Consider the following 134,117-nt stretch of genomic DNA (forward strand, 5'->3'; position numbering starts at 1 on the left):
TACTTACCTGCACCAGTGGTTGAGCAGCAGTATGAGGCTCACGGTGACCTTCAGCATACAGAGGATGTTGTGATACTATCAGAGCATGGTGAATCTCGCGTCGAAGACATGCAGTGCGACGGACAACAGAGCGTTCATCCAAACACACAAGTGATTAATGAACAAGTCGACCAACCAGCCGAGGCCACTCCTGCTGACCCTGAACAAGGCGAAGGACAAAGTCAGTACCACGCTCCTCCTTGGGCGAGCACCGACTCCTTCTTCTACTACTGAGGTACTCCAACATTTCCTTTGTACATACCATTTCATTCCTGCATTGTTTCTGTTGTGATTCTTAAATTCTCCTGCAAATTTTTCTTACACAGAGGCTGTGTAATTTAAGTTTGGGGGAGGGTTTGAGATGATGTATCTGATGATGTTTTCTGTGATTCTTATTTCAATTTTTTTTGCATCATATCATGTTTGAGATAGCATCCAAAAAAAAAAAAACAAAAAAAAAATTCCGAAAATTTCCACAAAAACAGAGTGTTCATGTAGTTTGCATTTGCATTTTAGGATTGAGTCTAGTGTTGTGCATGTAGGGTTGTTGCATTTAGCATAGGGGTTGATGATGATTGAACCTTGTTAGCATGATTGGATTCAATAGGATAGGATCAAAGCCCTTGTTATTAGTCCTTTGATGCTTGTTGATTGAACTTGAAAATGTAAGATTGAAGCATGCTTTGAATTGACGTTATTCCCTATCTATCTGAACCTAAACCTGACTTGCAATTATCTTGTTATGCATTGAAGCTGAACTCATGGATACCATATACATACTTGGATTGTCTTTCACATTTTTACCACCCTTGTCAATCCAAGTAGCTGATTCCCATTTTTGGAACAGTTTCCCGCACCCTTAACCAACCGTCTTTCAAGCCAATCATATTCTTGAGTGTCAGGCCTTTTCCGAGTTGAGCTTGCTAGAAAGTGTTAGGTTCTAACCGACAAGAGTAAGATCCTGTGTAGTTCTAGTTTGCGCTATCCGGACTAGTAGGATAGGTGAGAACTCGACTTTGGGTTTTGGGATTGGATTTGTTCTGAAAAGAGAAAGAAAAAAAAAACGGGTAAATAGTCTTTAGGAGGGGGAATGTGTTTTCAAGGTTTACAAGTCTAGTAAAGGATGTTGGTTGTGCAATGTAAAAGAGTTATTATTGGTTCTGGGCATAGAAAGAAAAGTTTAGACAAGGAAGAGAAAGCAAAACGCTTAAGAAGTCTAGAATTCTAAGAAGAAAAGAAAGAGAACCATAGTGATAAAAAAAAAAAAAGTTTCCCATCCGCTAGATTGATATGAAGTAACCTCCTCCTAAGGCTAAGTTAAAAGAATGAGTGAATGGGTTTTAGAAGAGATATCGACGAAGGGTAGAGATAGGACCAACTTCTGGGTTAGAAAGTTAGAGCTAAGTTTCCTTGGGACCTTTGGGTAGACGGGGTAATGCTCTTGTATGTATCAGTTGGTTTCAACATTTAGCCTTCTCTTAAGCTTAACTCATTTTCGTGAGAGACCCGTGTTCTATATTGTTAAAACCACTTGCAAAGGAGACCATTTTTGTCTCTACCCTTTCACCCCTGCCAAATGAGTTCGATGACATTGCATAGCTTGATTCATGGTTCTTTGTTAATAAATGTTAAAGGGAATGATAGAAATGATGGCATGTGTAGACTAGCGTTCGGAATCGTTTCAGGTTGTGATGAGCTTGTCTAAAGTTTTTAATCAGAGTTCCTTCACCATGCATCATAGAACTAATAATAAGGACCTTGATTCTAACTACTCTATTCAGCATGTTTTAGGTTCTGAGACCCCCATCTTCACACCTCTTCTCCATACTTTGTTCTTGATCGTTTGCTTGAGGGCAAGCAAAGAATAAGTTTGGAGGAGTTGATATGTCTATATTTTGTCTCTGCTAAACATGTTTTTGTCATGCATTTAGTAAGGATAACTAATTGTTTTGCATAAATTTCTAGTCTCTTTTGTACAAATTGCGTATTTAGGTAGTTCTTGCATTATCTTCGCATACATCGTGCATTTTGGAGTATTTCAGGTATTTAGGAGACCTTCGAGCCAGGCCGTCCGAGTCGCGCTGTCGTGCCGTTCGAGTCGCGCTGTCATGGGATTCAGCTTTCGACGTCTTCATCAAAGTTGTAGAGAATTGAGTCATCTTTCCAATGCCGTTTATTTCAAGCCAATCGGAGGTGTGGTTCAAAAGTTATCATCGTTTTAGTGGAGGCGTATACATCCAGATCGAGTCGCGCTGTCGTGCCGTTCGAGTCGTGCTGTTCGAGTCGTGCTGTCTCGAGTCGCGCCATCACTCTGTCGTCGAATACCGTTTGAGCCAACGCCATCACTCACTCGAGCCACTACTCGTTCGCACATGTCAGGAAGACGTTCCATCTTACACGCTTCAGGAGATTCCCAAACCGACTCTTCATCTTGTCGTTTTAAGTTTTAGGGATTTTATGTCTTTACTATAAATACGTTTTGTTAAGTCTTTGCGACATCATCTAAGTTTTTTATCTCGTTTTTATTTTGTAAGGTTTCCCTAGCCACCAAAAAACCGTTCTCAGACTTTGTATCCAGATATCTTTTGATACATTGAGTATTTGCATTTGATTTCTTCTCAAAACTTGTTTATCTTATTTTTACCTATCTAAGAATGCTTGTTTCAATGTTTTCTGAGTTTGCGTTGTTGATGATGATTTCCGGATCTGAGTAGTGCGTTAGTTCTTGAGGATGGGATAGATTAGATGGAGGATCTTAGGATGTAGGGTGTTTAAGCTTGATTTGTATGATTCCCTTCTGGACTAGAGTTAGAATTACTAGTTTCTCTCTGATCAATTGGAACTAGGTTCGAGACATTTCCACACCCAAAAGGTGTTCGATGAAATGTCTGACCAACTAGTGCTAGAGACTTACGTTCCTAGCCTAAGAGATTAGTTGTCTAGGATGTTTGTTGACGTGAATGAACTTGTTTGTCATGCTTGCTCGACCACGTTTCTCTAGCGAGAGCTAGGTATGGAAGTGGTTGAGTCTGAGTAGCTTTTACCAAGAGATTGGATTAGCTAAATTGTGATGTTCATTGTTTAGGGATAGATTGCTTGTGGCATGTTAAACACTCTATAGACTAGGATACTCCACCGACATCAATTACTCCCATCCTTAGGACTTTTATCCTTTTGATTGATATTACATTCCTGAGATTGTTTCGCTTCTTGCTTTTTAGTTCATGCTTAGACTCGTCTCTGTTTTTATTAATTTTCATTTCTTGTCTTGCATTCTCGTTTCTAGTTCCAGAACACATTTTCTGTTTGCATTTTTGTCATTCTAGGATTGTTAGAAAAAACACTCTTTTTGAATTGGCTTGACTTGTGATTCCTTGATTGCATCTTGATTGCTAGCAACATCCCATTTGGATTGACACCTTAAGTACTACAGCACATGAGGTTAATTGAACCTGCTAGGATAGGAGACACAAAAATCCTAGTATCACATATATCACACTCAATCTCTTTTCCTCTGAAGAGTTCACATCAAATTGGTTTCTAAAGCTTTGTTTGCTGCATGACTTAGTCAATACAAATCCAGTTGAAACAGAGATCATGACGAAACTTTGACCACAATTGAAGACCTAATATATATACTTGAAAACATCTAAATCTAATCTAGAGACCCATAACATATAACAAACAATAAAATTGTAAAAATTGGAGTTGATCACAAGCGAAAATCAAAAACAAGAACTGAGACATAACAAAGCTTGACACTGGGATATGAGAACTTTACCTCTCTCAAAACCAAAGACTGAACAGATATTGAGTGATATTGAGTGAGATACTATCAGGAGCAGATGCTGCTGCTGGTTCCCTTGACCTCACGCTCCTTTCATATCCCTTTATGATCTCTGAAATTGTATCGTCTTATATTTGTCCTCTTCGATCTCACTAGGCGTCGTCCAATGTACTGTGACTCTGTGAGTGAAGTCAGTGCAAAGACAATATAACTCATGTCTGGTCTCTGTGCGAGTTCTCTGGTGCAACAGTGAATTGCCAGTTTGGCTACCTATCAATGATGTTGGATCTCTTCGTTGAGCTCGTTGACTTTTGCATGAGCAAGCAACCCCAACTTCCTCCAATAGTTTGTAGCTCAAGACATTCTTAAAAGTTGGTTATGGATATGATAGGCTAAAAATAAAATGTTTATTGTAAATAGGAATAGCAAATGTGTGCTACGACAATAAATATCTTTATTGAGTTCTGATCATAGGTAAGAGCTTTGGTGTTAAGTTTTGAGTTATTTTTTGAACAGTTATTCTTTATAAAAAAAACTTTGCAAAATATAAGTTATCATTATGTTTCAAAGCAAAAAATAGATAAAATATAAGCAAAACATATGCAAAAAAAAAGCTAATTACAAGCAAAATATAAGAAAAAAAAACTATTGTGGGAAGATAAACCTGGTCATGTTCAATGAGATGAAGGTGATACTAGTGATGACACCATTCTGACAGTTGATCCCGAACAGTTCACAAGGATCATTCCCTTGCCAACTCTTCACATGTTCCTCTGGGTATCCAATCTGTCGAACAACTAAAAGGACCGTATCTACTGTGCTATCATAATCAGGAGGAAATCGAGCATTCACTGCAACTGAAAAGCAAAGAAACCTAACCATAATTCGACAACAGACCATCTTCACAAGTGCTGAAAAGATATTCTTTGTATATATAAAGGGAGATGACCATTTGCTTTGCGCAAAAACCAAGAAGAAGAAGAAACCCAAAAACTATCTTCACCAAAAAAAAAGAGCTACAGAGACCAAATATCATCATAAATTTTTCAATTTGTTTTTTTTGCTGTTAAGTTAGTTGTCTTCTTTTTTTCTCAATCGATTTGTAAAGATTTTTTTTCTTCTTTTCCTTTAAAGTTTAAACTATAATTCAGAGTTTATGTTAACGTATATTTTAACAGCCAAATGTCACTTTATTATAGGACAGTAATCTCTCATACCCTTATTCATCAAAACAATTTCTCAAAAATCCCTCAATGGAAAATACAAGTAAAATTGCAAAAACATACAAGTAAGAGAAAGTACAATTGCAAAAACATATGCAGAACCAGAAGAGCCAGCGGATATACATATGCGGTCCACAGATTAATAAAGGTCTCAGAATTTTTACAAGAGTTCTGAATATATATTTCCATAAGAGTGAGTTTTGTTTTAAGCAAAAAAAAAAAGAGTGAGTTTTGTTTTAAAGCGTGAAAGTAGACGCCTCTGTTAACATACATCATTCATTGTACATTGTAGATTATTTCTAGTTATTGTAATTACAAATCTTTAACCATCTGATCCAACAAACTCATTAGGTATACTTGGGAACTTTAATAATTATATCCATATCTAGCCCTGGGCATTCGGATTTTTCGGATTTCAGATTTTTCGGATTGGGATATATACAATCTGTTTAGAATCCGGCTATTTTTCGGACCGGATCGGTTCGGATTCGGATCGGTTTTTATTTTTTTTTTTAAATATCCAAACTGAAACTGATACCCTTATATATATCATTAGGAAGGTAAAATCAATAAGTTGGAACAGCTCAGATGGTTAGAGCGTATGTTCCCTAACCTCATGGTCACATATTCCTCCTTCTGGTAATTTGGTCACATGTTCAATCCATTTATAGTTATTAGGCTTCTAACAAGGCCCAAAAATAATACCAATTCAACCCAAGTATATAGAAAAATTAACTGTATATTCGGTTTAGCGGATAATCGATCGGATTTCGGTTCGGATCGGTTTAAAACTAAAATCCGATTCACAATCAATACAGAAACCGATAGGTTTTAACAGGTAATCCGAAACCGATCCAAACCGGTTAATTCGGATTGCGGTTTGTTCGGTTTCAGATTATATGCCCAGGGCTATCCATATCCACCCCGAGAATCTCCCTCCTCTTCCTCTTCTTCTCTTCCTTGACATTGTTAATGGCATCATAATTTTGGCTTCCTCATTCCTTAATTTTTACTGGAAAACTAAACCCTAGTGATGATGATTGTGATCAAAGAAAAACATAGAATCTCCAAAATTCAAAACTTTAAAAAAATCAAAAAGTTAAAAAATCAAATCTTAGGAAACCACGGTGAATGTAATCAAGTAGCAATTGGACCAACAGAGGCGGATCTAGATGGAGAATGAACCACGGTGGAGCAGCCATTAATGATGCCAAGAAAGAGAAGAAGAGGAAGAGGAGAGAGATTCTCACGGGATATGATTATAAACGATAAAGTTCCCCGATAATCTGAATAAAGCTGTTGGATCATATGTTTAAAGCTTCGATTCAATCTTTGATGGACCCTTGTTCGAATCTAGAGTCTTACTTTAAAAAAAAAAAAAAAATTACAACATCAAAACGACGTCGTTTTAATATACGATGCCACTTCATTTAATATGTGTCATCTGAGTTAGCTCTTGACTAATATTTGTTGATTTTGACTATGAAATAGACACTTTTTTATAATTCGGTATGAAATTTGAATTTTATTTGAGTATAGGTAAAAATTGGCACCGAAAGTTTGTACAAGTATAAATTGACACTTGTGACATTGTACAAATAGACGTTTCTGTTCACATACATCATTCATCGTACATTGTAGATTATTTCTAGTTATTGTAATTACAAATCACATCTTGTTTTGTGGTTTCACTCAAGCCTCTCATCAATTAAAAATAACATTCTATGCCAAAAAAAAAAAAAAAGTCGTTGGTAAAATGTGTAATTTACGAAAAGAAATAAAACCATTCTACTGCGAAGAACAACAAAAGCATCTCTTCTTCGATAAGAGTGAAGTGAGTCAAAATCAAATCAACAAAACTCTCAATTGATCGAAACTCTCGTATTCCATCATCACCATCCTCTCTTTCAAATCAGCAACAGCGAGAGTTGCTTATCTCTCCATCTCTCTCTCTCTCGAAAGCATTAAACTTTGAAAAAAAAATCCCAAAAATAAGGGTATTCCAGCTTCATTTTTTTTCAAAAATGAAAACCCCAATAAGAGTTTTTACCATTGGAGAAGAATAATATAATTAACCTTCTAAAAATTCTTATTTTTTAAAAGTACACACTTTAATCTTATAAAATTATAAGAGGCTCAAAATAATAACTTATTCGGTTTTTTATGCCAGCCTAAAACCCATTTTATTTTGCTGAACGAAAGACTGCCAACAAGATAAAATAATCATGTTGTCTGGCCAACAAATAACATATTATAATAATATAATAACTTGTCCGCAAAGCTATCATGTAAATAAATAAGTAATGTAATAGAATATCCATTTGGTTACAGAATTCATAATTCATATCAACGATTAGTTCATGATATGGGGAGGGTCAATATCAATAACCCAAGAGTCAGGGGAGTCCACATTGATGACTCAATCAGGAGGATCAATATCAATGATCCATGATCCAGGACATGTTTCGTTCTTCTTTCGAACATTCTCTTCTTCCTTGGATAGCAACGTTGGATACGTGAATCCACTCAGAAGAGGCTGTGGATATGGATAATACATATATGGATAGAATGGGTCATTTACACACCCAGGATCAGGAGGGGTGAGACACACAATCATTATTTCAATGGAAACTTTCAAGTTTCCATCTTTACCAATTGTTTTGCCATGACTAGATCGAACACGAACATATTTCTCTCCGTTTTCTTCGTTTGCACCTACTATAGTGACTGCGTGCATGCCCGTGAATGTTGAAAGCTGAGCAGTGGGACCTTGGAATAATTCCTGCAATCATAAATTAATTAACATCAATATAAAACGAAGCTAGTATGTTAAATATACAACTTACATCGTTGTATTTAAACTAAAACCAAACAAAAAAAAAAAACCTTACATCTTTGATATTTGCATATTCTGGGCTGAAAAGAGGTATACCGCCTGCAACTGGATGTTCAAGTAAAACTACAAGAGCATCTTCAATTGTCTTTAGTTGTACCGCTTCGCGGATGTAACCAAGTCGTACAGGATTACGCGGAGGTACATCCTTTTCACAATGGTCCCGATGAAATGGCCGAGCTTCTTCTCGTTGGATCCCAGCTCTACTCACGTATTCTAATCCTTTGTGCACATACCATGGATAACAATAGTGTGGTCCTCCTTTCTGAGCACGTTTTTCAGGATTTGTGAAGTCCACTATGTCTTGTAGAGAGTATTCGGTTTTCACCGTGTCATACTTCTTGAGGTATCTTATAGCACTCACCATCTCAGCTGCGACAAGTGCCCAACATACAACTGTGAAAGAAAGAAATTAGTAAAACCATAAACTGTTAATGATTTTTTGTTACTTGCAATATTGGAATTTAATGTTAAAATTAATTGTATCAATTTATAGAGTTACCGTGGGTTCCTTGATCTTTCACAGGGCCCATAAGTTCTAACCATTTATCGTCCATTTTCCAAAATAAACCACAATATATATATATATATAATTTTGAAGTTAATCAAAATAATAGATTTACGCCGCATAAAAAGTTTAACGTCCACATACCTTGCTTTTTTTCCAACATGCATACAGAAGTGGCAGTTTGGTTTCGTTATGCAAACCTTTAACAATCGTGATATCGGATTCTGGTTTTGTTGCTAATATTAATTTTAACTGATAGACAGGGACATAATTGAAGATTTCATGAACATTTTTCCATAAGTCTTCTGTCATCTGCATTGTTGCTACATTTTCATTGTAGAGACACGCCAATAAACGAGGAAACATTTCCATCCGGATGATAAAGTTTCCCTGTACACGAAACATAAATAGATTAAACTTTCATTTATAATTGCATAATATAATAAAAATCATATATATAAGATTTCAAAATAAAATAAAGTAAGACTTACGTTAGTTGAAGTAGTCATAACTAGGGAATTAAGTTATCTATTATCTCTTGACAGAAACGGTTGTGAGCTGCTTATAATTATTAACAAACACAACAGAAAAAAAAGGATTAGTTAAGTGACTGCAATTTTTATCATACATCATTTTTGAAGAGCAAGAGAAATCATGAATGAAGAGATATTTAAGAACTTAATTTGCGATCCATAACTATAAATTGTGTGACACAATATAAGACAACTGTTGACTGTATATGTCTTGCAAGCAATTTGGTTTGTGTAGACACTGACAAGAAACACTTTGTGGTATTCTTTTAATGGCAGTAGAAAGCCACAATTTACACATACATAAATCAACAACATATGGTAAACAAACAACTAATGTTTTTGTAAACTTGTATAAACATTTTTTTTTTTGTTTACATTTCTTCTGTTGTGATCAAAGTAATCAAATACAACTTTGATTTATGTTTTTCTACCCACCCATGGACATTTATTTGTTGTTAAAGAGTTAACTCTTTTATATTAAATTGTGAACTTCCAACTTAAAACCAATAATTGACAATGAATTGAGAGATCTATATCTTATATATTAATATATACCATTTAATATCATACTCAATTTTTAATATGGGATATTGTATTAGGGCTCTTCGAGGCATTAATCTCGGTATGTTCAAGAAAGAATCGGTGGACCAAATTGGACTGATTGTTGATTGGGTTGAGCGTGTGTGAACCGGACTCTGATATCATTTAGATAGTGGGCTTCCAACTTAAAATCAATTGATAATGAGTGGAAAAACTCATATTTTATATATACCACTTAAAATACTACTCAACTTCCAATGTGAGATATTGTAATCATAAACCATATATCTTTATACATTTTGAAGAATTTGGTAAATTTAATAGGTGTATAATAAACCCGATTACCAATCGGGGATATCAAGAAATGAATTTTCTTGCACGTGTTGCGTAAAAAAATTATTTATTAATTAAATATAGAAATTTTAAACTCATTAGTTTATTTAAATTATTATACATAATATTTTTATCTCTGAGTCTAAACTGATCGGTGCTAACTGCTAACCTAAATTAATGTATGTGCACATGTCCCTCTACACTAGTGAATGGTTATTTTTGTATAAACCTGAAAATATTGTGGATGATTGGTTGGGACTGTTACGGTGTATTTTTGCAGGACAATTGCTTGTAAATTTTTTGACTGTGGCTTTAAACAATGTAAACTTCATTTTTTTTTTGGCTTTAAAAACAACAAAACAATAACAAGGAATATAGAGTTTGGGTTGTCAGTTGTGACTTGTGTGAGAGTGATTTATGGATTTTTAGAAATTTAAGAAAAGTTAAAAGAGTACACTACTGTTTCCCAGTCGTACGCTTATATTTAAGAGAAGACGTGCAACTCAACAAAAAATATCTGTGAATGGTGAGAATCTTGATGGCAGGTTTGGCTAGAAATTTATTTGTGAGTTAAAACAATGTTTTGGTTTTGGCATCAATCCCATTATACAACAATATTGAACATTGGTGAATTTGCATTAGGATAATCTTGGGCATTTTCAATATGTAGGGAGAGACTCTTAGAGTTTTTGTTTCTCGAAAGCTGATCCTGGTAAACAGATACTTCTCCGGTCAAACTTATGGTGTGAATCTGACTGGATTTGATGCCACGTCTCTCTTCGGTCACAGACCATATATTTTGTTTTCTCCCTCATTCAAATAGCGGTATACCGAGCCTTAGTTGAGGTCACAAATGAGTTTTGTCATGATAATATATCAATCTGTCGACTGCCATTTCCATTCACAATGAGATCTCTAGCTTGCAACCTTCTCAGTTCTCCCACTGTAGATATTAAAGCCTTAGCAAGAAGGAAAATGAGATCTTGGGTCGTTGAGCAAAATGGAAAGAGAGTTTTGGATCTTTATGCTCAAATTTTAAGCAAAATATAAGCATAAATTAGAGCTTGGCCTACTTCCTTATATCAGACTACCATCTATCCCTCTTTGTATATCGAGCCTTAGTTGAGGTCACAAATGAGTTTCGTCATGATAATAAATCAATCTGTAGACTGCCATTTTCATTCACGATAAGATCTCTAGCTTGCAATCTTCTCCCACTGTAGATATTAAAGCCTTAGCAAGAAGGAAAATGAGATCTTGGGTCATTGAGCAAAATGGAAAGAGATCAGTATTGGATCTTTATGCTCATATTTTAAGCAAAATATAAGCATAATTTAGAGCTTGGCCTACATTCTTATAACTAGATTACCATATCTATCCCTCTTTGTATATGAGAAAAATTTAATGGCCCAAAAGTTTTGTGTTTTACCAAACCATGCATGTACCAAACTGATAAATGCCCACTAAAAGTTTGAAGAGCTTTACAAAATAGAGCAAGAATAGAATCTCTTAACATATAGAGGAGAATAGCTAGCATGAGCAAGTAAAATAAACAAAATGGCCGAATCTCTAAATGTCTCTACTAAGATAAATTATATATGTTCCTCCCTGATTTCACCTGCAGGCAAATCAGAATTCAGAAGAGCGATTATATTTGCTCAATGAGAACCATTGAGTTATTGGCGTTTACCAACATTGTTTGCTCATGCAAAACATTTTTTTTGAGGAACTTAACAATAAACTGATATCATTGATCTAATTAGAAACCACACCATTATTTTAAAGAGAAAAATAACTAAAAACTAATATTTTTTCTTAACTTACTTTATCAAAATATCTTTGTTGATAATTGACTATGACTATTATAATATATAAACCAAAGTTGTTATGTTTTCCAGAAATAAGAAAATTACTTTTCATGTATATAAGTTAATCGAATTTTTAGAAATTATCATGACTACATATTTCATAATTGTGTGACATAATACGACAAATGACACTAATAAAACATAACGTACAATTGAATCAGACACAAACATATTTCATGCACCAAAGAATATTTCATGCAAACGACACAAATAAATCTTTCATGTAAGAATTCACTACATGAAATCTAATTGTATCAGAATAGGGAGACTTATGTCTAGTTACATGAATACCAAAAGCAGGATGCATATCTCTTAGTTTTGGCAAGAAAGTTTTTTTTTTTTTCCAATGATTTCTTTTAGAAAATATTTAAAAATTGTAGGAATATAGTCCATGTTATTATTTGGAGTGGAGACCATAGCAAATGTTAAATGTACCTCGACCTTCTCACCAGTCCACGACCGAGACTCATCATAAGATGGACATGCATCATGCATTAAACTATAAACAGTTTTCATATATATATCAAAAAAAAATTTACTCGACCTTATTTTTTTCTACGTCAGAACATAAGAATTTTCAAATCTTAAAATGGTTTTCACAAATACATTAATTAATCATATATATATTTATTCTAACTATCTTAAATATTACACCAGTTCATTATCGAGATAGAACAATCTCTAATTCATGATTTAGACTTGCAACTATACATAAACGCGAAATTCAAATCATTCTTTGAATTATAGTAACCAACTATCATACTCAAGAAACAAAAAATATGTATTTAAAACAGTAGTCAATTACGAGAGAGAGGAAGAGAGGCGTACCTGATAGAGAAGAGAGGAGGAGAGGCCAACGAAAAGAGAATTGGTAAAAGGATTCAAGTAATATAGAACTTGAATATATATATTATGACTGGTGGTGATTTTTCTTTGAAGAGAAAGTAGTCAATTACAAAATCTAGAGATATAAAGTATAAAAAAAAGACTTAAAAATTAAGTAATTAGTACAAAGAAATGAGAAGATTGAATTATTGTAGATTTTGCAGTTAATCTAACCCCAAAAAAAATTGAATTCTTGTAGATTTTTGGCATTTTCATTTAAACAAAATATAATTACACATATTAAATAGTTAACTAAATTTAGTAGAAAGTTTACTTTGACATAATGGCGATATGATTTTGTAACTTTTTATATTTTGATAGGATCACACTTTATATAAAGTGATTAAGTCAATCCACAAATTAATTGTCAAGATAAACAAAATCTACAATTATTCAATTTTTTCTTTTTTTGGTACTTTCTACATGACTAAATAAATAGTACTGTACGTAAGTGGTTCCTCTGATTCTTTCATTGAAATGAAAATGCCAAAAATAAAACTCTTTCGTTGGTAAAAAAATACGTGGACATTATGATTTATACAAATTTAATTACACATGATTAAATTTTTTTTTCTAGTGCGAAAAATAATGTCATTGTTTTTTGGGTTGTCACTTGTGAGCATCTTCAATTCAATTTAAGTGACCCAAATCAACAAAACTCTCAAGGATCCAAACTCGTATTCCAGCTCCATACCCGTCTCTTTCAAACCCACAACAGAGAGAGTGCCATAAGAGTAGCAATCTCTCTCTCTCTCTCTCTCTCTCTCTCTCTCTCTCTCTCTCGCGAAAGCATCAAACTTTGAAATCCCAAAAATAAGGGTTTAAGCAAAAACCCTCAAGAGTTTGATGCCCAAATGCCCATTCCCAATCCGTATCAGTTTCTTCAGCTACTTCCTCAACCAAAGTCGCATCCTTTCGAGTTACCCAGTTAAGTTCTCTATTACTCATCTCCCCTTCTCTTCTTCTGTTTCTGTTTCTCCGGAAGCCTAGAATCCATCGGAAGCTCCAAGTTGGGTGATTCCACTTTATCTTCAATGATTGAGAGTTACGCCAATTCAGGTGATTTTGCTTCGGTGGAGAAGGTTTTGAGTCGAGTTAGATTAGAGAACAGAGTCATTACTGAGCATAGTTTCATTGTTGTCTTTAGAGCTTATGGGAAAGCACATTTGCCTGAGAAAGCTGTAGACTTGTTTCATAGAATGGTCGATGAGTTTCACTGCAAACGTAGTGTTAAGTCCTTTAACTCTGTCCTGAATGTGATTATAAACGAGGGTCTTTATCATCGTGGATTGGAGTTTTATGATTACGTTGTGAATTCCAACATGAACATGAACATTTCTCCTAATGGTTTGAGTTTTAATCTGGTCATTAAGGCTCTTTGCAAGTTACGGTTTGTGGACAGAGCAATTGAGGTCTTCAGGGGAATGCCTGAGAAAAAGTGTTTGCCTGATGGGTATACGTATTGTACATTGATGGATGGGTTGTGTAAGGAGGAAAGGATTGATGAAGCGGTTTTACTGTTGGATGAGATGCAGAGCGAGGGATGTTCACCGAGTCCGGTTACATATAATGTGTTGATTGATGGGTTGTGCAAGAAAGGGGATTTGACACGGGTGACAAAGCTTGTTGATAATATGTTTCTTAAGGGTTGTGTTCCTAATGAGGTGACTTATAATACGCTTATTCATGGTCTATGTCTCAAGGGTAAATTGGATAAAGCTGTTAGTCTCTTAGAACGGATGGTGTCGAGCAAATGTATTCCAAATGATGTTACATATAGCTAGACTTCCGGTACAATTCTTCACGGCTATGGTGTATGCACTGGCTACACTTGTTCTCTATGTTCAGACTATATATTACGGCCATATCTACCCGCGGTTGAAAACAGAAGGAATCATCTGGTGGTTGATGTGGATGGTCGGCCATATCTACCCCCAGTTTAGTTTACCATACATACGCTTGAACCTGCTTACCCTATAATCCCTCGACCAAAATAGGATTCATATCCTTATCCAGCATAGACCAAAATGTCTCTAACGACATTTTCCACTTCTCAAGACTACATTGAATTCCAGGAGACTTGGTCGTCTCGTATCGAACAAACTTATATAGACATCCTGAAATCTCAACACTTTCTATACACATTTCACAAGAGTATTACCCACAGTCTCCGTACGGGACCGTACCCAAACTTGAAAGTAAAAAGGCATTCTCAGGTTTTCATAAGACTTGTAATAAATTTCTCGCTTTTTAAACAAACCCGATATAGCTAAATTTAAACACTACTCGACTCAAAAAGATTCATAGTAATACAAACTACATGTTTATTTTTCTCTGTTTAGATATTGGCATTAGCTAGGGATTGTGGTTTAGTGGATTGCTCTTCTAGTCTCTTCAAGTGTAAACACAGTAACGCCTCTTATAGCTGCCATATCCGCTCACCAGCTTTTCGAGGGTAGTGGTCCACTACCTTCAAACAACTGATGAAGGTATGGCAGGAATGAGAGATTTATTGTGTGTGCACTTCGAACTTTGTACTTTTCCCTTTGTGAATTTAATCTGAACTTCTTATTTTTGTATTTAATTGTTTCTAATTCTTTATGCAGATAGCTTGCAAAAGTTGAGTGTATACATGAACTGATTATATTACTAATACTATTATACTGAAACACGCCAAAGGTGTGTAAACATAAAAACACGTTTTATGTGTCCTGATTGATCACAAAACAGTTTATGCACGTATCGCGTATGACAATTTTGTTGTTGTATGTTAATATATACATTATTATATATTACATAATAACACTAACACACACAATTCCAGAGCAAGAGCACCAAAATTTTCGTTTCTCTCATATAAGCAATAAGCTATTGGATGACTCTTTTGAGATGAGTCTCTTCACACCGTAATCTAATAAATGGGGTTTTATCATCATTTTTTCTACTATACTTCATCGTCTTGTCTTACCGACGGATTAGCCAACTATATTTTTACTTTGTCTTTAAGGTTGCATATGTTAGAGGATACTACGGTTGTTATGGAGTCGCTTGTTGAGGCTAATGCCCATGAAACTATGCTTTCAAGACATGTCTGTTTGTAATTTTTTTTGTTTTGAATAAATTGCAAGGAGACTTGTCCACTACAGAAAAAAAAAAAAACTAAATTCATACTAAAAATCATTCGTGCAAAACTCATTATTTAAAAAACAGTTGGAGAATCCATTTTACAAATTTACATTACAGATATTAGTTAATTACGTTATTTAATGTATAAAACTTTAGTCAGCCACCTAGGAGAGTCAAAATTAAAAGTATGTGTTTATCAATAATTTTGTAATTGCAGTTGAACCAAAATCAATCTCATAACAGTAACAAAAAGTATTATGTACATAAGTGAAACTACCAATAATTGCGCTAATAATATTAGTTAGATACAAAGCATGCAATAAATCTGTTTGAAGTTATGTTTTATTATAAATTGTCTATAGTATATTTTTTTTTTGACAACAAAATCGAATTGTCTATAGTATATTTTTAACTTAATTTATTACAAAATTGTTTGACGTTAAATCTATAATATATTTTGTTACTAAAATGACATAACAAAATACTTTTATAATACAATGTCTCGTAAAATATTTAGAGGTGTTTGATTGTTGATAATAAATTACATATATGTTATTTATATTAGTAATTCACATTTAAATATATTAATCGATCGGTCAACCATAAAGCGTGTCATGGTGTTACTTTTTATTTGTTGTTTATATGATTTATTCAGTTTTATATATTAGTTATTTTAAATATAATGATATATTTAAGTTTAGTTAAAATAGATATTAGTGTATTTAAATTTGAGGAAAAAGATATATGTATTAATCCCTATATAATAAAACGAAAGTACACAACTTTTGTTGTAGACTAGATAATTTTTATGTTTAATGTTTATGTATTGAAAATATTCTATTACATTCAAATAATTTCATAATGTATAATTTTAAATTTTAAATTTAATTTATTTTTTTTCTAAAATATTTCCCGTGACATCGCCGGGGGTCTCAGTCCTAGTATTAATAATAAGATAAGATTATAATAAGTTGATGGTGGAAAGAGATCACTTTCCATATGTATAAAAGTGTGAAAATTGGGTCAATGTTAAGAATAAAGTGTGAAGAAAAAATTATATATACCCTATTTGCCTTTTACAAAGGATATTAATGAGTGATTTTTTCTATATGGTGATTCTTGGTTTTCTTCTTTAATTGCATGGTGAATTTGAGTTGCAATCTTCTGTTGTTAATCACTTCTCTGTGGAATCAAGTTTTGATTCGTTGTCTTCGCTGCTCAAATGTTGTGTCTTCTCAATTATGTATTCGAGATTAGGGTTTGGTTTTTTTTAAGTCCGACGATTCTCTTAAGAGGTTTTCAAATTAGGGTTTCAGTGAGATATTTGACGGAAAAAAATGGGTAACGGAATGTGGAAGCAAGAAGCCAGAAACACGACCGAGGAACCACCGCTGATTAATGAGAAGCTGGAAGATGAGAGACCCCAAGAATCTATCTACATCAAGCCACATGTTTGGACTCTTCGGGTAATTGGATTTGATTGTGGATGAACCTTAGGTCTCCACTGATCTAAGATATTTGCATTAAAAGCTTATATTACTTATTCTTCTATGTGATCTGTTTAGAGAGAAGATGATGATTATTACAATAAACATAGGGCTGATGATTATTACAAACAACAAAGGGCTAACTTTGAATTATATAGACCTCTTCGGTAGAGTTGGACTTCATTGCTACAATCTGCAAAAGGTATAAATATTCCTACAAGTTCTCATGATTTAAGTGAAACTTTGAATCTCACCACATCCTTTTTTTTTTTTTTTTCTGTTTGTCTTTGCTCCTTTTAATCTTGTAGGGGACAAACTTAAAAATTTTGAAGGTACTCAAGTGTGACTCATGGATAACCTCATTATTTACTCATTCCATAATTTTGGAGGCAATGGATCCAATAGGCAATTCCAGTTGTGAGTTTGAAATGCGAGTTAGGCATGCAGTTGAGAATATAGATTGCTTGAGCGCAATTACAACGCTATGCAGATTAAAGCCTAAAATTCCAGGTAAATATTAATGTAAAATGGGTGATGCACCTTTAGTTAAAACATCTCTCAGCGTGTCTCTTCTTGGATGTCACTAGTACTATTTCCATTCGGCTAATACAATATTGCTTATGTCAACTTGTGTCTCTTAGAGGAGGAAGACAAATATTATGAATGGAACAAAGATCTCGTGGATAATTTCTTCAGAGGTGATATGCCCGAGTGGATGCGGGAAGACGCACTGACGGGAAGGGATAAGCTGCAATACTACGAGGTGAGCTTTTCAATGATAGACAAGGGAATATGTAATATTCACTTACCATCTTTGTATAGCTCAGACTTGGAGAGCACTCTCTCATACTTGTATATATGTCGTACGTCTAATGAATAGAGACACACACACATTTACTAAGTAACATGGTATCAGAGCCATTATTCTAAAAACCCTAAAAAAAAAAAAAAAAAAAAAAACCTCCGCCTCCATCTTCTTCTTCCCGATCTCTCTCTTGTCTCTCTTCTTCTTCCTCATTTCTCCTCTCTGTTTTGTTCTTCTTCTTCCTCGATGGCCCAACCACTAGACAAAGTCTTCACCGTGACTCACATCAAGTCACACATCCCTCTTGTCCTTGATATGCAAAAAATGAACTATGATGCTTGGCGTGAACTGTTCGAGACTCATTGCTATAGTTTCGGCGTCTATGGGCATCTCGATGGCACCTCTACCCCAGCCAATGCTAACGACACCATCTGGAAGGAACGTGACGGTATCGTTAAGATGTGGATCTATGGCACGATCTCCTCCTCCCTTCTCGACACCATCCTCAAAACTCGAAGCAGCGCCCGCGACATCTGGCTGTCCATCGAAAACCTGTTTCGTGACAACAAAGAGGCCCGTGCAATACAACTCGACAACGAACTCCGATCTCTCACTATTGGTGACTTGTCGGTTCATGACTACTGCCAGAAGCTCAAGACCCTCTCTGATCTCCTCGCCAACGTCGACTCTTCCGTAACTGACCGTGTCGTTGTCATGCACATGTTAAATGGCTTGTCGGAGAAGTTTGATAACATTGTTAACATCATCAAACACCGCCAGCCTTTTCCGTCGTTCGCTACTGCTAGATCCATGCTACTCGAGGAGGAACGTCGTCTCTCTAAGCAGGTTCGTACTGGAGCAACCACCTCGGCCAATTCCTCATCTCCAAGCGTTCTCTATGCCTCCTCCCATAGTCAACCACACCCTGGATCTCGCGACAACAATCACCGTGACGGTCAGAACTCGGGTTCACGAGAATACTCTGGCTACCGTGACAACACCAACATCAGAGGTCGCGGACGTGGACGTGGCGGGTCAGGAAGGGGACGTGGCGGACGTCAGTCATGGCCACAATCGTACTGGCAATTCAACCTGCGCAATTGGCAGATGCAGCAACCCTGGTTCAACGCACCAACGCCATATCCACATTGGCCACAACAACACTGGATGCCACGATCACCGATGGCGCACATTGCTGCTACGCATCCCGCGGCAGGGGTCCTTGGCCACTCACCACAGTCACCTGCTCCTCCGGCTCAACCGACACAACTCCCTGCCGACCTTGCAGCTGCGTTCGGGACAATGACCATGCATGATCCAAATGATGCAAATTGGTACATGGATACCGGAGCCACTTTGCACCTAACCGCCCAACCAGGTACCCTTCATTCTCTTTTTAATTCGAGCTCCGCCCCATCGGTTATTGTCGGTAATGATTCTTCTATTCCAACCAAAGCCATTGGCTATTCCTCTCTACCATCTAAAACTCGCCCCCTTCATCTCAATAATGTACTTGTGTGTCCATCTATTATCAAAAATCTCATTTCTGTTCGTAAGTTCACTACCGATAACCTTGTTACTGTCGAGTTTGACCCATTTGGTTTTTGTGTTAAGGACTACCTTTCCCGGATCCCGCTACTCCGCTGTAATAGCAGTGGTCCTATCTACTCGGTCAATTCACCACCATCGGCCACCTCTCTTTCATCACCTCCACAAGCCATGCTCGCAACGGTGCCTGATACTCTCTTATGGCATCGCCGTCTAGGACATTTGGGAAACACTACTCTTCAATCTCTTATTTCTTCTCGTTTAATAAATTGTTCTAAAATTGATATGCCTCTTTGTCATGCATGTCAATTGGGGAAACACACTAGATTACCATTTGATTCTGTTATTTCTTCTGTCTCTGCACCTTTTGAACTTATTCATTCAGATGTTTGGACGTCTCCTGTGTCCAGCATCAGTGGGAATAAATATTATGTTATTTATCTTGATCACTTTACTCATTTTCTTTGGGTTTTTCCTCTTCGCAACAAATCTGATGTCTATTCCACATTCTTAACTTTCATGGCTTATATTTCTAACCACTTTGGCCGCAGCATAAAAAATTTTCAATGCGATAATGGTGGTGAATACCAAAACCGGCAATTTCTCAATTACTTCTCTTCTCACGGAATCACACCCAGGTTCTCCTGCCCTCACACTTCTCAACAAAACGGGAAGGCCGAGCGCACACTCCGGACATTAAACAACTCTGTCCGGTCGTTACTCTTTCAAGCGAACATGCCTAACACATATTGGGTGGAGGCACTTATGATGGCAGCTCATCTCTTCAACATTCTTCCTTCATCTGCCATCAACAATGAAATTCCATTTACCAAAATGTTCCACAAGCCACCCACTTACAATCACCTTCGGGTGTTCGGGTGTCTCTGCTACCCTAATCTCCTCCCCACCACATCTCACAAACTTGACGCTCGCTCCACTGCGTGTGTTTTCCTTGGCTACCCATCAAATCATAAAGGCTATCGTTGTCTTGACCTTACTCGTCGCAAGGTAATAATCTCCCGCCATGTTATTTTTGATGAGTCTAGCTTCCCTTTTTCCGATCCTTCTCCACCTCCAATATCAACACCACCCGCCGAACCACCAATTCCACCAACTATATCTCCGCTTCTCCGCCAACAAGCTCCGATCACACCACAAACCACCGCTCCTATACCACCTCTCCCCCCTTTACCACCTCCAGCTCCGCCGGTGGACCCACAGCCTCCACAGGTCGTCACTCACTCTATGAGGACGCGTAGCAAAAGCGGAATCACAAAACAGAGACAACCCCTTTCACTTCACACTGAAACTATCTCACCTCTTCCCACCTCATACTTAAAAGCGTTAGAAGATCCTAACTGGACAGCGGCCATGCATGAGGAACATGGAGCTCAAATTGAAAAGAGAACGTGGGACTTAGTACCACGACCCCCTAACGTTAACATTGTGCGCTCTATGTGGTTGTTTCGACATAAATTTGGTGCAGATGGGAAGCTCTCTCGCTACAAGGCTAGGTTGGTCGCCAATGGAAAATCACAGGAACTCGGCATCGATTGTGAGGAGACGTTTAGTCCTGTCGTCAAGCCTGCAACCATTCGCCTTGTCCTAGAGCTCTCTCTTTCTCGAAACTGGCCTATCCATCAACTTGATGTCAAGAATGCCTTCCTTAACGGCACCCTCGACGAGACGGTTTACATGCACCAACCTCCAGGCTTCCACGACCCGGACAAACCCGATCATGTTTGTTTGCTTAAACGGTCCATATATGGACTCAAACAATCACCCCGAGCATGGAACCAACGCTTCGCTCAATATGCCCGTAAAGTCGGTTTCGTGCAAAGCAAGGGTGACCCGTCCTTATTCGTCTACAACAAACCCCATGGAACCGCATATCTCCTCCTCTATGTTGATGACATTGGCCTCACTGCCTCCTCCACCACGCTACTTAACGCCATCATCGCCTCCCTTCACAGCGAGTTCGAGATGACGGATTCCGGTGAACTCCACTACTTCCTCGGTATCGCCATCAAACGCAACTCCTCTGGTTTCTTCCTCTCACAACAGAATTACGCTGCGGACATCCTACACCGATCCAACATGTCGAACTGCAATTCTTGTACCACGCCAGCAGATCCTCGTACTCGCCTAGCCACCGAAGATAGCCCCTCTGTCTCCGATCCAACATTGTATCGCAGTCTCGCTGGCGCCCTCCAGTACTTAACCTTTACACGCCCGGATATCTCTTTCGCCGTCCAGCAAATCTGTCTATACATGCATGCCCCCGCGAATCTCACCTCAAAGCTCTCAAACGTATATTGCGCTACATCAAAGGCACTCTTGATCACGGTCTCCAACTCTACCCATCGCAACCTACGGGCCTCATCGCTTACACAGACACCGACTGGGCTGGATGTCCATCCACTCGTCGGTCAACCTCCGGCTACTGCATCTTCCACGGCGACAATTTAATCTCCTGGTCCTCCAAACGCCAACACACGGTCTCTCGCTCCAGCGCAGAAACAGAGTATCGCGGTGTAGCAAACGTCGTCGCCGAAACAACATGGCTTCGCAACCTCCTACTCGAATTGCATTGTCCTCTAACGAAAGCCACTCTTGTCTACTGTGATAACATCAGCGCTGTCTACCTCTCGACAAACCCTGTTCAACATCAACGCACAAAACATGTCGAGATCGACATTCACTTTGTTCGCGAACGTGTCGCCCTCGGCACCGACCGTCCGTGTCCTCCATGTCCCTTCGTCGCACCAATACGCGGACATCTTCACGAAGGGGCTTCCCACTCCATTGTTCAATGAGTTTCGGTCCAGTCTCGGCATCCTGCCACACGATGCTACGACTGCGGGGGAGTGATAGACAAGGGAATATGTAATATTCACTTACCATCTTTGTATAGCTCAGACTTGGAGAGCACTCTCTCATACTTGTATATATGTCGTACGTCTAATGAATAGAGACACACACACATTTACTAAGTAACATTCAATGTGTTAAATACTAATTAGAGATACCCATCTTGCCCGTACGTATATGGCCGGATTATGTAAGTTAGAAGCAAGGGCGTATATAAAAAGGATGTGATGTTGTTGACATGATCATGCAGATGAAAGATTCAGAGTTAGAAGAGAGCGAATGGCTTCATCTATACGCGGAACTCGCATTGTTCTCCAAATGGCGGCAAACTAAATTGGTGGGGAAAAAAACAGACTTGACCAAAAACAAAGAAGGTATTTTTTTTTTTCAAGGCTATGAATGAATTCTTTTAAGAACTTGGTTTTGCTGATGTGTGTAATGCAGAATGAGATGGAGTCAGCAAAGCCATTTGAGATGAAGAAGGTAGTTGTAAGAACCAAAGAAAATGTGGAGTCATGGAAGAAGGTGAAGGCGGAGAATGCAATCTTCTACATTAGCTTCAAAACTCGATGTGGTCGAGACTTCAATTGTATCATAAGGAAAACAACAGATGGGAAGCCAGACCATTTCTCCCTTGAAGTCAAGTGTTTGATGTGAGGTTCCTCAAAGTTATATTATAAATAATCCTCAAATTTATCATGTAAATGAAAAGTATTATTCTAGAAAAACCATATATGGTTACATAATTCTCAATAGTTATATCGATGATTCATGATATGTGTCCTTCCACCAAATCCATTTGATGTGTGGTCTCAGTGTTGTTGTTATTTCTTGGAACATACAATTTACTAAGTGGTTAAAGAAGTATGGAACTGAGAAAACAAAAAATGAGAATTTTTAAAAAATTTAGCAAATGGGTTTGATATGCTTAAAGTAACTCTACAGTTACTCTGTCAAATTAAAAAATCACTATAGTACTTAGGGTCAAATTCTACTGAAAGTCAAGATCATACAATAAATTATAAAATTTTATTATTACGTTAAACATAGTTTGTTATACGAAACTCAACATATAAGAATTATTTAGTTATTAAAATAACGCTAAAATACATATTTAGTTAGTTATGTGTGGGTTACTAAAATCCCACACTAAAATATGTCTTTAGATTAAGATTAATTCTCTCTTTCATTCAAATTAGTTGTCGTTTAAAGTTTTTGCTTACAAATATAAAAAAAAATTGTTTAATCCTTTAATAATCGATTTTTAAAAAAATAAATTGTAATTGTCATTACAATAGCATACTCTATATTAAATATTGATCGAAAAATATACTTTAGTTGAAAAAATAAGACTAATAAGAAGACGGTCTTATCACTTGAATAAGATTTGTGTATTTCGAGTTTAGTCATGTCAGCTTACCTTATATATAAGATTAGAAGTCAAATCATGACCAACTAAATTCATAGAGTACGAGTGATTCTCCCTCCCATTTTAGTTTTTGTCATTACTTTATATATCGGGACTGGATAGTCCAAATTTCACATATTTATAGGAAAGCTAATCGTCTTACCAACCGATTTGCCAACTATATTTTTACTTTGCCTTTAGGCTTGCATATGTTAGAGGATACTCCGGTTGTTGTGTAGTCGCTTGTAGAGGCTAATGCCAATGAAACTGTGCTTTAAAGACATGTCTGTTTGTAATTTTTATTTTGTGTTGAATAAATTGCAAGGAGATTTGTCCACTACAAAAACAAAAAGAAAAACTAAATTCATATTAAAAGTCATGCAAAACTCATTATTTAAAAAACAGTTGGAGAACCCATTTTACAAATTTACATTGCATATATTAGTTAATTACGTTATCTAGGGGATGTATACAACTTTAGTGTGCGGCCTGGGAGAGTCAAAATTAAAATTATGTGTTTAGAAATAATTTTGTAATTGCAATTGAAGCAAAATCAATGTCATAATAGTAGCAAAAAGTATTATGTACATAAGTGAAACTGCCAATAATTAGGCTAATAATATTAGTTAAATACAATAAATCTGTTTGATGTTATGTTTTATTATAAATTGTCTATAGTATATTTTTAGCTTAATTTATTACAAAATTGTTTGATGTTAAATCTATAATATATTTTAGTTACTAAAATGACATAACAAAATAGTTTTATAATACAATGTCTTGTAAAATATTTAGAGGTGTTTGCTTGTTGATAACAAATTACGTATATGTTATTTATATAAGTAATACAAATTAGTATAATTTTGGTCGGGTCATATCAAACACTTGATGTCAAGAAAAAAATGGCATGGCTTCCCATCTGTTGTTTTCCTTATGAAACAATTGCACACTCGACCGCATTCGGTTTTGAAGCTACTGTAGAAGATTGCATTCTCTGCCTGGGTGTGTATATGCCCCATTCTATCCAAAGATGTATTATCCATATCCGCAGCCGCTTCTAAGTGTATTCACGTATCCAACGTTGTTATCCATGGGAGAAGAGAATGTTCGAAAGAAAAATGAAGCATGCCCTGGATCATGGATCATCGATATTGGCTCCCCTGTTTGTGTCATCAATATGGACTCCCCTGAGTCTTGAGGAGTCGATATTGACCCTCCCCATATCATGAATTAATCGTTGATATCAAATGGATTCTGTAACCAACGATTAATTCATGATATGGGTAGAGTCAATATTGACTCCCCAAGATTCAGGGGATTCCATATTGATGACACAATCAGGGGAATTAATATCGATGATCCATGATCCAGGACATGATTCATTCTTCTTTTGAACATTCTTTTCTCCCATAGATAACAACGTTGGATATGTGAATGCACTCTGAAGCGGCTGTGGATATGGGTAGTACATTTTAGATAGAATGGGTCATCCACAATCAAATCCAATTACCGGAAGAGTCCAAGCACGTCGGTTGGTGTAGACAGATTCTTGAGGTCTCTCATCTTCCAGCTTCTCATTATCATTGGTGGTTCTTGATTATATAGTACTTGAATATATATATATATATATATATATATATATATATATATATTTTATAACTGGTGGTGGTTTTTTTTTTTTTGAAGAGAAAGTAGCCAGTTACAAAATCTTGAGATTTAAAGTATAAAAAAGGACTAAAAATGAAGTAATTAGTGCAATTAAATGAGAAGATCTACTTAGAGTTAGTCTAACCAAAAAAAATGAATTATTGTAGATTTTGTTTGATTCTTGACAATTAATTTGTGGATTGACTTAATCTATATATATATATATATATATATATATATATATAATTAATTTTTCTCTCTTCTCCTTCCTCCACATCATCATCCACCTAAATAATGCTATATATCTTTTTACATTAAAAATTATTATTTTCAATATTCATTCATTGCATATTCATTACTTATAATTAATAATAGTTAAAAATAAATAAAAAAGAATTAAGTAAAATTAATTAAAAATTAAAATAGTAAAAACAATAATATAAATTTTTTAGTAAATAATAAAAATAACAACTACATAAAAATGAATTAAGTAACATAAATGAAAATTTTAAAATACTAAAAATAATACTATGAATTTTTTTAGTAATAATGTTATTATTCAAATTTTAAATAAAAAATGAACATATTCCAAATTTAGAATGGGTTAATAAGTTTTAGAATGGAAGGAAGATTTTAATGCATGGTGGAGTAAAAAAAAATTATGTAAATGTATTTATAATAATTTAAACACAAAAATAAAATTGAAGTGAAACATTAGTTTCTAAGAAACATATACTACTAAGATTTATTATTAAATTTTACTTAAAGAAAGATAAAAGATTAATTACTCAACTCAACTTAAAAGTTTTGATCTAAAATGAAAATATTGTAAAGGTTACACTTTTTTTGGAAAAACTATGAAAAGGACCTTGAAATAATAATCCATCCAAAAAATAAAAACAATGGTCACAAAATATAGAAAAAATGACATGTGATTTGTGTAGCATATCTCAGAATGCATATTATCAATTGGAGCTACAATTATATAACATGATAAAAAGATAAAATAAAACAAGCTTGATATTTCATCAGTTTTATCAAATGCTTTTAACCTAATAAACTGGCAGAAACATCGTATATAAAGTACACTACGTTTTTTGAGAAGACGAAATTGAGGTTGCATCACAAAATTGACATATGACGTTTTAGAAAAATAGATGTCTTAGTTATGTGGGTTACTAAAATCCCACTCTAAAATATGTTTCTTTAGATTAAGACTGATTCTCCCTTTCATTTAAATTAGTTGTTGTTTAAAGTTTTTGCATACTAATTTTTTAAAAAAATTGTTCAACCCTTTAATAATCAATTTTCTTAAAAATAAATTGTAATTGTCATGACAATAGTGTACTCTATATTAAATATTGATCGAAAAGATACTTAATTTTTAAAAATAAGACTAATAAGGAGACGATCTTATCACTTGAATAAGATTTGTGTATATCGATTTTAGCTGTCAGCTTACCTTATATAAGATTAGAAGTTATTTTAGTTTAGATTACATGACCAAGTAAATTGATAGACTAAGACTGAGTCTCCCTCCCATTTTAGTTTGTGCCATTGCTTTATATATCGGGATTGAATAGACCAAATTTCACATATTTATAGGAAAGCTAATCTACTTACCAACTGATTAGTCAACTATATTTTTACTTTGCCCTTAGGCTTGCATATGTTAGAGGATACTCCGATTGTTGTGGAATCGCTTGTTGAGGCTAATGCCAATGAAAATGTGCTTTCAAGACATGTCCGTTTGTATTTTTTTTTGTGTTGAATAAATTGAAAGGAGACTTGTCCACTACAAAACCAAAAAAAAAACTAAATTCATATTAAAAGTCATTCATGCAAAACTCATAATTCAAAAAATAGTTGGAGAATCCATTTTACAAATTTACATTACATATATTAGTTAATTACGTTATTTAGGAAATGTATACAACTTTAGTGAGCGACCTGGGAGAGTCAAAATTAAAATTATGTGTTTATCAATAATTTTGTAATTGCAATTGAAGCAAAATCAATCTGATAACAGTAGCAAAAAGCATTATGTAGTATGTACGTAAGTGAAACTGTCAATAATTGGGCTAATAATAATAGTTAGATACAATAAATCTGTTTGATGTTATGTTTTATTAAAAATTGTCTATAGTATATTTTTAGCTTAATTTATTACAAAAATGTTTGATTTTAAATCTATAATATATTTTAGTTACTAAAATGACATAAAAAATAGTTTTATTTTACAATATCTTGTAAAATATTTAGAGGTGTTGCTTCTTGATAATAAATTACATATATGTTATTTATATAAGTAATTCACATTTAAATAAATTAATCGTCGGTCAACCATAAAGCATGTCATGGTGTTACTTTTTTTGTTGTTGTATGATTTATTCAGTTTTATATATTAGTTATTTTAAATATAATGATATATTTAATTTTAGTTAAAATAGATATTAGGGTATTTATATTTGAGGAAAAAGACATATGTATATTAGTGTATTATTATAGATGCTAAGAAATTTTGGAGGTGTTCATACGACATGTGTCACTATCTAGTTGATAGCTTAGGAGAAACTCTACTTTATTATATAAGATTTGATTGTCAGTTAAAAAGGAAAATAATATTAATAACAAAATATGATTATAATAAGTGGATGCTAGAAAGAGATCACTTTCCATATGTATAAAACTCTGAAAAATTGGGTCAATGTTTAAGAATAAAATGTGAAAGTAACAGTTCTGAAATAATGTGAAAAAAATAAAATTATATATATCTTATTTGCCTTTAACAAATGATATTATCTCTTCTTCTTGCGATCTTGACCGAGAATTTCATAAATGAAGAAGTTGAGTTCTGAAGAGAATGTTCGAAAGATGAATAAAGCATGCTCTGGATCATGAATTAATCGATATTGATCCTCCCCACATCATGAATTAATTGATATTGATCCTCCCCATGCCCTGAGTCTTGGGGAGTCGATATTGATCCTCCCAATATCATGAATTAATCGTTGGTTACAGAATCCATTTGAAATCAATGATTAATTCATAATATGGAGAGGGTCAATATCGATGACCCAAGACTCAAGGGAGTCCATATTGATGACCCAATCAGGAGAGTCAATATCGATGATCCATGATCCATGGCATGCTTCATTCTTCTTTCGAACATTCTTTTCTCTCATGGATAACAACGTTGGATACATGAATGCACTTAGAAGCGGCTGTGGATATGGGTAATACATATTTGGATATAATGGGTCTTATACATACCCAGGCGGAGAATGCATTCTTTACTCGACCCAATTGTTTTCTACGTCAGAACACAAGATTTTTTCTAATCTTAAAAATGGTTTTCACAAATACATTAATTAATCATATAGATTTATTCTAACTATCTTAAATATTCTACCAGTTAATTGTTGAGATAAAACAATATGTAATACATGACTGAGACTTGCAACTATACATAAAACGCGAAATTCAAATCATTCTTTGAATTATACTAGGATCTACCCCGTGGTACACCACGTGACAAATACCTTTTTTATTTTTGTATATATCTTTTATGATTTTGTATTATAAAATAATTGATTTCTTTGATTTTTAATATAGATGTTGCGGTGTTATAGATATTGATTTATTTACATAAAAAGTTGTGACTGTAATTGAATTTATATGTTTTAGATTTGAAAGAACTATAAGTACTATATGTGTATTTTTAGTATAATAAAACTCAGATTTGCTAAAATAATGTATTGAGTTAAATACATTTATATCTGTAAATATATTTATATTTCTAAGACTTAATACAACTCATTATCCAAATAATGTGAGTTAAATTTAATGTTAATATTGCTGGTATTAACAAAATAATAAAATAATGATGATTTAACTAATGCTTTATGATATTTTATATTTATTCTAATAATCTGTTACATCATATAACCCCGTTTTATGATAGTTTAAACTACTATATATATTTTGGTACTGAGGAAACTGACTTTAAAAAATATATATATACTATTTAGTAAAAGTTAGAATAAAAGAAATTGAAGATACAAAATTTATACAAAATTGATTCATAATTCCGTTAGTTGCATGAAAATAACAAAGATCTATTCAATAAACATACCCCCACAAATTACACAACAATCTCTGTCTTTCATCACTATACCAAAAATATAAACTATTTATCTATCATACAATGAAAAGAACTCTAGATTATAAAATATTAAAATATACTAAACTCACAGTTTGTTATAAAAAAAAAATCCCCTTTTAATAAAAGGGAAGTACACAACTTAAGTTTTGTAGACTTTATAAAAAAATATAAATGGTTACAAATGCATACTAATAGGTTATATATAAGATATACATTAATCATGTACTCTTCATAAATAATAAATAATAAATCCATAAATCGTGGAGTATATAGATAATAAATAATAAATCCATAAATCGTGGAGCAAATATATCATGAAGATCACAACATAGTTATTTCAAATGATCTTCTTTTTAATAAAAGAAAAGTACATAACATAGTTTATATTATTTATATTATAATATAAAATAAAGAGAAGTACACAATATAGTTTATATTATAGTGATTAAATTATATTATTTAATTTAAAATTATAATCGCAGAGTTATTTCAAATGATCTCCTTTTTAATAAAAAGAAGTACACAACATAGTTTTTGTAGACTTTATATTTTTAATTAATTATAAATGATTACAAATAGGTTATAGATAGGTTATAGATTAATTCATATATTAATGATTACACCTAAATATTGGGTGCAACCTTAATTGGAGATATTCCAAATTGATAATTGATATATTAATGGTAATAAATAAAATCATGGATCTTTCAAACTGTATTTTTAGAAGATTTTAGTCATATATCAAGTTGTTTCTAAAGATCTTTAAACACAATATTAGAAATTTACTTTCCACAGATTTTATTGATAAACCATAATGTTCAATAAAAATTAGGACCATGCTAGAGCACAAATTGAATTTTGTTTTTGTATTATAATTTTAAGACTTACAAACTCAAGCACGAGTTAAATTTTTATATACTCTAGCACGGAAGCTGCTAGACACACTCTAGCACGGATTAATAATTTTATATACTCTAACACGGGTTAAAATTAACAATATAAAACTTACATAATACATTTACATTTCATGAATAATATTTACAATAAAAATTATTTGCATGAGTTGCACCCAAATAATATTATATACAATTACATATATAATATTTTAAAAATAATAAAATGTATTTCAACCCGTGCTGTAGCACGGATCCAAATCTAGTAGTCTATTAAACTCACTTTTAATCTCTTAATACTAAAGTTTGTTGGTTTGTTGTTCAAGTCTAGCATTTGCATCTCTCATTATTAACGATTTGGTCAAGCACATCTACAAAAAAAGAAACAAAATTATTTAGTTTATAGTATAACAAAAAAATAATAATCTATATATTACCATTGGTGATTGATATAATACGTATAAGTAATTACCAAATGTGTTTGCAATTATTCTATTATATGTTGCCTAACATGTTACTGTATTTAATTAGTTCCTATATTATAGGAATGTTGGTCAATATAGATAATTAGTGCTAGATCTCTATTTAATTAAATACCAAGATCCGATTTCCGTAATCGAGTTATAATTTTTTAACAAACCGACCCGTTGGAAAAAATGTCACACAAAATATGAAGATCCGATTTGACAAAATCGGTTTAAAACTTAAAAAAAAACCCGACCCGTAACAAAAAAAAGATGACACAAATTTGTACTTCAAAATGTTAAGATAGATATAGTAACCAACTATCGTACTCAATAAACAAAATACATATGTATTCAAAACAGAGAAGAGAGGCGTACCTGATAGGGAAGAGAGGAGGAGAGGCCAACGAAAAGAAAATTGGTAAAAGGATTCAAGTAATATAGTACTTGAATATATATATTACAAGATTTTTTTTAATAGTAAGTTCTCAATCTAATTCTACCCAAGTCAAAAATTCTCATATATTTTTCCATATACTTGGATTTCAACGTTTACAAACCAAATTCGATAGAAAATCACATAAATCTTGTTTGAAACCAATTTTAAAACGGTTTTATCTCCAACTTCCCAAATTAATCGCTTCTCAATTACTCGTTCAAGCAGCTCTTGGCAAAATCAAAGCTCAATTAATAGATCATGGCATTGTATCAAAGGAAAAAATTAAAGAACAAAGCTTTCAATATAAACTTGTAAATTTTATTTAGATATAATGTTATTTTCTTAATTAGTTGTCCTATTCTGTTTAAAAAAAAAATAATTTTTTGACATAACTTATGTTATTTTTTATAATTTGTTATTCATTATTTATTGATTAATATACATGCTCAATGAATTAATTTTTTTGTTTATACATGTCAAACAAATTTAATTGAGAAAACACGTATAATATAATTGGCGTGCAATGAAAAATAGATTGGTTTTGTTAATTTTCCTTTTTGATTTATGTGACAACCCGTCTCCCGGACCCCACTAGCCTCACTGCTAGTTGCCCCCATAGGCTGGCCCTGCAGGGCATCGATCCTAACCCATCACTGTGGATTAACTCACATAATCCACCAGTAGATTATTGGTGCATCAGGCGTTCCTCGAACCCTGGTCCCTCACCCTTTAACAACCTTCCCACAGAAAAATATGTTTTAAGATATAAACATGTAAAGTTTATATAGATATAATGTTATTTTCTTAATTAGTTGTCATATTACATTTAAAAATAATATTTTTTGACATGTGTCAACATCTCATCTATATACTTGACATGTGTCACGATCTTGTTAGTGGCTAACTTTGAAGATCCAATTTTAGAAAAAACATGTTTAATATAATAGCGTGCAATGAAAAATTGATTGGCTTTGTTAATTTTCTTTTTTGATTTAGAAAAGTATATTTCTAGATATAAACATGTAAATTTTTTTTTTTTCAACCAAACTATATTAAAATTAAAAGAGAACTCTATGATTGGTTGCCCAAATAGGAGGATACGAGTTTACAAAGGTAGAAACTGAAGGTAGAAACATGTAAATTTTATGTCGATAGAATATTGTTTTCTTATAATTAGTTGTCCTATTACGTTTTAAAATACTATTTTTTACACGTGTTTAAAAAATAATACTTTTGACACATGTCAACATTTCATCAATATAAACACGTGTTACAATCTTGTTAATGACTAACTTTGAAAACTCACCTTTATATAATAAGATCACCGGTGGTGGTTTTTTTTTTGAAGAGAAAGTAGCCAGTTGCAAAATCTTGAGATTTAAAATATAAAAAAGGACTAAAAATGAAGTAATTAGTGCAAATAAATGAGAAGATCTACTTAGAGTTAGTCTAACCAAAAAATTAAATTATTGTATATTTGGTTTGATTCTTGACAATTAATTTGTGGATTGACTTAATCTATATATAAAAAATTAACTTTTCTCCTTTCTTCACATCATCATCCACCTAAACAATTCTATACTATTTTTTTACATTAAAAATTATTACTTTAAATATTCATTCATTAATTATAATTAATAATAGAAAAAAAAAATAAAAAAATTAAGTAAAATTAACTAAAAAAAGAAAATAATAAAAACAATAATATAATTTTTTAGTAAATAATAAAAATAACAACTACATAAAAATGAATTAAGTAACATAAATGAAATTTTAAAATAATTAAAATAATACTATGAATTTGTTTTAGTAATAATGTTATTATTCTAATTTTAAATAAAAAAATGATCACATTCCAAATTTAGAATGGGTTAATTAGTTTTAGAATGGAAGGAAGATTTTAATGCATGGTGGAGTAAAAAAATATGTAAATGTATTTATAATATTCTAAACACAAAAATAAAATTGAAGTGTAACATTAGTTTCTAAGAAACATATACTACAAAGATTTATTATTAAATTTCACTTCAAGAAAGATAAAATATTAATTAGTTAACTCAACTTAAAAGTTTTGATCTAAAATGAAAACAATTGTAAGGGTTACACTTTTTCTGGAAAAACTATGAAAAAGACCTTGAAATAATAATCTATCTAAAAAATAAAATCAATGATCACAAAATATAGAAAAAATGATATGTAAGCCATTACAAAAAGTGATATGTGGTTTGTGTAGCATATCTCAGAATACATATTATCAACTAGAGCTACAATTCTATAACATGATAAAAAGGTAAAATAAAACAAGCTTGAGATTTCATCAGTTTTATCAAATGCTTTTAACCTAAAAAATTGGTAGAAACATCATATTTAAAGTACACTATGTTTTTTGAGAAGACGAAGTTGAGGTTGCATCATAAAATTGACATATGACGTTTTAGAAAAATACGTAACTTGGATCAGTGAAAGAATATTCATTGTTAGGTTCAACTGTTTCACCGTCTAAGTATTCTTGACTTGGTCAGAAATTCTATTATGGCAAATGATGCACTTGAACAACCCTGTTGTAGCGACATATACTAAAAATGTTCATGAAACTTTGTATATTTGCATTTAACGTGGGATATCAATATGTTTAAATGATCTCTATAATTAGGATAATGATCGACATTCGACGTTAAAACTTTTAAAAATATGTTTTCATGGGATATGAATATGGAATGAACTCTTGTAGTGATGAGATTGTCGACTCTTTCAGTGAGGTTTTTAAGTCATTTTTGTTACTATATGATATATTGTTGATTTGCCAAGAAAATATTATTACGACATTATACAATATATGTTATATATAGATTTATCTTTTAAATTTCAAATGGTTATATTTATGTTCAATGAATTTTATTAATAAAAACATTAAACTAAATCAGCACAAACAGGTATAACAAAGAAGTATTATATTCAACAATATATTGTATATCATTTACTAAAGTAAGTTTAGTGTTTATATTAAGTTTTTTTTTTTTTTTGTTAAAGTGTTTATATTAATTTATACTCAAAAGTTTGAACCAGCATAAATTCTCATCACTTTATATAAAGGGTGATCCTATCAAAATATAAAAAGTTACAAAATCATATGTCAACTAAACTTTCTACATGACTAAATTTAGTTAACTATTTAATATGTGTAACTATATTTTGTTTACTTATTAAACAGTACTACGTAATTGGTTACTCTGATTCTTTCGTTGAAATGAAAATGCCAAAAATAAATCTCTTTCGTTGGTAAAAAAAATACGTGAAAATTGTGATTTATACAAATTTAATTTACGAGAAAGCTATATTTAATTACACATGATTTGAAAAGAAAAATAACTTTCTATGCCAAAAGAAACAAAAAACACTTTTTCGTTGTTAAAATGTAGTTTATACAAATGAAGTTACGAAAATAAATAAACTCATTTTTAATTGCATACATAATTTTTCTAGTGCGAAGAACAACAAAAGCATCCCTTCTTCAAAAAGAGTGAAGTAAGGCAAAATCAAATCAACAAAACTCTCAATTGTTCGAAACTCTCGTATTCCATCCATCACCATCCTCTCTTTCAAATCAGCAACAGCGAGAGTTGCAATATCTCTCCCTCTGTCTCTCTCTTTCGCGATAACAATCAAACATTGAAAAAAAATCCCAAAAATAAGGGTTTAAGCAAAAACCCTCAAGAGTTTGATGCCCAAATGCCCATTCCCAATCCGTATCAGTTTCTTCAGCTACTTCCTCAACCAAAGTCGAATCCTTTCGAGTTACCCAGTTAAGGTTACGATCTCTATTACTCATCTCCCCTTCTCTTCTTCTGTTTCAGTTTCTCCTAACCCATCAATGGAAGCCAAGAATCCATCGGAAGCTCCAATCTCGGAACAGATGTTTAAATCGGCTCCCAAAATGGGTTCTTACAAGTTGGGTGATTCAACTTTATCTTCAATGATTGAGAGTTACGCCAATTCGGGTGATTTTGCTTCGGTGGAGATGCTTTTGAGTCGAGTTAGATTAGAGAACAGAGTCATTAGTGAGCATAGTTTCATTGTTGTCTTTAGAGCTTATGGGAAAGCACATTTGCCTGAGAAAGCTGTAGACTTGTTTCATAGAATGGTCGATGAGTTTCACTGCAAACGTAGTGTCAAGTCCTTTAACTCTGTGCTGAATGTGATTATAAACGAGGGTCTTTATCACCGTGGATTGGAGTTTTATGATTACGTTGTGAATTCCAACATGAACATGAACATTTCTCCTAATGGTTTGAGTTTTAATCTGGTCATTAAGGCTCTTTGCAAGTTGCGGTTTGTGGACAGAGCGATTGAGGTCTTCAGGGGAATGCCTGAGAAAAAGTGTTTGCCTGATGGGTATACGTATTGTACATTGATGGATGGGTTGTGTAAGGAGGAAAGGATTGATGAAGCGGTTTTACTGTTGGATGAGATGCAGAGCGAGGGATGTTCACCGAGTCCGGTTACATATAATGTGTTGATTGATGGGTTGTGCAAGAAAGGGGATTTGACACGGGTGACAAAGCTTGTTGATAATATGTTTCTTAAGGGTTGTGTTCCTAATGAGGTGACTTATAATACGCTTATTCATGGTCTATGTCTCAAGGGTAAATTGGATAAAGCTGTTAGTCTCTTAGAACGGATGGTGTCGAGCAAATGTATTCCAAATGATGTTACATATGGAACACTCATTAATGGTTTGGTTAAGCGAAGACGAGCAAGTGATGCGGTGAGGTTGTTGATCTCTATGGAAGAAAGAGGGTATTGTTTGAATCAGCATATTTATTCGGTCCTTATAAGTGGGTTGTTTAAAGAAGGAAAAGCTGAGGAGGCTATGACCTTGTGGCAGAAAATGGCGGAGAAAGGTTGCCGGCCCAATGTTGTTGTGTATAGTGCTCTTGTAGATGGTTTATGCCGCGAAGGGAAACCAAATGAAGCTAAAGAGATACTTAATGGAATGATAAGTAGTGGATGCTTGCCCAATGCTTATACGTATAGCTCTTTGATGAAAGGATATTTCAAAGTTGGTCTTAGTGAAGAAGCGATTCAAGTGTGGAGAGAGATGGATGAAACCGGATGTTCTCGAAATGAGTTTTGTTATAGTGTTCTTATCGACGGTCTTTGTGGGGTTGGGAGAGTTGATGATGCTATGATGGTGTGGTCAAAGATGCTCACTATCGGGATCAAACCTGATACAGTAGCTTATAGCTCAATGATAAAAGGCCTTTGTGGTATTGGCTCAATGGATGCGGCGTTAAAACTTTACCATGAGATGTTATGCCAAGAAGAACCCAAGTCACAACCTGATGTTGTTACTTATAATATACTTCTCGATGGATTATGTATGCAGAAAGATGTCTCTAGAGCAGTTGATCTTTTGAACTGTATGTTAGATAGAGGTTGTGATCCCGATGTTATTACGTGTAACACCTTTTTGAATACTTTGAGCGACAAGTCAGATTCTTGTGAAGAAGGGAGGAGTTTTCTAGAAGAACTTGTTGTGAGGCTCTTAAAGCGTCAGAGAGTATTGGGCGCTTGTAAGATTGTGGAAGTAATGCTGGGTAAGTATCTGGCACCGAAGACCTCCACTTGGGCGATGATTGTTCCAGAGATATGTAAACCAAAGAAGATCAGTGCGGCCATTGATAAATGCTGGAGGAACATATGTACTTGAACATTACTTAGCATTTTTGTGCAAATATTGCATTGCTTCCAACTTAAAAGCCTTCCATGCTTGGGACTTTTGGGCATCTGGAGTTATGGCAAAACCGGAAATGCGCTCGAGAACAGGTAGATAGATCTTCTACACTTGTAATTCTTACTATGTAAACATGTTACCTGATTTATGCGTGATTGAGACCACACATTAGCTAAAGTTTATAATGGATATGAAAACCCCTTTTTATTGTCATTGCTTATGTTTCAGACATGTTTGATTTGAGATCTTTGTTCTGTTTCTTTCATCGTTTGATTACTATTTCCTTTGCAGCTTAAACCAAAAGGAAAGATCTTCCAAGTCTTATTGGTCTCTCCATGGTGCAAAACTTCGAGCTCATAGGCAAAGAGAAGTCTGTGAAAATGATCAGCGATGTTCCAGAAGCGAAGCTCAAAGATTCTTGTATGTGATTCACCTACCTACTTCTTACCTTGAAACAATTTATGGTAACAATACATTCCCTTAATAAGAATCTATAGGAAAATTTTGATAATTTTGGCCCAGCTCTACCGTTAATAGGGGAATCCGTAACTAGGTCACTGTCAATGAGACATATGTCACGATTCAGAAAAGAGAAGGACAAATAAATAACTTTATCTCCTGTTCAAATTGGGATAAAAGAAGTCTATTTCTTCCATACGCTCAAATGCTATCAGCTCCCTAGCTAAGCCTAGAAATTCCCATGACGCAGAGCAAAGAAATAATCTTTTAATTGACAATATAGTTCTTGGATCCATTTTAAAGTGATACATAGAATAACCCTTCCATACAGATTCAGACTAAAAACAAATGATAGATCAATCAATTCAATCCTCTCACAAGATGCTATCAGCTCTTGAAGGTAATCTCCTAAAAAAGTTCTGAGGAATAGAAGGTATATTGAAAACCCTAGTCCTAGGATGTCTCATGACGTAGAAAGCAAGAAAAGTGAGCAGTAACTTCATGGAGACGAAACAAATCACTCCACAGCCAACAAGACAGAAGGCTAAGAACAGAGATGTTGCTCTCGGATCTCTCCAACTCAACAAACTTTTCACTCTTTCTCCTTGTGTAGCCAAATCTCCCAACACAATCATCATCCTCCCTGCTATCCCACGCAACCTATCATACCTTTTTTTCAGTACATCTCCAGATTTCGCGCTTGGAAACGCATCAAACTCCTCGTCTAGCTCATCAGGCAAAGCCGAATCAGCTTTAGACAGCTTTATATCCATGTGTGGAGGATGCCTCGGTCTCAAACTGAACCTGTATAACCCGAACACAAAGCAGTATAGTAGCAACGAAACCACGCAGTACTTGGGGAGAAAAACAACGAACAAGAAAACGACATGGATCAAAACCGTCGTCGCCGGGCTTTTCCATTTGCAAACCTCGTCAAACCATTTCCAAGCATCGATCCAGCCATCGAAAAACGCAACAAGACGTTCGAAATTCGCTCTTCCTCTTCTTAGACTCCACATGTTTGATCCCACATCGAGCATATACTCTACAACATCTCTTCCAAGTGCTGGCTCATTGCGCCCTAGCTTGATGCATAGAATGTGAGTAGCTTGGTGTCTAAGGCTGTCTAATTGGTAAATAGACAATGGAAATATGTAATGCATTTGTGGAAGCAACGGCTCTGTGTATTTCTGAAGCATATCGATCATAGATGTTGCGGTGAACCTAACCGCAAGCTGAATCTCCCCCATTTTCTTAACCCCATCTGGTTTCAAAACCATTAAAGGATAAGAATGTGTGTAGATCTTCGAGGTTACAAGAGTCGATAGACGTATCCTGATCTTCCCAATCCTCGAATCCTTGATCAGACGGTTCTCGTTACCAGCACCAAATAAATTCAGATTATCGAAAACACCAATTGTTATCACCGTGTAAGGATCATAGACTTCCCAAGTATACTGCTCGTTCCACTTTGGATCAAAAGTGTCTACAATAGTCCTCGTTCTCACCCATTTTGTTCCATATTTTGCCACACAATACGCATCAGTAGTGCCTCGACCTTCTCGGGACTTCATCGGCATTAGACCTGTAGCGTTTAACACGCCTAGCTCCAACACACCAATAGCTGGAGTCCATAGAAGCTTAGCAGAAGCTCTGTAATCGCTACTATACTGAATGGATTCATCAAGAACATGATAACCTCCGTCTAAAGAAACCCGCAAGTGAATCCTCCCAGCAAATCTCCTCGCTTCTCCATTGTCACCAACGTGTTCCACGTTGTACCACAATGCCGGCACTGGACCAGGAGACACCCTCCTCTCAACCTGAGATAACTTTATCTCACACTTTCCTAAACACTCTTCTTTCTGCCCTAGCTTATCTTCCACGCTAAGTACCAAACTGTCCTCAAACGGCTCAACCGCTACAAACATCATATCCTCATTCCACACAGGATTCACACTCTTGGTCTGCGAAGTCCGACTCCTCACAACAACGTTTCCAAGAAACCCTTTAATGAGAATCTCTGGATTGGTCCGGTTCTGATGCAACAGGACCAAATCCTGAGCTTCGATTAGGGTAACTCTCAAGTACCAAAGCCTCGGTGAAAGATAAACCTTAGAGCGCGTGTTCACCACGTTTTCTCCCGTAACCGTCGCCGAATCCGAATGCCAAGCCTCCGAGAAAACCTCATCAGCTTGCGTCCCAATCCAAACAGATAACATAATCTCTCCTTCGATCTTGACACCGTTTCTATCTTCCAATCTATACCATTGAGGAGCCAATGGACTATCAGGAGGAACACGTGTAGGAATCTCCACCACATCGAACTTACATCTCCCGACAATCTCCTCGTCGTTTGAGTTATCTTTGTTTCTTACGACCACTTCTAAGATGTTCCCTTGGAGACGAGCTTTCGTGAAGGCGAAGGTTTCGTGAAACTCAGGGTTAGGGTTTGAGTTTAAGCTCTGCTTTGTTCTCCCTTTGTAGCTTCCGATCTTGACTTCGATGAAGGAGTCGTTGGCCGGTAAGGCTCGAGCACGGACGATTCTAGCGTAGAGGAAATGCATCGCCTCCACGAGATCGAACGATGAGGTCAGCTTCTCGCCGCCGTTACCACCACCATTTCCGATTTTGGGACTTGTCTCTTTCAATGAGAAATCTCCGTTTCTGTTACCGTTACCATTTCTGTTTCCGTTTCCGTTTCCGTTTCCGGTACCGTTCGCCGCCATTTCCTAACGTATGTTCAAGAAAACAAAACACAGAGAGAATCTCAAAATGTTCTGAAGAAAGATTAAAACATGAAGAGACTAATGACTTTTGTTCTTCCTTCTTCACACTTGAATGTTTTTTTAAAATGATTTTAAAATTATGAGACTTGAATGCAATCGTAATATTCCTAAAATTTCTCCACAAGAAATTTCTGTTTTAATTGTACAAAATCAAATTCAAAAACTTTAACTAGTCGATGAGTATCTCATCATAATTACTTTCGCTAATTATCCGGAATCGTTTATTATAAAAAAGGAATACACGATTAATAACATTTACACCATAATTCGGTTCTGGTATCTTTCAAAATCTCATATTTTGAAAATTTAAAAAGATATGCTATGTTATGTTTGTTTAAATCGAAAATCTTTGCTCTATGAGATTTTGCATTTTTCTTTTCAATACGAAACTATTAAATTAATCACGTAAATAAAGATAGTAGAGTTACTCATCAAATCTATATTTTTTTTTTAACCATTAGACCACAACTGGCCGGCCTATTTTTTTTCTTTATTAAATCTATTTTTTAATACGGTATCATAACAAACCCTAAATCAGTTGACTATTAAAGATTTATGATTTTTTTTTTTTTTTGAAAAAAGAGATTTATGATTTTTTAGTAGCCAAGAAAACAAAAACACATTTTCTTCTACAACTGGTTGCACTTTTCAAAACAAAGGCATTTGATTTTGACCAGACTTATCATACGGTATCAATGATTCAGATTGTTGGTTACAGTTAGAGGTAAACATTGTATATTTTCAACAACAAAAAAATAGTATATTTTAATTAAATAAAGGTTTGGGACAATTGGTATTTTACATAATCTTAAATTTAATCAATTTAAATATATGTTTTTTTATATAAATACATCTTAAAATTTATTTATTTTTGTTATAAAAAATTATTATGCGGTGTATCACAAGTTAAAATCTAATTTATTTGACATTTATGGTTAATCAAAGTTAATTGCATGAGATATTCATTAGGAGAATTCAGAAATTATAGCGGATTAATTTTGATTTTGTAATAGTTTTTGATTTGAGAGAAATCAGAAACCTATTTCAAAATATTTTGGCCTCGATGATTTACATATTTACCTTCCATAAATGTTAAAAAAAAATGATAAAACACAAAACATTAAAAAAAAAAAGACTTATTTTCATTAATGTGATTTATTTGACATTTATAGGTAATTAAAGTTAATTGCATGTGATATTGGTTAAGATAATCTAGAAATTAAAGCTCTTTATTAATTTTGATTTAGTAACCGTTTTTGATTTGAAAAAAATCAAGAACATATTTCAAAAGAATTTGGTATAGGTGATGTGCACTTATCATGCATGTTAGATTTCATATTTATGGTTAATCAGTGACAAAGTTGATAAGTAGAAGACTAATAGATTTGGTTTTCTATTTGGTTTGCTTGGTCGTCGGTGCGGCGTAACGTGCTGAAGTTAACCAATAATAAAAAGTTGAAATTATACGCCTAAATGTTTTTTTTGAATGATTTTGAAATTATGAGATTTTAATGTAATTTATTTGAAATTTATTGTTAATCAAAGTTAATTGAAGGAGATAATTGTTAAAAAATCCAAAAATTATAGCAGATTAATTTTGATTCTGTAATTGTTTTTGATTGGAGAGAAATCAGGAACATATTTCAAAGTACATTTGATCTTGGTGATTTGCATATTTATCTACCATAAATGTTAAAAAGTATGATAAGAAACCAAATATTGCAATCAAATATAGACTATTTATTTTTATCAATGTGGAAATGATACGCTTTCAAAATGATTTTGAAATTATGAGAGTTTAATATGATTTATTTGACATATATGGTTAATCAAAGTTAGTTGAATGTGATATCGGTTAAGAGAATCCAAAAACTAAAGCTGATTAATTTTGATTTAGTAACCGTTTTTGATTGAAGAGAAATTAAGAACCTATTTCAAAAAAATTTGGTCTATGTGATTTGCATTTTTCATGTGTATTAGCTTTAATATTCAAATATGTTAGTAATATTTGTATTCCATAAATGTTAAAAATATGATAAGACACAAAAAAAAATTGCAGTCAGAGATATTACTGCGTCTGCATCGTGTTGCAATTATGATAAATTATTTATTTGTTGAACCTAAAAAAAAAAGAGAAATTATTTATTTTCATCAAAGTGAAAATGATGCGTTTTCGAAATAATTTTGAAATTATGAGAGTTTAATGTGATTTATTTGAAATTTATGGTTAATCAAAGTTAATTGCATATTTGTTAAAAATATCCAAAATTTTAACTTCATTAATTTTGATTTAGTAACCATTTTTTATTGGAGAAAAATTCAAGAATATATTTCAAGTTATTTCGACTAATTTACACGTTTCATGCATATTAGCTTTAATATTCTATTTTTTTTTGGTCGAATTAATATTCAAATATTTTAATAGTATTTGTCTACCATAAATGATAAGACACAAAACATTGTAATCAAAGAAATGCTATTTATTTTCATCAAATTATTCGAAGAAGATACCGCTAACAATGTTTCATACATTTTAAGAATCAGACTATTTCTTCTATACAAATGCAGTTCCAAAGAGTACACAGCAACAAATAACAAGTGACACTGTACATTTCGTGGAGTCTCTATGAGATACAAGACTCTGTTTCTTTTTTAGAGTGGTTTACATTTGAGACTCTAGAAACTCTAAAATGGTCAAACCGGCTGCACCAACATCGTCATCCAACACCTGTTCTGCCGGAGAATGACTTATTCCTCCACGACACCGGACAAACAACATTCCCACCTGTCGAAAAAAACAATCTCTCTTTTTAAGTGTATAAGCGGTAAAACATGTAACTAGATTGATCATGCTTAAAGTGTTTGGACTGGAAAATCAGGTCTTGTTAATTAGTTTTCAAGTGAGGGAGATATTTGTGAACTCCAGAGAGATAAGCCTTTTACACTTTTAAGAAGTTTGAGTTTCAAATCAATTACCTTAGTTAAGTGAGCCATAGCCATAGCATCATGTCCTGCTCCGCTCATTAGCACGGGGACCTCGTCTTGTACCTCTCCTGTCATCTTCTTGAGAGCACTCTGAGCTGCTGATTTCAGCTGTAAACTCAACTGCGGGTCTGACATTACTGCGTCTGCATCGTGCTGCAATTATGATAATTCGGGGACAAGGTTCGTAAGAAGACAACATCAGAGAGTATAAGGTTTTAAGAATGTACGACACCATTTACCTTTCTTTCAATGGAGCACAAAAGCGATCTTTTGTCACATATCTTGTACATCCTAGTTGATAAGTCATGGAGAATAGCATTGCGTCCTACATCATCTATCGTACGTAAATCCACAGTGAAAGTTACCTGAATTCATTCCATTCATCTCCATGAAATCATTTAGAGCTCATCCACAAGACCAATAGAGAAAACAAAGACGTATATATAGGGAAAAAGAAGAGATTAGTTTTCATTCTCTTACCTGGCCTGGGATAACATTGCTAGCACTAGGCCACGTTGAGATCTCTCCAACAGTACAAACAAGTGAATTAGCAAGTGATTCTATTGTGTCCTCATTGCATTGACCGTTGCAAGATAAGTAATCTTTAGGGTTTTTGCAAACACTCTCCAATAGTACAATCAGCTCTGCGGCACCAGTCATAGGGTCCTGACGCATTGACATTGGAACTGTTCCAGCATGTCCTTGAGATCCTTTTACAGTAACCTGTAGAATTCTGTCCATTTGGGTTTCAAGTAGCCTTCTCTAAGATTAAACATGAAATATTTAGCTGTGAATACGTTACCTTGAGTCTTGTCTGCCCTGCAATTCCTTTTACTACTCCTAAAGGATAACCAACCCATTCAAGCACCGGCCCTTGCTCGATGTGAACCTACAAGAAAACATTCATATTCAACAATCATTATACCACTCTTGAAGGCTCAAATTCATCAAAAATACAAAAAAAAACCTTGCTAAATTATGATTTACCTCAACATATCCCCAAACAGATGCAGGATCATACTTGAGCTGCATTAAGTTTTCCACTGTTATGTCTATGTCATTCTCTTTAAGAGCATCTTGCACAGAAATACCACTGAGCGAATGAATATGGAAAAAGTGAGTAGGTATACTCAATCTAGATAAGGAGAAGAAGATGAGGTCCTCGAGTAAAACCTTTTATCGGTAATCTCCAACCGAGAAACTGGCATGATTCCAGCCAGAGCAGCACTGCCTAGGAAGGTACACTGAAACCTCACTCCTTCCTCATCACTAAATGCAATCACCTGATATGAATGTACATAACATAGGTTTCTTGTTTATAATTACCAGTTTACCACTGGTTACAAAGAATAAATTCATGCATGCGGTATATATGTCTGGACAAACCTCAACAGGTCGCTTTAGTTCAGACAATTTGCCATTTACTTTCAGAACCTTTAATGCGGAGATTGCAGAAATGATGCCTAGTGAGCCATCATATTTACCAGCATCAATAACAGTGTCCTGTTGACACAAAAGCAAGATACAATTGTCAGCATTATCATCTCATTCAAAATTCACACCATAGGTAACAAAAACATAATTGTGAATTACCATATGGGAACCAATTAGAAGAGCTTGTGAGCTTCCATTCTTTGGCTCCACTCGACCATGTAAATTACCCATGTAATCAACCCATCTGCAAAAAAAAAAAAAAAAGTTCACTTTTTTCATCTACTAAAGAAAGTTTTGTAGATAACTCCATAAACAACAAAAGAGAGTAGATTTAAAAACTAACGTTGATAAACCGGCATCTTCCATCCATCCCCGGAGAAGATTTATTGCTCTTATGGATGCTGGACTCATAAAAGTTCTTTCTAGGTGGGCAACTGCATCACTCACCTGTGAATTCAAGAAAATTATACCAAAAAAAAACTACGATATATCTAATGTTCAATAATAAAGAAGCATTCATTTCTAAGATAACATCAGCTGGATTCAGTATAAGAAACTTAGAAATAGTTTCATATCAGATTGGAACAGCCAGAAAAGAGTTTAAAAAGTATTGATTAAACTAAGAGCAACCCTGAGAGACAACGATACACCGTCAAACTAGCTTATCAATCATGTTGGTCAAACAAGAAAACAAACATTCCAAGACATATCTCATAACAAGGTATAAATTCTATTATAGATATCAGAATACAGATGGAAGAGTACAAATAACTTGAAAACAGAGAACAAGTGAAAGCTAAGCAAGTTTTAAACTTTATTTGTTTTGTTTGATGGATGAATATACCTGTCCAAGCTCGTGTAACCTTGCAACAGATTCGTCTCTTAGGATCGCCTGATGCAGATCGTGCTTCGTCCCTTCCGTTTCACCGATTCCTTTTTCGGTTGATCATTCCAAAATAAAATCAAACTGGTAAGAAACAGAGCTAAGAGATGAACAGAGCAGAAAAGGAGAATTTTTTTTTAACTGAATTTAGTTGGTGCAGACATTGTGAAACAAGAAAAAAAAAAACTAGCTAGACAGAATCTAATCTAACAAGACTGAGAGAGAGAATATTCCGGAATAAATGTTTTTAAAAATCCCCTTTTAAAAGATTTAATTGATTTCGGATCAATCGGATAAATTTACCGAGAGAGATTTGAGAAGACGAGGCAGAGGAAGAAGAAGAAGAAGACGATGACGATGAAGAGGAGGAGGAGAGAGCGAGAGGAGATAAGAGAGAAAACACGAGACACCAGAATAGCACAAGCGAAGGATGATAATGATGATGGTGGTGATGATGATGATGGAAGCTAGTGTGATGGACATGGGATAAGAAATGATGAGATCTAGAGGAAGAGGATGAAGGAGAAGGATGAGGAACCGCCATGGCTGCCGATTGTGAAAAGCTTTTTTTTTTTTTTACGATAGAGATAGTAAACAAAGACAGCCACGGAACGGAACCACAACAACCACTCGCTGTGTTGTGCTGTGATGATATTATAAAACAGAGAGACGATGAAAGGGCTCACCTTTGTTTTATGGCTTCCATGGCTGAGAGAGAAGACGAGGCGGCTGGTGGGTACCCACTAGTCCAACTTGGACGTCACATGGGGCCCATTGTAATTGATGATGTGGCGATTCTCAGTGGAATCTTGTGGAGAAGGTCACATGTGGGTGAGGAATCATGTGCATCCCAAATCTACCAAAACCAAATTTGTTTTTCTTGGTTCATTAGTTTATTTATTGTGTATTAGAGTACACTAATCACAAATCAATTTCGATAGGCGTTAAACACTTTAAAAAACATTCATCAATTAGATCGCCCCTCACGCATAAGACGTCCAATCAGAACTTTTACATTTTTGTAAAAAACGGTTTAAAAATATTCATATGATATTATTAAAAAAAGAATTACATTAGAGAGTATAAGGATTTTAAAACATTCACTATAAACGGATGCCTACAGTTTCGAGTTTTATCAAAACAAAAATTAAAGAAAATCCAAATATCAAGTTTAGTAAAGTATGTTTCTTCCACGATTGATTCATTTCTTTGTTCTCTACGTCGGAAATTTCATGATCTTTCTTAAAAACAGTAGTTATTTACTTATTTTAGTGTATTAGTATTAAAAAATGTCTAGTGATTTAGTGAGTCGTGATGCACTTTATATGTGAGTATTGTGACCCACACCCACCAAACCATATAACGAAGTTTCTAGCATCCGACCAGTATACCACGTGATCACCGCACGTGACTCCCTCGGTTACATGCTGTGACAGCTTCTTTAAAGTTTAGTAATTTACTTACACAAACTTGTACTTTGTAGTTGTAGGCTTGTACCTAGTAGTGATTACCGACATAATTTAATCTATACTCTCCGTATGGGGTATATATTAATACCAAAATTAGTTCAAAATCCATGACTCTCGGATACATTTCAGGTGACAAAAACTATTGTTAACAAGTCACTTGGTTTGGTTGTTGTGGTTGTACACGTAAACCATTTTTGTTAATTTGATTAATCCGAGTCGATATGTTTGTAAATTGTCCAACTTTTTAGAAGAAAACATATATAAATTGCCCGACTTTAATTATTGCATTACCTAGTCATGCACATTAACAATCGTTAAATAATAAACTAAGAGGTCATATAATTGGTACATGAACATGTTTGTTGTTGATACCACAAATCTATTTTCAAGGTATCATCCATATATTTATTTACAAACCAAGAAATGTATTAATTTAGGTTACAACATATAAAAATATCTCAAAATTTTGCATACCTAGGTTGAGTGTTAGCTTACTCCATCACTTAGCGCGGAAACAATTGAAATGTGAATAAATTAAACGAGATCTAAAGTAGGTGCTGAGCCCAATAGAAGTAAGCCCAATAATGAAGATCTGCCTCGAATTATCGGAATTTTGTTTAACCGGATCTCTTAGCTGAAGCGAACCGTACTTTTTATGTTCTGTATTCGTGAGAACTGAGAAGAGAAGGAGGCTCCGCTTCATCAGAGTGGCGTGAAATATTCGTAACCTTTCGGTTTGAAAGATTTTAATTTGTCAACCTCCTTCTCTTCTCCGGTTTCTTCTTCGGAACTCCTAGAACTGAAGAAGGTTTGTATAAACCATGGAGAAGGTTTCAGGAGCTTGCGCCATGGAATGGAGCATCAAGCTCGAGAAATCTCTTCGTTCTAAAAACCCAGGTACCTTAATCCCTTACACTTTTCAATTATGATTAATCCTTTAATTGAGAAAAATATATTCTTTAGGATTAAGGAGCTTGCTTTGCTTTATTTAGTGAATGTAATAAGTTCTTGTTGTCTACTCTGTGAACTATGGAAAAGTTAAAGTTTTGATTTTTTGGGGGATGTTTATTTCAGTTAGAGCTGTGGAAGCTATCATAGAGACTGGTGAGAGGCTTGAACAATGGAGCAAAGAACCTGAACCTGCAGTTTCTGTTTACAATTTATTTGGTTTGGTTCCTGAAGAAGATAAGCTCTTTTCCAATACTATCTTGTTGAGGCTAGTTGATGCGTTTTGTGTTGGGGATAAGATTATGAAGGTTGCTGTTGTCCGGGTTTTTATGTCTGTGTTCAAGCTATATCGAAGGAAGAACGTTAGTGAATCTGCAACATGGTTTTTGTCAAAGGCTAGGGTGTATAACCACTTGGAACTTCTTAAACGAGTGAAGTATGTTTATGAAAAGGGCGATACTGAGGTAAAAGCTTTGGCTTTGATTCTGTTTGGTTGTTGGAGAGATTTCGCTAGCGAATTTGCTCCGGTTCGGTACTTGATTTTCACCAGTATGGTTTCTTCACATGAGCTGGAGGTAAAAGCATATCTCATTTTAGTTATTTTCTTTTCTGTTTTTGGTTTAGATGATACATCAAAATAGAGTTATAATTACTCACGCATGTGGCATTGTGTTCTTCGGCTAGTGTAGTTTACCTGGCATGAAGACTCATTCAATTGTATAGTTGTGCAATTTTTAACAAACAGTTCACATTTGGAAATCTTAAGCTTCACTGCCAGATCTTTTGTATGTCAGTGGGTTTCTTTTAAGTTAGTTTCGAAGATTGAGTGGCTCTGTTTAGTCTAAGTTTAAAGAAAAATCTCAACTGGCTTACCAACCATAATGCAATTTGGACTTGGTAGTTGGAATATTCTTTGTTGGAGAAATTTAACTGTTCTAGTCCATTTTATGCTTGCAGGTAAGATCAGCTCTGTTTGCTGCAGCTTGCTTTTGTGAAGTAGCAGATGACTTTGCTTTGGTTGTTTTGGGGATGTTAGATGACATGGTGAAGTTCCCAGATATAATGCCAAAGACCAGGTTAGCTGCTGTGCGAGTTTTTGCAAAAATGGGATGCTCGCATGCAATTTCTAATAGAACATTCAAGGTTCTTTGTCTAATTCTTACTCTATCTGCTTCTAGTGCTCAAGGATTTTCATGTATAGTATTCCGTCAAGAATTTTTGGGTAAAGAAAGATTTGCTGAAACTGGAATTTAATGTTGCTGTTGTTACCATCTTGAGATTTCAAAAAGTAGTAGACTACTAGACTAGAGTACCAATTTGTATGATGAAACTCTGTCAATGTTAGAAACATTATAGCATGCATTAAATCTGTATTGACATTCAGTCACCTTTGTTTTGCTGCAGATTTGTATGAAGCTAATGCTGGAATCCCCAAAAGACGACAATTTGGTTCCATTCCTGGTTTCCCTGACTAAGCTTGCTTCAAGATCTACTTATCTTACTTCTGAACTGGTACGTTCTTTTTCTCTTTATACCTTTTTCTAATTCCTTTTTTACACAGATCTTGATGAATTGAATGTTTTACAGTCAATATAGTGGCCCTTGTGAAAATAAATTTTGTAGCAATAGAAAGCCACGGTTCTGCTGAGTTTGAGTCTTTACTAGTTGGTTGATATAAAATGCAAATAAGGCATCAGTTTTGTTTGGTTCTGTAGAAAAGGGAACTATTCCTCCATTTATTGAAACACAAACTAATAGAGAAAAGTCCAATATTATTCAATGTGGGTGCAGGCTGAGGTTATCATGCCCTTTCTGGGTGAAGATAAGACTTCTCATGTTCGAGCTGCGGTATTGAGGTGTCTCCACTTTCTCGTAGAAAGAGGGATGTGCTTCTCTCTTGTCAATGAAAGAGAAATTGCAAGTGTTTCAAGCTTGCTAAAGCAAGAAGACCTCTCACTAGATATGCAACTTAAAGCTCTTCAGATTTTTCAGAAGGTGAGTCATAAGCCATATGTATTATTATTATTTTGGAATGCTTACTGAAGCTTAAATTGACAGATACTTGTCTCAAATTGAACATGCTTCCTTATCTTTGATGTGAATGCAGATACTTGTCTACAAAATTTGCGTTGCTGATGCATCTGAATTACATCAACTCGTAGCTATTGTTGAGGAGGCATCTCATTTTAAGATCTTCTCAAGCAGTTGTCTAGCTATCAGTATTTTGGTGGGTATATGGAAAGAAATAGTCCGGACAGCAGAAATAAGATCAGTTGAGGTTTCTTCAATATCTCTTCCGCTGCAGCTCGTTGTATTAATCATGGACAGGGTCACCTTGCTAGGACGCTTATGTTCGGATCCTTTTCAAGTTGACTATGCACTAGTTGGTGAGGTTCAAGACCTCTTCAATGTTCTCCACCTAGTACTAGGAAAACATTCTGAACTGAGGCTGCAAGTTCTTGGCGAAGTCATGTTATTCCTAGAGTATATTGTGAACCTAAATGATGGCTTAAGAAAAACAGATGGAGATCATGAACTGCTGCTTAGTGTTATCAATTATAAAGGCAAAAGAGGGTCGGTCATGAGGTCAGAGTTTCTAGCATCTACACACAAGTTCCTGATAGTGTTCTTGGAGAATCTCGAGGGCGATGATTGTCTTTTGTCTCAAGTTTATGAAAAGGTGAAGCATATTACTGAGTGTGTACGTTCATGTAGCTTCTTTGATTTCCACACACAAATGGTATATACTCTGCTATTACATTCTCCAATTCTTTGGGGATTCCTTGTGAATGATGATGCAGATGGAAATTCAGGCGTCTCACTTGTTGCTGATATAGTTAATTATGGAATCGTTTCTCTTGACTGTTCGAATCAGATTTTGATGGAGAGAGACTACTGGCCTGCATACAGAGCTGGGGTATACGCAGCACGTTTGGGTGCTTGGGTCATCTCTGCTTTGATTTTTGACAAGCTGAAAACTAACGTCCAGTCTGATATTAACTGTTTTTGGTTAAAGTCCTTAACTTATTTATCTCATGCTGAGGGGAAATTCCAACTGCTTCTCACACCAGGTGATAGTTTCAAGTTAGTCAATTGGTTGAGAAGTAGCGGTTATTTACCAGAACTCTCCAAAGAGGCATCTGGAGAGTTTGCCCACAGTGTAGCTCTTCATGATGCTTATATGAATTTACAATCGTCTTTGGGAACGTTGGGAAATATTATAGCATCAGGGGAACTGTTCTGTTTCCAAACGTGGTTCTTGGTTCTAAAGACTCGGGGACTGGAGACTGTGATTGATCTCGTCGAAACCCTCGGGCTGCTTAACCAAGATAGCCGCAACAAGAAGCAAGTGGAGGAAACGATCTTGATTGGTTGCAATTCTCTGCAGCAGCTTCCTCGAATTTCTCTTCAGCTACAAAAGTTGGCAAAAGAATTTGATATGTTGGCAAAGTGTTTTATAGACATAGACGACAGCAGTTTTAGCATAATCACAACATTTTCACTGAGCTGTTCTGTTCTGGCTTTTGCTGCTGGAATAGTTCTTTTCATTCCAGATTTTTCTTTCCATGAAGCAATGGTTCCTTTCACTTCACAAAGTGATCTGTGCTCGAGGCTTGTACAAGATTTAGTTCAACGGCTAGGGAAAGTGGATCCTGATATCTGCGAAAAGCTCAACTTACTCATTAGGGAAAACAAATCATTAAACTGTTTACACCTGCAACCCAGGAATCAGGTATTGAGAGTCTGTGGCAAGGTGAAGATGCTGATCTCTATTTGCAGAGATGCTCTTGCATGCATTCATGGATTTCAGAATCAGTCAATATCAATGCAAAAAGAGGAGATTATGTCTGAGATTACTCAAAGTTGCAGGACTCTACTTTCACAAGCAATTATGAAATGGATGCAGATTCCTTTTGGCATTCCAAAACATTTCTTCAACATAAGGTATTCTCATCGTGCTGACTTAAGCTCTAATCAAACAAACTCATAGTGAGTACGGTTCTATTGGAAATATATATTCTATGTTTTCTTTATCACCAGATCACTATTGATTTTAAATTGTCTTTGTGGTGCTTAGTGAATTAAGGATTATGATATATGTTTAACCATATCTAAATCTCTACTGTATTTTCTTGGCTAATATGTTTTTCTTTGGATTAAATTTCAGGCCTTGTGTTGGTGCCGAGCTATTTGTTCTTAGTTCAGGCGTTGGCAAGCGTACTCCTGATATACTTTCAGTGGAACAAGGGTTTCAACTGTCACTAGATCTTTGTCTTCAGTTGAAAAACGTACAACAACAGCAAGTCCCTGTTCGACTAAAAAAACTTTATTGCCTTCTCTATTCTAAACTAGCTTATCACACTCCAACTCAACACGAAGAAACGAGCAGAAACCAAAAGTCTTATTCCCCTTGGAGAGATGAAGATCTGGTAGAATTGAGTAGCAAGCTATTTCATCATGCTATAAAGTCTAGTAAGAAGCTGGAAGTTTCAGGTCGATTTGATTGGACGAAGAATGGTGTTTCTACGGTTGTCGAATTCGAACCAAATGAGAGAGGACAAGGGTTCTCGAGCTGCTTGCTAGATGTTTCCCGTTTCCCAGTTGGCTCATATCAAATAAAATGGCTAAGCTGTTGCATGGATCAGCATGGTTCTTACTGGAATCTCCTACCTCTCAATGGCAAACCTGTGTTTACAGTTAAGAAAGCTTCATGACTAGAATATAAAACTAAGTGTGCCACAGAACTTAGTTTTGATATGGTGGAAGATTAAAGATCTTGTTTGGGAGCAAGCAAGAAAAGAGAGAGTGATTGGATTGATTTTAGAAGCTATTTTAGTTCGGAGAATACACATGGACCACATAGTTAAGGGTTTTGGTTCGGAGAATACTCACACATAAGAGAGATGTTTGCTTCAACGCTATTTTAGTTGAACTATTTCTGTTGTTGATTATGTTATGTACTGTAGACTAGGATGATCCTTGAAATGTAAATAACTATAAATTTTTGTTTAATTAATATATATATGGGTCCAGGAAAAAACTAAATTCAATAATAACCAACCTAACACTTATGATTAGCTAATAATGAAAGCTTTTATTGAAAGCAAAACTTTTGTTGGTGACCAAGTATTACTCAAATCTCTGTATACTAGTGTTCAGATTATTATAATACCATTGTTGCAAAGTGTAGTTGTGGACCATACAAATTACAAGACTACAAAAGATACAAAATGGTATTACAATGAATTTTATTTCCTAAATCTGTTAAAGCTAAATTCTTGTATTATAAAATGAATCAAATGATTTATTCAACCATCTGAAAATTGTTTTCGGTCAATGAAAATTAGTTTAGAGGAATGAAATTGAGTTAGTCAAAATGAACTAAATGAATATGCATTTAATTGAATATCATTGAATGGGAAACAAATCAGAGAAAACTTATTTACAGGACTTCCAAAACCAAGGGGGAAAAAACAAAAAAATCAGGTTAAAAAGCAATCAACTTGTTGACAACAACAACAACAACAAAAAAAAATTCTTTGAAATGAAAGCAAATGTGTGAAATGTGAATGAAGGAAGAAGAAGAAGAAGAAGAAGAAGAAGAAGAAGAAGAAGAAGAAGAAGAAGAAACCAATATTAACTCTCGTGTAAGTATTTTTCATTTAGCATTGTTTTGTTTCATATTTTTAGAATTTGGATTTGAGATCAGAAAGACTAATTTCGTGAAAATAGATCTGATGAATTGATCATAGCTGAAATGGTTTGCCACTGCCCACTTGTATCGCTATGTGGCTCTGTTCTTTCTAATGAGGTGAAAGTTATTAGTTGGGAAACTATCATCAACGCACATTAAATTATAAGTTGTACATATATATATATATATATATATATTTTTATATTCATTATTACTACTAATTAACATAATTTGAAGTTGTAACAAGCTAATATGGGGAAAAACGTTACCGTATGTCATTACCGTTGAGTTTTGGTTTGCATTTAATTAACTTCGTGTAACCTACTTACTTTGCATCCAGTTTCATATGTTTTTCTTTTGCAATTGGTAGCAAATTAACTGTTTTTAATCAAGCTATAGATATTTATAAATAGGGTGGATTCGGGGACCTAATTGTTTTACCACCTAACATGACTCTAGACTAACTTTTACAATTTTGCTATGAGAATAAAAGGCCAATTTCATATTTCTCGTGAGTAATCTCTAACCCCAAGCATTTCATTATATATAATTCTCTGATTAATTTTTCTCTGTTTTTAATTCTTTTAAGATGAAGCCTTTTTCATCTTTGAACAGAGAAATCTTTTTTTTTTTTTTTGTTTTGTGTAAATATAGATATGATATAAATGCATGTTGTCTTCCTTTATATTAAGTTTTTCCCAAATCAAAAGTGTTTTTTACACCCGATTTATTTCATTTGCAATATACATCCTAATATAGAGATTATTTGCTTATGTAATAACAGTAAACACATTATTAACTTTTCTTTCGGCTCTGTCACAGGCCTCAAATACAACCCCATCGGTCCTTAAACAGTATTTGGGATTTGAACAATAGAGAAGCTCGCAATCAAGATTAATTAGAGGTAACGTTTTACCGACTTTATTCTTTTTGTCATGAAGAAGGTGTAAATGTAGATAACCAAACACACACACAAATTCTTGTTTCATTCATCCTACATCGTTCTTAAAATCATTAATACTAGTGGTTAACATAATAAGTTAAAAACACACAATTCATCTGTATATGATTTACTTTATACGCTTTAGAATACTTAACGCAAAAATATTCTTTCGATTTTATACCATTCTTAAGCAAATAAATATATTTGAGCTTTAGGAAGAGTGAATTCATATCTTTAGTTGGAAGAAATATCCAAATAAAGATGAAAGTAAACTCTACCAAAAACCTATCCACCACTCAAACCTCCCCAACCAAAACCCCATGACTTGGTTTATACCCTTTTACATACAATATCTAATCACACAATGCATGAATCTATACCTTTATGCACTTTTGTTGATCTTTTTCAATCTTCCGCAAACTAACTACCATATCTATCTCTTTATTAGTCCTCTCTATATAAAAAATAAATCACGTATACAACGCCAACAATATAGTGATATTTTGAAGAGATTTTTTTCAAGGTAACTCATATGATTAAATTTAGTATTCATTAAAAAGTATTCGTTATCTAGAGTTTCGATCGTTATGAATAAATATTAATACGTTATTGCGTAAACCGGTAGAAAATATATATAAGGGGATCAAAGATGTATAAGAGTGCAAAATGTGTGACTCCCAATAGAAAAGACAAAAGTTTGTATAATGTTTCATTGGTAACCTTAGTTAGGCCTTTCTCTTTCCATGTGCTAACAACATACGTATATATATAAATGTCTCACAAGCATTACCTTCAGCCATTCTCTTACTTGGCTCATTGGATAAATTATAACAGGAATAAACAATGGAGCTAAGGAAAACTCAAATGGCCATGCCGGTTTGCTTGGCGATGATAATGAGTCTAATGGTGAGTCAAGTGGTCTTCGCCGAGAAATATTCAGGTTCAATGTCCCCTCATGACCGGAAACTAGCAGAAATGCAAGCCCTTAAAGCTTCATTGGTTCGTCGAAACCTACCGGCTTTAGTATCTCCTCCTCCTACCCCTCCTCAGGTATATAATATAACCTTCTCTAATCATAATGATCACAGAGTCTATGTACAGATTGTGTTTGTTCAAAAGATTTTAAACTTTTATATGTACTTTTTTGGTTTAATTTATAAGATGAAAATGATGTAGGCAGTACCTGGTCCACGCGTGTATCAAGTGATATCATATGGTGCCGATCCCACAGGGAAATTGGATAGCACGGATGCGATATTAAAAGCAATGGAAGAAGCATTTGATGGTCCAAGTCATGGAGTGTTGATTGCAGGTGTAAATGATCTCGGAGGAGCAAGAATCGATCTTCAAGGTGGTAGCTACTTAATCAGCCGTCCTCTCCGCTTTCCCTCAGCCGGCGCCGGGAATCTCCTCGTGAGTGTCTCTTATTTTCTTATATCATTTTTATTTATTTATCAAAACTATATTTTACAAATAGAGTTAGATTTCTCCGTACGTGTGATTTAATATACCGACAAGACAAAAGTCGTGTTCCTATAATAATATGTCTTCAAGGGCCGTCTATGTGACGTGATATTGACATTTCATTCATACTATGTTATTATAAATAATTAAAACATGAATTTTTAGTCGAACCTTAGTTTAAACGTAAACTTGATTAAAGATGCTCTTATTAGGTTTGGTGCACCAAAGGTAAATCAATTTATAAGCTTCTTTTTTCTTTCACGAGAATAGAATGATTCCTTTCTTTCTATGCATGTGTTTCTATCTTAATTTCAAACATTATGACCTTTTTTATAACTCTCCAACAAAAGAAGTTTCTTTCGGTTTACAATTATTTATTAATGAGATTTGCTTTCGTTTTTATTTCCTTTGCATTTAGTATATAGTACTTAAAAAAATATTTAAAGTTTCCATCAAAGCTACAACTTTCTATACTTTATAGACACTTCCATGCATTTCTAAATTATTAAAAGTTGTTGGAGAAAAGCAAAACTCAGACTTTTTATTAAAATATGCTAGAAAATTCCAAATATAAGTCTTGTTAATAATTAACGTTAGAAATAATTTGTTCTTACTTTTACAATCACAAAATTTTGTCAAAATTTGAAAAATCCTCTCATTCCACATTTTTCTTCATGTTTTCAAGTTTGATAATTTGTTTATTCCGTTATTACATTTTCTAAATTAATATTGATGGTTTGTTTTGTTTCTTGACTTGTGTGACACGTCAGATCAGCGGAGGCACACTAAGAGCATCAAATGATTTCCCGGTGGATAGGTACTTAATCGAACTCAACGACGAGAAATCAAAACAACAATACATCTTCGAATACATTACTCTCAGAGATCTTCTCTTCGACTGCAACTACCGCGGCGGAGCAATCGCCGTCATCAACTCTCTCCGAACAAGCATAGACAACTGTTACATCACTAGGTTCGGCGACACTAACGGTATTCTAGTCAAAAGAGGACACGAGACTTACATCCGAAACTCGTTCCTCGGTCAACACATAACCGCCGGTGGAGACAGAGGAGAGAGAAACTTTTCCGGCACCGCCGTAAACCTGATGGGTAACGATAACGCCGTTACTGACACCGTTATATTTTCCGCCAGGATAGGGGTAATGATATCGGGACAAGCTAACTTATTATCAGGAGTGCACTGTTATAACAAAGCAACCGGGTTCGGAGGAACCGGGATTTATTTGAAATTACCCGGTTTAACTCAAAACCGGATTGTGAATTCGTATATGGATTATACCGGTATCGTCGCGGAAGACCCGGTTCAGCTACAGATTTCAGGGACGTTTTTTCTGGGAGACGCGTTTATTGTGTTGAAATCGATAACCGGATTGGTTCGAGGGGTTAACATTGTCGACAATATGTTTTCCGGTTCGGGTAATGGGGTCCCGATTGTGCAATTGGATCAAACGAAGACGGCGTTTGAAGACATTGATCAGGTGGTCGTTGATCGAAACAGTGTGAACGGTATGGGAGCTAAATCGACGGTGGCTAAAGGATCGGTCGACGGAAACGGTACGTCTTGGGCCGTTGATTTTAACCCGGTTTTGTTGTTCCCGGACTTGATCAACCACGTGCAGTACACACTGGTGGCGAGTGAAGCTGGCGCGTTTCCTCTACACGCGGTAAGGATCGTATCTGGTAACCAAGTTGTCGTTGAGACAAACGCTCCTGTTGCTGCGACAGTTTATGTAACAGTGACTCAATGAGTTTAATGTCGTGTTTTTGCCGTAATAATGGTTTTAATAATTGGTAATTTAAACAAACAAAAATATTTATGATTGTGGTTTTTTAATTGTAATTTTTTTCTACAAGGAGGAAAATTTTAATTTTTTTGAAGTACTAATAATAAATGATAAAAACTCGAAAATTGTGAATACAGTGGAAGAGTTGTTGGCAGACATTTACTTGTGTTGTCTGAAAAGAAATTGAATGCAATGACTAATACTATAAACTTATACTTCTGAATGGAGTATGTTTTTGACCAAATAACTCTATGCTCTGTTTTTTCTATACACTAGAATCAAATTAAGTCACCTAATGTAATTGAAATTTTCTACAAAAGTTGGTGGTTATGAAAGAACATATCAGAAGAAGGTTTTGATGCTCTGTATTTTTAAATGTAAAAAAGTAAAATTTATTTATGTTTCTACACTCAATCACCATTTTAAGTTATTAATTTACTTGTACGTCTTCGATTTATAATTCTGTAAGTTTTGTTTGGCACAAGAAAAGTTTAAATCCAGTACTTTATTCGCAAAGGAAAAAAGTGTGTGAGTATCATTTTCTTATTTAATGATGAATAATTATGTAAAAAAGCAAGCTTTATGACGAATAAAGTCTTGAGATAGTGAGATGGGGTTGTTAACAAAGTCTAAAGACTAGAACGAATTATTTTTATTCTCTCCTAGAATTCTCATTTTATATTTATTTATAATTTAGCAGAAAAAAATAAAAATTCTTTATATATTGATAATTTAGCAGGAAATTTCGGAACATGAATTTTTTTCTTTTTTGAAGTTTACTCATTTTGTTGGTTAGGAAAATGTTAAAACTCATTTTAAAACTGTCTAATAATATAATTTTCTACTGAAACGATGGAACTAAACATCAATTACAGCTGAAAAATCACATTAATTACTTTTGACATTCCAAATAATTTGATTTTTTTTTTTTTTTTTGAACTTTCAACCAGCTGTCTACGAATATGCATTGATCTTTGTTGGTGCGAGATTTAGCACCCACAATATACCAACTTAAACCGAAGGCAAACTAATTAATTCTATTGGTGCGAGATTTAGCACCCACAATATACCAACTTAAACCGAAGGCAAATTAATTAATTCTAAAGATCAACTATACTGGTAAGACCATTTTAGGACAGCTAAACAGGCCTACAATCAAAAGCACAACAAAACCAGCTAACTGATCTTCCAGGTTGCCTCTAGATTCCGACCTAATCATTAGAAGAAGAAATTTTTTCAATATTCAATCTGAAATCGCCCCTAGATTCCGACCTGATTATCAGAAGAGGAAACTTTCGCAATATTCAATTTGATATTTAAGGAAAATAAACTTATCTTGTAACATAAGAAATTCATATAAATAGAGGGATATCCCCTCTTTGTAATATTATCCAACAATTAATACAATAACTCTATTTCTTTTTTGTTCTTGAGAGAAACCCTAACTTGTTTTTTTTTTTTTTTTGAAATTTAGTTTGTTCTTCAAAAGATTTTAATTCTCTCTTATTTCCTAACTTTGATTCAGTTGTTTGAAAGAGATCTTAAGGTGAATTTGTTTTCCCCTTTAATCAAATTTATTGGGTTTCTCCCTTTAAACAAATTTATTGTGAAAAATCCAGGTATCTACAATCTTTATATTCTTTTTCATGCCTTTTCGCGTTTTCTTATGAATAAAGCAAAAATCATCTAAAGTGTTTCCGTTTAATAAAATTGGAACTCGAGTCGGTACATAGAACAAATAAATCAAAAATTTATAACAGAGACTATTATTATGCCTTTTAATAGGACACATACACACGCTTATATCTACCCTGCATCTTCGTCATAATCATTCCTCACAAATCTTCTCTCTCTCTTTCTCTCTCAAGCAGAATACACAAGATGAGATTCCATAGCTTCGTTAGCTCGTTGCTACTGTTTCTCGTCACAATTTCAATGGTGTTTGAAGAGACATTATCCTTGAGAAGAGACATGACCAAGCTTTTAAAGTTCCAAGAGAAGATCCAAGAACGGCTCGCAGTCGCTCCCACTCTCTCACCAGTTTCTTCTCCTCCTTCTCACTCTCCCAAAATGGTAACTCGTACTATTCAGTTTATACTATTCTGTCGCATGTGTGTATGTAATTTGTGAGCGTGTGAGTTTGGTTTGTGCAGGTGGGGAAGGTGATCTATCCGATTGGTTACGGAGCTGACCCGACAGGTGGACGAGATAGTAGTGACGCAATGCTTGAAGCTTTAACCGATGCTTTTCAGTTACAAACTGGACTTGAGATGCTTCCACGTGTTGCTGATTTAGGTGGTTTAGTTATTGATCTTCAAGGTGGCAGCTACATGATCGGAAAACCTCTCAGGTTCCCTTCCTCCGGCGGTGGAAATCTCGTGGTCAGTCCTTAGACAAATCTTGAAATATTTTGGTGTAAAGGTTTGAATCTTTAGACATTTTTTGGGTGTAATTCAGGTAAAAGGTGGGACTTTCCGAGCATCGGAAGTGTTTCCCGGTGATAGGCATTTGGTTGAACTCGTTGCATCAAACTCCGGGAAACCAATGAAAGTCTCGCCGGAGGATTCTTTCTCCGACCGGAAAGACCAGAACTCTGGAATCTCCTATGAGGATGTGACTTTTCAAGATGTTCTCTTCGACTCAAGCTTCAGGGGAGGTGGCATTTTGGTAATCGACTCAGCTCGTATTCGTATAACCAATTGCTACTTCCTCCATTTCACAACACAGGGGATTAAAGTCCAAGGAGGTCACGAGACATACATTTCAAACTCTTTCTTGGGGCAACATTCAACGGTAGGAGGAGACAGAGGAGAAAGAGGATTCACCGGAACAGGAATCGACATCTCGAGTAACGATAATGCCATTACGGATGTAGTGATCTTCTCGGCTGGGATAGGTATCTCTTTGAATGGTGGGGCGAATATGGTTACGGGTGTGCATTGCTACAACAAGGCTACATGGTTTGGTGGAATTGGCATTCTAGTGAAATCTCATTTAACGAGGATAGACAACTGTTACCTTGATTACACAGGTATAGTCATTGAAGATCCTGTTCACGTTCATGTCACTAATGCTTTGTTCTTAGGAGATGCAAACATCGTCTTGAGATCGATACACGGGAGGATCTCCGGTGTAAACATTGTAAATAACATGTTTAGCGGTACTGCGAAAAACAACTTCCCTATTGTCAAGCTGGAAGGGGAGTTTCATGATATTGATCAAGTTGTAATTGATCAAAACAATGCTGAAGGGATGACACTGAAATCAACAACGGGAAGGGCCACAGTTTCCGCGAATGGGACAAGATGGGTTGCTGATTTTTCCCCTGTTTTGGTATTCCCAAACCGAATAAATCACTACCAGCATTCGTTTTTATCCCAATCCGGGCAGATTCCTGCAAATGCAGTGACCAATGTTTCCAACAATGTGGTAGTTGTAGAAACCGATAGAGCTGTAACTGGAACTGTGTCAGTTATTGTATACCAGTAAAACAAACAACATTCTTCATATTGAATATTGTCTCTAATGAGAAAGCTTGATTGATTTGACTCAATATTCAAATATATACTAATAGACGTGCGCTGGTCTATGCTAGTTTCTGAACATAGTATGTACTAATAATTTAATATGTTCTTCTTGTCATAAAAAATACTAGTTAAGATGCTTTACTATAAGCGAAAAACGTGGGTGGATATAAAAGTATTAATGTATTCTTATATGATGCATTATTTTGGCAAAAATAGACTTTATGACATATGATAAACCTTAATCTCATAGTGAAAAGGATGGGTCAAACCTCTTACGCCAGAGAAGCACAGGAGAGGTGGAGAAGCACTTGGCGCCAATCATTCTCTCTCGAATAAGAAAATCTCAAGTAACAGAGACCATTGTCTCTGCCTACATCTTCTTTATATTCAGTCGTCTCTCTCTCAAGAAGAGGACAAACAAAACTAAATGAGGCTCTATTGCGTTGTTTGCATGTTACTGTTTCTTCTCACGTTTTCAACTGAATTCGAAGAAACAATATCCTTCAGAAGAAGAGACATGACAAAGGTTTCTGAGTTCCAAGACAAGATCCAAGGAAGACTCGCAGTCACTCCCACTCTCCCACCATTGTCTTGTCCTTCCTCTTCACTTCCCAAAATGGTAAGCCTCTCCTACATTTCAGTTTGATCACATTCACATATATAGCGATATGTGAGCGTGTGAGTTTGGTTTGTTCAGGTGGGGAGAGTGATATACCCGATTGGTTACGGAGCTGACCCAACAGGTAGACAAGACAGTAGTGACGCAATACTTGAAGCTTTAACTGATGCTTTTCAGTTACAAACTGGGCTTGAGATGCTTCCACATGTCTCTGATCTAGGAGGTCTTGTTATTGATCTCCAGGGTGGCAGCTACAAGATTGGAAAACCTCTCACTTTCCCTTCATCCGGGGGTGGAAATCTAGTGGTTAGTCCCTTAAGCTTCACTCATATCTTGGAGCTGTTGCTTATGAAAGTTGCACAAAAGTTTGAACCAGTACCTAGTTTTTGATGTATTTCAGGTAAAAGGCGGGACTCTCCGGGTATCAAAAGTGTTTCCAGGTAACAGACATTTGGTCGAACTCGTACCACCAAACTCCAAGATCTTCTATGATGATGTGACCTTCCAAGATGTTCTCTTCGACTCAAGCTTCCGAGGTGGGGGTATATTCGTAACCAACTCAGCTCGTATCCGCATAACCGATTGCTACTTCCTCCATTTCACAACACAGGGGATCAAAGTCAAGGGAGGTCACGAGACATACATTTCAAATTCCTTTTTGGGGCAGCATTCAACTGTAGGTGGAGACCGACACGAAAAAGACTTTTCAGGGACAGGAATCGATATCTCGAGTACAGATAACGCCATTACTGATGTAGTGATTTTCTCAGCTGGGATAGGTATCTCTTTGAGTGGCGAGGCGAATATAGTCACGGGCGTGCATTGCTACAATAAAGCAACATGGTTTGGTGGAATAGGCATTCTAGTGAAATCACATTTAACGAGGATAGACAACTGTTACCTTGATTACACAGGTATAGTCATTGAAGATCCTGTTCACGTTCATGTCACAAACGGTCTGTTCATAGGAGATGCTAACATCGTCTTGAAATCTGTACACGGGAAGATCTCCGGGCTAAACATCGTCAACAACATGTTTACGAGTACCACGAGCAAAAATACTCCAATCGTAAAGCTAAAAGGAAAGTTTCATGAGATCGATCAAGTTGTGATTGATCAGAACAATGCATCAGGGATGAAGTTAAAATCAACAACCGGAAAGCTAAAGGTTTCTACAAAAAACGGGACAAGATGGGCCGCTGATTTTTCTAAGGTCTTGGTATTCCCAAACCGTATAAACCATTACCAGCATTCATTTTTCGCTCAATCTGGGAAGATTCCTGCAAATGCAGTGACCAGTGTTTCCAACAATATAGTAGTGGTGAAAACTGATAGAGCTGTAACTGGAACAGTGTCAGTTATTGTTTACCAGTAAAAGAACATTCTTTATAATGACCATTGTAGTAAAATGAGAAAGCTTGATTTGACACATTCTTCTTTCAATAATCATAAGTTTATAATATGATCTGGTTTTATGCAGTTTAAGTTACAGTTTGGTAAAGTAAAAGCTAAACAACTAATACCAGCAATCAGCGACTTCATCATTAGCGGCTCCTTCTGGTACTTGAGTCTTCTCAGGGGGACCAGAAGTCCTCGGCAATCCTTGGAAATCACGTTTCCCTGGTTTCGCAATGTCTATATAAATCATCCTGCCATTGTACATCTACAACAAAAATGGGAACATTCTGTTAGATTACAAGAAAACTAGGCTAATCCAGTTAAGCTTGTGTTGAAAAAAAGCTTTTTGTTACCCGACGGTCCATGGTCTCAATGGCTAGAAAAGCATCATCCTGAGACTTGAATTGAATAAAAGCATAACCTTTTGATCTCTTCATTGACTCATCTTTGACAAGCTTAACTGTTTTTGAAAGATAAAAAAAGTGAACTATATCAATTGCCATAAACCTGAGCCTTTTGAAGCGACGAAAACAGAGTCAAATGCAAACACATCAAGTATAAACACACCTTCAGCTATCTCTCCAAAAGCCGAAAACTCCCTTTGTAGAAAATCTTCACTTGTAGAAAACGGTAAATCTGCAGTTCAATGCTCAGAAACATCAGAAACATAGAGAAATCACCGAATTGAAGTTACAAGCAACTTCAATTTCACTAATGATTGCTAAGTTCCATCACAATCCTAACTTAAATCCTTCATTCTCAATAAAAACCAGAGTCGAAACTTTATCCTGGAACAATAGCATAAACCATAATCTCAACTAGAAGAATTCGAATCTAAAAAACAAAGAGAAGTCCAAAACTTACTTCTGACCATGATTTTGCTCGCGAGAGGGTAATTAAAAAGCGAAGCTTTAATCTTCGGAAACCTACGGTTCTTGTAATTTGGTAGAGCAGATGAAGAAGCCACAAAGGAAGGGAATGATAACGTCGCCGACCACATTATTCACAGTCGCCGGAGAAAGAGAGAGAGAGAAAGAAGAAGATGATATTTTAAAACCGTCGTTAAAGACTTCAAAAACCGACAGCGTTTTAGTAAAAGCCCCAATGAATACACATGGGTGTATTTGATCAAATCTGAAACTCTGTTCAACGATTTGAAAATATTTTTAGAAAGAAAGGACTTAAAAGGTAATTTATTTTTTCTCAAAAGCTTCCAGAAACTTTGAGACGCTTCATCATTTCTCACTCCGACATCGATGGCTATGTTATCTCACCGTCTCCGACGAGCTTTACTCACGGCGACTTCCTATGTTAACCAATCAATTTCTCTCTCCCCAGCTTCCATTGCACCAGCGTCCGATTTCCATTCTGTGTCTTCGTCGGTGCTACAGAGATCTGTTTTAGGGAGATCGACTGAAGTAGCTACTCAAGCTCCGGCGAGACTGTATTCGACGAGGCAGCTGAAGATTTACAAAGAAGGTGATGAGATAACGGAAGACACCGTGTTGTTCGAAGGGTGTGATTATAATCTCTGGCTTATCACTATGGACTTTCCCAAGGATGATCCTAAGTCTCCTGAGGAAATGGTCTCTACCTATGAACAAACTTGCGCTCAAGGACTTGGTATCAGGTCAGTATATGCGTAGATTAAGTGAAGCTTCTTAGATAGATTGGTTGCTTTAGGGTTAATTTATCCAAAGATCAAGTTTTTAATTTCATTGAGTCACAGGGGAGATTCACTGTTGTGTAGATTTACTTGTGTATCTTTTTATATTCGTTTTTTTATTGAATTTTAGTGGTGTTTATGGTTGAGTCAGTGTGGAAGAGGCCAAGCAGAGGATGTATGCTTGTAGCACAACTACTTACCACGGGTTTCAGGCAACTATTATGTAGTTTTCTAATAATATATGTTCTGATCCTTTGAAGTAACTTTTTTTTCACCAGATATTGACTACTCCTACTTTGTTATACGGTATGTGAACAGATCTACCTGGAGTGGTCTTCATATTGCCAGATTCCTACATTGATCCCGTGAACAAAGAGTATGGAGGTGAGCGCTTGGGATTAAACTCGTCTCTTTTTTTTTTGATTATTAACTTCTGGAACTTTACACAAATAATGTTTCTGTTTCATGTTTTCAGGAGACAAATACGAGAATGGAGTCATCACACACAGGCCACCACCAGTTCAGAATACCAGAATGAGACCCCGTCCTAGGTTTGACCGTTCAACAGGAGGAGGAGGTCCTCAAAACTACCAAAGAAACCCACAGTATGGTCAGCAACCGCCAATGCAAGGTGGTGGAGGGAGCTATGGTTCTCAACAGATCGCAAGAAGTACAACAAAAAATCTGATTTCTTCACATTCAAGTTCGAATCTCCCGTCGATTCTCGTCAATCTGATGTCAACGAAACCTCGAATCGATGAAGACAAATGGAACGACGCATGGGAATCAGCTTGGTTACCAGATGATCTCACGGATAAGAGCCGAGCTCCATGGGAGAAAGACGTGAACTTCGATTCGACGGCGAAGATCGAAGAAACCGATGTGGAAGCGAACGCCTTCGTGGAGGATATGAATGAGCATTGGAACGAGAGGAGAGGGAAGAAGAGTGGTAAAGTGGACAAGAGAGAAGTGAAGATTGATGATGGAGGAGAATCATCGTCATCATCGCTTTACAGTTTGGAGACTATGAAGAAGGATTATAGGTTGAAGAAGCAACGAGTTCATGCGTCTTTGTGGGTTAAGGAGATTGAGAAATTGGAAGAAGCTAAATTGGGTGATTCTGGATCTGGTGGTGGAGCTGATGATATTGATAGGCTTCTTGATAGTTGCTCTGAGTAATGATTCTGCTTTTTCCCCTAATTTCAATTTCAGTTTCGATTTAGGGTTTTGTTTGATCAGTCTTGTGTTAATTTCACTTCGCTAGGGCTGTGGTTTAGCGTTTCCTTGAAATGGTTCTATGATTTTTGTTTGAGATCATTTCAGCATATAGAGAGTTTGCTCGGAGGATGACTTAAGTGAAGTACATGCTAGCTCTGTGATTTGACGTTTTAGGTGAATCCCTGAACAGGTTTTGTGATTTTGATTGATATGTTTTCACACTTGCATTCTTATGTTTTGAAGATCTGTGATTCATGTTTTAGCTAAGACCTGAATAAGATTTGTAATCTCTCAAGTATGTTTATTTAGTGCATTTGAGTTTCATATGAAACGTTAGAGAGGTTTTGGTATAGGGATAAATCTGGGTGTTTCAATTATCTTGGGATGCTTTGTTATGTTTAATAATATTAGATGGTGTTTGGACGATCGGTTGACTTCTTGTTGGTGAGTTTGATCGTTTTGATGGTTAAAAAACACTCAGGATTTTCGACTCGGTAGACCATGATTTTGACAAATTGGAGGTTTCGAGTGGATCTGAAATGAAGAACAAGCCTGATGGTTGGGAATCAACAGCAAAGGAACAAGATGGAAATCTCTGGGAAATGTCACAAAGAGAAGAAGACATACTTCTCCAAGAATTTGATCGTCGGACTGCCTTTTGCAAATTTCAGGTACAACCACCCCAATTCTTCATACAAATGATATCCAATTGGTCTGATCACTTCCAAGAGAAACGATTCAAAATCTTGTTGTGACTTTCTTCTAGATTTCTTCATCATGTTCTTGAAATTTCTGATTGATTTGCATGCAGATAGCGAGTTTTATAAAGCAACACATATTCAGTAGAAGAAGACCGATTGATGGGTGGAGGTACATGATTGAAGTGATCGGTTCAAATGCGAGAAAAGGGAAAGGTAGTGTTTCTCGGCTCCCAGCTTTATCGGATGTGTCAACTCAGCCTTTCAAAGAAGAAACGGGCAGCCTCACTACTTTGAAGCGGTAGAAGACTATTAGAGGAGTTCATGAATATCTCGTTAGCTTTGTTATGGTATTAATACACTGTGCAGAAATGTGCTTGAGTCTAGGCCTTGTTTAGGGAGACTCGTCTGAAAGTTTGTCTAGCAACTAGGAAGAGAATGCTTTTTTTGGAAGTGTTGTCAAAGAGGCAGCATAAGGTTTCACGGGTTCAATATTTTTTCAGTCACCGAAATGGATTTAGAAAATGGTACAGAAATGGTATAAACCTATTTTTGAAGGTATTATCAAGACGCATGTCAAACAACCGAAAATAAAGAAGTTTGTAGATGATCTTCTTCCCGGTTGGTCTTTTGAAGAAAACTATGGTTACTTACTCGGTTTTGAGTGTTGTTATGGCATCCAAGCGATAAAGTGGTGATTATTGTTGCTAAATCATTGCTCTCGATTCTGATGTTTTGGGCTTTGGTGTCAATAATTTAAACACGTGCTGCGTAATCTTGCTGAAGTGGAGCCGAGTTATAAGTGGTTTCCGTCTGAATTGGAGTGGTCTAGTGCAGAGCTTATATGAGAGTTATTGAGGCCATTTGATGAAATAACAAAAATTGCTTCAGGCTCTAAATATCTTACTGCGAATCTGTACTTTATGCGATTACACAGGTATAGTCATTGAAGATCCTGTTCACGTTCATGTCACAAACGCTTTGTTCTTAGGAGATGCAAACATCGTCTTGAGATCAGTACACGAGAGGATCTCCGGGGTAAACATTGTCAACAACATGTTTAGCGGTACTGCGAAAAACAACTTCCCTATTGTTAAGCTGGAAGGGGAGTTTCATGATATTGATCAAGTTGTGATTGATCAAAACAATGCTGAAGGGATGACACTGAAATCAACAACCGGAAAGGCCACGGTTTCTGCAAATGGGACAAGATGGGTTGCTGAATTTTCCCCTGTTTTGGTATTCCCAAACCGAATAAACCACTACCAGCATTCGTTTTTCTCTCAGTCCGGGCAGATTCCTGCAAATGCAGTGACCAATGTTTCCAACAATGTGGTAGTTGTAGAAACCGACAGAGCTGTAACTGGAACTGTGTCAGTTATTGTATACCAGTAAAATAAACTACATTCTTCATATTGATCATTTTCTCGTTGTAAATGAGGGAGCTTGATTCAACTTATAATTCTTTCAACAATCATATATATCTATAATATAAAGTGGTTTATGCAAGTTCAGTTACAGTTTGGTGAACTAGATGCTAACAACTAATACCAACAATCAGCGACCTCATCATTAGTGGCTTCTTCTAGTTCTTGAGTCTTCTCAGGGGGACCAGAAGTCCTTGGCAACCCTTGGAAATCACGTTTCCCTGGTTTCGCAATGTCTATATAAATCATCCTGCCATTGTACATCTGCAACAAAAAAATAGGATCATTCTAAACTCGTGTGATCCATTTAAGCTTTTGTTGAAAAGAAGCTTTTAGTTACCCGACGGTCCATGGTCTCAATGGCTAGAAAAGCATCATCCTGAGACTTGAATTGAATAAAAGCATAACCTTTTGATCTCTTCATTGACTCATCTTTAACAAGCTTAACTGTTTTTGAAAGATAAAAAAAGAGTGAACTATATCAATTGCCATATAAACCTGAACCTTTTGAAGCAACAAAAACAGAGTCAAATGCAAACACACCTTCAGCTATCTCTCCAAAAGCCGAAAACTCCCTTTGTAGAAAATCTTCACTTGTGGAAAACGGTAAATCTGAAAATTCCAAAGCGAAGAAACATAGAGAAATCACCTAAGCAACTTCAATTTCACTAATGATTGCTAAGTTTCGGCACAAGAGCTATCAAATGTAACAGTCACAATCCTAACTTAAATCCTCCACAAATAAAACCAGAATAAAAACTTTCTCCTGGACCAATAATATAAACCATATCGTAATCTCAGCTAGAAGAATTCGAATCTAAAAACAAAGAAAAGTCCACAACTTACTTCTGACCATGATTTTGCTCGCGAGAGGGTAATTAAAAAGCGAAGCTTTAATCCTCGGAAACCTACGGTTCTTGTAATTTGGTAGAGAAGATGAAGAAGCCACAAATGAAGGGAAAGATAACGTCGCCGACCACATTATTCTCAGTCGCCGGAGAAATAAAGAGAGAGAGAGAGAGAAAGAAGAAGAAGATTATTTAAAACCGTTGTTACACATCCCAAAACGGCAGCGTTTTCGAGAAAGCTAAGGCCTAAGTTGTTTTTGGCCCACACATGGGTGTATCTGATAAAATATGAAACTCTACGCAACGATTGGAAAGATTTTAAAAATAAAGACCTTAAAGATAATTTACTATTTATTAACCTATTTGTAAAACCTCACACAAAAACCCTAATTTCATTTTTCGCTAAAGCTTCCAGAAACTTTGAGACTCTTCATCATTTCTCTCTCTCCGGCATCGATGGCTATGTTATCTCACCGTCTCCGACGAGCTTTACTCACGGCGACTTCCTATGTTAACCGATCAGTTTCTCTCTCCCCAGCATCCATTGCACCATCGTCCGAGTTCCATTCTGTGTCTTCTTCTGTGTTACAGAGATCTGTTTTAGGGAGATCGACTGAAGTAGCCACTCTAGCTCCGGCGAGACTGTATTCGACGAGGCAGCTGAAGCTTTACAAAGAAGGCGATGAGATAACGGAAGACACTGTGTTGTTCGAAGGTTGTGATTATAATCACTGGCTTATCACTATGGATTTCCCCAAGGATGATCCTAAGTCTCCTGAGGAAATGGTCTCTACTTATGAACAAACTTGCGCTCAAGGACTTGGTATCAGGTCAGTATATGTATAGATTAAGTGAAGCTTCTTACTTAGATTGGTTGCTTTGGGTTAATTTGTCTAAAGATCAAGTTTTTTAATTTCAGTGAGTTGTTGCTTGTTTCGTCTTAAATGTGGTTTCTTTAAGGGGTGAACAGGGGAGATTCACTGTTATGTAGCTTTGCTTCAAATTTTGTTTGTATTGGTTTAGGCGATTTTATTGATTCTTTTTGTTTGGTGTGGTTGAGTCAGTGTGGAAGAGGCCAAGCAGAGGATGTATGCTTGTAGCACAACAACTTACCAAGGTTTTCAGGCAATCATGACTGAACAAGAATCAGAAAAGTTCAAGGGTATGTAATTTTCTAACAATATATGTTCTGATCCTTTGAAGTAATCTTTTTCACCAGAGATTGACTAGTCCTATATTATACGGTATGTAAACAGATCTACCCGGAGTGGTTTTCATATTGCCAGATTCCTACATTGATCCCGTGAACAAAGAGTATGGAGGTGAGCTTTTGGGTTTTTGAAACTCCCCTCATTTTTTATTATACACTCCTGGAACTTTAGACAAGTAATGTTTCTGTTTCATGTTTTCAGGAGACAAATACGAGAATGGAGTGATCACACACAGGCCACCACCAGTTCAGAATACCAGAATGAGACCCCGTCCTAGGTTTGACCGTTCAACAGGAGGAGGAGGTCCTCAAAACTACCAAAGAAACCCACAGTATGGTCAGCAACCACCAATGCAAGGTGGTGGAGGGAGCTATGGTTCTCAACAGAGCTATGGCCCTCCAGGACAAGGTCAGGGAACTCAAGCGCCTCCACCTCCATATCAGGCAGGTTACAACCAAGGCCCGAGATCTCCACCACCTCCATATCAGGCAGGTTATAATCAAAGCCAGGGATCTCCAGTGCCTCCATACCAAGGGCCACAAGGCAGTTATGGTCAAGGCGGATCTGGGAACTATAACCAAGGGCCACAAGGAGGTTACAACCAAGGAGGACCTAGGAATTACAGTCCACCGGGAGCTGGAAACTATGGTCCTGCACCGGGGGCTGGAAATACCAGTTATGGTCAGCCTGGTCATGGTCAGGGATATTCTGGAGCTGGAAATACCAGTTATGGTCAGCCTGGTCAGGGATATTCTGGACCTGGACAAGAGCAGAATCAGAGGAATCCAGACTGGAACAACAATAATCCAGCAGGCCAGCCCGGCCCTGATCAAGTAAGTGCTTGACCACAAATGAATCTTGCATTTTTCAAGAACTCCTTTTTCCACATAATTGTTTCTGAGATGGTCCTGTGTTTCAGTTTCCACAGGGAAGAAGATACTAGACAGAGAGTTATGATGCATGTGAATTGAGCTGAAATAAGGAGAGGAGTGTCCAAGGCCTTTTATTTAAGCTTTATAGTAAATATTTTTTAGTCATCTTCTTCTTTGTAAGACACTAGTGTGCCCCTTTTCTCCAAAGTTGAGCTTGATGAACGTTGTTGGTTGCATCTGTCATTTAGAAACACTCTTGCAAAACGTTCTTTCTGAATCTAATCTGCTTGATTTTATAAGAGTTTTTTAGCTATCATATACACTAGAAGCTTTGACTAAAGATCAAACGCAAACTCTAATCAGCAAATTGAATAGAGAAAAGACGAATATTGTAAACAAAAACACTTTGTAACTCTTTACAAGGAGATTAATGTTTCTAAGGCTACGAGACAATACTTTCTTGTTTCTTCTTGACCGGTGGTGGTAGTTTTGGTAGTACCCAAGTAGGGGACTCGTTTAGCCACAGTGCTTCACCTGTCTCCTTGTGCTTGAAATCAGGGGCTTTTGCATTTCTCTACAGCCAAACGAAAACATATATCGTCAGTTTCTTCAAAAGGTTGATTTAAAAAACGAGAAACTGACATCGATATACTTACCTTGTCAATTCTATTGTCCCACCATTTATCCGGGTTTTGAACTAAGTCCTTCCATGATTCTTCTCCTACACCATCTCAGACCAGATTTCGGTTAATTGAAATAAACATGAACAGATGCCACATAAATGTACACAACATTCTTTCTGTAGTTTCATCCAAACATGGAAAAGATTGGAAACTTTACCTTTAAGTTGTTTCACTACTCTGGCTTTGGGGACAAGAACATCAAAATCAAGTCCTTCAAGTTTCGGCAAAACCCAGTTAGGAGCCTTGTTGAGCCACAGTGAGAGACTACTGTCCTTGCTCTTGAAATCAGGATGCCTTGGTTTTACCTATATGCAAAAACAACAACCGAGAAGTCAGAACGAGTAGAGAGATTTAGCAGACACCATATCAAAAGAATGTGAGTGAGATAATGATGAATAGTTAAGCACATTGGGCATTTACCAATCCATTGACTTTATTTTCCCGGTGATCCCACCATTCTTTAGGATTTTCAATGAGATGATTCCAAGAATCTAAAGCTTCATCCATGACTACATCCTTCTTAGCTCTAGCTAGAAAGTCAAAATTTACCAAACCATTAGCACTGAGAGGTAAGAGCAATTGTATGCCAAGAGAGAGTTCACAAGAAAATGCTTTTTTCGACAAAACCCATTAGAAAAGGAAATTTTACTAGCTGCTGCCTAAGAGATTTGCTTAGATCTAACATAGCCACATATCACAGGTTCAGAAAACAGAGTTCTGTCCCACAACATTGAAAAACAGTCAATTGGAAACGTTACATGAGACATACCAGGCTGCTTCTTGATGCCAGTTTCAACCTTCTCAGATGATGAAATAACCATAGACGGAGAAGTAGGCTGTAAAAAGTTAAGATTCTGGACCAACACCTGTGTAAGCAACCACCTTAAAGTTACAACGATACTATGAAAACTCTTCACACAGACTCAATGAGGAAACAAAACCATATCATCAAAAAGATAATCAAATCAACATAGAACTCTTTTCCCACAAGTTATAAAGCTTCTCAGTTAAGCCTCACCTGAACATTGGCTTGCGCATAAGTCATATTTGGAGGAGGAGTATCTATAAACAGCTTCCCAGAAACATGAATCTGATCGTCTTTTTTAATAAACTGAGCTGCGGTTTTCGCTAAATCACCTTCAAATATAATCGGAATCCTGACAAACAAATCAAAACCCTTTTTTAAATCACAAACAAACAAAGTTATAAAACAATAATAAAACTCATCTTTGAGTATAATAATAGAGTGGAGAAAGTACCAGAAAGCAGATGAGTCTGAAGCAGACCTCTGGGAAATAACAGTACCAGCCCAGAATTTACCATCAGAAGAAGCTTCGAACTGAACAGGTTGATCAACAAACCCAACCAGATTAACCCAATTCGCCACTTCAGTCTCGTAAGCTATCTCATTTGGCCGACCCAATCCATTCTCCGTCGTCGCCGTAACTGGCGCAACAATCTCCGGTGCTTTCGCTCTTTGTCTCTTCCCGCCGCTTCCGTTATTCCCGCCGACGGCCGCTGCAGTGTAGAAACGGATTTGCGGCGGAGAGGTTATCCGTTTGCCGGTAAGGGTTTCCGAAGGTCTGGGATGAAAAAATGGCGAACATTCGATTCTCGTCAAAGATTTGTAAATCGAATTCATCTTTTCATGAGAACGATGACAAAAATAAAAATCCCTAATTTGCGACGAACAAGAGAAACCCTAATTTTGTTTCTTCAAAGGGTTTAAGGAAACAAAAGGGGGAAAAAGATTTCAGACAGTGATTTGATGATTACTGTCGTTTTAGTTGGCGCGGAAGGTAACTGATATCTTAATTATTCAGTTTAATTCACGGATTCAATTGGGCCTTATATGGGCCTCGATAATAGGACTTTTTTTTAATATTCTTTGTTTTCTTTACATATATATATATATATCTGCTACGGGATCATTCTTGCATCTGTGGGAGAGTCAAAGCATGTTGCCCAATTGATAGAGTCATATATTTAAGGATTTTGGCTAAATCAACTCAACAAGTTAGTAGCCATCTTCCCTAGTTAAGAAAAATAGGTATCGTCGCTCATTTTTTTTCCAATAGATTCCTCATCATTACGCAACAACAATCACATAGTATAGCTAATTCTCTTAATAGATTTAGGTATCATGAGTAAACCGAGATGGTTTCAAGTATTAACAGAGGGAAACTTAGATGGAAACTGCGAAAAGCATTGTTGTGGTTTCCGAAAAAACATCTTTAGGTTCGAGTCCTGTGATGTGGTGTGCCTCGAGGGCATAAATCCGTACCATATTCAACCTCATGTTCGAGTATGTTCTAATTTAAGGCCTTGATTGGTAATGTATATAAGTGAGCATATAGATTTTAGAAAGTCAATCACGTTTTGTTTAGAAAGCATAAAGAGAGCATAAAAGGCTTTTAAATGCTCTACAGCTCAATGCTCCTAAATGAAGCATTTCCCAGGCATAATGGTTTTAAAGTTATTAAAATACAATTTTACCCTCCTTAATTACCTAGAGTTTACTATATTTGTATATTTAAAATGGCTAATTTTGTAATTTTATGTCTAAATGCTAACAGTTGTACCAATCACATATCATTGTTAATAAATAATAGCATACAGCTTATGCAGCATACTGCTCATGCTGCATAATACTAATGCTTCACTAACAGTTGTTCCAATCAAGGTCTAAATCTATAGACTATACGCCATATATCTTCATAGTTATCATAAAATTATTTGCATCTTTGAATTAATGCAGGTGCTCACCATGTTTGATCTTAACGCCATTGAATTGGACCAAATCTCTGATCTCTTTGATTGTTCCCAAATTCAAGTAACAAAAAAAATTCCCATCTATCAGTTTCTCCATAGGTAATTTATTTAATCACATGATTGACTTTTTTTTTTTTTTTTACAGAATAATGGTTACGTTGGAGGGAAGGAGATGATAGCGTTGAGGCCATGGCGAGATTGTGTAAGATCTACAGAAGGTTGCACCAAACATGTCGGTGGGGTTAATTCCAAGTTCTGCTCTTTCACATGCAAGATCGAACATGTTTTGGAGCATGAAGGTGATTTGTCCAGCATTGCTAGACTTTGGTCGGAGAATGATTCGAGAGAAACATCAGAACATGTTGGTGATCTATCAATCCATCCTTGTGGTGATCCAGAGAGAATCTTTCCATTCAAGAAGAGAGTTTTTTGACAGCGACGAAGACATATATGCATCCTACTAGTTTTAGAGATATCTCTTAATTAGTTCTACACATTGTCCACAGGATTTTTTTCTTTTTTCTTTTTCTTGTGTGTGTGTGTGTGTGTGGATATATAGATATAGCTTAAGATCAGGAGATTGTTTAGTCTTTGGCTAGAAAACTACATATGAGAATCCCTTACTACAATAACCGAAGCTATGCTAGCTAAGCACAAAATTAAACATCCTACAACTGTGTACAAGTACAACCTAACAAGTCAACGCATGATGAAGGCATGCCAAATGAGACATTGGCTAAACATAAATTAATTGTTTGTTAGAGTGATGGGTGCGTATAAACTTAGAACTAGTATCGCGTATCGTGAAAAACAAAACAAAAAGCTAAACAGCTAAACTCTATGCACATAAGAACACGTAGATTGATTTGGTTTCGGTCATCATTTCGTAAATTGACATGTAAAGACGACAAACGTCTCACCTTTCACGCTATAGCCGCATTTATCAAAATTCATAAAAATACAATAACGTTTTTGTTTTGTTATAATTAGGTGATGATACAATTAAAATTTAGCTAGGATTTTTATTGACTTGGTCGTTGTTTTGCTTCTCTTGGAAGTTAATTGTCCTTACTTTAATGCTCAAGGGTCGCTTTATCATTTCTTAATTTTAACAATTGCTATCACACGGTTTGCATGAGTTTTTTTTCTTCAATAACTACTAGAGTAGATATATGTATACTGAAATTATATATGTTTAAACTAAATAGTTTTGTTATTTAAAACGTTTATCAAATATTTTTGTATAAAAACGCTAACCACTATTTTTTGCAGATAACGGAATTTGATCCTTGTTCATTAAAACTTATCTACAAGACTAATCAATTACTTTACTCTATCCTTTCGAACAAATTTTTGGACGACGCGCTTTTGGTTATTTCACATTACATAATACAAATGTATAATATTCTCATTATATAATGGATTGATTTACTTGATATATTTATATTCAAAATCCGTAGGACATTAGCTTAAAATGTAAAGAAAAATCTACGCGTCAACGTGTTGATCAGGTCAACCTGATAATTAATGAATTGAATCGAAAAATTAGAGGTTTTTCCAAGTCTAACTATTCTCATTTTCTTAACGGGAGATCCGACGACGATATGATATACAATTTCTTACTTGTTTGATGATTACCAAAATCGTTAAGTGGTTGCTGTAACAAATATGATAACAGTTTATTTAGTTAAAAAAATATAAAGTCGAATTTATAATACACATGAACGAATGTACCATATATGGGTCATTACACGTATGAAAACTCAAATAAAAAGTTTAAATCAGGTTATGAACGACGGATTCAAAGCATATGAGTGAGATGTGAACAGAATTTAACAATATTTGATGCAAAGTTGACTTTGTGATGTATACATATATTTATAGGGACTGGTCATAAACTTTGACCATGAAACACGAGTAAAGTTTTGACTGCAGAAATGGTTCAATTGACAATGCTTTTGGCCGTTTCTTTTATTCATTCTCTTTGTCGGCTTCACTGAGGAAATTACAGCATAAAACACTCTTAATGTTTTGTAAACTCCTCACCAGTATAAAATATATATAATTTTACGCGTAGTATATGACTAAGTCTCCGACATCATCTTACAGCTTCACTTAATTCAACTCTGTTAGTCACACTGTACCATGTTTAATTTTGATATTTATATTTATATTTTATAGGGTTCACACATATCCATATTACTAAATTAAACCTAAATGAATACACAGTATGGTAACATTACTATAAACCAGGAAGTTTCATTTGATGATCGTTTTAATTATGATACATTTTACTGAGACACGTCAAAGTCTTTGAAACGTTATTTTACATACGTGGGAACGTAAGCACATACGAAAACATATTTTAATTTCTTTGTACTTATGTTATGTACATTGGGAAGATTCAAAAGGTGGATAAAGGTATTAAAAGAGAGATTTACTGACATATTGGTGACAAAAGTCCAAAAACTGTTTTACATATATAAAATTAAGTTGATCTGTTAAATTATTTTACGATTATAAGAAATATCTATTACTGATCTACTTTATTGAAACAATATTTTTTTTGTTTGTTACGAATTGGAAATAATCACTGATTTATCTGAAAACAGATATAGATCTACACTACGCAGAAACGTCACACAACGCACTGTGTAGTATGGTAATTAAACGCCGACCCAGGCCTAGAAACCTTTAAATCTTTAGGTCAATCATCATACCAAAATAATATTTTAAGTTTTCAACCATTTAATTGAGTCAAGTGATTCATACAAAATTTACATAATCTGTTGGAACATAAATTATTTATTCAACAAATATTATTAGAAAATGCTCACTGGAATTGTAAAGCAATATTTCCAAAAACACATATTCTTCCCCTAATTAAGTATAACATCATGATTATCATCATATTCATAATAACTAATGACTAAAAAAAGCAAGCTATATTATAAATCAAGATCTCTCATCATGAACTCCTCCAACGTTGCCGTCTCACGGTGAAAATCATGATAATAATCTATGTGATCCAAACTATCATCATAACTACTATTCCCGGAATATTCCCTCAGAAGATCATGATCTTGATCTTGATCATCGTACCCGCTTCCATGAACCGCCGAATTAGTTTCCTCTCCTAACTGGTACGACATCGCTGATTCTGTACCTGACCAAGTCACGTGATGCTGCTCGTTACTTACGTGTTGGTTAAGCACGTGATCATGATCGAAATTACTCCGATCGTGGGCGACCGGAAAGATAGTTTCTCTAGAAATTGTAGTTGGAGATCGGAAATCCAGAGTCACTGGACCGTTTCTGCGGTTGGATTCACCTCCCGCAGAACGTCCGGTAAATTTCTGAACCAAGGCTCGGAAATTGCTAGGGTTTGCATTTAGTAGGGTCGTTGGTATGGCTCTCCTTGAAGCCCTAGATCTCCTTCCCGCAGCTTCTTGTGCCGCTGCACTGTCTCCAAGGAAAGATCCCGATGATGACGCCATATTGTGAGTGGCGTTGAAGCACGGAGACATCTCTTGAATTTGGTGTTGTTCATAGTGTTGTAACCAATGGTCTTCTCTAGAGTTGTTGTTCATCGAACTTGTTTCTTTTATCGTCAAATATTTTTTTTTGGTTTTCTTTTGTGTATCGTGTATACATTGCATAGGAGATAGGATTAAGGTTTACTTTATATGCGGGGAGGAGACGTAACTCTTGATGGTCGTTGACGTTGACTTGTACCATCAAGATTTTAATATGTTTTGTATATTAATCGAATTAATTGGGCAGTGTGTAAATCATTTTGAGTGTTGAAGAAGTATTTGTATAAAGTAGTATTTGAATATAAGTATTAGCATAATGTTTTCTTAATTTAACTAACTTTTGGTATAGAAAATAGCTATTCATAAGAGCGTTAAGTTGTATGTAAGGTTAATTTCAATACTTTATTCATATATGTACAAAAAATATGACTAGTATTTTAGGTGGATAGAGAGGGAGTGATAATGTCATAATGAAAATAATTTAACAGAAAGCGACAAATGGTGATCAAGCATGATTTTATAGCTTGGAAGACTTGACTTTGATGATTTCCTTGTCTCTTCGGTTCTCTTGATCGTTTACTGGTCAATGCATCTTTTATATACTTATTGTTTTATAACCTAATAATGTATTCTCATGATTATATGATACAGTTTGTATGATGAATGACATTTAACATTTTACCAAGTCTATGTCTATATGGTAACTTTGAAAATTTTATCGTCATTATGTACTTGCTGAAAAAGAAAACTATCTCTATGTAATAATTTTTTATTAAAAATTCTTTAATTTCTAATTTAGTCACAACTATGTAATATCTTATTTTTCTTGGTAGACCAGTAATTCATACTTCTTTTCAAAGAGCGAGCTTTTTAAATGATAATGTAGAAAGTTTAGAATGGAACCATTTTTTGGTGTTTTTTTCTTTTTTTTTTTCAAACACGAGAGACTGCATTAATCTTTGCTTCAGACTCAAGAAAATACATACTGCAGCAAACTCTCAGTTTAGAAAAGTAGTTTCTAACGATTGTTGTTGATATGGTGTGATCAGCAATGACGAGAGAAGCTGCTTACGTCGTTACAAATTTAAGATTATATAATATAAACTCAATTATAAAATAACGATTTTATTGTTGTGTATATCATTCCAACGTGATACAGTACTTCTCCCGTCAATTATGCTACTTTATTATAAGAAAAATCACGCATAAGTATATGTTTTGTCATTTTTATAGAACCCTAAAGTAGATTTAGTTACCGTTAATGAGCTGTCACTTGTCCGTCAATTAGGCGGTGGGTTTATTTGATGAAGCTTCCTCTCGTTCCCAAAAAAAAAAAACACAAACATTTATAAACTGTATATTATGTACAATACAGTATAATACCCAAATCAGCAATTCTACATAGAATATTCAAATAATTTTGATTTGAATTACTTTAACACCTAGGAAAAAAAACTACAACACTTATCATAACTTCTATTACATAAGGATATCCTTTTATTTCTTTGCAGGTAGCAAAAATCATGAATACTCATATGATTTCATGACTATTTGGTATAGATAGCGAAATCTATGGTGCGGATCGGACTAGCTTCACAGTATATATTACAAAACAAAAAATGTCAATGACAAAAACTACAAATACATCCAATAGAAGATGTCTTGAAGAGTCAATAGTGAGTTGGTCAAACGTATTGACCATAAACCACAATACTCAGTTCTCACCAATGTTCGAGCTAGAAACTACGAAAAATATTAATATTTTAGGTGGATGGAGATAGAGAGTGATAAAAGAAAACAATTTTATAGGAAGCTCGACAAATGGTGATAACATCAAGCATGATCCTATAGCTACTAGCTAGGAAGACTTGACTTTGATGATTTCCTGTCTCTTCGGTTCGTTTACTAGTCAATGCATCTTATTATCTATATACAGTACTATTTTATAAACGAACTAATTTTCTCATGATTATGATATCAAATTAATATATAATGACACGCTATTTAGACTCACATTTTACCAAGTCTATGGTAATTAAAATTTTCTTATTATTAAACAAATTTATGTACCCGCTTGGGCTATTGATTTGCTTGAATATGTGCAACGATTTTAGTTTGGGAAGAACACTGTACACGTTAGTAATCTCGTTTCTCATGTTAAAATCTTCTTTATTACTTTTTATACTAGTTGAATTAAAAAAAAAAAATCAACTATTTGCATTTTTAAATATTTTCAGCCAACTTTTTTAGAGATGTATTTAGGATAGTTGCATATGTGAAAAATTTGCATTTGGAGAATAGATGATGATGCATAAGGATTTATGATTATTGGTAAAATAGGTTTGCTTTACGAAAATTATGTAAGTGTTCATAGTTTTATCTTGAACGACCAGTAATTCATTTTTTGTAATTCGATTCTGAAAAACTAGAACATTTTATATATAGATGTAAACAATTAAGAATGATTGACTAGGCTGTAATTTGAATTTTAGCTAATTTGTAAGGCATGTTGACCAGAAATCTCAAATCTCAGTTCTCGCCAATGTTCAAGGAACTATGATCAAGTCGTTGACATGTGACTTGTACCGCATCTTTTTAAATTCATTGGTTTACTAGATATATATGAGTATTTTTAAAAAAAAAAAATTAGAGATGGATCTTATTTTGTTTTTAACACTCATTAACCATTATACAAAATTCGATGCGTGTCAAATAGCCTAGTGATAAGCCACAATCACAGTGTTGTTACCTGACCAATCCATTTTGTGTTAAAACGGTATCCAAAAATTACCACTGGAAAACAAAAAGAATATCTGAATTGAATTCATTGCCTCCCCTAATTTTGCTGCTCAAGTTATTATTGTGTGTTATCCTATGTAAGTAAAATTCTTTTAAGAAAAAAACAAAAAAAAAAACGAATGAGTGTTAAGGTACATTCTACGTACATAACGACACAAATGCATTAGTTTTCACTTTTCACATTACCCTATTAGAGTTAAGTTAATACTGAATATTCATAGAAACAAGTACTTAGTCTAAAAAGGCTAACTGACTGACCCCCGCATAAGATCCAAATGATTTTTTTAGACCAAAATAAAAAATGTAAACTGAATAGTTAAGAGGCAGTTACTCCGCGCAAACTACACTGCTTAACTCTGCTGCTCTTTCTTTGGAGGTAAGTCCAATTGAACTGATTAACACCTCCACTAAAAGCAAAATCACAAAGTCCTATCCGCCTCTGTTCTTCTTCTTGTGAGGGAGGTGAATGAAGAAGACGAATGAGAGTAAACGAAGAAGACGCTTTGCTCTTGTGATCTCCGCATGCTAAATTGTGGGATTGTTCAAGAACGAGCGAATTGATCAATAGCATGGGGATAGAAGAGATAATTCGAAAGCTATTATCAATCTTATGTTATATGTGCTTCTGCCATTCACAGTCGAAGCTGACTAACGATCCGATGAAGTAGGAAGAAGCTTGCTCCGATGAACTATGCAACTGATGAAGAAGATTACTTCGAATAATGATCTACACGAAGAAGTTTTCCGATCTTGGGATTCTTGAAGGAGGAAGAATATGAGAGGGAAGCGAGAGACAGAGAGCGTTTGAAAGGATCATATATATGTTTCTTGAACTGAATTAAACTACGTACTGAACTGATTTGAATAATATTAATATTTCATTTTTAAGTAAAAATTATAAAATATAATATATATATATATATAAATATAAATATAGCAAATGAAACAAAAGTTATCAATATAATAGAGCTAATATATATGAACTATGATACGAATGTTATGACATAAAAATATGAACATTTGATATGTCATTTGATATATATGAAAACAATAAACGTTTGAACATTTGAATACGTATGAACATTTGATATGTCAGAGTCTGCGGGCCTAGCCCAAATAGTACCTTTGCGGGGCGGGCATAGACACTAAATATTAAATCCATTAAAAAGTGGGCCTTACGGGCCTAGCCCAAGCGGATTGCGGGTTATAGCGGGTTATGTTCGAGGGTTGGCGGGTCGGCCCGCGGTCTTCAGTTATTAAATAAAAATGTTTAATATAGATATATAACTATTTTTATATTATTTTAAACATATGTATTTTAAAATTATGTGACAATACAAATAAATTTAATATAAAAAATTAAAACATCTATAAATAATCAATATAAACATTAATTTTATTTAAAATTATTTTTTAAATTATAATTTATTAATTTTATTTTATTTTGATAATATATTATTTAGGTCCGCGGGCTGGCCCGTTAACCCGCTGGGCTTAGCGGGGCGGGCTTGGACATATCTTTTATGTCCGCAGGCTTAGTGAGCCAGCCCGTCGCGGTCCAAAAAATTGAAACTACCCGCCGCGGACGGCCCAGATGGACGCGGGCCGGCCCGTTTGACATCTCTATGTCAGACTGATTCAGAAAACAACTTACACATATGACATATCAAATGTTCATATTTTTATCTTGAACGACCAGTAATTCATTTTTCATTTACTTCAATTCTGAGAAAACCAGAACATTTTAAATATAGATGTAAACAATTTAGAATGATTGACTAGGTTATAATTTGAATTTTAGCTAATTTGTAATACGTATTACACCAGAAAGCTCAAATCTCAGTTCTTGCCAATGTTCAACGAACTATGATCAAGTCGTTTACATGTGACTTATACTTGTGGTTTCCGGTGTTACACCTCTAAGATCCTTCATTTGAATTCAAACTTGTTAGTTGACTATAGAGAAACCTATTAAAAATACATATATATACTCAAACTTGTTTAATTAAATTTTTCTACAACTTTTCATATTTGTTCTTGGACAGTTAAAATATTACGATTACCTTATATACGTACGATTATTTAAGATACTTCTTTATTGAATCTATGAATTCTTTTTTCTTTTTTAACATTTAAAATTAATAACGTTTAATAACATTTAGAGTAAACCATTGTTGGACATGGGCTACGCCCAATATACCACTCGGCCCAACAAAACAAACTAATTAAGATTTCGGCCCGACGAAATTGGATGCAAGTCATTAATAATTCGTAAAGGGGCACTCTCGGGAATTCACGATGGAAACCCTAGAAAACCCTCGGTCAACAGTCGCCTATAAAAGGAAGCATCACTTATTAGGATCACCATCCTCACCCGAGGACAAGAGACAGAGAGCAATACTTTGCGTGAAAACCGTTATTGTCTTCTGTATAATTCCTTCTAGCTTCTGAGCTCGTCATTATTGGCTTGTTAGTTCTCCTGTGAACTGACGAGCTCAATCTTGATTCTTGTTAGTGACGACCTCACGATTTTATCGTTAATAAAAGAACCAGCTTCACTCTTTCCCCAAAAATCTTTATTTACTTAGTGTTGTGCAATCCCCGGTACAAACAATTGGCGCCCACCGTGGGCGAGAGTAGAGCGCTTCTTTTGACGAATCAAGACCGACGGTCCTCACTTCCTCGAAGTTTCAAGACTCATGAAGAACCCCAGCGAAGACCTCAACGAAGCAACAGAGCAGCGATGGGGGCGAACGAGAACACGAATTGTCCCCCTGCCGAGCTCCCTGCCGAGCACAACCGAAGGCTCCCTGCCGAGCACAACCTCTACACCAGCGCCCGATACGCCATCAGAACCTCTTGTTGCCACACATGCCCAACATCTCCAAACCGTGGCTCTAGTTTTCACTGATGGTGCCGCCCTCCCAGCTCCCTTGCTTGCTGGACACAGAAACAACCTCGACGATCCATAACGAGACTATCATGGACATACTCGTTAGCCAGGACAGGCGAACAACCGAGCGACTTGACACACTCACTACAACATAAAAAGCTTACCACCACTTTTCACCAACCTCAAGAATGTCGTCAAAATCACGATCGTCGGTCAAACCCTCGATGGTGAAACCAAAATCTCCACTCTTCCCAAATATCTATTGATACCGTCGAAAGCATCACCGTGAGAAGTTCCGACCTCATGAGAGGTGTCGCCAAGTTCGCGACAACCAAACTCGACATCAACGCTCAGCTCCACATCCCCTCGATCGGTCTCAAAGCTAGCCGGATCCAGATCGGCAGATTCTCGGTCACTCCACCTGGTAGAAAACGAGCCGACCCCCGGAGCACTACATGGCCGACCACCAACCTCATCTCCGTCTTGTCGACCTCTCTCATTTGCGGTCTCTCTCAATTCCATAATAAACACGCCTTCGGTCATCTCTTCGCCGACCTTGATGTTATCCTCCTCAATGGCGCCGCCCTCAGAAACAAAGAGATCACGCCGCCATCCAACGCCGATCTCGGCTGCTCTCCCATGTCGTGCCTTGCTGCGTCCTCCCATCATGAGGTCGACATCGCTATCATCAGAATCGGCAAACTCTCGGCCGAGCTGCCCGCCGACCTCGATTGCGTCTTCGCCGATCTCAGTCCCATCACGCAAATTCCTGTTCGCATCAATTCCAGCTCGCCGACCCGCATCCTCATTCGCTGAACCACACTCGAATCTGAATCCGGTCATATCGTTCAACCTCGCTACAATGCTGATCCCAGAGTTGAGAGCACACTCCACCCATATCCGAAAAATCGATCTCAAATTGGCGATCAGCAAGCTCCTCTATTCCGCTTGAACCAACCTCGCGACCTCCTACCTCGAGTCCGGCATTGCGCATATGACGAGGTCCTTTCTCAAGATCGTCACGCCGCACTTTGAGGTTATTCCCATCAGATCCGGGCGCTCTCAGCAGGGAGCCGCCGAGCTCCGTCCCGCTCATAGCAGGAGACATCCGACAATTCTCCTCAAACGTACCGATCTCATAAGAATCAGCAATGCGGCCTGGAGACTCGCGATCGTGCCGACCTCCCATCATGAGATTAACATCTCCACCAGAATCAGCGTCGATCTCGTGGGAAGTGCTGACCTCGAGGCAGTCAGCGCCGACCTCAAGGCAGCCAGCGCCGACCTCGTGGGCATCCCTCCGCTGATCTCTCTCAATCTCGCCGACTTCCAGCCAGCTGAGAACTTTGATAACTGCTGAGCTTGCCAACGCAGCGCGAACCCGCTCAAAACCAGTGCTTCCTTATCGAAATCGTCGTCATTCTCCTAACCTCCAATGCTAACCTCACGAGGGACGACCTCGGGACCAAGGTGCCGACCTCCAAATTGCCACGCGTTGCCACTAACGATCTCACGGTTAAACTCTAAAACCACCGTTCTCACCCGGATCTCTCCTCTCGGTCACAATGCCAATCTCAGCAGATCTGGCCGCTCTACAACCTCCGAGACTAGGTCCAATACGAAAAGCATCAGATCTACTGACCTGATCTGAATCGCTCTCGATCGAATCCACTCCAACTCAAACCATCACGCCGCTCATCAAGATGAGAAATTCCGATCTCATACGAAGAGGCAACCTCCGAGAAATCAAAGCATCACCACGGGCGGCCTCGCAAGAGATACCAATCTCACAAGAGGTGCCGATCTCGCGATGACCAAAACCAGCGTTCATGCTTTCACTCTCGACCTCACCATCCCTTTGCCTATCTCACCTCCTGGTCCCAAAGCCGACCTTTATCTCGCTCTCAACAAAGCGAGAATCACACTCATTATACCGATCTCTACTCTCGCTCCTATGAGCCATCTCCACCCATCGAACCTCGAGACCAACCTCGAGAGTGGTCACCGCCTGAGCCGAAATTGGCGCCGACCTCATGATGGCGACGAGCGTGAAGTGGAAAATGAGTGCGACGAGCGTGAGGGTGGAAAATGAGATGGAAGGAAACCTCAATCTCTTCCATCTCATTGGCCATCCTCGCCAACCTCAATCTCTCGATCTCGTTCCAAGGAAGATCCGCGTGCAGGCCGCACTGACCCCCGCTGTAGAGTTCTCTCCGCCCTCGTCGCCCTATGCCGACCTCGAATTTGTTTCTTATGATGCCGACCTCAAAGTCTATGCGCACGCGGCCTGAACCAGGACGACCGCTGACCACCATCAGGTCATCTCGATTGACAGTCAACGGAATCTCCTACCGACCGTCTATCGGCAAAGAAGCAAGGAGCGACGGCTAGATTTTGTTCTTTGGAGACTAAACAAAAAAAAAGAGAGAAGCACAAACACAAAAGTAAAAGGAATAAAGAGAGGGGTCGAACCTCTGACCTCTCTCGTTCATATCGCCCAATATACCTCCAATATATAGCCAACCTCGCCACCTCCAATTATGAGCTGACCTCGGAGTTCACCCAAATGGTTAAACAAGTGCAGACATAGATTGGAGATATGCCGCCCACACAAGGACGACATCTAGGGCACCGTACAACGTCCCGCCAACCTCCATTGGCCGACCCCCTCACCCATAGTTCCGATTTTGCCAACTCTGACGCACAAACGCTGACCTTCACCAGTCAATCCCCCCTCCTTGCTGAAAGGACCGATCTCAATCATGATCGCGCGAGACTCCAACTCGCACCGCCCTCCAACCCTAGAGGTGTCGACCTCAATCACCAGCTGATCTGCATTTTTGTCATCGCCACACAACCATGTACCGGACATGTATCGATCGAGAATAGGCGATTCGCCGACCTCAACAAATGATTTACCGACCATATGTGCATCGCCTCCGATCCGACTACATGTGATGGCGACACCCTTGTTAGCGCCTCCCTCCCCCTCGCCGCCTTCACGTAGATTAACAGGACCAAAATCTGCGAAGTCTCGGTCACGCCGCCCTCCAGCTCGTCTAACACCAGCATGGACGACTTCGCGGGAAGTCTAGCCAAGCTCGCGGCAACTAAACCCAGCTTGCCGACCTCTCAACAAGTCTCTTTCAATAGCGGCGACACTACCAGTTGCGTGCAAACCCATCATTTCTTGATCCTTCTCAACGGCGACCTCGCCCAAACCACTATGCTACCCTGTGATATCTCCAATATCGCGAGAAACGACTTCAGTAGCTCTGATCTTCCTAACATTCATACTTGGCGACCTGGCAAACAATTGACCTTTCAAACTTATCTATGTTATCGACCTACCAAGCTCGTCTCTACTATCGAACTCGTCACTGGCGCTAAATTTCGAAACTTGTCTCTGCTACCTGCAAGCCGATCATCAATCCAACGACAAACAACCCACGTAGGAGTCGGGTTCACCTCGAAATCGACGACCAACTCGCAGCTCAGCATCAAAGATCAACGGTGAGTTAAACATCATAATATCATTAGCTAAAAAAAAAAAAAAAAAAAAAAAAAAAAAGAACGCTCTACATACCGAGCTCATCTATTATTCAAAATAAGATATTTGCAACAACAAAAAAGTTACACTCGCAAGAGTACACTTAGTCAAATAAGCTCTCTCGAACGAGTCCGTCTTAACGAGTGTCCAGCTTCTACATCGTCACCCTGGCCAGGTGTACGATTTAAAACGCGTTCCACATGGATGCAGCGGTGAAATAATCCGCACAAAAAAAAGCCGAGCCCAGTCTCGCATTCAGCTAGCAGGCGGTCAAGTTTGAATAAGCCAAGTTCTTACTTGCACACTCTTGCCGACCTCGTGGCACCCACAGGGTAAGCCGGACACCAGGGCCGCACCTAAAAGGTACGACGAGCTCATCTCAACTACCAACCTAAAATTTGGTATTCGAAACACGTAACAGGGTAAGCCGAGAGACGTCTCGCCCCGTAGAATACATCTCGAAACCAAGCAAAAAGCCGAGCAAGTCTCACACTAGCTTAAGGGCGTCTGAACTAATAAGCCAAGCTCCGGCTTGCAAGTTCTTGCCAACCCCAAACACCCACAGGATAAGCCGGACAGAAAAGCCGCACCTAAAGGTACGGCGAGTCTGTCTCGCCTACCACTTTACTTTGGTAGATCATAAAACCGAGTTGCATATGAAACATAAGCTCGCTCCCTCACGGCAACGTCATCGCGCTCAACGCTCTCGCTCAACGCACTCGCGTTTGACGCCCTCATGCTCGACGACGCTATCATGCTCGACGACGCTCTAACACTCGACGACGCGCTCTCGTTCAACGCCCTCACGTTTGATGCCTTCATGCTTGCTGACGCTCTCACGCTCGAAGAGTCTCTCTCGCTCAACGCCCTCGCGTTCGATGCTCTCGCACTCAACTCCCTTGCGTTCAACACCTTCGCTCAACGCTCACGCTCGACGACGCTCTCATGCTCGATGACGCTCTCTCGCTCAACGCCCTCGCGTTTGACGCCCTTGCAATCAACACCCTTGCGTTCAATGCCTTCTCTCAACGCTCACGCTCGACGACTCTCTCATGCTCAATACTCTCGCGCTCAACGAATGCTCTCGCCTTAAACGCCCTAAAGTTTGAAGACCTTGCGCTCAACGCCCTCGCGCTCGCCTACCTCACGCTTGCCGCACTCAAGCTTGCTGCCTTCATGCTCGCCGCTCTCACGTTAGACGCCCTCACGCTCGACGCTCTCACGCTCGACGCTCTCACGCTCGACGCTCTCACGCTCTGCGCTCTTAACACTCGATGCTCAGCGCCCTCACGCTCGACGCTCGCTGCTCACTCATGCTCTTGCACTCGCCACCCTCACGCTCGTCGCACTCACGTTCGTCGCTCTTGCGCTTTCCTTCCATCTCATTTTACATTTCCATTCATGGTGGCGACTCTACTCTTGTCTTCAGTGGAGACCTACTCTCTTATTCTCGGTGGAGACCTCCACTCATTCTCGGTGGAGACCTCAAATTTCGATGGCGACATTCACTCTTCTACCTGGTGCCGACCTGCATTCTCAAGTTTGATGTCGATCTCCACTCTCCAGCTTGGCGCTGATCTCACATCCTTCTCCCGCGCTCTCTTAAGTGCCATCCTCAAGTTGACGATCAAATCTCTCCTTGTCGCTCCCATGAGAAGACGTGGGACGCAAGCCCACAACATGAACACCAATCTCATCTCGTCGATCTGACAATTTCTATCTAGCGCACAATTGCCGATCTTCGTTCGCTGATCTCTCCTCACTCGCAAGATCAACATTTTCTTGCCGATCTCCTTCCTTGCACGTAGAACCAACCTCAGAATCATTCTCGATCGCGTGAGATCCGAACTCAATTCGCCGATCTCATCCGACGATCTCATATGCCGATCTCATCCGCCGATCTCATTCGCCAACCTCAAACTCACTCTTGGTGGCAACCTCAAACTTACTCGCCGACCTCAATCTCAATCTCGCCGACCTCAATCTTACTCTCGGTGGCGATCTCAAACTCACTCTCGGTGGCAACCTCAAAACTCACTCGCTGACCTCAATCTCAATCTCGCCGATCTCAATCTCAATCTCGCCGACCTCAATCTCACTCTCGGTGGCGACCTCAATCTCACTTTCTCGCTCGCCGACCTCAATCTTGGTGGCGACCTCATTCTCAATCTCGCTGACCTAAATATCACTCTCGCCGAGCTCACCGCCGAGCTCATTACCTTCACTCATCTCGCCGAGACCTAAATCTCACTCTCGCCGAGCTCACCGCCGAGCTCATTACCTCCGCTCATCTTGCCGAGCTCACCGCCGAGCTCACCGCCGAGCTCATTACCTTCGCTCATCTCTCCAAGCTCACCGCCGAGCTCATTACCTCCGCTCATCTCGCCGAGCTCACCGCCGAGCTCATTACTACTGCTCAACTCATTACCGCCGCTCAACTCATCTCGGTTTCTCTCAAAACCTATCTCAATCGGCCGATCTTCGATCCCCCTGGAATCATTAAATCTGTCGATCTCACCTAGATCACTCTCTCGTGCGGCGATCCTCGATGACGCCCAGCAAGATCGATCGAACCCGCTCAAAGTCAAGTTATCACGGCGACCCCTGTCCGATTCCACATCATCAGCGCCGTGCCGATCTCCAACTGTGGAGTCTCGCCGATCACCGATCATCAGCAATCTCACAAGCAACCCGAGACGATCTGTGCCGAGCAGGCATATTAACAGAATTCAAGCACGTCCGCTGATCGCAGAAAAACTGACGCTCTCCGGACTAAGGGGGGGACTATTGTTGGACATGGGCTACGCCCAATATGCCACTCGGCCCAACAAAACAAGCTAATTAAGATTTCGGCCCGACGAAATTGGATGCAAGTCATTAATAATTCGTAAAGGGGCACTCTCGGGAATTCATGATGGAAACCCTAGAAAACCCTCGGTCAACAGTCGCCTATAAAAGGAAGCATCACTTATTAGGATCACCATCCTCACCCGAGGACAAGAGACAGAGAGCAATACTTTGCGTGAAAACCGTTATTGTCTTCTGTATAATTCCTTCTAGCTTCTGAGTTCGTCATTATTGGCTTGTTAGTTCTCCTGTGAACTGACGAGCTCAATCTTGATTCTTGTTAGTGACGACCTCACGATTTTATCGTTAATAAAAGAACCAGCTTCACTCTTTCCCTAAAAATCTTTATTTACTTAGTGTTGTGCAATCCCCGGTACAAACAACCATGCACAAATTCAAATGCCGGGAATGATCGTTAATGTCAATCATGTTAAGGAATTGTCATGCGAAATACTCAATCATGTAAAAGAAAATTCTAAATTTTTTAAATCTAAGCAACAATTTTTCAGTTGTCTACAACTGAAACGAAATTACATCATCCGTAGGCTACCGCTCAAACAAAAGAGCCAAAGAAAGTATTAAAACCGAAAAGGATCCCAAAACATTCTTCTATAACCAGCATTTTAACTTCATCTTTGCGCATCCTAGTCATCACCAGATCCTAAGACTGGTCTCGATCAGGCTCTCCTTCGAGGTCTAAAGAGATGTAAATAAAAAAGTCATTAAAATGATCAATTTAAGTAGAAAACACGCACGCATCATCAAGCATCCATCAACGTAGCTCTCAAGACCTATCCTAAATCGCATTTGCCATCATTAAGCTTATTATGTTATGTGTTCATTTCTTATTCTCTATTACTTTGTTGCTTAGTTTACTAGTTATTTCATTATATTGCCACAAGCACATATTTACAAAAAAAGCCTATAGTCCCCCTAACAAAACAAACTAATTAAAATTCAAACCTATAGTGTCTCATTTCACTTGGCATGTCTCAGACATTGCATTGAGCGAGTGAGCGCACTTGTTAGGCTTGAAATTTGTTTCCTGCTTAGATAGCAACCATGGCTACAGTTATTATCAGTTGTGGATGCCGAGGGTTCTCAACATGTATTATTTCAAGCCAAAGACTAGTAAACAATCTCCTGATCTCAAGCTAAGATATATTATCCAAAAAAGAAAATGTTGTGAACAATGTATAGAACCAAGACATATCTCTAAAACTAGTAACACAAGAAAGAGAGAAAAATCCTTTTTTATACCTGTATGCAAAGGTTTCTTCGAATTCGTCACTGTCATAAAACTCTATTCGTCTTCGAGACCTCTTCTTGAGTGGAAAGATTTTCTCTGGATCACCACATGGATGGATCGATAGATCACCAACATGTTCGGATATTTTTGATCTTGAATCATCCACCGAACAATTTCTAGTGATGCTAGACAAATCACCTTCATGCTCCAAAACATGTTCCACCTGCTAAATAACACCAGTCTTTAGATAAAAAATTCATTCACTCTTGTTTTTTTTTCGTGACCTTTGAGAAAGATATATGAACAAACAGAGGACCTTGCATGTGAAAGAGCAGAACTTGGAAGTGCCACGGACATGTTTAGTACAACCTTCTTTAGATCGTACACATCCCCGCCATGGCCTCAACGCTATCAGCCCTTTCTCTCCAACGAAACCATTATTCTTATTAAAAAAACAAATTAGGTGTTCAAGAAAAGTCCTTAGAATTGTAGAAAAATTAATAGATGGAGGTAATTGTATATGTTCTGTTACTTGAATTTGGGAACAATCAAAGATATTAGAGATTTCTTCAGTGTAAAGACCGTTAACATCAAAAAAGGTCACCACCTGCATTAAGTAATTCAAGATGAAGATTTTATAATTACGAACGAACATACAATGTGATTAGGGTTTATAGACACGAAGAACATACTTGAACATGAGGTTGAATATGGTACGGATCTATGCCGTCGAGGCACACAACGTCGCATGACTCGAACCGGAAGATGTTTTTTCGGAAATTGCCATGATTTTCGCAGTATCCATCTAAGTTTTCCTCTGTTAATACTTGAAACCATCTCGGTTTACTCATGATATATTTTTTAGAGAGAGAAGCTATAAATTCCAAAAAAAAAAGGAAAAGAAAATGTGATTGTTGTTGCGTCAGTGATGATGAATATTGAATCTATTAGAGATGGGGGAGATCAAAATAATTAGCCGACGATGCTTATATTTATTTTCTAGGGTTTCACAAAAATAAGGAAAATAATATATTGTAACTCTAACGATAAAAACAACATTCTTGGGTAAAAAAATATCATCAATTTTATTTTGGTAACTTGGGAAGCAAAATGAGGTGAGATAAATATAATAAACCTAATCTACAGGAGACTAAGCTGCAAGTCTGCAACATTTGTCTATACTGTATATACATACATATATTCATTTCTATCATCGAAAGTAAAATTAAAAAATTAAATGGCTTGAAAACGGAAGAGCTAGTGACTGACTGATCATCAGTGAGTGAAATTCCTGTTGGATTGTTGATGTTTTGAAGCATTGCAATGTTGCTGTGGATGATGTCTAACGTCTGATTGTCCCTAACATTCATGAATAAAACACAAACTCTTTTGATTCCTTTGTAAATAGAGAAACACCTGAAATTTTGAGTTAGCTTTAAAAGTTGTAGTTCAAGTCTTTTACCATGTCTTGGAGTCTTTCATAAATCGCTTCTGGTCTGAAAATTAATTGTTCCTGCCATAATTTTTAAATATAAACTATAATCAAACCTGCTCAAATTCATATATGAGATCAAAACAAGGGTCATGTTGACTTGATTCAGAGAACAACTTACAGTTCCATAAAGCCTTTGGTGAGTTATGGATTGCCCCTGCAATGGGAGATTAACATTAAGAATCAGCAATATATCTCGGAGAACTCTATTTCCAAAACTTGGTAACACACTTACGAGCGAGTGTATGTTTGGATGGACAGTACAATATCCATTGTGATTTGAGGCCATCGGGTTGATTTGTCCCTGTGGATCACACAGAGAAACTAAGTTTGGAAATTGAACCTTTTTACATTGTAAAAGACTATTCTAGTATACCATTTCATGTGACATATGTTGAGCACTGAGGTAGTCATCGAGAATTGAGTATCTGTTTCTTTGTTCTTGCAAAGCAGTTACTTTCCAGACTTCTTGCAATGAATGTTCCTTGACAAAGAGAAAGCCAGGTTAGACTAAATACTGACCTGAAGGGAAAGATCAGGAGACTAATAGTCCATGAAACCATCTGAGAAGGAAACCAAACCTGTCCTGTGTCAGCTACATTATCGTTTTTGTTCATCTCATATGTGTTGTTCTGTTCTTCATGTATTGGAAGATCTTGAGCTATAACCGATTCTGACTCTTCCACATTTTGGATCAAGTTACTCTTGTTCTCACACTTTCTTAAAGCTTCATTCAGCACATTAATCACGGCGTTGTAGCTCTCTTCAGATAAAGATGCTTCCTCACTCAATTTCAAAGAACGGAGACAAAGATCCATGTACCGTTGAGCCTTGGTTGATTCTACATCTATCTGATCAAGTTCCATGTTTATTCTGCTTTTAGCATCCTTTGTCCAACGCTTCAACACATACTGAGAAGGAATACTAAGTTCTCCAGACATCTGCAGAACAATCATCGCATGTCTACAAAGAAAACCTTTGAACTCAAACAATCGACAAGAACAGACAACTTTAGATGATTCAGAGTCCCACCCCACAACGAAAGCACGGTTCTGTTCATAATCTTGAACCCTGAAAGTCCTTTTGGTAACCTCATCTTCTTCGCTTTCTTTCTTCGGATGACATGCAACTCCTCCCAACACCTCCACCTGAAACTTCTTGAACATCTCACGTGTGTATACCTCAGCCATTTGCTTCCCAAATGGTGAAGGAGACTTAAGTCCGGGTTGTTTATACAATGTTTCAATCTCCGCTTTCTCTTCCTCTTCGTACCTCTCTTGTATCATCGTCTTGTAATGATCAAGAAATGATTTCAATGTAGTTTTCCTTTGAATGTATTTATCAAAAACAGAGTTCACGCTATCCGATCTTTGAGCTGTACACATTCCCGCTAGAGATACATCTTTCATATACACAGGAACCCAATGTTCCCTATCTTCATACAAGGACTGAAGCCAGGCGTTGTCTCTCATATGAAACCTATCAACTACCTCCCACCAATTTTTTTCAAATTCATCGTTCTTCCAAGAACCGTAAATAGCATCATTTATCTCATCCATAAAGCTTTTCTCTTGTCTCATAACATGACCAATCTTTTCTGGCATCTGACCAAGAGTATCCCACATATAAAAACAATGTCTAGAAGATGGAAACACCTCTGAAACAGCTTCTTTGAGCGTTTGGTCGTGTTTGGTAAGTATAACTCTAGGTTGGCATCCATGCATCGCTTTTAACCATGCCCGGAAGGCCCAAACAAATCCAGATTTAGACTCGTCTGTTAATAATAATCCACAACCAAGCAACAGGAACTGTCCATGGTGGTTCACGCCAGTAAAAGCCATAAGAGGCAACTTATACTCGTTCTTGATGAATGTAGTGTCGATGGATACAACATCACAGAAACAAGTGTAATCCAATCTCCCTTTTGCATCAACCCAAAAAATGTTTCTTAGACTCTGCTCCTCACTGAGATCAATGGAATAAAAGAAGAAAGGGTTCTCAACTTGCATATCTGTAAAGAAGTTTAAAAGTCTTTCCACATCACCATCCTCTAAAGCTAAAATCTTTCTGACTTTCACCTCTTTCACAATAGCACCGTTTTGTTTCTCAAGCTTTTTACGCCCACCCAACTCTCTCAAGGACTTGGCTTGACCAGTGAAGACTTCATGGTTATGTTCTGTTACCAAACTACGAATAACCCACCTCCCATCTTGCCTTCTCTTAACATGCAAACACGCTTTACAATCAGTTTTGGACGATGAACGGTTGATTCTACCTCGTTTTCTTGCTTGAGGAATGTTAAACCCATCAATACCTAAACCATTATCTACATCAGTCTTCTTGCTCCCATATCGCGTACAAACAAACTTGGCATCGATAAACTTCCCGGTCATTCTTGAACGACGACTAGCTTTTATAATGGTAGTAAACCCAACAGAGTTAGCATATTCTTTGTAGAACTCAAACGCTTCCTCTTTAGATTCAAATTCTCTCCCTTCATTGATCTCTAAGTTAGTCCTTTGAACATCAAACTGCACATTACTACACTCTCCCGATAGCATTTCAAAACCAATCCTCAATTAGCTCAACCCCTTCACGGCTTCACCCCTCAAAGCCAAAAGCTATTTTGATCAAATCATACCTGTTGAAACAATCATGGTCAGCTTCCAAGTTGCAAACTTTAATGAGAAAAACATAAACTTTACTATCTACAATGGAGCAATTGAAACTTAGTATCAGACAAAAACCTCAAAATGTTAAGAAAAAACATCTTTCAGAAATGGAAATGAATCATCGTAACAAAGAAAAGTCAACCATACAAAACCCATTATCTTAAAATTCAGCTCGAATCATCGGACCCAAATAGTTATAACAGAGTATAAGACACCATAGAATGAAACTCATGTTCTACTTAACAAAACCCTGAAACAGTAATTTAAGCAACTCAAAATGAAGATCTAAAGCCAGAGTAAACAAGAAACAAGTTCATTAAAGTGCAAAGATGATGATATAATTAGGGAGAGAAATAATAAAGATAGATATGATTAAATGATGATGATGAAGAAGAAGAAGACAGGGGAGAGTGATGACCGGAGGCGAGTACAGATTCTATTTTCATCTCCGCGGAACTTTTGATCTTTAGGGCAGAAGAGTCGGAGTCGTCGGCGTCGTACTCGCTTTTCTATACTCGCGGTTCTCTTACCTCTTCCTCCGGTTAATTTAGCCTAACCGGATTCTTTTTTCAATAACCGGGAAAAATCTTAAGCCACACATTTTCATTTCTGGTTATCTTGTTCTTAAGGTTCTTCTTCCTCACGACTTCACCTACGCAGATGGAAAAATACGAAATTGGAAGAAAAAATTTGCTGATTTGCTTGGATTGACAGAACTGTTCCCTAGGTTTTGAATTTTTTTAAATTGATTTTTGTGAATATATCTGATAAATCTTAGAGATTTAAGCTTCTGGTAGTTAGATTTCACAGTAAAGTTTGAGTCTTGTAATGTTGATTGAGCTCGTTTCTTGCTATCGTTCTCTCATTGGAAACCATAAAAATTGAAACTTTGTGTAATTCCTAAGCTAATAATACGTGAGTGGAATGTGGATTTTATTTAGTCTCTAGTTTCTTCAAGAATTAACTCTTTGATAGGTTAAGTAAGGTTTGGTACTTGTGAGAATTTTGATTTTTCATGTCCTGTTTTGATTGATTAGATGGTGCATTACTGTGTGTGATCAAGATTGCTTAAAAGAAATGGGTTTAGCGGGTTGTGTTGGTAGTTCTCCTCTTGTATCTATGGAACTGAGGTGGGCAAGAAGAAGAAACTCTGATGATGCTGCATCGGCATTGCCTCGATCCATACCTGTTTATCTCTCTACGTTGAAGAAAGACATAAATATAGAGGAATTGAGGAATCTGTATTCACTTTGTAACCACTCTTGCAACCGTTTGTCCGAGAATGGCAGCAGCAACGTCGAGAAGATTGTTGACATGAAAAAGCTGCGTACAGCTATCTCCCGTAGTGATGTTGTTGTCTCTGTGTTTTGCAAACCTCGTCACGCGGATCTTCATGATGCGGTTTTGTACTCTGAGGAAGGAAGTTTGTCTTCTTCTTTGTATCCTTCAGAGTTTAGGAGACAGAATAAGGATGAGAGTTCCCTGGGAGACTTGTTGCAGAATGCGATACCTCTCACTCCTTCTACTGGACAGCTTGTTGGATTCGGTCGTGCTTATTCTGATCATGGCTTGACTGCTTCTATCCATGATCTAATGGTATTTTTTTAATCTGTAGATGGCCTACTCGAGCTGTAATACCTTCTCTTTGGTGCTAAGATGTGTAATTTGGTTTCAGTGTTTTCCAGGTTTTACCTTCACTTCAACGGATGGGAATTGGTAGACTGATAGTTAACAGAATTGTCAGGTGTGATGGTATTTTCCACTATGATTTTGCTTTACTCAAAACTCCCCTTGACTTTTTCTTAAAGGTTAGTTCCTGAACTAGCAAATTACCTCATTCATCAAAAAACTGTTTTCAATAGGCATCTCACAAGCAGAGACATCTACGACATAGCAGCTCTCTGCTTCGAGGATGAAAGGTACCTACCATCATTACCTCTGAGACAACTAATCCTCATCCTTAGCAACTTGTGAGTTTGTTTTTTTATTGTATTCTTTCACGCTATGTTTAGGATCGAAGGATATGGTAATGGTATCTTGCTGATGATAACTTGAATATGGGTGGAATTGGTATTAGTATGAGATTAGGTGGATGCAGAATCCTTTATGTATATATCTACTGATAAAAATTAACATGTTTGTCAGGCCATTCTTCAAAGCCTGTGGGTTTGGAGATGACAGGATGGGCTCCACGACGATGATGTTCACGAAGAGCTTGGAGATGTAAACCTCAAGCGAGAAGCGAGAAGGCCATTGGATTTTCAGAAACTGCAGGTCAAAGCAAGTTGAATGATCTCTAAAACCTTGTTTGAAACTCTCTGATGATGATCTAAGGAAAAGGTCAAAGATTCATTGTCTTTCTTGCATTTGGATTTGATATCTAGTGGTTACTCTCTCTCTCTTGTTCACCTTAAGTAGTTAAGTTGCAATGAAGAATAGGTAACTTTCGTCTGTTTTGGTAGATGGAAGTGTATATCTTCAACTTCAATTGAAGACAATTATTTTACGCATTAATTTTTGGGTGAATTAGGTAGGTAGCCAAAATTGAAAATATATTTAAGGATATAGCATACTAATTCAAAATATTAAGTGAATGACACAAGGGGTAATGAAAATTACCAATTGAAGTGTTGATACTTTGGTGGAAGTGGTGGTGGAGGCTGGCCAGAGGTGGTGGCCGGAAGGTGGCCGGCGGTGATAGTGTTAAGCTTCTAACTAGTAAACTCAATGAATAAAAGCTTAACCTTAGGGAAACTCCATTAAATCTCCATTAACATGTAAATACAAACTCACAAGGTTCAATAACTCTCAGATTACAAGATAGAAATGAAGAACAAAGTGAAAGATAAGATCGGCAACCCTCGCTCACATCCCTCGGGTTCCTCTCTTCCCAAGCAGCCTCATGTCGGCTAACCCCTCACACATTCATCATCCCCCCTTCTGATGCTTCCCCTCTTTATTTATATAGCTTAATCACCTTCTAGGTTCTTCTTAGCCTCCTAAGCAACTTGCCTCATCTCTCACGTGTGAACTTTGTTGCACATGATCCCAAAAGATTCAGCCCTCCTCACACGTGTGACTATCTCTTTTACAATTCAGTCCCTGCATCTTATCAGATAGCCGGAAGGTGGCCGGAGGTGTGGCCGGAGGTGTGGCCGGTGGTGATGGCCGGAAGGTGGCCGGAGGTGTGGTCGGAAGTGGTGGCCGGCGGTGGTAGCCAGAGATGGTGGCAAGAGGTGATGGTAGAGGATAATAATAGAGGGTTAATGTTGTAATTATTATCTAAAATATGCACTAATACATCTTTTCATGGTTAATATAGTTATTCAGTTAATTATAATTAGGTACATTTCCGCCGAAAAGGCGGGCTGAACTTTTTTTTGATAATACTTTGTAATAATTTATTTTGTTATTATGTTATTTATAATAGTTTGTGAGTAAAAATTTGTTGCTTATATTATAATTTTTGTATTTTAAAAATGTTTATTGAAAACCTGTCAATAAAATATTTGCAATAAATAAAATTATTTAAACATTTGTGAAATATTTGCTATAGTTGTGAAGTAAGTAAAAAGATATAACTAACATGTAAAAAAAAATTATTTGTTAGTTTTTTAAAGTACAAATTAGTTTTAATTCTAACAGATTTTTTTACTTTTCTACAATTTATTTTATTTGATGTTTTCCCTATTTTCGTTTTTTAATTAGAAATATTTATTTAATTAATTATTTAATCTTAATTAAAAATTTTTAATGGCAATTGAATATATTTGTTTACACATTTTAATGTTAATTTTATATTTGTACTTCCCAATTAATATAGTAGGATTTTTTTTGGGTTAGAGAATGCAATTCCCCTTAATTTTTCCACTAGATTAGCTTGACACAAAAAAATCATTAAGATTATTTTCAAAAACAAATAATTAGCGTAATTAGTAGAAAAAAAAGAAGGGACTCCAAATCTGGCGACTTTGTAGGTGAACTTTTTCCATACTTAACAACATATAATTGTTTCTATAGTTGAAACAAACACTATAGAAGATGGTATCTTTTTTTGTGACAGCAAAATATATGAATTTCAAGAATATTTCTGTGTGATTAAAGTAATTGTACCTTTGATAATTAAACCTACAAATAGCAGGAGACCCTTTTTCCGAAGAACACATATTCTTGGGCAATATTTTCATGTCAGGGTTTAGATAACAATAACAAGTTGATTTCCATTTTCACTTGTAACTTATGTTCCTCTTTGTTCCCCCTTTGAGGAAATTTATAGAAATATTGGTCTTAAGAAACTGATGAATGATGCCAACAAAACGAGCCTAAGCACCACTATATATCTTCTTTAAAAAGTCCTATTTTTTTCTGTAAACTATTTGACCAAAAAATATATTTTCTAATTTAGTTATGGCAGTCTGTTCCTTATGTCAGTTTTATTTTATGCATCCTAAAAGCATTGACTTGTGTAAGTATTAACTAAATTACCAAATTAAAATACACCAAATGTAATTTCTATAAAACGAGCCTAATCACCACTATATATCTTCTTTAAAAAGTCCTATTTTTTTCTGTAAACTATTTGACCAAAAAATATATTTTCTCTAATTTAGTTATGGCAGTCTGTTCCTTATGGCAGTTTTATTATATGCATCCTAAAAGCATTGACTTGTGTAAGTATTAACTAAATTACAAAATTAAAATACACCAAATGTATTTTCTATAAAACGAGCCTAAGCACCACTATATATCTTCTTTAAAAAGTCCTATTTTTTTCTGTAAACTATTTGACCAAAAAATATATTTTCTCTAATTTAGTTATGGCAGTCTGCTCCTTAGGGAATAAATGGTTGGTCAAATCTCTTCTGATTGTGTTGATGGTGATGGTAACACATGTAGTGGAACCAATGGCTGAAAACCTAAACCATTCAGGCCAACGAAAGCAAGAGATTGAACTCAGGCTTAAGCAACTCAATAAGCAGGCTCTTAAATCCATCGAGGTATAAAGAAAGTCAAATATTAACATGTCACATGCGTTTTAATATTAACTACTAACCTTTATATTTATTTTGCAATATTATTTGTATTTGTCAGAGTTCAAGTGGAGAAATAATAGATTGCATATATATTACAAAGCAACCAGCTTTTGATCATCCAATGCTCAAAAACCATACGATTCAGGTTCTATATATTGAAAAAGTTCCTTGTCAGTGTCACGTTGTCAGTCGTTCTCCTAAGTAACGTTACAGGGCTTACTATAACTGCTAACATTTATTCTTATGGTAAAATTTTTGTATATAGATGAAACCTAGTTCCTATCCACACGACGTTTTCACTGAAGACGATGATGCATCAACACCAAACAACCATGAAGAACAGCCCGAAGATATAGCTCAGCCTTGGCACTTGTCTGGAGATTGTCCGGAAAAAACTATTCCCATCAAAAGAATAACAAAAGAAGATCTTTTAAGAGTAGATTACATTCAAACTTACGGGAAAAAAGATTGTTGCTCGAACATCTCTCAGCGTCATCGATTATACGATCACCCGACTGCTATCAAAGATGATAACGTCCATGAGGTATATATGCACACCCAGATCATCCACATGTATTTTGCCACATTAAAAAACTTAATGTTAACTAACTATATATATGTGTGTTCTATTCTGGTAGTATGCGATCACATATGTTAATAATGATGCCTTTCGCGGAGCTAAAGCACAAATAAACGTATGGAAACCGTATATTGAAAGTGTAGGAGAAGTCAGTATATCACAAATATGGGTCTTAGGAGGCAAATTTGGTCCTGGTTTGAATACTCTAGAAGTTGGTTCGCATGTAATACAATTCAGTTACTCTCTTTTCCTATTTTAATATATTTCCTATTTGATTTCCGTTTTGAATAATATAATGTTCACCTCGCAGGTCTATCCGGTTCTATATGGTGATGCCAATCCCCGGATTTTTATTTACTGGACAGTAAGATTTCCACGACCTAACTAATATTTATATTTGCTTCTTCATTTATATTATACTGTTCAAAGTTTTATATCATCTAATTTTAGGCTTTTATAAAAACTGGCTACCTGATTTTTATTTAATGATAAATAAACAGAACGATGGTTACCAAGAAAAAGGGTGCTACAATCTCCTCTGCTCAGGCTTTGTTCAAATCAACAAAAGAATCTCCCTTGGTGCTTTGGTAAAACCCATCTCCACCTATAATGGCCCTCAATATATACTAACCGTACAAATATGGAAGGTTGGTTTAGTTCATTAACAAGAATGAACTCTTATATCTACACATTTTTAAGTCTTTTTATAATATTCAACAAATACTTACGAGTTATGATCACAATTCTTACTTTTTACATGAATTCTTTCACAAGTGCAATAGTTCCGCATCATGTCCATTTTTACATTGCATTGAACCACTATTTCATATAGTAATTATCATTTTTTTTTTGTTAATTATGAATCAGTTGGTAAAATCTCCAAAATAAATCAGAATTTTGTTATATTTTTATTAGGATCCAAAGACTGGAAATTGGTGGTTGCAGTTGAACGAGAAAGACTTGATAGGATATTGGCCAAATGAACTATTCCCAATGCTAGAAGATTCGGCGAACCTCATAGAGTGGGGAGGTGAAGTAGTGAACAAGAAGGAAAATGAACAACACACTGCCACCCAAATGGGAAGTGGACACTTTCCAAGTGAAGGTTTTGGAAAAGCAGGTCATTTTAAGACCGTCAAGATAATTGATATGTTTAATGGTATAAGAGACCCGGTCAAAGTTCAAACAATAGTGAGTCGACCTACTTGTTACAATCTCAAGACTGGTTATAGTAAGTCATGGGGAGTTTTCTTTTACTATGGTGGTCCTGGTCGTAACTCTGCATGTCCTTAGAAATTCAAATACATAATCTTCATATGAACTTATGTTATTGTACATGTTTGAAGTCTTAATTTAAAGATTACAACTATGCATTTGTGATGAATAATGCAATTGAATGTCGTCGTCCAAATTGAAAAACGTATTTGTGAAAAATACATTAGAAAAATACAATATAAATACAAATTTATATTGATAAGAAATATTTTCATTGTACATTAGAAATAATGCAATTGAATGTCGTCGTCCAAATTGAAAAACATATTTATATTGATAAGAAATATTTTCATTGTACATTAGAAAAATACAATAGTGAGATAGTTAAGTTACTTGTGGTATGAGTTAAACCAACCAATCAAACAACCACAAAATTAAGCCTAAGAGTATGCCAATTTTCTAAAAATTGTAGGTTTTTAAATATTATTATTATTACTAGAATTTTTTTTTTTTTATTAGGAGTTTCTGTTATCGTTGTTGTTATCATATATGTTCATGTGGTATGCTTGCTCAGATCTATAGATTCAATTTTGTGGTTGGTGCTTGATTTTTTCGTTCTTGTATCTATGTCAACCATCGTCTAATTCCGTGTATCATGTGACCTCTCAGGTGATCTCTAATTGTGGAAATTGGCCTTTGTTTGCTCTGGTTCTTTCTTGTTTTGGATTTAAGCTCCCTCTGGTTCTTATTAAGTTCTCAAACAGAAGGTGAGTTCATTTGAGTTTCGACATGGTGTGTTATATTGTATATGCTGAGTCTAACTACTTATGGCTTTCTCGTGTGGTGTATATAGAGTTATAGAATTGATCTTATCCTTTTTTCTGGTGGGTGCATTGTAATTGTTTGAATCACTTCATTGTTTCAGGCAGTGTTTATCTTTCTCTCTCTATGGATGCAATCAGTTGGCTCCCTGACGAGATTCTGGGAAAGATCTTGTCATTTCTTCCGACAAAACAGGCCGTTTCAACATCTCTTCTCTCCACAAGATGGAGGTATATCTTTCGACTGGTGGATAATCTCGAGTTTGATGACTCTTTCTCCCTGCAAGCCCAAGAGGCTCAACGACCAAGGTATGCGTATCCGGAGGCCGTCGAGAACTTTCTGCGCGCTCAAGGGGTTGGTGAACAAACTAGAATTTGTATGGCGGGAATTTAATTTAAAATATTTCTTATCAATATAAATTGTTGAGCTCAAATATAATCATTCCAACTTTTGAGTATAAATCTATATAAATACTAAGCTTACTTTACTCAGTGATATACAACATATATATTTAAATATTTATTTGTTATATTTATTTGCGATTTTACGTGAGATTTTAGTTAAATTTTTTATCAATAAGAATCATTGAATATGAATATAATTTGAAGATTAAAAGATAAATCTAGATAAATGCCGTATTTATTTTACTAATCTATATATAACATATATTCTCTAGTGTCGTAATAATATTGTCGACAATCTTCTAACGTCATTATCGATCGTTGACTTAATTATAGAGATCATTTAAACATATAGATACCCTACATTAAATGCGAATATACGAAGTTATATGAAAAGTTTTAGTGCTATGTCGCTGCAATGAGGTTGTCCAAATGCAAGATAGAATGCATCATCTGCCATAATAGAATTTCTGACTAAGTCAATAATGCTGAAATGTTTAAACCCCCACAATGAATATCTATTCACTAATCCAAGTTACATATTTTTCTAAAATCTCATATGTTATTTGCAGATGTTAATTTTGTGATGCAAATTCAGCTTCGTCTTCTCAAAAAAAAACATAGTGTACTTTAAATATGTTGTTTTTGCCAATATATATATTATAAAAAAACATATTTGATAATATATATATGTTATATTTGTTATATATGTTTTATATCATGTTATAAAATTATAGCATCAATTGATAATATACCTTATGAGATATACCATAATAAATCTTTTTTTTTTTAACATCTAAAACATTTGATTAATATGAATCAGAGTACACAAGATTAACAATGAGAATAATACAACCAATAGTGTATGTAAAGAAAAAACGACCAAGAAAAAACTTATCTTCATCATTTCTATCAATCTAGTGTGACTTTCTTGCTTGAGAATCATCTTCTTTTTGCTGATGAAATACCGATAACGCATTTGAAAATCATAGGGAGCGATCCATCTGTTACATCGCAACACCTTGAAATTGATCGAAACTCTTATATAGACAGAGATGTCATTGGTCTTGGTTTGGCTTAAACTCCATTGTTGTTGATATGGAATAAACCATCTTCTGATTCTCCTCCATAGGTAGTTTCTTATTGTCACCATATTTTCATCTCAGAATTGCCTCTTTCTCCATGGTGGTTTCCATGGTTGTTGTCTCCAAAGCAAACCTGCTTGTCTCCAGTAGAGTATCGCCGCAATAACAAGTCTTGAATTCTCCGGTTTTTCCACAATGATGAAACGATTGGTCTCAGCGGCTTGATAGACCACCGTGAAATGCGAGAACGGTTGAGAAAACACGAAATCCCAACATCTCCAATTATATTTGTAGATCTTAGAGAACAAGACTGCATCACATCGAATCATGGGCTTCGGTGTGGAGATAACTGCCGAAGAGTAGGAGAGATGTCCCAAGAAAACCACATCACCGGCAAAGAGAATAGCAATCCTCACCATAAAGGTGAAGAGAAATCGAATGATTGACATAGATTTGACAACTATCATCAAAAGGAAAGGAAGATCACAACACCACTTGTCCACGACATTAGATCCGAGTAGATCCGAATTATCCAAAACCCACGATTTCAATGTAACTAAACATTTATCAGACTCACCATGACCCAACCCGAATTCAAAATGACTCGGTCCAGACTCATGATGACCCATCCAAAACTCATCGTGTGGAATCGCCAGTTTTACTCGTCCTCCTGAAATTGTTTTGTGGTGTGTCGCCACCGTCTCCGTAGAGTAGTTAAGTAATTAACAGAAATTAGGAAAATACTAACGAAAAGAAAACAGAGAAGAGTAAGGCCGACGCCGGAGTCGGCGCCGACCGGAGAAGATAACGAAAAGCTTTGTTTTTCTAGAGAGTCGCCTTCTTCGTCGCAGGGAGAGAAACCGTTTATTTTACCATAATAAATCTTTATGGTATATGTTTCTTAGAAACTAATGTTTCACTTCAATTTTATTTTCATGTTTAGATTTTTATAAATAGAATGACATAACTTTACATTCTAAAACTCATTAACCCATTCTAAATTTTGGAATATAATTATTTTTTGGTTATAATTCTAACAATAACATTATTACTAAAATAAATGTATTGTATTATTTTTTACTATTTTAAAATTTTACTTTATTCATTATTAGATAGTTATTATTTACAAAAAAACTTAAATTATTGTTTAACTATTTTAAAATTGAATAATTTTTAAATAATTCGTTTTTAATTTATTTTTTACTATTATTACTTATAAGTTAAATATGCAATGAATGAATATTAAAAATAATATTTTTTTATGCAAAAAAATTGATTAGGTGGATGCTGATGTAGAGGAAAGAGGAGTAGGCAAAGTTAACTTTATATATATAGATTGGTCTTAAGAAACTGATGAATGATGCCAACAAAACTTTCTCAAGAATGTTTTTTTTTTTTTTTCAAGAAAGTATTTACTTTTGGTTGAATCTTAATCTTAGAAGTTACTCTCTACAAAAAATAAAAGAAATATGTGTGTTTGTTATATAAAGTAAAATTGTGTTCGTATGAATGTCTCTGTTTTATTCGATAGTAACTATATGCTTCCACAACTATATTTTACAAGTGATGTTTGATAACTCATCCCATTCGTATACTTTCAGTCTTTTACTAACTTTTATAATTATACTAGTGATTTTTTGTTTTTACCAAATGATTTTTTGCTCAACTATAACTAATTCGTTTGATTTTTACTTTTTACTGGTTGTTTTCGATCAGTTACTCTTTACACGAGAAATCAAAGTTGTAATATTTGATGAATTCGAGTAGTGAAATCGCCGTAAAAAGAAAAAATATAATAATAAAGAATTGGTGAGATTTATTCATTATCCAAACACATTTTAAACCGGTCTAGCAATATATCACACATAGACTTTTCGTTAATACATATGCTTATCGCTTATACGTTGTAATATGTCTTATTCAAAGAAATACAATTCCCGTCAAAGCATCCACATTAGTCTAGATACTCTAATGGTATCTCACAAATATATAATATCAGTAGTTCCAATATATTATAAATAAGTTAAAGAGTTAAATTTTAAATCAATAACAAATTTAAACCAATCATAAGTTTATAAATATCATCAAAGTATCTCATGTTTTACTCACTTAGGACTCTCCTACATCTCACCACTGGAGTTGGCCGGCTTCTTCTTACTTATTGGAACCTAATTATTAAAGAAAAATATAAGTTTATTTACATTTAACACATCATCAATTAGGTATTACAATTTTGTTATAAGATTTACGTACACTTTTTATAGAAGTAGCATATGAGAAAAACAACACCCCAAAAAATGAAGCATAGCCCCACAACCGCCTCCATAACCATTTTCCGTTACTTGTTCTTGTTCTCACTAACAATTCTTTTATATATGTATTTTGTGTGGGTTCTGATGATCTTATTATAATCCAAATGTTAGAAGTACTCATAGCAACATATAAAAGTGGTATTTTACAATCAAATTTGATCTTAACATGCACTCAAATGCCCAATTTTGATATTAATCAGATCATGACATGTGTGATATCTAATATTAAATAGATTGTGATATATGTATGTCATAAAATAATTTAGTCACAACATATATTTAAGTATATCTAATATTAAATAGATTGTAACATTTGTCAAAGAGTTTCCTCAAAACTTATAATGATTAAAAAAACAAACTTATATATACTAAGAGAATTTAATATATATATATATATATACTCTTATTATATAAGATATATAAAACATACCCAAATAATAAATTTTATTATTTATGAACCTAACTGAAATAAATAAATATACCCAAATCAGTAATTTAATTGTGAAAACTGAAAACATATGTAATGTATTGTAAAATGATATTCAAATCATTGTAGCATTAATTAATACATATATCTTTTTTTATCTATATATTTTTATCATCTTGTATAGAAAATAGAATGGGGAATTGCATTGTATAACCCAAAAAAACTTTATAATTCATTGAGTAGCTATACTAACCATAAAAAGGTGATATAGTGTTTATTTTATATAATAACTAGCTGGTTGCCCACGCTACCCGCGGAAATTTTCTTATCTATTTATTTTTATTTTATTTGTTATTTAATTTTTGTTGTTATTTTGCCTTTTGTTTTTATATTGTGATTCATTGTTTTGGTTGTTATTTATTTTTTTTAGGTTGGGTAGTTTTGTAATATTAATTATAATATAATTGAAAATTTTGAAATAGTTATTGCATCTGTATTCAACGTCATTGATGCTGCACATGATGGTTGATCGAACAACCACCAACGTAGCGTAACAGAGTTGTATTTTTGTTATTCTGACTCCATGTAATGATTGTTTGTCTTTTTCTATCATTGATTGGTCTTTGTTTTGCTTTGTTTCCAGTCCAACTTATCTAACCAGAGTTTTCTTTCCACGATATTACTTCTGCATAACATTACAATTTTGTAAAGGCAAATACTACTGCTGTTCATAAACATTCCAATCATGAATCTGTGTTTTTTTTGTGAAAATATTCTTGAATTCGTTTTATGTAGTGTGTTTCCACATTTTGACTTGCGAGGTATTTTTCCATGAAGGTCTTTGTCTCTATTTATTGTTGATAATATATTCATATTTTGCAGCCTTAAGTTGATATTCTTGTATACTCAATTGTCTTGGGCTGCCTTTGTAAGTGGTGGTGATGCTTCCAATATATGTCTTACGTTTTTGCAGGAAACGCGAGCTACTCGTGCCATTATATCTCCAAAGATTTCATTTGGGAGTTCTTCTAGGGTGTATGGTTTTACTTGGTACATTTTTTGTATGTTTCTTCTGAATTGTTTTGGTCATAATTTTTCATGTATTTTATAGTGTTGACGTGCGTTGGAGTTACGTTTTGGTATTATGGCTTAATTGTTGGTTTTTCTTTATTGTTGGTTAATTATGTGTTTTATATTGAGATTTTATGTAGTATTGCCATTACCTCTCTTACTCATTATTTTATCATATCATTGTCTGAGTAATTGTGTTTAGTGGCGTTTTTGTTTATTATCCATTGTGTGAGTAATTTTGTTGTGTGGCTTGATCTCAACAAATTTTTAAATTCTGTTTTAAATTTATTATGAACTTGTTGGTTTATACTTTTAATATTTAAGACATATACTGTATTGAAGTTGTTGATGGTCTCAGAATTAACTCTTTGCTCTATTTTTTTTGTCCTAAATACTATTAATTATTATAATGTATTAAAATGAAGTAGTTTTCAAAGAAAAATGTTTTTTAAGGTAACATTTTTTTTTAGTGTTTTAATGAAACCACCTTTAATTTGTATAACAGATTACAATAACCTAAATGTTTTTGTTAACAATTTTTTTGTCTTTATTCATGGATCTAGATGCTGTTGTTAATATTGGGGGCCTTTGGGCTCTAAATGAAAAATCTACTACAGTCTCGTGGATGTTCAGGAAGCTGCTAAAGCTAAGACAAAAAGCTATTAAGTACCTCCACATAAAGATTGGCACAGGGGAGGATACTTTCTTCTGTTGGGATCCTTGGACACCTTTTGGTTCCCTTGTTCACTTCTTGGGGGAAGAGGCTCCACGCCATCTTGAAATCCCATTATCATCTCTGGTTTCGGACTATAAAGATGGAGAAGCATGGAACCTCCCTCAAGCGAGATCTGATTCTTTCCTTGAAGTTCTCAGCTTCATCACCACCATTCCCTCCTCAAATGTTAGCGACTCCCCACTATGGATCGTCAACAATAAGGTACAAAAGCACTATAACTCCAAGGAAATGTGGAATTCTCTGCGTCTTTCTAAACCGCCAGTTCCTTGGTACTCAATTGTTTGGCATAAAGAATCTACCCCTAAGCACTCAATAGCAACCTGGCTGTTTGTATGTAACCGCAATCCCACTCTGGACCGTCTGATTAGATGGGGTTATGATGTGGAACCGACTTGCCTTCTATGTGGGACGGTAAATGAATCCAGGAATCATCTTTTCTTTGATTGTGTTTACTCCTCTGCTGTCTGGTCAGAGATGATTAGAAGAATGGAGCTCTCTCCTCCTCCTTTGGAGTGGGAGCAAATTATCCACTGGCTACCATCTGTGAGCTCCTCCGCCACCACCTCTCTTGCTCTCCTTCAACTGTGGCAAGCCTGTATTTACGAGATTTGGAAGGAACACAATCGCCGCTTTCATGACGGTATTACTCTTCCACCAACCACTACAAGAAAACACGTGTTTTGCGACTACGATCGGCGACTATACACATAGTCGTTAAATTTAGCGACCATTTACCTACTAATTTGCGACTGTTTTATGACTAATCAAACATAGTCACTATTTAGTCGCTAATTAACGACTAAACGATTTTGTCACTATTTTAGTCGCTAAATGGCGACTATTTTGCGACAGTTACGGCGAGTCGCAAAGCTTAGTCGCAACATAGTCGCTAATTAGCGACTAAGAGGTAGTTGTTTGTGTAGTCGTTAATTTAGCGACTATTTTGCGACATTTTCGGCGGGTCGCAAAAATTAGTCGCAAAATAGTCGCTAAAAGTTGGTATAAAAACACGTTTTTAGCATTCGGAGTAGGTGTACCTATATTTGGTGACTACGTAATATAGTCACTTTTTAGTCGCTAAATATACCTATATAAACTGAGCTCACCAATCGTTTTACTCACTCACAAGAACACAAAGCCACACAAGAAAAAAAAAACGAGATCATAGAGATTTCTAATAATGTCAGGAAGTTACAATTATAGTAATTTTCGAGAGTGGATGTACAAGAGGATCGATGAGGTGACGGGAAATTTTACAGAAGAGTTCAGAGCCGGGATGGAGCAGTTAATGCAATTTGCAAATAACCAGCCTTATCCGAAGAATCTGTTTAGTGGTCAAGAGCAAGGCTACAGCCCTCCGAAATCTGGCTACAAAGCACGGGGAGGATCTGGAGTTGTTCTGGTCGTCACTTTGATTTACCTCTCACCGGGTTTGATTTAACTCTCAGCGGGTTCTCTGTTTTCTTTGTTTCTTTGTTACTGCTGCGCTTTAGCGAGTATGTTTTCACTCACTCTTTCTTTCTTTTTCTCTTTTGTTTCTGCTGGTATCCTTGGTTCTTGTCTGATTCTCTGTAAACTTTAGCTTATATTTAATTTAAGAAGGCCCTTTAACAAAAAAAAATATTGGGGACCTTTTTAATATATTGGTCTGAGAGTTAGAGGATTATTTGTGGGTTTTTTTGGGTCAAAATTAAAAATTAGAAAGAAGAAGTAAAACATTTGAGTTTAATATGGGCTTTTTAAGTGTTATGAACAAACAAATTAGAAATTGCTTAGTGGATAAGTGTTTTAGAATAGGCCCAAAAATTTAAAGAATGAGTTGCTGATGTGGCAGCACCATGAGTGAGGAAATGTAACTTTATATATATAGATAATACTAGGTAACAACCCGCACATAATCGATTTAAAGAAAATTATTATAAGTAAAATTATTATCATAAAACCAATATATGTTTGTGTCAAACATAATATGTAACTTAAGTTTTTTATTTATTTATTCAAATCTGTGTTTTTTCGTGTAAAAAATATGTTTCACCCGTGAAATCTTTGAATGTGTAAGAGCTTTTATGGTAGAGAAAATATTGATAAAATGTTACTATTTATTGCAACATATCTTTTGTGTGGTTTAAAAATCAAATTCATATCTTATGTTTTATTTTGTAATCATAACAATTTTGCATGTTTCTTATGTAACCATAACAACATATACTAAATTACTCGGTAGTTTAGCTATTCAATTTTATTATATGTTAGTAACAATCGGATTCTAAACTAAATTTTTTGAAGAAAATCTAATTTATTGCTTTAATATTTTTGATTCTATTTAAATCTTTTGAGGTAGTCTATTTGTTAATATTTTCTATAAATGACAGATTATTACCAAAAAGCCATTATGAAAAAATTAATGAAATTCCAAAATCAATGTATTCGTGTAAGAATACATTTCACCTGTGAAATATGTGAACGTGGTAAAGAAAATATTTATAAAATGTTACAATTTATGGCAATATATATTTCTGTGTGTTTTAAAATTCAAATTTAAATTTATGGTTTGTCAAGTAACTATAACAATTTTGTATAATCTAATAACACTCATTTTAAATATATTATGATTTTTTTGGGTACTAAGTTTATTTATAATGATAAGGGTTATTGTCTAATTCATTTTTAATAGCACATAAATGAATATACAATTAGAACGAATATTCCTATTCGGGTATCAATATTTCTATTTTTTAATAAATAATCACACTAAATGTTGAGATTAATTAGTTTACATACTTAGATATATATAAATAATCACACATTGTGAAGTGACCTTAGTGCAGTGGCAGGAGGTAAGTCCATTTGTGGTAGGTATCATCACACCCGGGATCGAGTCCCGGTTCCTACGAATGTAGGAATTTGGCTAATAGACCGGCCAGTTGTGGTCCAATGGTTGACAAAAAAAATAATAATAATAATAAAATAATCACACATCATGATATGCCCTAATTTTTTATCATTTTTATATTTATTTATGAATAAATATAAATCTATATTTATTTGGAATTAATTTTTTTTTAATGAGATAGAGATATTTCAGGGGTAATATACTTCTTTTTATAATCTATTTTAATAACTATTGAAACCTTGTTATTTAAATTATTATGGTAATAATACTAACATAAAAAATAATATTTTGTTTTTATATGATTATGTTAATAAGTTTGAAAGGAACAGAGTATGGAATCGATTTTTGTATGTTATTGATAGAGGAATATACAAACATATATACATGAGAGCGTATCAATCAACGTAAATGCTAGAGATTTCTAAGAATATATAGTAAAGTTTATGGGAAGTAATTAATCTCCTAGCTAAACATACGGGATGTGATTTAAGATCCCCTTTGGTGACTACGTAATATAGTCACTTTTTAGTCGCTAAATATGCCTATATAAACTGAGCTCACCAATCGTTTTACTCACTCACAAGAACACAAAGCCACACAAGAAAAAAAAAAACGAGATCATAGAGATTTCTAATAATGTCAGGAAGTTACAATTATAGTCATTTTTGAGAGTGGATGTACAAGAGGATCGATGAGGTGACGGGAAATTTTACAGAAGAGTTCAGAGCCGGGATGGAGCAGTTAATGCAATTTGCAAATAGCCAGCCTTATCCGAAGAATCTGTTTAGTGGTCAAGAGCAAGGCTACAGCCCTCCAAAATCTGGCTACAAAGCACGGGGAGGATCTGGAGTTGTTCTGGTCGTCACTTTGATTTACCTCTCACCGGGTTTGATTTAACTCTCAGCGGGTTCTCTGTTTTCTTTGTTTCTTTGTTACTGCTGCGCTTTAGCGAGTATGTTTTCACTCACTCTTTCTTTCTTTTTCTCTTTTGTTTCTGCTGGTATCCTTGGTTCTTATCTGATTCTCTGTAAACTTTAGCTTATATTTAATTTAAGAAGGCCCTTTAACAAAAAAAAATATTGGGGACCTTTTTAATATATTGGTCTGAGAGTTAGAGGATTATTTGTGGGTTTTTTTGGGTCAAAATTAAAAATTAGAAAGAAGAAGTAAAACATTTGAGTTTAATATGGGCTTTTTAAGTGTTATGAACAAACAAATTAGAAATTGCTTAGTGGATAAGTGTTTTAGAATAGGCCCAAAAATTTAAAGAATGAGTTGCTGATGTGGCAGCACCATGAGTGAGGAAATGTAACTTTATATATATAGATAATACTAGGTAACAACCCGCACATAATCGATTTAAAGAAAATTATTATAAGTAAAATTATTATCATAAAACCAATATATGTTTGTGTCAAACATAATATGTAACTTAAGTTTTTTATTTATTTATTCAAATCTGTGTTTTTTCGTGTAAAAAATATGTTTCACCCGTGAAATCTTTGAATGTGTAAGAGCTTTTATGGTAGAGAAAATATTGATAAAATGTTACTATTTATTGCAACATATCTTTTGTGTGGTTTAAAAATCAAATTCATATCTTCTTATGTTTTATTTTGTAATCATAACAATTTTGCATGTTTCTTATGTAACCATAACAACATATACTAAATTACTCGGTAGTTTAGCTATTCAATTTTATTATATGTTAGTAACAATCGGATTCTAAACTAAATTTTTTGAAGAAAATCTAATTTATTGCTTTAATATTTTTGATTCTATTTAAATCTTTTGAGGTAGTCTATTTGTTAATATTTTCTATAAATGACAGATTATTACCAAAAAAACCATTATGAAAAAATTAATGAAATTCCAAAATCAATGTATTCGTGTAAGAATACATTTCACCTGTGAAATATGTGAACGTGGTAAAGAAAATATTTATAAAATGTTACAATTTATGGCAATATATATTTCTGTGTGTTTTAAAATTCAAATTTAAATTTATGGTTTGTCAAGTAACTATAACAATTTTGTATAATCTAATAACACTCATTTTAAATATATTATGATTTTTTTGGGTACTAAGTTTATTTATAATGATAAGGGTTATTGTCTAATTCATTTTTAATAGCACATAAATGAATATACAATTAGAACGAATATTCCTATTCGGGTATCAATATTTCTATTTTTTAATAAATAATCACACTAAATGTTGAGATTAATTAGTTTACATACTTAGATATATATAAATAATCACACATTGTGAAGTGACCTTAGTGCAGTGGCAGGAGGTAAGTCCATTTGTAGTAGGTATCATCACACCCGGGATCGAGTCCCGGTTCCTACGAATGTAGGAATTTGGCTAATAGACCGGCCAGTTGTGGTCCAATGGTTGACAAAAAAAATAATAATAATAATAAAATAATCACACATCATGATATGCCCTAATTTTTTATCATTTTTATATTTATTTATGAATAAATATAAATCTATATTTATTGGGAATTAATTTTTTTTTAATGAGATAGAGATATTTCAGGGGTAATATACTTCTTTTTATAATCTATTTTAATAACTATTGAAACCTTGTTATTTAAATTATTATGGTAATAATACTAACATAAAAAATAATATTTTGTTTTTATATGATTATGTTAATAAGTTTGAAAGGAACAGAGTATGGAATCGATTTTTGTATGTTATTGATAGAGGAATATACAAACATATATACATGAGAGCGTATCAATCAACGTAAATGCTAGAGATTTCTAAGAATATATAGTAAAGTTTATGGGAAGTAATTAATCTCCTAGCTAAACATACGGGATGTGATTTAAGATCCCCTTTGGTGACTACGTAATATAGTCACTTTTTAGTCGCTAAATATGCCTATATAAACTGAGCTCACCAATCGTTTTACTCACTCACAAGAACACAAAGCCACACAAGAAAAAAAAAAACGAGATCATAGAGATTTCTAATAATGTCAGGAAGTTACAATTATAGTAATTTTCGAGAGTGGATGTACAAGAGGATCGATGAGGTGACGGGAAATTTTACAGAAGAGTTCAGAGCCGGGATGGAGCAGTTAATGCAATTTGCAAATAGCCAGCCTTATCCGAAGAATCTGTTTAGTGGTCAAGAGCAAGGCTACAGCCCTCCGAAATCTGGCTACAAAGCACGGGGAGGATCTGGAGTTGTTCTGGTCGTCACTTTGATTTACCTCTCACCGGGTTTGATTTAACTCTCAGCGGGTTCTCTGTTTTCTTTGTTACTGCTGCGCTTTAGCGAGTATGTTTTCACTCACTCTTTCTTTCTTTTTCTCTTTTGTTTCTGCTGGTATCCTTGGTTCTTGTCTGATTCTCTGTAAACTTTAGCTTATATTTAATTTAAGAAGGCCCTTTAACAAAAAAAAATATTGGGGACCTTTTTAATATATTGGTATGAGAGTTAGAGGATTATTTGTGGGTTTTTTTGGGTCAAAATTAAAAATTAGAAAGAAGAAGTAAAACATTTGAGTTTAATATGGGCTTTTTAAGTGTTATGAACAAACAAATTAGAAATTGCTTAGTGGATAAGTGTTTTAGAATAGGCCCAAAAATTTAAAGAATGAGTTGCTGATGTGGCAGCACCATGAGTGAGGAAATGTAACTTTATATATATAGATAATACTAGGTAACAACCCGCACATAATCGATTTAAAGAAAATTATTATAAGTAAAATTATTATCATAAAACCAATATATGTTTGTGTCAAACATAATATGTAACTTAAGTTTTTTATTTATTTATTCAAATCTGTGTTTTTTCGTGTAAAAAATATGTTTCACCCGTGAAATCTTTGAATGTGTAAGAGCTTTTATGGTAGAGAAAATATTGATAAAATGTTACTATTTATTGCAACATATCTTTTGTGTGGTTTAAAAATCAAATTCATATCTTCTTATGTTTTATTTTGTAATCATAATAATTTTGCATGTTTCTTATGTAACCATAACAACATATACTAAATTACTCGGTAGTTTAGCTATTCAATTTTATTATATGTTAGTAACAATCGGATTCTAAACTAAATTTTTTGAAGAAAATCTAATTTATTGCTTTAATATTTTTGATTCTATTTAAATCTTTTGAGGTAGTCTATTTGTTAATATTTTCTATAAATGACAGATTATTACCAAAAAAGCCATTATGAAAAAATTAATGAAATTCCAAAATCAATGTATTCGTGTAAGAATACATTTCACCTGTGAAATATGTGAACGTGGTAAAGAAAATATTTATAAAATGTTACAATTTATGGCAATATATATTTCTGTGTGTTTTAAAATTCAAATTCAAATTTATGGTTTGTCAAGTAACTATAACAATTTTGTATAATCTAATAACACTCATTTTAAATATATTATGATTTTTTTTGGGTACTAAGTTTATTTATAATGATAAGGGTTATTGTCTAATTCATTTTTAATAGCACATAAATGAATATACAATTAGAACGAATATTCCTATTCGGGTATCAATATTTCTATTTTTTAATAAATAATCACACTAAATGTTGAGATTAATTAGTTTACATACTTAGATATATATAAATAATCACACATTGTGAAGTGACCTTAGTGCAGTGGCAGGAGGTAAGTCCATTTGTGGTAGGTATCATCACACCCGGGATCGAGTCCCGGTTCCTACGAATGTAGGAATTTGGCTAATGGACCGGCCAGTTGTGGTCCAATGGTTGACAAAAAAAATAATAATAATAATAAAATAATCACACATCATGATATGCCCTAATTTTTTATCATTTTTATATTTATTTATGAATAAATATAAATCTATATTTATTGGGAATTAATTTTTTTTAATGAGATAGAGATATTTCAGGGGTAATATACTTCTTTTTATAATCTATTTTAATAACTATTGAAACCTTGTTATTTAAATTATTATGGTAATAATACTAACATAAAAAATAATATTTTGTTTTTATATGATTATGTTAATAAGTTTGAAAGGAACAGAGTATGGAATCGATTTTTGTATGTTATTGATAGAGGAATATACAAACATATATACATGAGAGCGTATCAATCAACGTAAATGCTAGAGATTTCTAAGAATATATAGTAAAGTTTATGGGAAGTAATTAATCTCCTAGCTAAACATACGGGATGTGATTTCTGAGATTTAAATGCCCAGTTTAGAACGAAATCCTTCGAACGCTGGTTGACCAAGTGGTTTGGTGAAAATGTTCGCTAGCTGAGAGATGCTGGAAACATGGATTGGTAGAAGAACACCTTTCTGAATTTCATCTCGGATGAAATGGCAATCATATTCAATGTGTTTCGTCCGTTCATGAAAAACGGGATTCGTAGCAATGTAGATTGCTGATATACTGTCACAGCAGAGATTGATACAAGTCTCGGAATCCACCAAGACAAGAATCACGGACTCAAAGACTTAGAAGCTTGGGTGGAAGCGATCTGATGGAGAGTAATCGGTTTGATGCTGATTCCACAACACCAAGGGCAAGAGAATATGATCAAAGGGCTATTCCTCGCAAAGATCAGAGACTCTGCACGTAACCTAAGCTGATTGATTCAACAAACTACCTAGAACTCGCAGGAACAAAGATTTGATTCAAAACACAAAGTGTTGAAGCAACTGAAATTTCTTATTATTCAAAAATCGTGTGTTGAAAAGTAAAACGTGATAGAGCTTATATAGAGGCTCAAGTACAACATCTATATGCTGAAATAAGAAAGAAATCTCCATAATTAATAATTCAAAAAACGTGTGTTGAAAAGTAAAACGTGATAGAGCTTATATAGAGGCTCAAGTACAACATCTATATGCTAAAATAAGAAAGAAATCTCCATAATTAATGATAATTATGGTCTTTGAGAATTGAATGAGAATATCGGCCAAATCTGGAAAGTTGTGATGCACCTTGAGTCTTGATAACTTGGGGCCGAAGTTGTGGTTTCTTGGGACGTCTAGATTCATTCTAGGAAGCTTTTGGATGGTCTTGAGAGTCTCACAAAGGCGCAACACTGGATAAGGAAAAGGCCGTTGTGTCATAAAGACAAACAGATCCAAATAAGGAAAGTTGCACTTTGATTTGATTGGCCTTGTCAAGTGAGGTGGGGTGCATCCTAAGATGTTTGGTGAAGTCTCCAAATGATGTAGAAGCTCTCCAGGACGCCAAGGGATGCTTTGGCTTGAGCCATTTATGGAAAGATCCATTTTGAGTGTTAATTGACTTGCGAAAAGGCTCCCTGAACCATGTCTTGAACTAGCTCGAAACAAGGATGGCTTTCTTTGATCTTCCTCCTTAAAACATGTGTAGGAAGACATGTGGAAGGAGGTTGCCTCATTAATAACCTTTCTAGGTAAACCCATTGGGAAAAACCCTAGATAAAGGAAAAAGAGTGCAACTGTCCTACTCCAACGATGTGATCTTCTGGCTCGTTGAATGTCCGCATCACTTCTATTTCCAGTGGACAGCTCCAAAGTATGATTGTTTCTGATTCTTGCACATATCAGAAGGATATAATTGTTCTCCTTAACTGGTAAAAGCTGGTTCTCTCCAAAAAGTACTTCAGACAGTCTATCGGGAAGTTCTTCATGTTGTACATCAAGAAGTCTGTCACGTATTACTTCAGCCACTGCTACAGCCGGTAATTCAGCTCCCGTTCTTACATCAAAGATGCATCGGCTGATTGTGATTAACCCCAAGATCACGAAGAATGTGTTTTAGCCAAAGAAGTTCTTTTGGTGATGAATGCCATTGCTCTATATTCTGCTTCTATGGATGACATACTCATTGTGTCTTGCTTCTTTGTCTTCCAAGATATTGGAGAATCACCAACTTGAACAAAATAACCACTAACAGATCGACGAGAAAGAGGACATCCAGACCAATCAGAGTCACACCAACCGGTCATTTGAAAATTTTTCTGAGCGCGTAATAGAATACCTTGACCGGGGTTGCCTTTCAAATAGTGAAGAACTCTCAAAGCCGCATGCCAATGATCATGTCTAGGAGCTTTAATGAACCTTGCTAAAACATGTACACAATATGCTAAATCTGGCCGCGTAGCTGCTAGATATATCAACTTCCCAGCGAGACGACGATACTGATCGGGATGAGGAAGCAAAGGTGAGGTGGAGAGACCTAGTTTATGATTCTGTTCCAGAGGAAATTCCACTGGTTTACAGCCTAACAAACTTGCCTCATCGAGAAGCTCCAAAGTGTACTTCCGCTGATTCTAATAAAAACCCTTGATGCTGCGTGAGACCTCAATACCCAGAAAATAATTCAAACGACCAAGGTCTTTCATCTTGAAATAAGAAGCCAGATGGCCTTTTTTAAAGATGTAAGGCCTCATCAGAGTTACTTGAGATAATCATGTCGTCAACGTAAATCAAAATATTGATCCGTATACCACCCTTATCAAATGAAAATAAGGAGTTATCAGAGAGAGATTGGAGAAAACCATACTCACGCAAAGCCTTTGTTAATTTGGAAACCAACATCTAGGAGCTTGCTTCAAACCATACAAGGACTTGCGTAATCTACAAACTTTGGTCTCATCATTTGTAAAATAACCAGGCGGAGGCTTCATGTAGACTTCCTCAACAAGATTGCCATGAAGGAAAGCATTGTGCATGTCCATATGATGCACAGGCCAATTGTTTCCAACAGCGACTTGTAAAAGCATTCGGACTGTTTGCATTCGTGCCACTGGTGCAAACGTTTCTCCGTAATCAACACCCTCAACCTGTTTATTTCCAAGAGCCACCAAGCGTGCCTTGTATCGTTCAATTGAACCATCAGAATTTTGTTTAATTTTGTAAACCCATTTTGATCCAATCGCTTTCTTACCAGGTGGCAAATCTTCAATCATCCAAGTTTCATTTTCTTCTAGAGCATCTATTTCAGACCACATAGCCTTGTTCCACACTTTGCTTTGTGATGGTTGTTTGTATGTCTTGGGTTCAGCCGCAACAGTTATCGCAACCAAATATGCTCGATGCGTCGAAGAAAAACGAGTAGATCCCACATAATTCAAAATTGGATAAAGAAAAACAGAATTACCCAGAAGCCGTGTTTGTGCAGTGTACGTTTTATAGTCCTGCAACTTTGGTGGTGGATTTCTCGGTCGGAGGCCTCACCGTAATTCAACAAAGCGACGGGCTGCTGAACTTCGTCATCATCGGTAGAAGCCGAAGGAGAGGACGAAGAAGTGACGACCGGAGATGGTGTCGAAGGTTCAGACGGAACGACGGGCCGGAAGATGGTGAGGAGGAGGTCGGAGTGGCAGAGGATGACGACGTCGGAGTTGAGGGCGACATAGATTGATCGGATGGTGAAAGTATCGGGACTGGAGAAGAAACATCATCAACTGGGTTTGAATTGCTTAATGGACCGACAAGCCTTGTTGGTTCTTCTACTATTGGGCCCAGTAAGCTTGTGGCCCATAACTCAACGTCTTCCTCGTCTATATTAGTTGCGAGAACATGAGTTGCATAAGGAAACTCTGTTTCACTGAAAACCTCATCCCTTGAGACAAAAAATTCTTGTTTGTAAAGATCATATAACCTCCATGCATTTTTGCCATAGGGATACCCAACGAATACACACTTTCGATTTCTTGGTGCAAACTTATCTCCTCTGTGTGTCTGATTTTGTGCATAGCAAAGACTGCCAAACACCTTCAGATGATCGTAAGTTGGAGGTGCACCATGTAACTTCTCATATGGCGTGACTCCATTAAGCACCGAACTAGGAGTTCGATTTATCAACTAACCAGCAATCAAGATACACTCTCCCCAAAAGGTTATTGGCAAGCTCGACTGAAAACGCAAAGCACGAGCAACATTTAATATATGTCGATGCTTTCTTTCAACTCTACCTTTTTGCTGTGGTGTGCCCACACAAGAAGTTTCATGAATGATCCCTTGTGAGCGAAAATAACTACCCATACTTGTAAACTCTATTCCGTTATCGCTTCGAATACGTTTAACTTGTTTTTGAAATTGTCGTTCAGCCAAAGAAATCAAACTTTTCAGATTTGTTGATGTTTCGGTTTTGTCTTGTTGAAGATAAATCCACACACTTTTGGAAAAATCATCGACGACGGTAAGAAAATATCAAGCACCCGAGGAAGAAGGAGTGCGATATGGTCCCCAAAGATCACAGTGAAGAAGCTCAAAAACAAATGATGTTTTATTCTCACTAATGGGAAAAGAAGATCTTGTTTGCTTGGCATGCAAGCATACATCACACACCTTATTCGATAATTCAGAAACAATAGAAACAGAAATATTTGGAAGAGAACCAACAACTTTTGGAGACGGATGACCCATCCTATTGTGCCACAACTCGTACGCGTTCACATCCTTATCCGTCACGAACGCTTCCAACTCCGTTCTACAAAAGCGAAAGGTTCCACAATCTCGTTTACCCGCACCAATCAGCATCCTCGAAGCACGGTCCTGGACCACAAGAAACTGATCAGCCATCTGTACTATACATCTATTCTCATCCATGAGCTGGCCCAAGGAAATGAGATCAGACTGAAATTCTTGAACATAAAAAAACAGATTTCAAAAGCATATTGGATCCTAAAACAACCGTTCCTTCTTTACAAGATATTCTCTCCCTCGCATCTGCCAAAATAACCAGCACATGCTCCATACTTTGCACATTCGGGAGTATATCATAGTTACCCGTCAAATGATGAGAAGCCCCGGTGTCTAATACCCAAGAGGGAGCGGAATACGTACCCAAAACTTTTTCATGACTGGAGCTTGCTGCACCATTGCCGCTAGCATTGAAAAGCTTCATAAGACGCTCCCACTGCTTGTCATCAAGACCACTGACCCCATTGCGGTCTTTGTTGGTGATTATGTAATTGGCACGTTCCTGAGGGTGCATGGGAGGCACATGAACAACATTCGCATACGTCATGTTACGACCTCGTCCACCCGACAGAACACCAACATAACCACCACGACTCCTTCCTTGTACCGTGCGGCTCCTTGGGCGATCACCCCACCACTCAGGGTAGCCAACGACAGAAAACAACGATCAGAGGAATGACCACTACGATGGCAGTGGGTACACACAGGTATCGCATCGTCAACACGGATAGACGTAGAAACACGACCTTGTTGTTGTACTGCATATGCAGTGATTTCAGCGGGATTATCCTCCTTTTTAACATTGTTTCTCAAATCTTCCTCTTGACGAACAACATTATACACTACCTCCAAAGGTTGAATCGGCACACGAGAAACCAGAGTCGATCTCACCGTGTTAAAAGGTTCATCAATACCAGAAAGAAAATTATGGACCTTGTCTTCCTCTCGATCGAGCTCCTGTAAAGTGGTAAGATTGCACTCACACTTCCCACATTTGCAGACACACAGTGGCCTGTGATTAGTCATGCTATCCCAAATCCGGTTCAACTTACCATAGTAACTCTCTATGGTAAGCCCTCGTTGCTTGCCGGAAGCTAGTTCCGCTTTGAGTTGCTGAATACAGAAACCATTAGTAACTGAAAACCGCTTCTTCAAGTGTTCCCATAAATCCTTGGCAACGTCCCAGTGAGAAATGTTGGAACGCAACACATGATCAATGGTCATCCGGATCCAGGAGATCATCAACGCCTGAATCTTCCACCAGTCATCAAGATCGGGTGATCCTTCTTCCGGTCGACCAATAGATCCATCAAGAAAACCGAATTTTTTTCGAGAAGAAAGCGCCGTCTTCATACCACGCGCTCATTCTTCTTAGTTCATCTCTTTCAACAGCAGATGGGATATCACAGCTCCAGGGTTGTCGGCAGCAGTCAAGTCATATGGATATATTGTACGTCGTACCTCCACAGTGGCTTGATTCGAGTTCGTCGAGTTCGGGTTCATCGAGTTCGTGTTGGTCGAGTTCGTGTTGGTCGAGTTCATGTTCGTCGGGTTCGGGGGATTCGTACCAGCCATGATCAAATGAAAGAAAAAAATAGAAAACTTAAAAAATTTGTGTTTCTAGCTCTGATACCATGAAAGGAACATAATATGGAATCAATTTATGTATGTTATTGATAGATGAATATACAAACATATATACATGAGAGCGTATCAATCAACATAAATGCTAGAGATTTCTAAGAGTATACAGTAAAGTTTATGGGATGTAAATAATCTCTTAGCTAACGGGATGTGATTTAAGATCCCATTAAAGTTATATGTTTAATAAGTTATATGTTCTTTATTTTAATTAATTTTATATTAATTGATATGTTTTTATTATCTTTTTAGAATATTTTACTTATAATGAATTTAAGAAATCAATATTTATATTAATTTTAAGAAATCAATATTATTTTGGCTTGTATTTTTGTAATAAATTTTAGTGAGATTTTGCTTTACTATTAAATTTGTGTGAAAATGATAACATATCTAATTATTATTCAGTTAATTGTTTTTAAAATTAATACAATGATATAGAGCTGTAATTAATTAGGAAATTTAAGAGTATTTTGCTAAAAAGTATATATAGGGAACACTTTAAATGTGTATATATAGGGAACACTTTATATTTTGTTATCACGGGAACGCTATTATTATTCCCAAAAAAGTTCAAACTAGTGAACGTATGAATTCACGGATCTATGTTTAATTTCTTATTAACATGTTTGATGTTTCGAATGATGGGCCTGCTAAAACTGCTGATCACGTGCTTTACACACTAAGTCTATATGTTAATGTAATTATGTATATACTTTTTCGTCAATGATGACTTGATCAGGGTTGAAGACTATAGTTTATAATGATATGTACTTTACTTTTGGTCCAAATATCATATTTATATTTTACCAAGAACACTTATAAATCTTTTTCTCTCTTCTTTTCTCTCAAAAACGGCTAAACTCGTCGAAAGAAACAAAACACTCGAGTTAAGGGTTTTCTTTAACTCAAAACGCAGCGTTTAACTTAAGTCAAAACGCAGAAAATCAACTTTGCATCAACCGATGCAACCCCTAAACCGAGATTTCGGTTCGCAGATGTTACAATAACTAATATTTTATTTTACAACGGATACTAATCAAACTCATCCTGCTTTATGAGCACTGTGCACATATATACGTGGTAGATCTCATCATGTTTGGTTTTTATTTATTTACGTCAATGTGGACATGTGCGCGATCTATGTCATTTGAAGTTTCCGTATGATAAAATGATATATTTATCGATAAGATATATAACATTTTTTACAACAACACTATAAAGAGGGTTGGTTTTTTACAGGAATGTTCATACATGAATAATTTCAACCATATATATCGTGGAACTCGTAATTATGTAAAAAGTAAAATACACTTATTATCTATAGATCCACAATGGATTACATCGTATAAATATAGTTACTATGAAGTCCTTACACTGTAATCAAAAAGAGTTCATATTATATACTAACTCACGGTCATCCACTTTTTATCTATTAGAGGTAGCTTTTGATTGTTGATCCACTATATCAGAAGATCATCATAAACTTAGGAGACAGATTTCAAGTTTATCACTATAATTTTAATCATCTTTAAACCATTATAAACATCTATAAGTGTAAAAACATTTGTGTTGTGATTAGTTTTTCAGATTCTAAATTAGTATGGACTTGGGTAAGAGATTTTCCACACTTTAAGTATATATAATGGGCATATATTTCTTTGTTTTTAGTCTTAGACACCAACGGGCGTATATTTCTATGCAAGGCTAGGCATAGATATGATATGTCATGTGTGTAACGTTCACATGGGCCGGTTACTTTTTTTTTTTTTTTTTTCTTTTTCGTTAAACCTTGAATATCCATTTGTGCCCGGCTGCCCGCACAAACACAAATTATACGGTTAACGACTAAATGATTTAATTAATAAACCAACCATCAAAAACAATGGGCCAATGCAATCGACATAAATAAATCAATAGATAGACAAAAGTGGAGAGATATGAGAAGGAAAAAGATGGTGAAGAAGACGAACTCTTGACTCAGCTTCATGTGTTTGATTCCTAGCCATGTGCACTGTGTACCTACCATAATCTATTGACTAATCAATAGATATACATAAAGAATGGAACTTCGATGATATAACATAACGCATTTTTTGGGTTTAAATATATAACATAACTCTTGTAAATACATGTCTACCTTATCTATAAATAGATTTATGGATAATGTTTTATTATGCTAGAATATATAGTGGGTTCATATAGTCGTCAAGTAAATATACCTATAGTTATCTAGTTTTGATCAATATACAGAAAATAATTGACTATGTCTTCTACTTGGTTAAAGACTTGAAGATATCTTAATTTGCTAAAACAAGTAGCAATGATATAAAAGTGAGTATAATGTCTTAGTTTGTTTGGGTCAAAAGTGAGTATAATGTCTTTATCTTTAAGTATATAATAACATATAATTTTGATTGTATAAACTTACTTATAAATATAGACATACGCCTGTCAGACTATAAGTTAGATTCTCTTCATCATAATTCATAACACTCAACACACCACACACACACACACACACACACACACACACTCACTCCTCACTCACTCACTCTCTCTCTCTCGTCTGTCCGACAGTCACTTAAATGGCATTTTCCCGACATATACCTGACGGCAAGACCGCCGCCACAACCACCGTTACTAAGAAGAAGTCCGAGGTCCCAACTCCGCCGCCTAACTGCTGCGTCACGTGCCTTGTGAGACTCATCAGAAAACTGAAGAGAAAAGGGAAGTTGTTGCTGGCTACGACGGCTCGGAGACAAGGGAGATCGTTGCAATGCCGGTACGATCCAATGAGCTATTCACTCAACTTCGACGAAGGCGCGTGTGGTTCACTTCCCGGTGATGAGGATTATTACTTTCGGTTCTATGCATTTTCTTCGAGATACGTTACTAATACTATCAAAAAGAAACCATCACTTCCACGTGAATCCTTCTCTACCGCTTCACATGAATTCTAATGATTTGTCATTTGGGGGTATTTTTTTTTTGTTAGCTTGGTTTTTTAGTTTCTTAGATTTAAATCTATCATTTGTTGTTCTTAATTGAAGTACGTGTACTAAGAAAATGATATCACTATTAGTTTGGACTTTGGAGAAAGTTATTCTTGTTTTATGGAACATATATTTGTAAGTTTTATCATAACCCGAAACTTGTATTTTGTTATCAATCTACCGTTGGTGGAAGTAATGTGTACATATGTGAGAATAGTATAAACTAAAAAGTGAAATTAAATACATATTTGGGTAATAATGTTTAATTGTTTTATTAGTTCCTTTCATAATCAAACAATTTGAGGAAGTACGAACCAGACGCAACGTGAGCGTCACTCACTTCATTTTGGTTTTCGGTGGACTATGCACGCCCGTATTGATTTCTAAACACGACAATAACAAAAAAAAAAACTTTGAAACATAGTACAATTCTATAATAATACATATATAATTTAGTTTGTAGCATTAAAATTTTTCATTTTATAAAAAGCAAAAAAAAAGAAAATCTGAAACTTCAATCCTGAATCTAATATAGAATGTTTTGTAATTTCTTGACCAACCCCATTGGATGGACCAAATATTTTCTCTATTATTATATCCTTTTGTTAAAAATAATTAATAATTGGTTTATTCATTTTCTTCTACAACTTTTATTTTTGTTTGGGATCTTATTCTGTTACAACTTTACTAGCGTGTAACAAAGGAAAACTTTACTTACGGACTTTTACGTCAATATGCATATCTCTCTTAGTATATAGTAGATTAGTAGTAGATGTAGATAATTATCATGACCTTTTGTTACTTACATTAACCTAATATTACAGTGATTTTTTTTTGTCAACACCAAAATTACAGTGACTAGAAATTTAGAATAGAAAAAACAAAACTTATCATTTTGTATAGAAAAATTCATAAAAATGGGAACCCGTGCAGTAAGCATAGTGGAAGGCGATGCATGTTTGTTAGCGACTCGAGACAAATTCGCCGAACCCTAGTTTCGTAGTCTTTCTCCTTCTAGGGTTTCTTTTTTTGACTACTTGACACAAGTTCTTAATTAGACGGTAACGATATTCGCATGTTACATCGCATGAAATTGCGAGCCACTCGAAACAGGAAAGAAACTTATCAAACACGAACATATTTATTTTAAAATTATTAAGCACAAAGCCCCCAAATTATGTTAATTAATCTCAACAAGTGTATTCGGTTTACAGACCGGCCGAAACCATATTGACTTGCAAGATAACTAAATAGCTTCTTTGTATTCTTAAACAAGGTATAATAACCAAATATATAATACAGTACTTCTCATATCCACCAATTTGTTTCATTATAACTACAATGCAAAGTTTCAAGCAAAAACCGTTTCGTCTACCTAATTTTGACGCGGGCAGAAACACATATAGAACAATAATGCTAGTTATTTCAACGTATTTTTGATTCATGGCTGATGGCTCAATATAGCTAGTGGAACGGTTTCCTTAAGGAATACGTTTTCGGAAAGTCGAACCAGTGAATCTGATTTCTGGTTTGTAACTAAAATTTAAAAGGATACATACAAAATGGCTAAAAGCTTTTTGGGCCGAACGTACACCTGTGGATCCAATTTTCAGGCCTTTATATGACTTTATGCGAAAGTGATGGCTCATCTGATTCTGAATGAATTGGCTTTGTTTTTCGTACAAAAATCAAGATAAGAGATTTTCCTTTGCAGAGGTCAAGATTCTTTTATTTTTTGTCCTACGGAAATTAGTGATACAAAATCATATTGAATTGGTGAATTATGTATACAACATAATTGAATTGGTCCAAAACTAAGTCGAACATTCAAAGATCGAAGACCTTTAAACTAAAACACACTCATCGGGCATTAACACACCATTTTCTTGCTATAAGTTTATTCTAATTAAAATTGTTACTTGGTACCATATTATTTTTACATTTTGTGCAGATTCCAAATCTCAAACTATTTGAACTGAATGATCCTCAAGATCACAAATTTGAATCTCGATGTTAGGAAGGAGTCTAAATGTACATGTTTGACCCAAAAACATTCATGTGGACCAAGTTGTGTTCGATGAAGAAGATTAGTAGTATTTCTTTAGAACACAAGTCACGAGATCCATTGTCACAGTTTTATTATCTACACAAATTAAACAACCAAAGCTCTCCCATACGGCCATACCAATATTTTTGATTCCAACTCTTGACTCTTTTAAATCACGTACACTTCATCGGAGCACTCCAAGTTGTGTTCTTAACTTGTTCAGATAAAGACAAATACTTTCTCCAGTCATCAAGAACGAGATTAAGATCATGAAGCTTCTTCTCTAATCCAATACAACAATTAGCATGCATTGTACACACCAAGTTTATGTCTCTGCTCGTCTGACAAAACCCACCAAAGTAAACCGTATCAAAGAATCTCATTTGGATTCCAATCTCCGAGACTAAGGCCTTGTGTTTGATTTTGTTGAACACATCTTGGTCATGTAACTTTGGATAATCTAGACGTGATTTGTACCAAAACTTGTAGAACTCGATGCTTCTGTGGTTTGATTTCACGTAAGTGAAGCCTCCATTTACCCAATTGTCTGAGTCATTAGGATCACCGAAGAATCGATCACAAGCCATTTGGAAATCTCCATCTGGATATAGCCGAGGAAATGGATTTCGAAGCCACATTATATCTGCATCCTAAAAAAAAAATAGGTTTAAATAAATAACATGCCGAGATATATACACCATTTTATAAATAAATAAATAGATATATACACCAAGCCGAAGAATATGCTACTATATTTAATGTTAATTTATTTATTTATAAAAATGATGTTTGGTACCCAATAAATGCCAATAATTCCAGAATAATTCTTATGACATGTGAAAGTTAGGCGTTGTTACCATTTAAGACATTTATACCAAAATTACAGTCGAAATGGAAAATTTTAAACTTTAGTCCATTAATTAGCATGGTGAGCATTTCAATTAAGGGACCACCATGGGTTGGTTTGGTGCATGAATACAAAGTTAGTTGTGAATCTTGTGATATTCTCTAAAGAAGTTTTTTTTGTCCTTTTTCTGTTTAGTGTAACTGGGCCTTGTTCGATTTATTATATGTAAATATGAAGAAAATAATTTGGCTTTAAATACATATTTACATAAATGTACTCATCTTCTAAGCATCATAGATAATTAAATTTCTTGATCAAAGATTGTTTCAAGGGATTGCTAAGAAATTAAAGTAAGGAAATTGAAATGGATGATGAAGATGAGTACCGTAAAGATGAAGTTATATCCCATTTCTAGCACTTGTGTGAGAAGCTCGATTCTTCGCCACATCATTTTGAGGTAGTCAGGAGTAGCAAAGAGTTTTTCACCGGAGAAATCAGTCCCTTTGGTTTCTAAATAGTAGCAATTAGGGTGAAGTTGTGAACAGCGATCAAATGCCTTGGAATCCAAGCAAACCACAACCACATGTTGAAGTAGCTTCTGTGTTCCTTGTCCGATATGAAAACTCTCAAGAAATAGATCGAACAGAGAGTTCGGCTCTGCCCATGCTTGGTTCAACGTAGTTACAATAACTGTTCGATTCTCAGTCGACGCATTCTCTAGAACTTCCCTAAAACTGATCGATTTCGTTCTCTGAAAGAAGCCAGAAACAAGTTTCTGAGTTAAAGACTAGTAAAAAAAGAGATCAAACCCATTCCAAACAGAACATGGATTGAGACAAATACATATCAATGTATAGTGGTAACTAATAATAAACTCACTGTTTGTGGAGAAGACGAAGAGGTGTGATCAAGCAAAGGACGAGGAGAGCTGAGATTGTCAACACCGAGCTCGTGATGAATAGGATAAGCTGTTTTGTAGATGAGAAGAGATGAGGCCGCTAAACCTAGAAACAAGAACAGGATTCTCTTCACTTCTTTTTGTCCGATCGCAGATCCAAAATCAAGAAAACTTGAAGGGGAAGAAGAGTTCATGTGTTCTTGAGGGGATTCAAAGCGTTTCTCTCGTTTGTCTTTGTTCTTTTTCTCTGTTTTTTTTTTTGTCGGTTCTTATAATTAAGTACATAGGGTCAAGGCAAACGTCATCTGTCATCACTGGCAGTTTTGTAAGGTCGTTGTTCTTATTTGCATTATTTATTTATTTGTAGCAAAGATATTTTGTGAATGAATTATTTACCAACTCACTTTCCAATTCTTGTTTTTATTAGAGAGAGTAGAGAAAATTAAGAGCACACACCAATTCCGAATTACCCGATACCCGAATGCCCACCACTTTATTATAAACTCAACTGGTTTATAAATAGATAGAAGGGGTAGAATAATGTGCCATTCGGAGTACTAAAACTGTGAATATTAGCCTATTATATATAGGTAGTAGTAGTAGTACTAGGCTACTAGCTTACTCAGAAGAATTTTTTGTTTTTGACGATTCCACCATGTATAATATCCATAAATTAGTTCTACACAATTCACTTCGAATACATGATACAATATTCTATATTTTGAGATATACAGTAACCACTATTTTTGAGATATACATGATACAATAGTCTTCATAACCCGAATTAAATCTTTATTCAACCACTATTTTTTTTTTTATCCTAATTGAATGCCTATTAGTAATTTTTATTTTTGGGCAGAATGCCAATTAGTAATTGTTTAACTAGTTCTTCCATTAAGTGGCTGCCGTTGGCTTTTATTTAGTAATTGTACAACACCAAGTGGCATTCTGGTAATTGTACAACACCAAGTGGCTTTTTATTCTGTTTCGATCACGCTCACGTTATTTCCGGTTACTCGTGGCTGCCGTTGTACTTTATTTTCTCCCCTTAAGTGAATGAGTCAATTAATTAATTCTGTGGTTAATGACTTAGACTAGGAAGCGTCAAATTTCTAGATGCATCACCAATGGTCCAATCCAATGGAGTATTAATTGTCGGCTAATATATAGTATTAATTAATCAATTACTGATAAGACTAAGTCTATTCGAATACCGTTTACCAAAAGGAAAAGGACTAGTCTAAATAAAACTGTGTACGATGAAAACATTTTGATTTTTATCAGAAGTTTTTTTTTTTTCTCTTTTTGATAAACGCAATCGGCTGATCCGGTCAGATTTGGGGAGAACGCACCTGATAGCACCATGGGGGGAAATGATTTTTATCGGAAAGTTAGGTTTGAGCTTTCATTTATGACATTGTGTACGTATGCATAATTGGCTGAAACTCTTCAACCTTCATCAAGTGGTTTTAGATTATAGCTTGAGTTAAATCGTGCCATCGCATGGTGTACATATATATCTCGGCAATTATATAACGAAAAACAGGTATTCTCTGTTTCGGGTTAAGAGTTTGTCCTGTCATCATCAGAATCCTTTTTTTGTTTTTGTTTTGCTCCCTTTCTTCTTGGTTGCACCGTAGCTTTCACATTATTACTCTATTAATACTGTAGTCTACGACATGCTAAAAGGGATTTTCTTTGGTCTGTCATGTAGTATATTTTTATTTTATACGAATTTAGTGATTTATTTTGTTTAATAAAAGGGACAATTCAGTTGGACAGTTGTCTGGCTTATATTGACCGTACCTTGTTCGGCAAATTTCAACAACTTGGTTCTGTTACAATAATTAACTACAATGCGAACATGTCACCACTTTCATTGAAAAAAAAAGCATTACATTATTTTTTTTAATGATAAGTTTATATCTTTGATACTTTCAAATAAAATAAAAATAAAAATAAAAAAGCGTACAATCTCAGCTCAGAACTAGATTAGGAAACAATAACCGAGTTCAATAATATCAACGAAACTATCTTAACGTATGAACTAGTTTCATATATCTACTACTCTTACATCCTTCAATAACCACACCTAGGCGGAATATTCCATTTGGTCTCGGATACGGTCGTGTTTAGTGACATATATCGTTTCCAGTCTTCAAGAGCTGCCTTAAGATTATTCACTTTGTTGTCCAAACCAATACAACAATTAGCATGCATGATGTTTGATATATCATGGTTTTTAGGTGTTTTTAGCCATGATATAAGTCTTAATTATATAGTCTTTTTGGTGTTTTTAGAGTCTTTTGAGTCTTTATAGGATTTAACATGGATGGGAGCATAATGGAGCTAAATTGGAGGATTTGGAGCTTAATCAAGCATTGAGGCTGAGTTACAAAGTTGGGAGACGAAATTGAGAGAGTGCATCGATCGACACATTGATAGCATCGATCGATGCTAGGCCAAATACGAAATTGGAAGTTTTCCCACAAGTTTTGAAGATTTACAAATCTGCCCCAAAGTTTTCCATATTTGCATCATTGGTCCCTGGACGTGTTTAGGAGTATAAATAGGATTTTTATGGTCATTGTTTAGACCTAAGCTTTATTTTTCCCTGCAACTTTTGAGAGCAAAACCCTGTGAGATTTTTGAGAGCTTTTGGAGAGAAGAATCAAGACTCCTTCAGAGAAGATTCAGAACTCCTTTACTTCTTCTTTAATCTCTTTCTTAATGCAATTTATTCAGAAGATGTTTTGTGTTTCATTGATTATGTCTGAGTAGATCTGCTTGTTAGGTTTAGGATTTCTCATTAGGGATTTCATGGATTATTAGATCTGTTATTATTTAGGATTCATTATCTTTCTTGTTCTTCATCATAGGTTGTTCTCAATGCTAGATCTTTGATTAGTCATCTGGATTTAGATCTTAGGATTATTAATTGATATGAGAATATAATTGATTTTCCTGATAAAACCTTTGGTGAGCAAAATTATTTCTTGCAAAGAGATTTGATTTAATAATTTTGTGAACAATCTAAACTTGTTTTTAAAGCTGATTTATTACCTAGAATTTTGCAAAGAGATTTGGATTTTCTGGTTTTAAATTTAGATAATATTTGCAGTGAGAACTGATTTATTTTATAATTGTGTTTAGAGTTCAAGAACGGTGCTTAATTGTTGAATCCTGCTTATTTAATTAATTGATCTGATTTTCCATGATTTCCTGAGAATTTCCCTAAGCCTAGCGTTTATTCCTATTGATTTACAATTCCTTTATTTTCTGTTTTTGCATTGCTATTTAAATTTAATATTTTGATTTAGCATAATTAAAAGAGTAATAAGTCTATTGTGTGAATCTAGAGTTCTTGTGGATTCGATCCCTAAGTACTACAATTGATCTCTTAATTTGAGAGAGTAGCTCAGGGTTAAATTTGAGCATATCAAATTTTGGCGCCGTTGCCGGGGACTCTTTTGATTCACCATTAGATTAAAATCTTTGATTTTGTCTAAATTTTTCTTTTTTTGTTTTACTCACACGCTTTTGTTTCTTTTCTCTTGTGTGTTTCAGGTTCATGCCTAAGCCTAGCACCAGGAAAAATCCTACTGGTCCAGTTATTAAGCTTACAAACCAA

The 134,117-nt window shown here is 35.6% G+C and overlaps 23 protein-coding genes, 4 long non-coding RNA genes and 2 pseudogenes across 55 annotated transcripts; 14 read left to right on the forward strand and 15 right to left on the reverse strand.

The window, feature by feature from the left end:
- Positions 1-7,468: 7,468 nt before the first annotated feature.
- Positions 7,469-8,499, reverse strand: LOC104733462 (protein HEAT-INDUCED TAS1 TARGET 1-like). The gene is made up of 3 exons (XM_010453041.1): positions 8,445-8,499; positions 7,941-8,338; positions 7,469-7,831 (listed from the first exon to the last, which is right to left on the reverse strand). The coding sequence occupies exons 1-3, from the start codon at positions 8,497-8,499 to the stop codon at positions 7,469-7,471; spliced, it is 816 nt and encodes a 271-aa protein (XP_010451343.1).
- A 1,867-nt stretch (positions 8,500-10,366) lies between these two features.
- LOC147930433 (uncharacterized) lies at positions 10,367-12,657 on the reverse strand. Its single transcript, XR_015574267.1, has 3 exons — positions 12,553-12,657; positions 10,930-11,089; positions 10,367-10,799 (listed from the first exon to the last, which is right to left on the reverse strand). It is a non-coding gene; the product is annotated as an uncharacterized LOC147930433 (long non-coding RNA).
- A 420-nt stretch (positions 12,658-13,077) lies between these two features.
- On the forward strand, positions 13,078-15,185 carry LOC104733463 (pentatricopeptide repeat-containing protein At4g20090 pseudogene; annotated as a pseudogene). The gene has a single exon (XR_015574279.1). The product of XR_015574279.1 is annotated as a pentatricopeptide repeat-containing protein At4g20090 pseudogene (transcript).
- A 1,643-nt stretch (positions 15,186-16,828) lies between these two features.
- On the forward strand, positions 16,829-23,223 carry LOC104731523 (UPF0725 protein At2g20620-like). 6 transcript variants are annotated; one of them, XM_087478035.1, is made up of 7 exons: positions 16,829-17,201; positions 17,301-17,424; positions 17,531-17,554; positions 17,628-17,732; positions 17,864-17,985; positions 22,697-22,820; positions 22,891-23,223. In XM_087478035.1, the coding sequence occupies exons 4-7, from the start codon at positions 17,651-17,653 to the stop codon at positions 22,893-22,895; spliced, it is 333 nt and encodes a 110-aa protein (XP_087334161.1). In that variant the 5' UTR covers positions 16,829-17,201; positions 17,301-17,424; positions 17,531-17,554; positions 17,628-17,650; the 3' UTR covers positions 22,896-23,223. The 6 variants fall into 6 exon arrangements, with proteins under 6 accessions (XP_087334161.1, XP_087334157.1, XP_087334158.1 ...); XM_087478031.1 differs by having other exon boundaries at positions 17,000-17,201; positions 17,531-17,732; positions 22,697-22,783; XM_087478032.1 differs by having other exon boundaries at positions 17,062-17,201; positions 17,333-17,424; positions 17,531-17,732; positions 22,697-22,783.
- Positions 23,224-31,860: 8,637 nt separating this feature from the next.
- LOC147930434 (uncharacterized) lies at positions 31,861-32,956 on the reverse strand. The gene is made up of 2 exons (XR_015574017.1): positions 32,769-32,956; positions 31,861-32,199 (listed from the first exon to the last, which is right to left on the reverse strand). It is a non-coding gene; the product is annotated as an uncharacterized LOC147930434 (long non-coding RNA).
- A 1,942-nt stretch (positions 32,957-34,898) lies between these two features.
- On the forward strand, positions 34,899-37,707 carry LOC104731524 (pentatricopeptide repeat-containing protein At4g20090). The gene is made up of 2 exons (XM_087477616.1): positions 34,899-37,288; positions 37,488-37,707. The coding sequence occupies exon 1, from the start codon at positions 35,184-35,186 to the stop codon at positions 37,170-37,172; it is 1,989 nt and encodes a 662-aa protein (XP_087333742.1). The 5' UTR covers positions 34,899-35,183; the 3' UTR covers positions 37,173-37,288; positions 37,488-37,707.
- Positions 37,708-38,029: 322 nt separating this feature from the next.
- On the reverse strand, positions 38,030-40,469 carry LOC104733464 (multiple C2 domain and transmembrane region protein 11). Its single transcript, XM_087477615.1, has one exon. The coding sequence runs from the start codon at positions 40,382-40,384 to the stop codon at positions 38,030-38,032; it is 2,355 nt and encodes a 784-aa protein (XP_087333741.1). The 5' UTR covers positions 40,385-40,469.
- A 2,434-nt stretch (positions 40,470-42,903) lies between these two features.
- On the reverse strand, positions 42,904-46,452 carry LOC104731525 (allantoate deiminase). 3 transcript variants are annotated; one of them, XR_015574003.1, is made up of 12 exons: positions 46,050-46,450; positions 45,708-45,796; positions 45,207-45,310; positions 45,023-45,107; positions 44,816-44,932; positions 44,603-44,712; positions 44,417-44,522; positions 44,232-44,318; positions 43,910-44,162; positions 43,669-43,794; positions 43,421-43,582; positions 42,904-43,229 (listed from the first exon to the last, which is right to left on the reverse strand). XR_015574003.1 is itself a non-coding variant. In XM_087477788.1 (12 exons), exons 1-12 carry the CDS (start codon positions 46,288-46,290, stop codon positions 43,107-43,109), a joined length of 1,593 nt encoding a protein of 530 aa, XP_087333914.1. In that variant the 5' UTR covers positions 46,291-46,452; the 3' UTR covers positions 42,904-43,106. The 3 variants fall into 3 exon arrangements, 1 of the variants encoding a protein (XP_087333914.1); XM_087477788.1 differs by having other exon boundaries at positions 43,910-44,152; positions 46,050-46,452; XR_015574004.1 differs by having other exon boundaries at positions 42,924-43,229; positions 43,669-43,754; positions 43,910-44,152.
- Positions 46,453-47,856: 1,404 nt separating this feature from the next.
- Positions 47,857-53,273, forward strand: LOC104731526 (uncharacterized). Of its 2 annotated transcripts, XR_015575506.1 has the most exons (8): positions 47,862-48,112; positions 48,290-48,738; positions 49,121-49,306; positions 49,568-49,675; positions 49,955-50,158; positions 50,271-50,843; positions 50,965-52,108; positions 52,332-53,273. XR_015575506.1 is itself a non-coding variant. In XM_010450932.3 (7 exons), exons 1-7 carry the CDS (start codon positions 48,037-48,039, stop codon positions 52,876-52,878), a joined length of 3,408 nt encoding a protein of 1,135 aa, XP_010449234.2. In that variant the 5' UTR covers positions 47,857-48,036; the 3' UTR covers positions 52,879-53,273. The 2 variants fall into 2 exon arrangements, 1 of the variants encoding a protein (XP_010449234.2); XM_010450932.3 differs by having other exon boundaries at positions 47,857-48,112; positions 50,271-52,108.
- Positions 53,274-53,672: 399 nt separating this feature from the next.
- On the forward strand, positions 53,673-58,178 carry LOC104731527 (polygalacturonase QRT3). 3 transcript variants are annotated; one of them, XM_087477789.1, is made up of 5 exons: positions 53,673-53,811; positions 54,681-54,762; positions 55,636-55,851; positions 55,978-56,214; positions 57,036-58,178. In XM_087477789.1, exons 3-5 carry the CDS (start codon positions 55,645-55,647, stop codon positions 58,032-58,034), a joined length of 1,443 nt encoding a protein of 480 aa, XP_087333915.1. In that variant the 5' UTR covers positions 53,673-53,811; positions 54,681-54,762; positions 55,636-55,644; the 3' UTR covers positions 58,035-58,178. The 3 variants fall into 3 exon arrangements, with proteins under 3 accessions (XP_087333915.1, XP_010449235.2, XP_010449236.2); XM_010450933.2 differs by lacking the exons at positions 53,673-53,811; positions 54,681-54,762 and adding an exon at positions 55,032-55,324; XM_010450934.3 differs by lacking the exons at positions 53,673-53,811; positions 54,681-54,762 and adding an exon at positions 55,389-55,516.
- Positions 58,179-59,752: 1,574 nt separating this feature from the next.
- On the reverse strand, positions 59,753-63,553 carry LOC147930435 (uncharacterized). Its single transcript, XR_015574008.1, has 6 exons — positions 63,463-63,553; positions 63,118-63,291; positions 62,596-63,041; positions 62,313-62,496; positions 61,867-62,227; positions 59,753-61,521 (listed from the first exon to the last, which is right to left on the reverse strand). It is a non-coding gene; the product is annotated as an uncharacterized LOC147930435 (long non-coding RNA).
- LOC104731535 (polygalacturonase QRT3) lies at positions 59,764-61,623 on the forward strand. Its single transcript, XM_010450955.3, has 3 exons — positions 59,764-60,143; positions 60,224-60,451; positions 60,528-61,623. Exons 1-3 carry the CDS (start codon positions 59,952-59,954, stop codon positions 61,557-61,559), a joined length of 1,452 nt encoding a protein of 483 aa, XP_010449257.1. The 5' UTR covers positions 59,764-59,951; the 3' UTR covers positions 61,560-61,623.
- LOC104731534 (polygalacturonase QRT3-like) lies at positions 61,966-63,676 on the forward strand. The gene is made up of 3 exons (XM_087477790.1): positions 61,966-62,216; positions 62,295-62,522; positions 62,617-63,676. Exons 1-3 carry the CDS (start codon positions 62,025-62,027, stop codon positions 63,589-63,591), a joined length of 1,395 nt encoding a protein of 464 aa, XP_087333916.1. The 5' UTR covers positions 61,966-62,024; the 3' UTR covers positions 63,592-63,676.
- LOC104731533 (small RNA-binding protein 11, chloroplastic-like) lies at positions 63,581-64,808 on the reverse strand. Its single transcript, XM_010450953.3, has 4 exons — positions 64,479-64,808; positions 64,182-64,250; positions 63,968-64,074; positions 63,581-63,879 (listed from the first exon to the last, which is right to left on the reverse strand). Exons 1-4 carry the CDS (start codon positions 64,612-64,614, stop codon positions 63,733-63,735), a joined length of 459 nt encoding a protein of 152 aa, XP_010449255.1. The 5' UTR covers positions 64,615-64,808; the 3' UTR covers positions 63,581-63,732.
- Positions 64,809-64,848: 40 nt separating this feature from the next.
- On the forward strand, positions 64,849-67,760 carry LOC104731530 (uncharacterized). 8 transcript variants are annotated; one of them, XR_015574005.1, is made up of 7 exons: positions 64,849-65,244; positions 65,411-65,503; positions 65,599-65,664; positions 65,756-66,455; positions 66,604-66,672; positions 66,980-67,169; positions 67,310-67,760. XR_015574005.1 is itself a non-coding variant. In XM_010450949.3 (6 exons), exons 4-6 carry the CDS (start codon positions 65,815-65,817, stop codon positions 67,499-67,501), a joined length of 1,023 nt encoding a protein of 340 aa, XP_010449251.1. In that variant the 5' UTR covers positions 65,105-65,244; positions 65,432-65,492; positions 65,599-65,664; positions 65,756-65,814; the 3' UTR covers positions 67,502-67,760. The 8 variants fall into 8 exon arrangements, 6 of the variants coding, with proteins under 6 accessions (XP_087333918.1, XP_010449251.1, XP_010449244.3 ...); XR_015574006.1 differs by having other exon boundaries at positions 65,175-65,244; positions 65,432-65,503; XM_010450949.3 differs by lacking the exon at positions 66,604-66,672 and having other exon boundaries at positions 65,105-65,244; positions 65,432-65,492.
- Positions 67,761-68,618: 858 nt separating this feature from the next.
- Positions 68,619-69,605, reverse strand: LOC104731529 (small RNA-binding protein 11, chloroplastic). The gene is made up of 4 exons (XM_010450938.3): positions 69,470-69,605; positions 69,167-69,235; positions 68,964-69,070; positions 68,619-68,887 (listed from the first exon to the last, which is right to left on the reverse strand). Exons 1-4 carry the CDS (start codon positions 69,603-69,605, stop codon positions 68,741-68,743), a joined length of 459 nt encoding a protein of 152 aa, XP_010449240.1. The 3' UTR covers positions 68,619-68,740.
- Positions 69,606-69,650: 45 nt separating this feature from the next.
- On the forward strand, positions 69,651-71,855 carry LOC104731528 (multiple organellar RNA editing factor 1, mitochondrial). The gene is made up of 5 exons (XM_010450936.3): positions 69,651-70,301; positions 70,536-70,633; positions 70,728-70,793; positions 70,884-71,515; positions 71,602-71,855. The coding sequence occupies exons 1-5, from the start codon at positions 69,928-69,930 to the stop codon at positions 71,623-71,625; spliced, it is 1,194 nt and encodes a 397-aa protein (XP_010449238.2). The 5' UTR covers positions 69,651-69,927; the 3' UTR covers positions 71,626-71,855.
- On the reverse strand, positions 71,824-74,038 carry LOC104731537 (protein OSB2, chloroplastic). Of its 2 annotated transcripts, none has more exons than XR_015574007.1 (7): positions 73,497-74,031; positions 73,256-73,394; positions 73,007-73,103; positions 72,658-72,763; positions 72,395-72,542; positions 72,211-72,275; positions 71,824-72,128 (listed from the first exon to the last, which is right to left on the reverse strand). XR_015574007.1 is itself a non-coding variant. In XM_010450958.3 (7 exons), exons 1-7 carry the CDS (start codon positions 73,877-73,879, stop codon positions 71,997-71,999), a joined length of 1,074 nt encoding a protein of 357 aa, XP_010449260.1. In that variant the 5' UTR covers positions 73,880-74,038; the 3' UTR covers positions 71,824-71,996. The 2 variants fall into 2 exon arrangements, 1 of the variants encoding a protein (XP_010449260.1); XM_010450958.3 differs by having other exon boundaries at positions 72,658-72,767; positions 73,497-74,038.
- Positions 74,039-74,380: 342 nt separating this feature from the next.
- LOC104731538 (uncharacterized) lies at positions 74,381-75,473 on the forward strand (annotated as a pseudogene).
- A 2,264-nt stretch (positions 75,474-77,737) lies between these two features.
- Positions 77,738-78,674, reverse strand: LOC104731539 (uncharacterized). The gene has a single exon (XM_010450962.3). It carries the CDS (start codon positions 78,666-78,668, stop codon positions 77,958-77,960), a length of 711 nt encoding a protein of 236 aa, XP_010449264.1. The 5' UTR covers positions 78,669-78,674; the 3' UTR covers positions 77,738-77,957.
- A 12,418-nt stretch (positions 78,675-91,092) lies between these two features.
- Positions 91,093-92,855, reverse strand: LOC104731540 (uncharacterized). 2 transcript variants are annotated; one of them, XM_087478380.1, is made up of 5 exons: positions 92,576-92,855; positions 92,416-92,490; positions 92,200-92,325; positions 91,895-92,106; positions 91,093-91,330 (listed from the first exon to the last, which is right to left on the reverse strand). In XM_087478380.1, exons 1-5 carry the CDS (start codon positions 92,732-92,734, stop codon positions 91,312-91,314), a joined length of 591 nt encoding a protein of 196 aa, XP_087334506.1. In that variant the 5' UTR covers positions 92,735-92,855; the 3' UTR covers positions 91,093-91,311. The 2 variants fall into 2 exon arrangements, with proteins under 2 accessions (XP_087334506.1, XP_087334505.1); XM_087478379.1 differs by having other exon boundaries at positions 92,200-92,490.
- An 89-nt stretch (positions 92,856-92,944) lies between these two features.
- On the reverse strand, positions 92,945-99,071 carry LOC104731542 (protein FAR1-RELATED SEQUENCE 1). Of its 6 annotated transcripts, none has more exons than XM_010450967.3 (8): positions 98,667-99,071; positions 96,466-96,699; positions 93,957-96,016; positions 93,752-93,859; positions 93,611-93,679; positions 93,497-93,532; positions 93,346-93,396; positions 92,945-93,242 (listed from the first exon to the last, which is right to left on the reverse strand). In XM_010450967.3, exons 3-8 carry the CDS (start codon positions 95,934-95,936, stop codon positions 93,159-93,161), a joined length of 2,328 nt encoding a protein of 775 aa, XP_010449269.2. In that variant the 5' UTR covers positions 95,937-96,016; positions 96,466-96,699; positions 98,667-99,071; the 3' UTR covers positions 92,945-93,158. The 6 variants fall into 6 exon arrangements, with proteins under 6 accessions (XP_010449269.2, XP_087334499.1, XP_087334502.1 ...); XM_087478373.1 differs by having other exon boundaries at positions 92,945-93,232; positions 98,667-99,010; XM_087478376.1 differs by having other exon boundaries at positions 96,479-96,699; positions 98,667-98,983.
- On the forward strand, positions 96,674-98,561 carry LOC104731541 (GCN5-related N-acetyltransferase 3, chloroplastic). 4 transcript variants are annotated; one of them, XM_087478377.1, is made up of 5 exons: positions 96,674-96,774; positions 97,085-97,643; positions 97,733-97,791; positions 97,910-97,966; positions 98,193-98,561. In XM_087478377.1, exons 2-5 carry the CDS (start codon positions 97,125-97,127, stop codon positions 98,272-98,274), a joined length of 717 nt encoding a protein of 238 aa, XP_087334503.1. In that variant the 5' UTR covers positions 96,674-96,774; positions 97,085-97,124; the 3' UTR covers positions 98,275-98,561. The 4 variants fall into 4 exon arrangements, 2 of the variants coding, with proteins under 2 accessions (XP_087334503.1, XP_019089300.1); XR_015574499.1 differs by lacking the exon at positions 96,674-96,774 and having other exon boundaries at positions 97,125-97,643; positions 97,723-97,791; positions 97,910-98,017; XR_002034495.2 differs by lacking the exon at positions 96,674-96,774 and having other exon boundaries at positions 97,125-97,643; positions 97,723-97,791.
- A 1,733-nt stretch (positions 99,072-100,804) lies between the features above and the next one.
- LOC104731544 (protein neprosin-like) lies at positions 100,805-103,052 on the forward strand. Its single transcript, XM_010450969.2, has 7 exons — positions 100,805-101,044; positions 101,139-101,225; positions 101,346-101,624; positions 101,719-101,883; positions 101,971-102,024; positions 102,161-102,307; positions 102,576-103,052. The coding sequence occupies exons 1-7, from the start codon at positions 100,865-100,867 to the stop codon at positions 102,951-102,953; spliced, it is 1,290 nt and encodes a 429-aa protein (XP_010449271.1). The 5' UTR covers positions 100,805-100,864; the 3' UTR covers positions 102,954-103,052.
- A 3,924-nt stretch (positions 103,053-106,976) lies between these two features.
- LOC147930436 (uncharacterized) lies at positions 106,977-107,747 on the reverse strand. The gene is made up of 2 exons (XR_015575550.1): positions 107,437-107,747; positions 106,977-107,351 (listed from the first exon to the last, which is right to left on the reverse strand). It is a non-coding gene; the product is annotated as an uncharacterized LOC147930436 (long non-coding RNA).
- A 1,799-nt stretch (positions 107,748-109,546) lies between these two features.
- Positions 109,547-110,440, forward strand: LOC147930437 (uncharacterized). The gene has a single exon (XM_087476869.1). The coding sequence runs from the start codon at positions 109,547-109,549 to the stop codon at positions 110,438-110,440; it is 894 nt and encodes a 297-aa protein (XP_087332995.1).
- Positions 110,441-121,837: 11,397 nt separating this feature from the next.
- Positions 121,838-123,783, reverse strand: LOC104733465 (uncharacterized). The gene is made up of 2 exons (XM_087477543.1): positions 122,421-123,783; positions 121,838-122,129 (listed from the first exon to the last, which is right to left on the reverse strand). The coding sequence occupies exon 1, from the start codon at positions 123,408-123,410 to the stop codon at positions 122,601-122,603; it is 810 nt and encodes a 269-aa protein (XP_087333669.1). The 5' UTR covers positions 123,411-123,783; the 3' UTR covers positions 121,838-122,129; positions 122,421-122,600.
- A 2,386-nt stretch (positions 123,784-126,169) lies between these two features.
- Positions 126,170-126,957, forward strand: LOC104731545 (uncharacterized). The gene has a single exon (XM_010450970.3). The coding sequence runs from the start codon at positions 126,287-126,289 to the stop codon at positions 126,659-126,661; it is 375 nt and encodes a 124-aa protein (XP_010449272.1). The 5' UTR covers positions 126,170-126,286; the 3' UTR covers positions 126,662-126,957.
- Positions 126,958-128,765: 1,808 nt separating this feature from the next.
- Positions 128,766-130,819, reverse strand: LOC147930438 (uncharacterized protein At4g15970-like). Its single transcript, XM_087477501.1, has 3 exons — positions 130,468-130,819; positions 129,974-130,339; positions 128,766-129,391 (listed from the first exon to the last, which is right to left on the reverse strand). Exons 1-3 carry the CDS (start codon positions 130,678-130,680, stop codon positions 128,915-128,917), a joined length of 1,056 nt encoding a protein of 351 aa, XP_087333627.1. The 5' UTR covers positions 130,681-130,819; the 3' UTR covers positions 128,766-128,914.
- Positions 130,820-134,117: the final 3,298 nt, after the last annotated feature.

This window comes from Camelina sativa, chromosome 12 (genome assembly GCF_030686135.1).
Source record: "Camelina sativa cultivar CO46 ecotype springtype chromosome 12, ASM3068613v1".
Taxonomy (NCBI): domain Eukaryota; kingdom Viridiplantae; phylum Streptophyta; class Magnoliopsida; order Brassicales; family Brassicaceae; genus Camelina; species Camelina sativa.

What these genes read in the sequence shown, in the direction of transcription:
- LOC104731533 (XM_010450953.3), bottom strand. Translation starts at nt 64,614, where the DNA reads ATGTGGTCGGCGACGTTATCATTCCCTTCCTTTGTGGCTTCTTCATCT. An exon ending in GAGCAAAATCATGGTCAGAA is followed by an intron (nt 64,251 to 64,478) that starts GTAAGTTTTGGA and finishes ATTGAACTGCAG; the next exon opens with ATTTACCGTTTTCTACAAGT. An exon ending in TTGAGACCATGGACCGTCGG is followed by an intron (nt 63,880 to 63,967) that starts GTAACAAAAAGC and finishes TTTTTGTTGTAG; the next exon opens with ATGTACAATGGCAGGATGAT.
- LOC104731541 (XM_019233755.2), top strand. Translation starts at nt 97,125, where the DNA reads ATGGGTTTAGCGGGTTGTGTTGGTAGTTCTCCTCTTGTATCTATGGAA. An exon ending in CTTCTATCCATGATCTAATG is followed by an intron (nt 97,644 to 97,732) that starts GTATTTTTTTAA and finishes AGTGTTTTCCAG; the next exon opens with GTTTTACCTTCACTTCAACG. An exon ending in ATCCTCATCCTTAGCAACTT is followed by an intron (nt 98,018 to 98,192) that starts GTGAGTTTGTTT and finishes CATGTTTGTCAG; the next exon opens with GCCATTCTTCAAAGCCTGTG.
- LOC104731523 (XM_087478031.1), top strand. Translation starts at nt 17,134, where the DNA reads ATGAGAAGCTGGAAGATGAGAGACCCCAAGAATCTATCTACATCAAGC. An exon ending in CACATGTTTGGACTCTTCGG is followed by an intron (nt 17,202 to 17,300) that starts GTAATTGGATTT and finishes TGATCTGTTTAG; the next exon opens with AGAGAAGATGATGATTATTA. An exon ending in ATAAGCTGCAATACTACGAG is followed by an intron (nt 17,986 to 22,696) that starts GTGAGCTTTTCA and finishes ATGATCATGCAG; the next exon opens with ATGAAAGATTCAGAGTTAGA.
- LOC104731524 (XM_087477616.1), top strand. Translation starts at nt 35,184, where the DNA reads ATGCCCAAATGCCCATTCCCAATCCGTATCAGTTTCTTCAGCTACTTC.
- LOC104731539 (XM_010450962.3), bottom strand. Translation starts at nt 78,668, where the DNA reads ATGCAATGTATACACGATACACAAAAGAAAACCAAAAAAAAATATTTG.
- LOC147930438 (XM_087477501.1), bottom strand. Translation starts at nt 130,680, where the DNA reads ATGAACTCTTCTTCCCCTTCAAGTTTTCTTGATTTTGGATCTGCGATC. An exon ending in CTTCGTCTTCTCCACAAACA is followed by an intron (nt 130,340 to 130,467) that starts GTGAGTTTATTA and finishes GGCTTCTTTCAG; the next exon opens with AGAACGAAATCGATCAGTTT. An exon ending in GATATAACTTCATCTTTACG is followed by an intron (nt 129,392 to 129,973) that starts GTACTCATCTTC and finishes TTTTTTTTTTAG; the next exon opens with GATGCAGATATAATGTGGCT.
- LOC104731545 (XM_010450970.3), top strand. Translation starts at nt 126,287, where the DNA reads ATGGCATTTTCCCGACATATACCTGACGGCAAGACCGCCGCCACAACC.
- LOC104731534 (XM_087477790.1), top strand. Translation starts at nt 62,025, where the DNA reads ATGAGGCTCTATTGCGTTGTTTGCATGTTACTGTTTCTTCTCACGTTT. An exon ending in CCTCTTCACTTCCCAAAATG is followed by an intron (nt 62,217 to 62,294) that starts GTAAGCCTCTCC and finishes TGGTTTGTTCAG; the next exon opens with GTGGGGAGAGTGATATACCC. An exon ending in CCGGGGGTGGAAATCTAGTG is followed by an intron (nt 62,523 to 62,616) that starts GTTAGTCCCTTA and finishes GATGTATTTCAG; the next exon opens with GTAAAAGGCGGGACTCTCCG.
- LOC104731529 (XM_010450938.3), bottom strand. Translation starts at nt 69,605, where the DNA reads ATGTGGTCGGCGACGTTATCTTTCCCTTCATTTGTGGCTTCTTCATCT. An exon ending in TTTTGGAGAGATAGCTGAAG is followed by an intron (nt 69,071 to 69,166) that starts GTGTGTTTGCAT and finishes TTTCAAAAACAG; the next exon opens with TTAAGCTTGTTAAAGATGAG. An exon ending in TTGAGACCATGGACCGTCGG is followed by an intron (nt 68,888 to 68,963) that starts GTAACTAAAAGC and finishes TTTTTGTTGCAG; the next exon opens with ATGTACAATGGCAGGATGAT.
- LOC104731535 (XM_010450955.3), top strand. Translation starts at nt 59,952, where the DNA reads ATGAGATTCCATAGCTTCGTTAGCTCGTTGCTACTGTTTCTCGTCACA. An exon ending in CTTCTCACTCTCCCAAAATG is followed by an intron (nt 60,144 to 60,223) that starts GTAACTCGTACT and finishes TGGTTTGTGCAG; the next exon opens with GTGGGGAAGGTGATCTATCC. An exon ending in CCGGCGGTGGAAATCTCGTG is followed by an intron (nt 60,452 to 60,527) that starts GTCAGTCCTTAG and finishes GGTGTAATTCAG; the next exon opens with GTAAAAGGTGGGACTTTCCG.
- LOC104731526 (XM_010450932.3), top strand. Translation starts at nt 48,037, where the DNA reads ATGGAGAAGGTTTCAGGAGCTTGCGCCATGGAATGGAGCATCAAGCTC. An exon ending in TTTCTAATAGAACATTCAAG is followed by an intron (nt 49,307 to 49,567) that starts GTTCTTTGTCTA and finishes GTTTTGCTGCAG; the next exon opens with ATTTGTATGAAGCTAATGCT. An exon ending in CTTATCTTACTTCTGAACTG is followed by an intron (nt 49,676 to 49,954) that starts GTACGTTCTTTT and finishes ATGTGGGTGCAG; the next exon opens with GCTGAGGTTATCATGCCCTT.
- LOC104733462 (XM_010453041.1), bottom strand. Translation starts at nt 8,499, where the DNA reads ATGGACGATAAATGGTTAGAACTTATGGGCCCTGTGAAAGATCAAGGA. An exon ending in GAAAGATCAAGGAACCCACG is followed by an intron (nt 8,339 to 8,444) that starts GTAACTCTATAA and finishes TTTCTTTCACAG; the next exon opens with TTGTATGTTGGGCACTTGTC. An exon ending in AATATGCAAATATCAAAGAT is followed by an intron (nt 7,832 to 7,940) that starts GTAAGGTTTTTT and finishes TTATGATTGCAG; the next exon opens with GAATTATTCCAAGGTCCCAC.
- LOC104731542 (XM_087478374.1), bottom strand. Translation starts at nt 95,936, where the DNA reads ATGCTATCGGGAGAGTGTAGTAATGTGCAGTTTGATGTTCAAAGGACT. An exon ending in ATGTAGCTGACACAGGACAG is followed by an intron (nt 93,860 to 93,956) that starts GTTTGGTTTCCT and finishes CTCTTTGTCAAG; the next exon opens with GAACATTCATTGCAAGAAGT. An exon ending in AACATATGTCACATGAAATG is followed by an intron (nt 93,680 to 93,751) that starts GTATACTAGAAT and finishes TGTGATCCACAG; the next exon opens with GGACAAATCAACCCGATGGC.
- LOC104731530 (XM_010450939.3), top strand. Translation starts at nt 65,175, where the DNA reads ATGATCCTAAGTCTCCTGAGGAAATGGTCTCTACCTATGAACAAACTT. An exon ending in CTTCTTGATAGTTGCTCTGA is followed by an intron (nt 66,456 to 66,979) that starts GTAATGATTCTG and finishes AAAAACACTCAG; the next exon opens with GATTTTCGACTCGGTAGACC. An exon ending in CTGCCTTTTGCAAATTTCAG is followed by an intron (nt 67,170 to 67,309) that starts GTACAACCACCC and finishes ATTTGCATGCAG; the next exon opens with ATAGCGAGTTTTATAAAGCA.
- LOC104731537 (XM_010450958.3), bottom strand. Translation starts at nt 73,879, where the DNA reads ATGAATTCGATTTACAAATCTTTGACGAGAATCGAATGTTCGCCATTT. An exon ending in AAAATAAAGTCAATGGATTG is followed by an intron (nt 72,543 to 72,657) that starts GTAAATGCCCAA and finishes TTTTGCATATAG; the next exon opens with GTAAAACCAAGGCATCCTGA. An exon ending in GGGACAATAGAATTGACAAG is followed by an intron (nt 72,129 to 72,210) that starts GTAAGTATATCG and finishes GTTTGGCTGTAG; the next exon opens with AGAAATGCAAAAGCCCCTGA.
- LOC104731540 (XM_087478379.1), bottom strand. Translation starts at nt 92,734, where the DNA reads ATGAGTAAACCGAGATGGTTTCAAGTATTAACAGAGGAAAACTTAGAT. An exon ending in ATATTCAACCTCATGTTCAA is followed by an intron (nt 92,491 to 92,575) that starts GTATGTTCTTCG and finishes TACTTAATGCAG; the next exon opens with GTGGTGACCTTTTTTGATGT. An exon ending in TCTGCTCTTTCACATGCAAG is followed by an intron (nt 92,107 to 92,199) that starts GTCCTCTGTTTG and finishes GTTATTTAGCAG; the next exon opens with GTGGAACATGTTTTGGAGCA.
- LOC104731527 (XM_087477789.1), top strand. Translation starts at nt 55,645, where the DNA reads ATGGAGCTAAGGAAAACTCAAATGGCCATGCCGGTTTGCTTGGCGATG. An exon ending in CTCCTCCTACCCCTCCTCAG is followed by an intron (nt 55,852 to 55,977) that starts GTATATAATATA and finishes AAAATGATGTAG; the next exon opens with GCAGTACCTGGTCCACGCGT. An exon ending in CCGGCGCCGGGAATCTCCTC is followed by an intron (nt 56,215 to 57,035) that starts GTGAGTGTCTCT and finishes GTGACACGTCAG; the next exon opens with ATCAGCGGAGGCACACTAAG.
- LOC104733465 (XM_087477543.1), bottom strand. Translation starts at nt 123,410, where the DNA reads ATGAAGACGGCGCTTTCTTCTCGAAAAAAATTCGGTTTTCTTGATGGA.
- LOC104731528 (XM_010450936.3), top strand. Translation starts at nt 69,928, where the DNA reads ATGGCTATGTTATCTCACCGTCTCCGACGAGCTTTACTCACGGCGACT. An exon ending in AGAATCAGAAAAGTTCAAGG is followed by an intron (nt 70,634 to 70,727) that starts GTATGTAATTTT and finishes GTATGTAAACAG; the next exon opens with ATCTACCCGGAGTGGTTTTC. An exon ending in GCCAGCCCGGCCCTGATCAA is followed by an intron (nt 71,516 to 71,601) that starts GTAAGTGCTTGA and finishes CCTGTGTTTCAG; the next exon opens with TTTCCACAGGGAAGAAGATA.
- LOC104733464 (XM_087477615.1), bottom strand. Translation starts at nt 40,384, where the DNA reads ATGGCGGCGAACGGTACCGGAAACGGAAACGGAAACGGAAACAGAAAT.
- LOC104731544 (XM_010450969.2), top strand. Translation starts at nt 100,865, where the DNA reads ATGGCAGTCTGCTCCTTAGGGAATAAATGGTTGGTCAAATCTCTTCTG. An exon ending in TCAAAAACCATACGATTCAG is followed by an intron (nt 101,226 to 101,345) that starts GTTCTATATATT and finishes TTTTGTATATAG; the next exon opens with ATGAAACCTAGTTCCTATCC. An exon ending in GGATTTTTATTTACTGGACA is followed by an intron (nt 102,025 to 102,160) that starts GTAAGATTTCCA and finishes ATAAATAAACAG; the next exon opens with AACGATGGTTACCAAGAAAA.
- LOC104731525 (XM_087477788.1), bottom strand. Translation starts at nt 46,290, where the DNA reads ATGGCGGTTCCTCATCCTTCTCCTTCATCCTCTTCCTCTAGATCTCAT. An exon ending in GAAGATGCCGGTTTATCAAC is followed by an intron (nt 45,108 to 45,206) that starts GTTAGTTTTTAA and finishes TTTTTTTTGCAG; the next exon opens with ATGGGTTGATTACATGGGTA. An exon ending in CAGGGCAGACAAGACTCAAG is followed by an intron (nt 44,153 to 44,231) that starts GTAACGTATTCA and finishes AGAATTCTACAG; the next exon opens with GTTACTGTAAAAGGATCTCA.
- LOC147930437 (XM_087476869.1), top strand. Translation starts at nt 109,547, where the DNA reads ATGGATCTAGATGCTGTTGTTAATATTGGGGGCCTTTGGGCTCTAAAT.